General features: G+C 44.8%; 1 protein-coding gene, 28 non-coding genes and 2 pseudogenes across 29 annotated transcripts; 16 read left to right on the forward strand and 15 right to left on the reverse strand.

Annotated features, from left to right (window-relative positions):
• Nucleotides 1-4,192: 4,192 nt before the first annotated feature.
• Nucleotides 4,193-4,274, forward strand: trnas-gcu (transfer RNA serine (anticodon GCU)). Its single transcript has one exon. It is a non-coding gene; the product is annotated as a tRNA-Ser (tRNA).
• Nucleotides 4,275-6,930: 2,656 nt separating this feature from the next.
• Nucleotides 6,931-7,047, forward strand: LOC138227255 (U5 spliceosomal RNA). The gene has a single exon (XR_011184892.1). It is a non-coding gene; the product is annotated as a U5 spliceosomal RNA (small nuclear RNA).
• A 230-nt stretch (nucleotides 7,048-7,277) lies between these two features.
• Nucleotides 7,278-7,419, forward strand: LOC138227252 (U4 spliceosomal RNA). Its single transcript, XR_011184889.1, has one exon. It is a non-coding gene; the product is annotated as a U4 spliceosomal RNA (small nuclear RNA).
• Nucleotides 7,420-8,760: 1,341 nt separating this feature from the next.
• Nucleotides 8,761-8,902, forward strand: LOC138227253 (U4 spliceosomal RNA). The gene has a single exon (XR_011184890.1). It is a non-coding gene; the product is annotated as a U4 spliceosomal RNA (small nuclear RNA).
• A 3,777-nt stretch (nucleotides 8,903-12,679) lies between these two features.
• On the reverse strand, nucleotides 12,680-12,798 carry LOC138227256 (5S ribosomal RNA). The gene has a single exon (XR_011184893.1). It is a non-coding gene; the product is annotated as a 5S ribosomal RNA (ribosomal RNA).
• A 1,809-nt stretch (nucleotides 12,799-14,607) lies between these two features.
• On the forward strand, nucleotides 14,608-14,771 carry LOC138227243 (U1 spliceosomal RNA). The gene has a single exon (XR_011184882.1). It is a non-coding gene; the product is annotated as a U1 spliceosomal RNA (small nuclear RNA).
• Nucleotides 14,772-15,406: 635 nt separating this feature from the next.
• On the reverse strand, nucleotides 15,407-15,525 carry LOC138227238 (5S ribosomal RNA). The gene has a single exon (XR_011184879.1). It is a non-coding gene; the product is annotated as a 5S ribosomal RNA (ribosomal RNA).
• Nucleotides 15,526-22,501: 6,976 nt separating this feature from the next.
• Nucleotides 22,502-22,642, forward strand: LOC138227245 (U1 spliceosomal RNA; annotated as a pseudogene).
• A 636-nt stretch (nucleotides 22,643-23,278) lies between these two features.
• On the reverse strand, nucleotides 23,279-23,397 carry LOC138227257 (5S ribosomal RNA). Its single transcript, XR_011184894.1, has one exon. It is a non-coding gene; the product is annotated as a 5S ribosomal RNA (ribosomal RNA).
• A 1,807-nt stretch (nucleotides 23,398-25,204) lies between these two features.
• On the forward strand, nucleotides 25,205-25,368 carry LOC138227241 (U1 spliceosomal RNA). Its single transcript, XR_011184880.1, has one exon. It is a non-coding gene; the product is annotated as a U1 spliceosomal RNA (small nuclear RNA).
• Nucleotides 25,369-26,004: 636 nt separating this feature from the next.
• Nucleotides 26,005-26,123, reverse strand: LOC138227258 (5S ribosomal RNA). Its single transcript, XR_011184895.1, has one exon. It is a non-coding gene; the product is annotated as a 5S ribosomal RNA (ribosomal RNA).
• Nucleotides 26,124-27,930: 1,807 nt separating this feature from the next.
• On the forward strand, nucleotides 27,931-28,094 carry LOC138227244 (U1 spliceosomal RNA). Its single transcript, XR_011184883.1, has one exon. It is a non-coding gene; the product is annotated as a U1 spliceosomal RNA (small nuclear RNA).
• Nucleotides 28,095-28,746: 652 nt separating this feature from the next.
• Nucleotides 28,747-28,865, reverse strand: LOC138227240 (5S ribosomal RNA; annotated as a pseudogene).
• Nucleotides 28,866-30,158: 1,293 nt separating this feature from the next.
• On the forward strand, nucleotides 30,159-30,300 carry LOC138227248 (U4 spliceosomal RNA). Its single transcript, XR_011184886.1, has one exon. It is a non-coding gene; the product is annotated as a U4 spliceosomal RNA (small nuclear RNA).
• A 5,430-nt stretch (nucleotides 30,301-35,730) lies between these two features.
• On the reverse strand, nucleotides 35,731-35,801 carry trnag-gcc (transfer RNA glycine (anticodon GCC)). Its single transcript has one exon. It is a non-coding gene; the product is annotated as a tRNA-Gly (tRNA).
• Nucleotides 35,802-36,014: 213 nt separating this feature from the next.
• Nucleotides 36,015-36,096, reverse strand: trnaf-aaa (transfer RNA phenylalanine (anticodon AAA)). The gene has a single exon. It is a non-coding gene; the product is annotated as a tRNA-Phe (tRNA).
• Nucleotides 36,097-37,496: 1,400 nt separating this feature from the next.
• On the reverse strand, nucleotides 37,497-37,578 carry trnas-uga (transfer RNA serine (anticodon UGA)). The gene has a single exon. It is a non-coding gene; the product is annotated as a tRNA-Ser (tRNA).
• Nucleotides 37,579-42,413: 4,835 nt separating this feature from the next.
• Nucleotides 42,414-42,555, reverse strand: LOC138227251 (U4 spliceosomal RNA). The gene has a single exon (XR_011184888.1). It is a non-coding gene; the product is annotated as a U4 spliceosomal RNA (small nuclear RNA).
• Nucleotides 42,556-43,725: 1,170 nt separating this feature from the next.
• LOC138227246 (U4 spliceosomal RNA) lies at nucleotides 43,726-43,867 on the reverse strand. The gene has a single exon (XR_011184884.1). It is a non-coding gene; the product is annotated as a U4 spliceosomal RNA (small nuclear RNA).
• Nucleotides 43,868-44,094: 227 nt separating this feature from the next.
• Nucleotides 44,095-44,211, reverse strand: LOC138227254 (U5 spliceosomal RNA). The gene has a single exon (XR_011184891.1). It is a non-coding gene; the product is annotated as a U5 spliceosomal RNA (small nuclear RNA).
• Nucleotides 44,212-45,157: 946 nt separating this feature from the next.
• On the forward strand, nucleotides 45,158-45,231 carry trnan-guu (transfer RNA asparagine (anticodon GUU)). Its single transcript has one exon. It is a non-coding gene; the product is annotated as a tRNA-Asn (tRNA).
• Nucleotides 45,232-46,774: 1,543 nt separating this feature from the next.
• Nucleotides 46,775-46,856, forward strand: trnas-uga (transfer RNA serine (anticodon UGA)). The gene has a single exon. It is a non-coding gene; the product is annotated as a tRNA-Ser (tRNA).
• Nucleotides 46,857-49,678: 2,822 nt separating this feature from the next.
• trnan-guu (transfer RNA asparagine (anticodon GUU)) lies at nucleotides 49,679-49,752 on the forward strand. The gene has a single exon. It is a non-coding gene; the product is annotated as a tRNA-Asn (tRNA).
• Nucleotides 49,753-53,581: 3,829 nt separating this feature from the next.
• trnar-ccu (transfer RNA arginine (anticodon CCU)) lies at nucleotides 53,582-53,654 on the reverse strand. The gene has a single exon. It is a non-coding gene; the product is annotated as a tRNA-Arg (tRNA).
• Nucleotides 53,655-57,751: 4,097 nt separating this feature from the next.
• Nucleotides 57,752-57,833, forward strand: trnas-gcu (transfer RNA serine (anticodon GCU)). The gene has a single exon. It is a non-coding gene; the product is annotated as a tRNA-Ser (tRNA).
• Nucleotides 57,834-63,715: 5,882 nt separating this feature from the next.
• On the forward strand, nucleotides 63,716-63,786 carry trnag-gcc (transfer RNA glycine (anticodon GCC)). The gene has a single exon. It is a non-coding gene; the product is annotated as a tRNA-Gly (tRNA).
• A 5,017-nt stretch (nucleotides 63,787-68,803) lies between these two features.
• On the reverse strand, nucleotides 68,804-68,945 carry LOC138227247 (U4 spliceosomal RNA). Its single transcript, XR_011184885.1, has one exon. It is a non-coding gene; the product is annotated as a U4 spliceosomal RNA (small nuclear RNA).
• A 1,291-nt stretch (nucleotides 68,946-70,236) lies between these two features.
• LOC138227237 (5S ribosomal RNA) lies at nucleotides 70,237-70,355 on the forward strand. The gene has a single exon (XR_011184878.1). It is a non-coding gene; the product is annotated as a 5S ribosomal RNA (ribosomal RNA).
• A 636-nt stretch (nucleotides 70,356-70,991) lies between these two features.
• On the reverse strand, nucleotides 70,992-71,155 carry LOC138227242 (U1 spliceosomal RNA). The gene has a single exon (XR_011184881.1). It is a non-coding gene; the product is annotated as a U1 spliceosomal RNA (small nuclear RNA).
• A 1,306-nt stretch (nucleotides 71,156-72,461) lies between these two features.
• On the reverse strand, nucleotides 72,462-72,580 carry LOC138227249 (5S ribosomal RNA). The gene has a single exon (XR_011184887.1). It is a non-coding gene; the product is annotated as a 5S ribosomal RNA (ribosomal RNA).
• A 12,669-nt stretch (nucleotides 72,581-85,249) lies between these two features.
• LOC138227236 (uncharacterized) lies at nucleotides 85,250-90,031 on the forward strand. Its single transcript, XM_069186278.1, has 9 exons — nucleotides 85,250-85,435; nucleotides 85,554-85,688; nucleotides 85,938-86,003; nucleotides 86,476-86,567; nucleotides 86,689-86,815; nucleotides 86,910-87,030; nucleotides 87,563-87,621; nucleotides 87,729-87,843; nucleotides 88,409-90,031. Exons 1-9 carry the CDS (start codon nucleotides 85,358-85,360, stop codon nucleotides 88,423-88,425), a joined length of 810 nt encoding a protein of 269 aa, XP_069042379.1. The 5' UTR covers nucleotides 85,250-85,357; the 3' UTR covers nucleotides 88,426-90,031.
• The last annotated feature ends 30,931 nt before the right edge of the window (nucleotides 90,032-120,962 follow it).

A 120,962-nucleotide genomic window follows, 5' to 3' on the forward strand; every position in this document is an offset into this window, starting at 1 on the left:
CCCTAGCTAACCTGCACTGACTACCCAAAACCATACAAGACAAATGGCACTCACCCGTACTAAACTAGTGTACTAATACAAAGTCAACTAAGTGTGTAAGTGTACCCAACAACCTAAACTAACCTTATATACAAAAGTTCACACAAAAACACAAGTGAACCAGGAATACAAATAAGGGAAAACAAGAGTAATAAACAGGAGCAGGGTACAAAAGAACACAAAAGTTGAACATGTAACACTGGGGCAAGGGAATGACAAAACAAGGAAGAACACACAAACAAATGAAAGAACAAAGAAACTAATGTAAACCAACAAAACAACAAAGCCGAAGCTATACCAAAATACACAAACACAAAGCAAAACAAACCAACAAACGAAGCCGAAGCAATAACAAGAAGCAAAGCGAAGCAAAGCGAAAACCAAAACCAAACGGGACCGAAGTCAAACGAAAGGCCTCTTCTTTCTGAAAGCCTCCATGTTATATAGTGAATAAGATGTGTTCTGATTGGCTGAGGGCTGTTTGATGATGACATCATATTGAAACTGTGGTGTGATGGTTGACATTGTTTGACATAACAGAAAAAACACACACAGAACACACACTGGGACGTAACACCCCCACCCATAAAAACAAACATCTAATGTTTGGACAATGAAGACAAAACCAATCAAACAATATGCTATACTCTACCCCCAGCCAGGTCATTTCCAAGAATAAGAGTTACTCCATTAACAGGTAGCGAAGGACATACCCCAACTCTAACAAATCCAGTAACTAAACCACATTGTAGATGTACACAGTGTAAAGGCACTTTCATAAAACCCATTTCGATGCCTTGAACTAATACACTCGAACCACAGAAAGATTTATCAGACAAAGGCAGTGCATCCACAACAATAAATGACTGGGCTGCTCCACTATCTCTAAATATTTGAATTGTTTTCTGGTCTTCTGGTTTACCTTGTAGCGGCGAGGCTTATTAATAAGAAATAATTAAGTGTTTCTGAGCTTTCCCAAATTATTTCTCTGTTCATCTCTGTGGTGCAGCCACAGAGAAACTATTCATGCAAGCTGATATAAGGTTTGATTAGGACAGCTCCCAAAGGGGGATGCACTTAGCTAAGCCTGGCTATCATGATCAATGGTCATCCATTGGTGCCTATCTGTCTAGGGAGTGCCAGTTGGACATCTGGACTGCATTCCTAAGTGTCAGGAGTAAGTGACTCATATCTCACCTTGATCAACCAATCAGGGACTGGTAGGGCCGAGTAACCCACATGGGACTCTGATGCCCATGGAACTTTCAACCAATCAATGAGCTGAAGTTCCTCCAGGTAAAAACAGGCAACACAGAGAGCCTGAGAGATTCAACAAGATTCGGCTTCAGTAAGATTCAGTAAGATTCTGGAGAGGATTCTGTGGACTGTTCTAAAGGGAATTCAAAGGAGAATTCCAGGGCAGGACGGCCCAGGAGCAGAAGGATCCCAAGGGCAGGACATTCTCGCAGCGCGCCTCCTGACCATCCTGAGACTCAGCCCGGACAACCACGGAACGGCCAGTGTGTCCGAGTGCCAGAACTTTCCTTTGTTCTAAGAGTCTAGAGCGGAGGTTGCCAGAGACTAACCAGAGGATCCACTCGAGGTTAGCACCAGCAGCAAGCCTCGTGAACAGGTCGGAACTGTGGACAGCTGAATCACTATTCAGAACTAGCTCTTCATCAGGAACGAACAGGTCCTCTTCCTGACTTGCTGGGACCCACAGTCATCTTTTCTCCTGTGCACAAACTTTGCTAGTTAAAGCCAACAGTGAGCATCAGCAGCGCATCGTTGCAAGCCGCACATCACAGCCTGGCACCGAGCCAGAGAGCGCGGATTTGACAGCAACAGCCTGCAACTGTTTCTTTGTGCCCGCAGGAGATCTGAATCCCCAGAAATTGGATGAGTATTCAACTTCAATGCATTACAGCTCGAGAATTCAATTGTTATCCCAACCAGTTGATATCAATTTATTTCCTAAGAGTTATGTACTTGTTTTGAGTATCTAATGTAGAAGTTGTAACCAAGTTCAATTACGAAACGGTATAAATGAATGATATACTGAACGTATGTCCTCTTGATATGTGTAACACTTAGTAACTGACTGAATATATACCTTTTGTATTCTGATAACCCTCTCGATAAGATCTGTTAGGTTTACATGCATATTCTATGTATTAATAAATGTATCCTCGTGTATTAGTACCTGTGTGTGTGCGTTGTTTGAGTTATGTCGCATGGTTGGATTCTAAAGCCATCAAAAGAATCAACTTTGTGATTTACTGCTACAATTAATAATTGTCTCAGTAAATGCCCAAACCCTACAGAACTGGTGCCTTCAGAGAGCCACTATGATTACATATTTGGCGTCCCTGAGCCGGTTTTCTTACAACCTGTTAGCGAAATGAATCCTTCCATAATAAATGGTTCATAACTAGGGTCAGGGAGACTGTTTTCACTAGACAAAGGAATAGCAGAACGGGAGACAGTCTTAACAAACCCAGCACTCTTAGGATGTTGCTGTTGCTGCTGCTTATGTTTTAGGGCCAAACAATCTGCAATTATATGACCTCTCTTGTGACAATAAAAACATTCACGCTCCTCTTTAAGACGTGAGGAACTAGTTTTTACTGGGGGAGACTGAGACTGGGAACTTAGAGTAGACAAAGTCTTCTCCGCACGCACAGACATGAAAACATTCTTATGAGTGAGCACGAACTCATCTGCCAAAACAGCGGCTTGCGATAAAGTAGTTACTTTTTGCTCATTCAAATACACAACAATGCGTTCAGGCAAACAGTTCTTAAATTCCTCTAAGAGCATTAACTCACGCAATGAGTTAAAGTCACTCACTTTACTGGCTACAACCCATTTATCAAAGAGAGTGCCCTTCTCTCTAGCAAATTCAACAAATGTCTGGTCTGACACTTTACGATGATTTCTGAAGCGTTGTCTATATGCCTCAGGAACTAATTCATAAGCCCGTAAGATAGCAGCTTTCACAGTATTGTAATTCAAACTTTCTTCTAAAGAAAGTGTAGAACAAACTTCCTGAGCTTTGCCCACTAATCTACACTGCAAAAGCAGTGACCAAACCTCCTTAGGCCAACGAAGTGATGTGGCAATTCGCTCGAATGCACCAAAGTACGAATCAACTTCCGTCTCCCTAAACAGAGGTACTAAAGCAATGTGCTTACTTACATCAAAGGTGGTAGAGAGTGGATCTTGCAAAGGAGACATGCTAGAGGCCTCGGAGTGGGTCGGCTGCACAGCAGGAGCATTCTTTCGTGCTTCTAGCTCAAGCTGTCGGAGCTTAACCTCTTTCTCCGCCTGGATCGAGGATAGATGTCACCTTTTTATCGTTGAACAGGATGTATGTGATGTGGCGACTAGGTTCAATTTTGTATCCTTTTAAAAGATTAAGGACTGGGGTGAGCGTGATTTACCACCCTTTCAGCTAAGAACCCGACATGAGCACCGTTTAGGCTGCATAGACTCGGTCGTCTAACATTGCTGACTTCTTTTTTTTTGCCAGCCGCTAGCGCTGATTAGCAATGTTTGTATTTCATGTTTTGCAAGTTGCATCCATTTTAAGAAAAACAAGTCGTGTTAAAGACAGGAAATGAATACTTGCATTTAATTAAGTCTAGCTGTAGGCGGTTGTCTGTAAGGACCAGTTCTGTTCGAGAAGACAGAACAAAGAAGGCACCACTGGGATTCGGACTCAGGATCTCCTGTTTAAGAGACAAGCGCTTTAGCCAACTAAGCCACGGCGCCCCGGGAGGGGTGTCCTTTTGCAGCCATTTGGACACACCACTCAGACACATCTGCATTCGGTGTGTGCTCCGCCTGCTCGCTGAGCAAGTTGCCACCTTTACATACAATAGCAACATCGACACCAAGAGAAAGGATGACAAATGGCTTTTATCTGGAACTTTTCATGTCCAAGGAGCTCAATGTGCTTTCTGTGTACAACAGGGCCACTGAACTCCACACTGGCCACTGAAGCACAGCAGTGGCTTGCTGGCTTGACATCTCCCAAGGAAAATGTTGAAATCGCATGTGGAACAGGAAAAGGACCCTCGAGTACGAGGGAAAAAAAAGAAAAAGATCATTTGGAGCGCGCCAACCCATGTCTGGACAGCCCAGTTTCATCGACGAGGTGGCCGAGTGGTTAAGGCGATGGACTGCTAATCCATTGTGCTCTGCACGCATGGGTTCAAATCCCATCCTCGTCGCTCTCTACGTTTGACGTTGGCCCTCCTTTTGTTTGCTCCAGTACTAGAGCCTTACATTTTCTAGCGGTGGCTGAACATGGTATAGTAGGCTAACGTTGGTATCGACCAGTGGCAGTAACAGTATTTACGTGCCGCTGCTGCCAAGTGGCTCTGGGTTGAGACCGCGTTTTCACTTACTTGCAGCACAAACGGAGAAAGCGATTTTTGACAGTCTCTCGTGAGACTGCGCTAGGTGTTTAGGGATATACTGAGGGATCCACAGTATGTGGACCCTCCGTGCGCCATCAGTCCGCACTCCGGACTGAGAAGAAGACAGGCTGAAGAGTGACCCCAACAACTTTCACTCTCTCTGAGACAAAGCAATAGTCAATTCTGGAGCTGCTATTCCTCCCTGACCATGTATATCCTGCTGTTGTGGGATATATACATCTATATGTGTCTGAGAGTTTAAAGTCTTGAACTAAGTTTTGCAGGGCCAGTGAGCTGGAATCCAATTTTATCGGAGAGCTAGACTGCCTGTCTGTGTGCTCTAAGATACAATTAAAATCCCCTCCCACTATCACTTCTGTGCTACATAACAATAGGGGGGAGAGTGCCTTGAGTAGCTCCACCCTTCCTCCCACGTCAGTAGGACAATACACATTGATTAGCCGCAGGTTAACGGTCCCCCATTCCACATCCACACACAGCAACCTGCCATCTATGACCCTCTGAATACTTTTCAATTTGAAAGCCCATCCTTTGAAAAGAATGGCCACGCCAGAGGCTCTGTTGTTATTGTCCCCTGACCAAACAGAAGGCCCTTTATCCCACCTATCTTCAAAGCTTTTATACCTTTCTTGATAGGCTATAGCACACTTCTGCAACATCAACACATCTCTCTCTCTCTGCTGGAGGTAATCAAAGACAGACTGGCATTTAACTCTGTCATTGATACCTCTGGTGTTAAGAGAAATTATGTTTAGAGCCATATTACATAAGAAAGTGGAACCAGTCTTTACAAAACACATTTCTCTTCGGTCTCACCTGTTACCTTCTTCTTTTTCTTTTTCTTCTTACCAATTTCCTGCCAGCCATCCTCTGAATGAGCCTTCATCAGGGTGGCAGCAGTAAAAGCATTCACGGAGTCCATTTCAAGGAAGGGGGTAGAGGGAGGGGTGGAGGGGTTCCAGCTGTCCCCATCGCCATGCTCTCCTTCCTCCTCGCTCGGGGAGAAAACAGAGTCATTTTTCCTTTTCCTCAAGTCCAGCTCCTGGGAGCACTGAGGGGAAAGGGGTGCAGCCGATGCACCAGTCTCCTCTTCCCCCTCACCCACCAGCTGCTGCAGATCCTCCGTGATGGACTGGATGGAGGAGAGGAGGGCATCTGTAGCACTTGCAGAGTCTGAGAAAAGCAGCTCCGCTGAATCCTGGGTATCCTCGCTGGACCCGCTCCACCGGGGGGCCCCACACTGGCCCTCGTTCTGAGGAGCAGGAATGGGGGAGGGGTCCTCGCTGTTCTCGGGGGTTTTCAAACCCTCGTGCTTGTCTGGTGCAGTCTGCGGTTGTGGGGGCGTAGTGGATTTCTCTTCCACCGGGCCCAGAGCCACAGCAGGACTGATCCTGGCTGGAGGCTGAGACTCTTTGTCCAACAAGGGTTCTTTGTTTGACTTGTTGTTTGCTTTGGCTTTTCGGGCCGGTTTGGCTGAAACAAGCACTGCCTCATCCTTTCTCATTTTGAGTTAATTGGCGTAGGCGTGAGGGCAGTTCTTAAAAACGTGTCCTTCCGAGCCACATAAATTGCACTTTGGCAGCATTGAACAGTCAGAGGCTAAATGTCCCTGTTTGCCACAGGTCTTGCAGCATTTCACAGTGCAGGACGATGCCAGGTGTCCCACAGCACCACAGCGCCGACACACCTTTGGTTGTCCCACATAAAAAACATAGCCATTGCAGGCGCCCAGCCGGATTGTAGAGGGCAGGTGCCTTAAGCCTCCATTTACATTGTCCGGTAGCAAGCAAACCTCGAATTTCCTTGCTCCTGTTTTTATACCGTCAACATCTCTAACCTCAGTTCCATGGTGGATGGTGCAGTACTGCTTAAGCCAGGTGTGAATGTCCTCCGTCTTTGCCAGTTCCGAGAACATAACAACATGCACCGTTTTCCTCTCTATCCGTGTCAGAGGCTGCAAGATGATCTTCTCAAGGGCAGGAACTTTCCCTCTTTTTGCCTCAAACACATCCACAAATTGTTCAAACAGAGAATAGGTAGCAAAAACAACCTCAAATGCTTTCTGACCTGGGAGAGCGAAGATGAAATCCAAGTGCCGAGGTTCAAAGCCAAGTTCCTTCTGTAACACTTTTCTGCTGAACTGCATACGATCCATGAAGAGGTCACCCAAAAGCTCAAAACGTACAGCATTCTTGCGGGATCCAAAGGTTGCCATCTCAAACTGCAAAACAAACACTGCTTCCACAAAACAAGAAAACAATCCAACTACTCCAACTACAGGCTGATCAAGGTATCTCCCCTGCCAGGTAAGCCGAGAGCCGCAGGCGATGAGCCCGGAGCTGAACGGGCCCCACTGGCTCGTTTGTAAGGCCAGGTGCATTACCAACCACGACCGGCAGGGCAGAGGCCTTGAAGGCGGCCTGGGCTCCTGCAGCTGTCCAGCCACGCACTCTGGTTTCTCTTCATCTCGTACAAATCTTTTGCCTTTTACTAAAGATTTCCATGGAGAGGAGCATGAATGAGTTCCATACAATTTTTGTGCTTCCCTGCCTCCGGGTGGGGCGCAGCTGGGCTGGTCAAAGAGAGAAAACAAAACCGCTCACAATCGCTCTTATTACGGCGACTGTGGCCGTTTGCTCTGCGAGTCCTCGGTCTCCACCTGTCTGATTGGCGCTCTTTTCTTTGGGAGGCGGGAAGTGTCCGGCCGCAAATATGAAGCGTTACAGCAACGACATGCCATGAGACGATTGACAACGATTTCCATAGGATCCCCGCGGTTGCCTGGCAACCGTCAGCTTTGCGCAGTGGCAGTATCGTAGCCTGTGAGGTATAGCCGAGGCGCGATTATTGCTAGTTGAAAACTTTTCCCAATACCCCGCTTCCGCCGGTTTGCAATACAATCGGCGAAAACAATTTTCGACAGTCTCGTCAGAGACTGAGCAAGGTGTTTAAAGACAGATTTTGTCATGGTAACATCATGGTAGAAAGAAACAAGCTTCTTACGTCTCAACAGAAACGCTCTTTAGCTCTTTCAGAGTTATGCAGAGAACAGCGTCTGTCGAGATCACTTTTGAGTCAGCGCGAAACGCCGTGTGCTGTCAGTTTGATTTCATATTGCTCGTAGAGCGCCCGGCTTTTGTCTGTCAAACGTTAGGTTGCGCTTCTTCATGCTGCATCGTCGGCATGAGTGGAGCTTTTTAATTGTCTGTACTTGTCTTACTGCGCCCCATAAGAAATCGTTTGTCCCCGTTCAAAAGAGATTGTGCGATGTCCTGCAGCGTTCGCAAAGCAAACCTTTGACAGTTTGAAAAGAGGAATTTATTCTGCTTCCTGTGCGTGCAGTAGTTACAAAGTTGAACGTCTTTACACGATCTGCTGCAGTTTTCAGTGGGCGGGCTTTGTCAGATGGCTTGGAAAAACGCACTGTGTTTCGGCTCGGGAAACATCATGAGCAGTGTCCTGCATGTTTTCTGTGTATAGCTGTCTTTTAACGCACACAGAATTCATTCGAAATCATTGATTTCTCCAATTAACAATGGAACCTCCCTTTTTGAACCTGCGAGAAGCATTCTTTCAATGTAACAGATTTACTCCGAGGAAAGGCAGCATGACATTGAGAGTAGCTCAAGCTTTCAGCACCCGTATCGGGCTGCGTGTATGCAGACACCGCTCAGAATCCCCTGTAAGATTCTCCCTCACTTCCGTTGTGCAGTGCTTTACCTCTTTCAAAAGGCTTCACTTTCCTAGTCACATTCCAAGGCTCATCGAACCCGGGCTGTTTCCTCCAGCGGTATAGTATTGCAGTGAGACAGCACGATGCCTGCAAGACTATGTCACGCTAAACGCCACAAATTGTGTTTGTCCGTTCGTGTCAGTCGTCCTGCAGCCACGGGAAGTGGGACACAAACATGCTGCAATGCTTTCAGGACGTTAGGATTTGTTTATGCAACATCCGAGAAGAGTACTTGTGGCTTGAATGTGAACTGTACGTGCCCGCCCCCTTTCCTCTGTAGTGCATGAGTTCCTCCCGGCATGCCCTTCGTCATTGTTCTGTCATCTTGTATTTAAAGGGTTGTATTTCTGCTGCTGAAAATAAGCAACGGTTTTCTCACAACGCCCTTTGTTCCCGACGGAGCCCTTGTCTGTCATGAAATTCTTCAAAACCTCAAGCTAGAAGAAGAAGAAGACGACAAATATGAAGCGTTACTGCAACGACATGCCATGAGACGATCGATAACGATTTCCATAGGATCCCCGCGGTTGCCTGGCAACCGTCAGCTTTGCGCAGTGGCAGTATCGTAGCCTGTGAGGTTTAGCCGAGGCGCAATTATTGCTAGTTGAAAACTTTTCCCAATACCCCGCTTCCGCCGGTTTGCAATACAATCGTCGAAAGCAATTTTTGACAGTCTCGTCAGTGCGTGACATAGTCTTGCAGGCATCGTGCTGTCTAACTGCAATACTATACCGCTGGAGGAAACAGCCCGGGTTCAATGAGCCTTGGAATGTGACTAGGAAAGTGAAGCCTTTTGAAAGAGGTAATGTCGACGCTTTTTTAACAGAGTACCAAAAAAGCGTCTTTTTTGAAGACCTGGGCACTGAGCATTGTTGGTTCAGTGGTAGAATTCTCGCTTCTCACGCGGGAGGCTCTGGTTCGATTCCCAGCCAAAGCAGTGGCTTTTGCAGCGAGCGGCTCCATCACTTGCATCCCCTTGCAACTCGCAACTGAAAACCCACTGAAGCTAAGCAGGTGAGCCAGGTCAGTACCCGGATGAGGGTGAGCTACAGGGAAAAACAAAGTTTCCAGCTGGAAGCGGTGTTAATGGTGCCGGCGGGGGGGCGCTCACCCTGAGGTCTGTGCGGGTCCCAATGCCCCAGCATAGTGACGGAGACGCTGTGTTGTAAAAGGGCGCTGTCTCTTGGATGAGATGTAAAACTGAGGTCACAGCGCTCTGTGGTCATTAAAAATGACCACCAAAACCTTTGACAAAAGCTCTTGGTAATTGATGGTCTTCAATAATGCTTCTCCTTTAGGTACATTTTAAATCAGCTGAAAAATGCTGTGAAATGGGGGGTCACTTCACGCCAGTGTAGGATTTGGGTTACAAGAACTATAAAACTGCACGAGAAAGCCCGTACACTGAATTACACGGCTTTCAATTCAAAGGAGGGCAAAAGAAATTCCCTGAGTTCGATTTTTTGCAGCACAGAGAGGATTGCTGTCGTGAGGCTGGTTAGCTCAGTTGGTTAGAGCTAATAACACCAAGGTTGTGGGTTCGAGTCCCGTACGGGCCAGGTCCTTTTCTCCTCTCTTACAAAAGCTGTTAGGTTCCTTTCCGTGGTGAGATGGGTTGTCATGCAACGCTGCTACATAGTGCCGACAGACAATTAAATGACAAAAATGAAGAGAGTTAAAGCAGCTGGAAAGATTTTCTTACAACTTTTGAGCTGACACAGTTTTGGAAAATGTTTTCTTCACGCTGCACTGTACCACATAGGCAGCCAAGAGTCTCCAAAACAAAACAGAATTGACAGTCATATAATGTCCATTAACCCCGGTTTTAAACACAGCATCATGTCTGCCATCATAAGAATATGAGTCCAATATTTTAGAATATAGTCAGAATGTCTTCTAACCTTACCTGTGGTGTCTTTAATCCCTATTGCTCAATGCATGATGTACGTACTGCATACATGTGTCTTGAGAATGAGGAATGGGCCCCTGAGACATTTACCTGTTTCACAAATGATCGTATTTTACTAGAGATTCTGTTTGGGATTCAGATGTGCATTCGGACAGCAATTCCTTTCAAGAAATGATACGTTCTGGATGAGGTCAAAGGTGCTGGAACACTGTATTTAGGATGTATTTGCAGTGATTGTGTCTCCTGCTTCAACGCAGTGATATATAGATGTGCTCCTGTAATTTATTGGTACATGCCCAGGGCAGTAAGTTGTCTGAGGATTTATTTCCAGACGGCATAGAGCAGTGAAGCAGTGAAGTAGTGCAACACACTGGATCATTATATTATTAGAATCTATTCTACTTAAATTATTACATTATACACAACTTGAGCTCTCAGCACCGTACTGAGCCCAGGTGTTTTTCTAAAGCTGTCAGGTGCAGTTCATTTACATGAAGGAAATCTCTTACTGGGTACGATTACAATGCAGTAAGTAGCACAGACTACTTAGGGAGTAGGCTGATGTGTTTAAAAACAACCAGCGCCAGGCAGGAGTCGAACCTCCAAACTCCTAATCCATAGTCAGACACATTATCCATTGCACCACTGGCCCTCGTGTGACACTGCAGGGCTGTAACCCAGTGAGCTTAGCACTGCAACTAGTAAAATATTACCCCCGGTCCATTCTTTTCCAAAAGTGAGAAACACCTGTTTTCTACATTTTGTCTGTTTTAAAACCATATCTCTTTAAACCAAACCAAGAGTTTGTCTTTTGCACTGATATTCTGATTCATTTCGATTTCAAAGAAAAAAAAAACATTACCTTCCAAAGCATCATAAAATTGTCCCTTCCTCCAGACTCTACTTCTCTCTTGTAGTAGTACAGCAGACCTTTCCAGGTGAGAAGATCACAGAGTCCGAAATGAGCTTCCTCCATCAAGCAAAGTACCTGAACTTGACTCTGTCATCATAAAAGCTCCCCTGTAATAAAGAAATTAAATCCGAAATCAAGAGGGCAGTTGCCTACTGAAGTTCAAGAAGTCATAAATTTTAACCTAGCAACATATTAAAGGCTGCATCTATACAATTACGATTCTAGAAATGCTCACCAGATTACGTTTTAAGAAAGAACTGCGCCTCAGGTTCCGCCGAGATCTTAACTCGGATGGCAGGATTCAGAGTCTGGAGTGTGGAATGATGGCGCACGGAGGGTCCACATACTGTGGATCCCTCAGTGATCTTCCGCGTGTTCAAACCGCCAGCGTGTGACTCCCCTATCCCCCTGACCTCATTGCTCTGCTCTCGCCTCTGTGCAGCTGAGCCCGACTCATGGTAAAGTGGAAAAAAATATGCCCTCAACGTGAGATTTACTCTGGAGTGAGGATAGTTGTTACATTCTTATCGTTGAAACGGATGTATGTGATGTGGCGACTAGGTTCTTCTCCATTAGCAGGCTTAAGGTTAAAGAAAAAAACATTGCTGACTTCTTTTTTTTTTGCCAGCCGCGAGCGCTGATTAGCGAGGTTTGTATTTCATGTTTTGCAAGTTGCATCCATTTTAAGAAAAACAAGTCGTTCAAGACAGGAAATGAATACTTGCATTTAATTAAGTCTAGACGTATGCGGTTGTCTATAATGACCAGTTCTGTTCGAGAACACAGAACAAAAAAAGGCACCGCTGGGATTCGGACCCAGGATTTTCTGTTTACTAGACAGGCGCTTTAACCAACTGAGCCACGGCGCCCCAGGAGTGCTGTCCTTTTGCAGCCACTTGGACACACCACTCAGACACATCTGCATTCGGTGTGTGCTCCGCCTGCTCGCTCAGCAAGTTGCCACCTTTACATACAATAGCAACATCGACACCAAGAGAAAGGATGACAAATGGCTTTTATCTGGAACTTTTCATGTCCAAGGAGCTCAATGTGCTTTCTGTGTACAACAGGGCCACTGAACTCCACACTGGCCACTGAACCACAGCAGTGGCTTGCTGGCTTGACATCTCCCAAGGAAAATGTTGAAATCGCATGTGGAACAGGAAAATGACCCTCGAGTATGAGGGAAAAAAAAGAAAAAGATCAACTGGAGTGCGCCAACCCATGTCAGGACAGCCCAGTTTCCTAGACGAGGTGGCCGAGTGGTTACTGTATGCTGAGTCTAAAGACAGTTTCACCCGTTTTCTGATTGCTCGGTTCTGTACCAGTGCAGACATGTCAAACAGTGAATGGTTGTACCTCTATTGTATCCGTGCTCAATGAATGAAAAAGGTAACAAACGAATATATGTCTAGTTATACGAAAAACGAGTGGTTTATCGACTCATCTTCATTTGCAGATTTAGAGGCAGCTTCGATATTCGTTTTACAGACGGGGTTTTTTTTTTAATATGGGTCACACACATGCCACAGCAACAAAACATCTCTAGAGATGAGGCTATAGATCACCTTTCCATCCTGCAGGTTTTCCTCCCAAAGCCTACGGCACCAACGGCGACCCCTGCTGGCCGGGAGAGCAAAAGCTTACAGCACCTGGTATTCCCAGGCAGTCTCCCATCCAAGTACTAACCAGGCCCGACGCTGCTTAGCTTCCGAGATCAGACGAGATCGGGCGTGTTCAGGGTGGTGTGGCCGTAAGCGAACGCCTCGGCGCCTGACTCGCTACTTGAAGCTGTGTGTGGCGGGGGTTCCGTGCCCCCCGAGCGGGACTGAAGGATCGTTCGTGTGCAACTCTTTGGAAAGGAGCTGCTTTCCAAATCGCATTGCGTGCCTGGATGTTGGCGAATGCGCTCCCTTGTGTTGGCTCGTCCCGCACTGGAGGAGGACAAACAATCTGCACGGAGGAGCACCAGGCAAGTCTTCACCAGACAAAAACCTCCAGTGCACAGCACTCTGGAAACATTTCGGGGCTTTCGCGTGTTTATTTCAGCACTTAAAAAGCGCACCGGTCCAACACGTCGGCCGGGCGCGCGGCGCCTCCGCCCTCTTGTGGCCTTGCGGCGTCAGAGCAAGAGGCTCCTTCTCGCTGCCCTTCCGCTGTATTGCAGGGCCCCGAGAGGGAACCCGGAGCGCGCACTTTGTGGGGGGCGGGGGACCGCGTTCGCGCTCTGCCCCCGGTCTCTTGCGCGAGTACTAAATCTCATGGACAGGGGGGCCTCGTCATTGATTGTTACAGGTGAGACGGGGATTAGGAGGAGACCCCGACTGATGGGTAAAGGGGAGCACTAACACCAGAGGGACACCCCCGGCGTCTCTTTTTGAGAGACGCCCTGGGGTTTCCTAATGGCCAAGGAGGGTCGGGACCTCGGTTTGACGCCTCCCCCGAAGGACGGCGCCTGTTTGTGCAGCAGAGTGTCGCCATCAGGAGGCTGGGGCGTAAGAGAGCCACACAGCCCGCAGGGTGAGCGCTCCCTACTGGTCCCAGTCACACCTCTTGCAGGAGCAGCAGCAACCGGAGCTTTTCCGGGGTGGACTCTCCCATCCGGGTGCCGGCCAGGCTCACACCTGCTGGGCTGCCCCGGGGGTGAGCCCAGTCGAGAGTCGCAGGGCCAGATCTAGTCACCGGGGAGAAACGATACAAGTGAAGGATTGCTCGGCTCTCGGCACTTGAAAAGACCGACAAATGTCTCGTTCCCGCCGGAGCTGAATGTACCCGCATGTGTGGTGTCGTCTTCTTCCCCCGCCCCGCTGTGTTTGCTGTATTGTCTCTGAAGCCGGCCCCCCCGAGACGAGACGGGCTGTTCCTGTGCCCCAATTAACACTTTACAGGTGCCATTCCCCGGCATTGTGGCCATTGTCGGTGCTCACACGCGGTAAGAGAAGGCGGAGGAGAGCGGGGCATGCCCAGGGGTAGACATTCAAGGAGGGGGCAGTGCGAGGTGAGGTGAGGTGCGACACGCCGGAGCCCCGACGCAGCTAATGCGGAGCACTTGTTGGACTGGCATCGAAAGGACGTGTGCGCACGGAGCGAGCCTTCCCTGCGGCGGAGCGCGGGAACTTTCTCCCCCCCTCCCGCTGCAGGAGTTGTGTGCACTGCAGCGGTGCCAAGAGAAAAGCACAGAAGGCAGCAGGCTCTGGAGAGCAGGTAAGAGACGGAGCCTTGTGGGCAGGCGAGCAGGCCCGTTTTTTGGAAATTGCTGAAAAGGTTTGTTCGGTGTGTGGCAGGCGCACGTCGCGAGCTTGCGTGGCGATCTGCCGGTCTGGAGTTATGCAAATGAGGCCGAATTGCATCCCGGGACATGCTGCGAATGCGCAACGGCGACTGCAGATGTGTAGGAAACGGCGCGCTCGTTTTCTCGTTTTGCCCACACTTTTGAGTGTTAGTGTGGCGTGTGAGTGTGCGAAAGAGTGGGCCCAGCAGGAGGCGGTGGCGTGCGGGGCGAGGAGGTGGCCTAGGATGCGCGATTTGTGCTGTGGGTGCGGGCCGCTTGCAGGGGCCTGTTTAACTCATACTTACCTGGCAGGGGAGATACCTTGATCAAGAAGGAGGTTCACCCAGGGCGAGGCTCGGCCATTGTACTCCGGCTGTGCTGACCCCTGCGAATTCCCTAAATGTGGGAATCTTGACTGCATAATTTCTGGTAGTGGGGGACTGCGTTCGCGCTCTCCCCTGATGTGCTTGGTCCAAAATCAGATACGGGAGGGTTAGGACACCACGAGCTGCGTGGCTGCGGAAGGATCCCGGTTCGACAGGAGTGGACGCCGCTGCTGGTTCTCGCTGGCTTTTAGTTAGGGGTCCGGAGAAGCATCTCAAGCTAGTTCCACTACTCTTTCCGGACGTTCATTCCCTTTTCAAAGTCAGTCGTTTTGCTGTAGTCTGCGTTCTTTAGGCTGATTATCGAGGTTAGCCTTTATTTGGTCATGGGGGGCCTCGGTACTGTATGCTGAGTCTAAAGACAGTTTCACCCGTTTTCTGATTGCTCGGTTCTGTACCAGTGCAGACATGTCAAACAGTGAATGGCTGTACCTCTATTGTATCCGTGCTCAATGAATGAAATCGGTAACAAATGAATATATGTCTAGTTATACGAAAAACGAGTGGTTTATCGACTCATCTTCATTTGCAGATTTAGAGGCAGCTTCGATATTCGTTTTACAGATGGGGTTTTTTTTTGAATATGGGTCACACACATGCCACAGCAACAAAACATCTCTAGAGATGAGGCTATAGATCACCTTTCCATCCTGCAGGTTTTCCTCCCAAAGCCTACGGCACCAACGGCGACCCCTGCTGGCCGGGAGAGCAAAAGCTTACAGCACCTGGTATTCCCAGGCAGTCTCCAATCCAAGTACTAACCAGGCCCGACGCTACTTAGCTTCCGAGATCAGACGAGATCGGGCGTGTTCAGGGTGGTGTGGCCGTAAGCGAAAGCCCCGGCGCCTGACTCGCTACTTGAAGCTGTGTGTGGCGGGGGTTCCGTGCCCCCCGAGCGGGACTGAAGGATCGTTCGTGTGCAACTCTTTGGAAAGGAGCTGCTTTCCAAATCGCATTGCGTGCCTGGATGTTGGCGAATGCGCTCCCTTGTGTTGGCTCGTCCCGCACTGGAGGAGGACAAACAATCTGCACGGAGGAGCACCAGGCAAGTCTTCACCAGACAAAAACCTCCAGTGCACAGCACTCTGGAAACATTTCGGGGCTTTCGCGTGTTTATTTCAGCACTTAAAAAGCACACCGGTCCAACACGTCGGCCGGGCGCGCGGCGCCTCCGCCCTCTTGTGGCCTTGCGGCGTCAGAGCAAGAGGCTCCTTCTCCCTGCCCTTCCGCTGTGTTGCAGGGCCCCGAGAGGGAACCCGGAGCGCGCACTTTGTGGGGGGCGGGGGACCGCGTTCGCGCTCTGCCCCCGGTCTCTTGCGCGAGTACTAAATCTCACGGACAGGGGGGCCTCGTCATTGATTGTTACAGGTGAGACGGGGATTAGGAGGAGACCCCGACTGATGGGTAAAGGGGAGCACTAACACCAGAGGGACACCCCCGGCGTCTCTTTTTGAGAGACGCCCTGGGGTTTCCTAATGGCCAAGGAGGGTCGGGACCTCGGTTTGACGCCTCCCCCGAAGGACGGCGCCTGTTTGTGCAGCAGAGTGTCGCCATCAGGAGGCTGGGGCGTAAGAGAGCCACACAGCCCGCAGGGTGAGCGCTCCCTACTGGTCCCAGTCACACCTCTTGCAGGAGCAGCAGCAACCGGAGCTTTTCCGGGGTGGAATCTCCCATCCGGGTGCCGGCCAGGCTCACACCTGCTGGGCTGCCCCGGGGGTGAGCCCAGTCGAGAGTCGCAGGGCCAGATCTAGTCACCGGGGAGAAACGATACAAGTGAAGGATTGCTCGGCTCTCGGCACTTGAAAAGACCGACAAATGTCTCGTTCCCGCCGGAGCTGAATGTACCCGCATGTGTGGTGTCGTCTTCTTCCCCCGCCCCGCTGTGTTTGCTGTATTGTCTCTGAAGCCGGCCCCCCCGAGACGAGACGGGCTGTTCCTGTGCCCCAATTAACACTTTACAGGTGCCATTCCCCGGCATTGTGGCCATTGTCGGTGCTCACACGCGATAAGATAAGGCGGAGGAGAGCGGGGCATGCCCAGCGGCAGACATTCAAGGAGGGGGCAGTGCGAGGTGAGGTGAGGTGCGACACGCCGGAGCCCCGACGCAGCTAATGCGGAGCACTTGTTGGACTGGCATCGAAAGGACGTGTGCGCACGGAGCGAGCCTTCCCTGCGGCGGAGCGCGGGAACTTTCTCCCCCCCTCCCGCTGCAGGAGTTGTGTGCACTGCAGCGGTGCCGAGAGAAAAGCACAGAAGGCAGCAGGCTCTGGAGAACAGGTAAGAGACGGAGCCTTGTGGGCAGGCGAGCAGGCCCGTTTTTTGGAAATTGCTGAAAAGGTTTGTTCGGTGTGTGGCAGGCGCACGTCGCGAGCTTGCGTGGCGATCTGCCGGTCTGGAGTTATGCAAATGAGGCCGAATTGCATCCCGGGACATGCTGCGAATGCGCAACGGCGACTGCAGATGTGTAGGAAACGGCGCGCTCGTTTTCTCGTTTTGCCCACACTTTTGAGTGTTAGTGTGGCGTGTGAGTGTGTGAAAGAGTGGGCCCAGCAGGAGGCGGTGGCGTGCGGGGCGAGGAGGTGGCCTAGGCTGCGCGATTTGTGCTGTGGGTGCGGGCCGCTTGCAGGGGCCTGTTTAACTCATACTTACCTGGCAGGGGAGATACCTTGATCAGCCTGTAGGTGGAGTAGTTGGATTGTTTTTCTTTTGTTGGAAGCAGTGTTCGATTTGCGGTTTTTGAAATGGCAACCTTTGGATCCCGTAAGAATGCTGTACGTTTTGAGCTCTTGGATGACCTCTTCATGGATCGTATGCAGTTCAGCAGAAAAGTGTTACAGAAGGAACTTGGCTTTGAACCTCGGCACTTGGATTTCATCTTCGCTCTCCCAGGTCAGAAAGCATTTGAGGTTGTATTTGCTACCTATCCTCTGTTTGAACAATGCGTGGATGTGTTTGAGGCAAAAAGAGGCAAAGTTCCTGCACTTGAGAAGATCAACTTGCAGCCTCTGACACAGAGAGAGAGGAAAACGGTGCATGTTGTTATGTTCTCGGAACTGGCAAAGACGGAGGACATTCACACCTGGCTTAACCAGTACTGCACCGTCCACCATGGAACTGAGGTTAGAGATGTTGATGGTATAAAAACAGGAGCAAGGAAATTCGAGGTTCGCTTGCTACCGGACAGCGTAAATGGAGGCTTAAGGCACCTGCCCTCTACAATCCGGCTGGGCGCCTGCAATGGCTATGTGTTTTATGTGGGACAACCAAAGGTGTGTCGGCGCTGTGGTGCTGTGGGACACCTGGCATCGTCCTGCACTGTGAAATGCTGCAAGACCTGTGGCAAACAGGGACATTTAGCCTCTGACTGTTCAATGCTGCCAAAGTGCAATTTATGTGGCTCGGAAGGACACGTTTTTAAGAACTGCCCTCACGCCTACGCCAATAAACTCAAAATGAGAAAGGATGAGGCAGTGCTTGTTTCAGCCAAACCGGCCCGAAAATCCAAAGCAAACAACAAGTCAAACAAAGAACCCTTGTTGGACAAAGACTCTCAGCCTCCAGCCAGGATCAGTCCTGCTGTGGCTCCGGGGCTGGTGGAAGAGAAATCCACTACGCCCCCACAACCGCAGACTGCACCAGACAAGCACGAGGGTTTGAAAACCCCCGAGAACAGCGAGGACCCCTCCCCCACTCCTGCTCCTCAGAACGAGGGCCAGTGTGGGGCCCCCCGGTGGAGCGGGTCCAGCGAGGATACCCAGGATTCAGCGGAGCTGCTTTTCTCAGACTCTGCAAGTGCTACAGATGCCCTCCTCTCCTCCATCCAGTCCATCACGGAGGATCTGCAGCAGCTGGTGGGTGAGGGGGAAGAGGAGACTGGTGCATCGGCTGCACCCCTTTCCCCTCAGTGCTCCCAGGAGCTGGACTTGAGGAAAAGAAAAAATGACTCTGTTTTCTCCCCGAGCGAGGAGGAAGGAGAGCATGGCGATGGGGACAGCTGGAACCTCTCCACCCCTCCCTCTACCCCCTTCCTTGAAATGGACTCTGTGAACGCTTTTACTGCTGCCACCCTGATGAAGGCTCATTCAGAGGATGGCTGGCAGGAAATTGGTAAGAAGAAAAAGAAAAAGAAAAAGGTAACAGGTGAGACCGAAGAGAAATGTGTTTTGTAAAGACTGTTTCCACTTTCTTATGTAATATGGCTCTTAACATAATTTCTCTTAACACAAGAGGTATCAATGACAGAGTTAAATGCCAGTCTGTCTTTGATTACCTCCAGCAGAGAGAGGGAGATGTGTTGATGTTGCAGGAGTGTGCTTTAGCCTATCAAGAGAGGTATAAAAGTTTTGAAGATAGGTGGGATAAAGGGCCTTCTGTTTGGTCAGGGGACAATAACAACAGAGCTTCTGGCGTGGCCATTCTTTTCAAAGGATGGGCATTCAAATTGAAAAGTATTCAGAGGGTCATAGATGGCAGGTTGCTGTGTGTGGATGTGGAATGGGGGACCGTTAACCTGCGGCTAATCAATGTGTATTGCCCTACTGACGTAGGAGGAAGGGTGGAGCTACTCAAGGCACTCTCCCCCCTATTGTTATGCAGCACAGACGTGATAGTGGGAGGGGATTTTAATTGTATCTTAGAGCACACAGACAGGCAGTCTAGCTCGCCGATAAAATTGGATTCCAGCTCACTGGCCCTGCAAAACTTAGTTCAAGACTTTAAACTCTCAGACACATATAGATGTATATATCCCACAACAGCAGGATATACATGGTCAGGGAGGAATAGCAGCTCCAGAATTGACTATTGCTTTGTCTCAGAGAGAGTGAAAGTTGTTGGGGTCACTCTTCAGCCTGTCTTCTTCTCAGATCATCAGGCTTTAGGGTGTAGAGTGGAACTCCAGGGCGGGACTGTCTTTGGCCCAGGCCTCTGGAAACTCAACACAAAGCTGCTAGAGAACGAGGGGGTAGTATCCCGCTACAAGGAGAAACTATCACAGTGGCTGTCCTTGCAGTGTCTGTACGGGTCAGTAGGAGAGTGGTGGGAGGAGGTGAAGGTGAGGACAAAGGCCTTTTTCATGGCTGAGGGAAGGAAGGCTGCTGCCAGACGGAGAGGAGTGCTAGCCAGGAAACAGAGGCAGCTGCAGCGTCTCTACACGATGCTGCACAGTGGCTTCGATGTGCTCGAGGATATCGCCCTTTTAAAAAAGGACATCCGGAGCATAGCCGAAGAAAGTAGTCGAGGAGTGCTGTTAAGAAGCAGAGTGCAGTTCTTGGAAGAAAATGAGAAGTGTACTCGCTTCTTTTTCAGGAAAGTGGTAGGCTCCAAGACTGTCATGGAAAGTGTAGTTGATGAGGAGGGACGAGAGAGAACAGAGCCGAGTGCTATCCTCTCCTGCACCGAGGCCTTCTACTCAAGACTGTACAGCTCTACAGAGGTAAAGGATGAAGATATTCATTTTTTTACCTCAAAGCTAGAAAACATTTTGAGTGAAGAAGATAGGGAAGTACTTGAGAGGGATTTGACAGTAGAAGAGCTGAGACAGGCTATGGAGAGCTTACAGAAGGGGAAAACTCCGGGTGCTGACGGGCTCCCTAAAGAATTTTATTGCACCTTTTGGGATCTGCTTCAGGATCCGCTACTGCTCCTATTCGAGGAAAGCTACAAGACAGAATTGCTGCCTGACTCCTTAAGAGAAGGCACGATCTCTCTCTTGTTTAAGAAAGGAGCAAAAAATGACATAAAGAACTGGAGACCCCTCAGCCTGTTAGGCGTGGACACTAAGATCCTGTCCAAAGCCCTTTTCCTGCGCCTACAAAATGTAGTGGCCTCACTGGTAGGGAAAGAACAGACTTGTGGGATAGCAGGACGCCTGATGAGCGACAACCTGGCCTTGTTGAGGGATGTCTGTCTGTACTCTGAGGATCGCTCCCTCCCTCTGTGCATTTTAGGTGTAGACCTAGAAAAGGCCTTTGACCGCCTAAACCGGCAGTACTTAACATCGGTACTTGAGCACATGAAGTTTGGCCCCATCATGAGAAAGTGGATTAACCTGCTGTACACAGGTAGCAACAGCAGAGTCATGGTTAATGGCAATAGATCACGCACCTTTGAAGTCTGTTCAGGGGTGAGGCAGGGCTGCCCATTATCCCCCTTGTTATTCGTTTTGGCTATGGAGCCCTTAGCCTGTGCCTTGCGCCAGGATCAGGCCATTAATGGGATACCAGTGCCTGGAAGTGGGGGAGGAGAGGTAAAGACGTCTCTATACATGGATGACGTCACCCTGCTCCTCTCTGACAATGCCTCAATTAGCAGAGCTCTGCAGTGCTGTGATCGGTTCTCTTTGGCTTCCTCCGCAAAAATTAACACATCTAAGAGTGAGATTTTTTATCAGAACTGGAGGGAGCCAAAAGAAGGACATGATCTCAGGCTGCAAGAGAAGAGAATTAAGGTCCTGGGGGTGTATTTTGGAGAAGAGATGGGAACAGTAAATTGGCAGAACAAATTGCCAATCTTAAACAAAAAACTGATGCAATGGAAGGACCGAGACCTCACCATGACAGGGAAGGTGCTGGTCATCAAAGCCGAGCTCTTGCCTGTCTTGAATTTTCTGGCTTCTACCTTCCCAATCCCACACCGTGTTGCGGCGGTGCTGAGGAGATTGATGTTTCAATTTCTATGGGGTGGGAAGCAGGAAAGACTCAGAAGGGAAATAATGTACAGGCCGCTACCCTCAGGGGGGAAGTCTGTCCCAGATATTGCTACGAAGCTGCTGTGCATTTTCCTGGCCTCTGTGCTGAGAGGCTTTGCAACAGCACCTGCAGCGCGTACCTGGACTTATTTTTCCAGGCTCTGGGTAGGTAGGGAGGTGTTCAGGGTGTGGGGTGTCAGACCCAAGCTGGACGTCCCACTCTCTGACACATGCCCTGCAATTTATGGGACAGTTAAAAGTTTTCTAAGATCTCACCCAATTGGCCATATTCCCCTCCGAGATGTCAGCGTCCAAAAACTGGAAGATTTCGTAGCACCCCAGAACAATAGGCAGACCCCTGTGGGCATTTTAACATCAGCCCAAACAAGGAAGGTGTGGAAACACACATCCTCTAAATTTCTGTGCAACATTCACAGAGATTTAGCCTGGAGTGTCGTCCACCAGTGCTTACCGGTACGAACTTTCTTGTACCGTAGGGGCCTCACCCCCAGCCCTCGCTGCGTTAGGGTGGGCTGCGGCGAGGAGGAGACTGTGACCCATCTCCTGTGGTCCTGCTTTTTTGCTAAGGCCTTCTGGGCACAGTTTGAAGATTGGTTGCAGGCTCTCTCGCCCCAATTTACCCTGACCGCTGCTTTCATCATATATGGCATCTCTCCTGTCAAACTTCCCCCTGACGTGTTTGACAGGATCTGGGCCGTGGTGAACAGTGGGAAAGACGCCCTGTGGAGAGTGAGGAACATGGGGCTGTTCAAAGGCATCGAGGTCCCAGTCAAGGCAGCAGGTAGCCTGGCCCTGTTCATCACCCGAGAGAACTATTACCTCAGAGATCTGTGGAGAGAAGGGAGGGAGGAAGCAGAAAATCTGTGGGAAATAGAGAGCATTGGACAGTATCTCAAGAAACTGTGAAAAACATTATCATGTTTAAATAAAGAATGTGATTTGCACCAGAAAAAAAGAAAATTGTTGCTATGTAACTGTTACCGTGTCAAAATGTAATGAGATGTGATCATATATACTGTTTTAAGTATGTATATTAATGTAAAGCTTTCTGATTTGTGATTTCCTGTATTTTTTTGTGAAAAGAAAATAAAGTTCTTAAAAATCGAAATCGAATCGGTTCACCCAGGGCGAGGCTCGGCCATTGCACTCCGGCTGTGCTGACCCCTGCGAATTCCCCAAATGTGGGAATCTCGACTGCATAATTTCTGGTAGTGGGGGACTGCGTTCGCGCTTTCCCCTGATGTGCTTGGTCCAAAATCAGATACAGGAAGGTTAGGACACCACGAGCTGCATGGCTGCGGAAGGATCCCGGTTCGACAGGAGTGGACGCCGCTGCTGGTTCTCGCTGGCTTTTAGTTAGGGGTCCGGAGAAGCATCTCAAGCTAGTTCCACTACTCCTTCCGGACGTTCATTCCCTTTTCAAAGTCAGTCGTTTTGCTGTAGTCTGCGTTCTTTAGGCTGATTATCGAGGTTAGCCTTTATTTGGTCATGGGGGGCCTCGGTACTGTATGCTGAGTCTAAAGACAGTTTCACCCGTTTTCTGATTGCTCGGTTCTGTACCAGTGCAGACATGTCAAACAGTGAATGGCTGTACCTCTATTGTATCCGTGCTCAATGAATGAAATCGGTAACAAATGAATATATGTCTAGTTATACGAAAAATGAGTGGTTTATCGACTCATCTTCATTTGCAGATTTAGAGGCAGCTTCGATATTCGTTTTACAGACGGGTTTTTTTTTTTGAATATGGGTCACACACATGCCACAGCAACAAAACATCTCTAGAGATGAGGCTATAGATCACCTTTCCATCCTGCAGGTTTTCCTCCCAAAGCCTACGGCACCAACGGCGACCCCTGCTGGCCGGGAGAGCAAAAGCTTACAGCACCTGGTATTCCCAGGCAGTCTCCCATCCAAGTACTAACCAGGCCCGACGCTGCTTAGCTTCCGAGATCAGACGAGATCGGGCGTGTTCAGGGTGGTGTGGCCGTAAGCGAAAGTCCCGGCGCCTGACTCGCTACTTGAAGCTGTGTGTGGCGGGGGTTCCGTGCTCCCCGAGCGGGACTGAAGGATCGTTCGTGTGCCACTCTTTGGAAAGGAGCTGCTTTCCAAATCGCATTGCGTGCCTGGATGTTGGCGAATGCGCTCCCTTGTGTTGGCTCGTCCCGCACTGGAGGAGGACAAACAATCTGCACGGAGGAGCACCAGGCAAGTCTTCACCAGACAAAAACCTCCAGTGCACAGCACTCTGGAAACATTTCGGGGCTTTCGCGTGTTTATTTCAGCACGTAAAGCGCACCGGTCCAACACGTCGGCCGGGCGCGCGGCGCCTCCGCCCTCTTGTGGCCTTGCGGCGTCAGAGCAAGAGGCTCCTTCTCGCTGCCCTTCCGCTGTGTTGCAGGGCCCCGAGAGGGAACCCGGAGCGCGCACTTTGTGGGGGGCGGGGGACCGCGTTCGCGCTCTGCCCCCGGTCTCTTGCGCGAGTACTAAATCTCACGGACAGGGGGGCCTCGTCATTGATTGTTACAGGTGAGACGGGGATTAGGAGGAGACCCCGACTGATGGGTAAAGGGGAGCACTAACACCAGAGGGACACCCCCGGCGTCTCTTTTTGAGAGACGCCCTGGGGTTTCCTAATGGCCAAGGAGGGTCGGGACCTCGGTTTGACGCCTCCCCCGAAGGACGGCGCCTGTTTGTGCAGCAGAGTGTCGCCATCAGGAGGCTGGGGCGTAAGAGAGCCACACAGCCCGCAGGGTGAGCGCTCCCTACTGGTCCCAGTCACACCTCTTGCAGGAGCAGCAGCAACCGGAGCTTTTCCGGGGTGGAATCTCCCATCCGGGTGCCGGCCAGGCTCACACCTGCTGGGCTGCCCCGGGGGTGAGCCCAGTCGAGAGTCGCAGGGCCAGATCTAGTCACCGGGGAGAAACGATACAAGTGAAGGATTGCTCGGCTCTCGGCACTTGAAAAGACCGACAAATGTCTCGTTCCCGCCGGAGCTGAATGTACCCGCATGTGTGGTGTCGTCTTCTTCCCCCGCCCCGCTGTGTTTGCTGTATTGTCTCTGAAGCCGGCCCCCCCGAGACGAGACGGGCTGTTCCTGTGCCCCAATTAACACTTTACAGGTGCCATTCCCCGGCATTGTGGCCATTGTCGGTGCTCACACGCGATAAGATAAGGCGGAGGAGAGCGGGGCATGCCCAGCGGCAGACATTCAAGGAGGGGGCAGTGCGAGGTGAGGTGAGGTGCGACACGCCGGAGCCCCGACGCAGCTAATGCGGAGCACTTGTTGGACTGGCATCGAAAGGACGTGTGCGCACGGAGCGAGCCTTCCCTGCGGCGGAGCGCGGGAACTTTCTCCCCCCCTCCCGCTGCAGGAGTTGTGTGCACTGCAGCGGTGCCGAGAGAAAAGCACAGAAGGCAGCAGGCTCTGGAGAACAGGTAAGAGACGGAGCCTTGTGGGCAGGCGAGCAGGCCCGTTTTTTGGAAATTGCTGAAAAGGTTTGTTCGGTGTGTGGCAGGCGCACGTCGCGAGCTTGCGTGGCGATCTGCCGGTCTGGAGTTATGCAAATGAGGCCGAATTGCATCCCGGGACATGCTGCGAATGCGCAACGGCGACTGCAGATGTGTAGGAAACGGCGCGCTCGTTTTCTCGTTTTGCCCACACTTTTGAGTGTTAGTGTGGCGTGTGAGTGTGTGAAAGAGTGGGCCCAGCAGGAGGCGGTGGCGTGCGGGGCGAGGAGGTGGCCTAGGCTGCGCGATTTGTGCTGTGGGTGCGGGCCGCTTGCAGGGGCCTGTTTAACTCATACTTACCTGGCAGGGGAGATACCTTGATCAAGAAGGAGGTTCACCCAGGGCGAGGCTCGGCCATTGCACTCCGGCTGTGCTGACCCCTGCGAATTCCCCAAATGTGGGAATCTCGACTGCATAATTTCTGGTAGTGGGGGACTGCGTTCGCGCTTTCCCCTGATGTGCTTGGTCCAAAATCAGATACAGGAAGGTTAGGACACCACGAGCTGCATGGCTGCGGAAGGATCCCGGTTCGACAGGAGTGGACGCCGCTGCTGGTTCTCGCTGGCTTTTAGTTAGGGGTCCGGAGAAGCATCTCAAGCTAGTTCCACTACTCCTTCCGGACGTTCATTCCCTTTTCAAAGTCAGTCGTTTTGCTGTAGTCTGCGTTCTTTAGGCTGATTATCGAGGTTAGCCTTTATTTGGTCATGGGGGGCCTCGGTACTGTATGCTGAGTCTAAAGACAGTTTCACCCGTTTTCTGATTGCTCGGTTCTGTACCAGTGCAGACATGTCAAACAGTGAATGGCTGTACCTCTACTGTATCCATGCTCAATGAATGAAATCGGTAACAAATGAATATATGTCTAGTTATACGAAAAACGAGTGGTTTATCGACTCATCTTCATTTGCAGATTTAGAGGCAGCTTCGATATTCGTTTTACAGACGGGTTTTTTTTTTTGAATATGGGTCACACACATGCCACAGCAACAAAACATCTCTAGAGATGAGGCTATAGATCACCTTTCCATCCTGCAGGTTTTCCTCCCAAAGCCTACGGCACCAACGGCGACCCCTGCTGGCCGGGAGAGCAAGAGCTTACAGCACCTGGTATTCCCAGGCAGTCTCCCATCCAAGTACTAACCAGGCCCAACACTGCTTAGCTTCCAAGATCAGACGAGATCGGGCGTGTTCAGGGTGGTGTGGCCGTAAGCAAAAGCCCTGGCGCCTGACTCGCTACTTGAAGCTGTGTGTGGCGGGGGTTCCGTGCCCCCCGAGCGGGACTGAAGGATCGTTCGTGTGCCACTCTTTGGAAAGGAGCTGCTTTCCAAATCGCATTGCGTGCCTGGATGTTGGCGAATGCGCTCCCTTGTGTTGGCACGTCCCGCACTGGAGGAGGACAAACAATCTGCACGGAGGAGCACCAGGCAAGTCTTCACCAGACAAAAACCTCCAGTGCACAGCACTCTGGAAACATTTCGGGGCTTTCGCGTGTTTATTTCAGCACGTAAAGCGCACCGGTCAAACACGTCGGCCGGGCGCGCGGCGCCTCCGCCCTCTTGTGGCCTTGCGGCGTCAGAGCAAGAGGCTCCTTCTCGCTGCCCTTCCGCTGTGTTGCAGGGCCCCGAGAGGGAACCCGGAGCGCGCACTTTGTGGGGGGCGGGGGACCGCGTTCGCGCTCTGCCCCCGGTCTCTTGCGCGAGTACTAAATCTCACGGACAGGGGGGCCTCGTCATTGATTGTTACAGGTGAGACGGGGATTAGGAGGAGACCCCGACTGATGGGAAAAGGGGAGCACTAACACCAGAGGGACACCCCCGGCGTCTCTTTTTGAGAGACGCCCTGGGGTTTCCTAATGGCCAAGGAGGGTCGGGACCTCGGTTTGACGCCTCCCCCGAAGGACGGCGCCTGTTTGTGCAGCAGAGTGTCGCCATCAGGAGGCTGGGGCGTAAGAGAGCCACACAGCCCGCAGGGTGAGCGCTCCCTACTGGTCCCAGTCACACCTCTTGCAGGAGCAGCAGCAACCGGAGCTTTTCCGGGGTGGAATCTCCCATCCGGGTGCCGGCCAGGCTCACACCTGCTGGGCTGCCCCGGGGGTGAGCCCAGTCGAGAGTCGCAGGGCCAGATCTAGTCACCGGGGAGAAACGATACAAGTGAAGGATTGCTCGGCTCTCGGCACTTGAAAAGACCGACAAATGTCTCGTTCCCGCCGGAGCTGAATGTACCCGCATGTGTGGTGTCGTCTTCTTCCCCCGCCCCGCTGTGTTTGCTGTATTGTCTCTGAAGCCGGCCCCCCCGAGACGAGACGGGCTGTTCCTGTGCCCCAATTAACACTTTACAGGTGCCATTCCCCGGCATTGTGGCCATTGTCGGTGCTCACACGCGATAAGATAAGGCGGAGGAGAGCGGGGCATGCCCAGCGGCAGACATTCAAGGAGGGGGCAGTGCGAGGTGAGGTGAGGTGCGACACGCCGGAGCCCCGACGCAGCTAATGCGGAGCACTTGTTTGACTGGCATCGAAAGGACGTGTGCGCACGGAGCGAGCCTTCCCTGCGGCGGAGCGCGGGAACTTTCTCCCCCCCTCCCGCTGCAGGAGTTGTGTGCACTGCAGCGGTGCCGAGAGAAAAGCACAGAAGGCAGCAGGCTCTGGAGAGCAGGTAAGAGACGGAGCCTTGTGGGCAGGCGAGCAGGCCCGTTTTTTGGAAATTGCTGAAAAGGTTTGTTCGGTGTGTGGCAGGCGCACGTCGCGAGCTTGCGTGGCGATCTGCCGGTCTGGAGTTATGCAAATGAGGCCGAATTGCATCCCGGGACATGCTGCGAATGCGCAACGGCGACTGCAGATGTGTAGGAAACGGCGCGCTCGTTTTCTCGTTTTGCCCACACTTTTGAGTGTTAGTGTGGCGTGTGAGTGTGTGAAAGAGTGGGCCCAGCTGGAGGCGGTGGCGTGCGGGGCGAGGAGGTGGCCTAGGCTGCGCGATTTGTGCTGTGGGTGCGGGCCGCTTGCAGGGGCATGTTTAACTCATACTTACCTGGCAGGGGAAATACCTTGATCAAGAAGGAGGTTCACCCAGGGCGAGGCTCGGCCATTGCACTCCGGCTGTGTTGACCCCTGCGAATTCCCCAAATGTGGGAATCTCGACTGCATAATTTCTAGAAGTGGGGGACTGCGTTCGCGCTCTCCCCTGATGTGCTTGGTCCAAAATCAGATACGGGAGGGTTAGGACACCACGAGCTGCGTGGCTGCGGAAGGATCCCGGTTCGACAGGAGTGGACGCCGCTGCTGGTTCTCGCTGGCTTTTAGTTAGGGGTCCGGAGAAGCATCTCAAGCTAGTTCCACTACTCCTTCCGGACGTTCATTCCCTTTTCAAAGTCAGTCGTTTTGCTGTAGTCTGCGTTCTTTAGGCTGATTATCGAGGTTAGCCTTTATTTGGTCATGGGGGGCCTCGGTACTGTATGCTGAGTCTAAAGACAGTTTCACCCGTTTTCTGATTGCTCGGTTCTGTACCAGTGCAGACATGTCAAACAGTGAATGGCTGTACCTCTATTGTATCCGTGCTCAATGAATGAAATCGGTAACAAATGAATATATGTCTAGTTATACGAAAAACGAGTGGTTTATCGACTCATCTTCATTTGCAGATTTAGAGGCAGCTTCGATATTCGTTTTACAGACGGGTTTTTTTTTTTTGAATATGGGTCACACACATGCCACAGCAACAAAACATCTCTAGAGATGAGGCTATAGATCACCTTTCCATCCTGCAGGTTTTCCTCCCAAAGCCTACGGCACCAACGGCGACCCCTGCTGGCCGGGAGAGCAACCTGGTCGGGAGAGCAACCTGAGCACACCTGGTATTCCCAGGCGGTCTCCCATCCAAGTACTAACCAGGCCCGACTCTGCTTAGCTTCCAAGATCAGACGAGATCGGGCATGTTCAGAGTGGTGTGGCCGTAAGCGAAAGCCCTGGCGCCTGACTCGCTACTTGAAGCTGTGTGTGGCGGGGGCTCCGTGCCCCCCGAGCGGGACTGAAGGATCGTTCGTGTGCAACTCTTTGGAAAGGAGCTGCTTTCCAAATCGCATTGCGTGCCTGGATGTTGGCGAATGCGCTCCCTTGTGTTGGCTCGTCCCGCACTGGAGGAGGACAAAGAATCTGCACGGAGGAGCACCAGGCAAGTCTTCAGTGCACAGCACTCTGGAAACATTTCGGGGCTGTCGCGTGTTTATTTCAGCACGTAAAGCGCACCGGTCCAACACTTCGGCCGGGCGCGCGGCGCCTCCGCCCTCTTGCTGCCCCTGCAGCTGCTTCACTTTTCCCTTTAGTTGCCATCGATTTTTTTGTAGTGGTATACATATACGATTGAGGTATCTTAGAGTTCTCCTTCGAAGACCCAGCACTCTCTTTTCTTTTCCCAGTGTTACTCATATCGGACTTTTTAAACCTAAAAAAAAATGGTTTTTTTTTTCTTTCAATTATAACTGAAGTTTAAACAACTAGTGTTAAGTCCTTATTTTTCTGTAGTCAAAAAAAGCAAAAATTAACATTCAGGTCATGAAAAACTCAAAAAAACTCCCCAACCACTAAACTTTACCTCCCACCTGAGCGCCATCTTGAACGCCCCTACCACCAGAGAATGCTCACGATTTCGGAAGCTGTCTCCGGGACGTGCTGATTCCACACATCCTGAATAAATCATGATATTGTTAGTTGCTGTAGCTAGACGTTCAAATGAGTTTCATGGCCAGATGGACTGTTTCCTCCAGCGGTATAATATTGCAGTGAGACAGCACGATGCCTGCAAGACTATGTCACGCTAAACGCCACAGATTGTGTTTGTCCGTTCGTGTCAGTCGTCCCGCAGCCACGGGAAGTGGGACACAAACATGCTGCAATGCTTTCAAGACGTTAGGATTTGTTTGTGCAACATCCAAGAGGAGTACTTGTGGCTTGAATGTGAACTGTACGTGCCCGCCCCCTTTCCTCTGTAGTGCATGAGTTCCTCCCGGCATGCCCTTCGTCATTGTTCTGTCATCTTGTATTTAAAGGGTTGTATTTCTGCTGCTGAAAATAAGCAACGGTTTTCTCACAACGCCCTTTGTTCCCAACGGAGCCCTTGTCTGTCATGAAATTCTTCAAAACCTCAAGCTAGAAGAAGAAGAAGACGACAAATATGAAGCGTTATAGCAACGACATGCCATGACACGATCGATAACGATTTCCATAGGATCCCCGCGGTTGCCTGGCAACCGTCAGCTTTGCGCAGTGGCAGTATCGTAGCCTGTGAGGGTTAGCCGAGGCGTGATTATTGCTAGTTGAAAACTTTTCCCAATACCCCGCTTCCGCCGGTTTGCAATACAATCGGCGAAAGCAATTTTTGACAGTCTCGTCAGAGACTGAGCAAGGTGTTTAAAGACAGATTTGGTCACGGTGATATCATGGTAGAAAGAAACGAACTTGTTACGTGTCAACAGAAACGCTCTTTCAGCTTTATGCAGAGAACAGCGTCTGTCGAGATTACTTTTGTGTCAGCGCGAAACGCCGTGTGCTTGTCAGTATGATTTCATATTGCTCGTAGCGGCGCCTGGCTTTTGTCTGTCAAACGTTAGGTTGCGCTTCTTCATGCTGCATCGTCGGCATGAGTGGAGCATTTTAAACGTCTGTACTTACTGCGCCCCATAAGAAATCGTTTGTCCCCATTCAAAAGAGATTGTGCGATGTCCTGCAGCGTTCGCAAAGCAAACCTTTGACAGTTTGAAAAGAGGAATTTATTCTGCTTCCTGTGCGTGCAGTAGTTACAAAGTTGAACGTCTTTACACGATCTGCTGCAGTTTTCAGTGGGTGGGCTTTGTCAAATGGCTTGGAAAAACGCACTGTGTTTCTGCTCGGGAAACATCATGAGCAGTGTCCTGCATGTTTTCTGTGTATAGCTGTCTTTTAACGCATACAGAATTCATTCGAAATCATTGATTTCTCCAATTAACAAGGGTCTCTTTTTGAACCTGCCAGAAGCATTCTTACAATGTAACAGATTTACTCCGGGGAAGGGCAGCATGACATTGAGAGTAGCTCAAGCTTTCAGCACCTTTATCTGACTGCATGTATGCAGACTCTGCTCAGAATCCCCTGTAAGATTCTCCTTCAATTCCGTTTTGCAGTGCTTTAGCTCTTTCAAAAGGCTTCGCTTTGCTAGTCACAATCCAAGGCTCATGACAGCATTTGAAAACATTCGTAACTGCGTTGGCCGGGAATCGAACCTGGGTTAACTGCTTTGAAGGCAGCTATGCGCAACACTGGCTCGCTCCAGAATAAATCTCACGTCGAGGGCATATTTTTTTCCATTTTACCGTGAGTCGGGCTCAGCTGCACAGAGGAGAGAGCAGAGCAATGAGGTCACGGGGACAGGGGAGTCACACGCTGGCGGTTTGAATACGCGGAAGATCACTGAGGGATCCACAGTATATGGACCCTCCGTGCGCCATCAGTCCGCACTCCGGACTCTGAATCCTGCCATCCGAGTTAAGATCTCGGCGGAACCTGAGGCGCAGTTCCTTCTTAAAACGTAATCTGGTGAGCATTTCTAGAATCGTACTTGTATAGATGCAGCCTTTAATGTGTTGCTAGGTTAAAATTGATGACTTCTTGTATTTCAGTAGGCAACTGCCCTCTTGATTTCGGATTTAATTTCTTTATTACAGGGGCGCTTTTATGAAGACAGAGTCATGTTCAGGTACTTTGCTTGATGGAGGAAGCTCATTTCGGACTCTGTGATCTGCTCACCTGGAAAGGTCTGCTATACTACTACAAGAGAGAAGTAGAGTCTGGAAGAAGGGACAATTTTATGATGCTTTGGAAGATAATGTTTTTTTTTTCTTATACTGAAAATGAAAGGTAGTTGTTTCTATATGGACTCAGTCTTTGGAATTTGTATATATATATTTCAGTGATCCCTCAGCCATTCCTTCTGTATTGTAATTCAATTTCTCTTTTAAAATTCCTTCCCCACTTCTAGGACCTGCAGTTGCTGAACTCCACAATGGCTTCTATTGGAAAGTCTGTGACTGAGACCAAGTGTTCACTTTTTTATGAAACCATTATTTATTTAGGAGCAATGAGCAATTCTTATATAAATGCAATAAAATCATTATGCTCAAACTATGAGAGAGAAAATTAAGGATAATTTAAGAAATCAGTCTTAGCTTGTTTCTATACACAGATGGTATTATTTATTTTCAAAGGAAACCCGCGAGGATTCCCCTGGTGTGCAAGATGTGCCTGAATACTCTTGATCAGCTTCCTGCTCACTTGAAGAGGGCGTGTATGAAGCACGCCACGGCAGAAAACATCAGGATGGCCTCTCAACAGGCGAGGGAGGACATGATGAATCACCTGAAGAACGGGGTCATCGTGGATTACCACAGAATAGAGATCGTGTCTGGTGAGGCAAACAGGATAGTGGTTGTAAGACTGCTAGAGTCCTTGGGCCTTTTTGTACATGGGAAGCCTGAAGACACATTGGCAAGGTGAGATATTTTTAATCTGTAAGGCTTCTGTAGTTTCTTTTTGAAATCATTGTTACAACATATTATGTAAAAGCATGTTGAAAAGAATCTACCTGCATTCCAGCGGCCCTGAGCAAGAGGCCGCAGTCCAGGAGGAAGAGATGCCAGAGGCTGCTCTAGAAACTGAAACAGAAGCGGATAAGGAAGGGGAAGATGTGAGCTCTGAAGAACTCTATCAGCAGTAAGACTTTTTATTTTTCAGATGTATCTATTTTTTACTAAAATTCTAATTTGTCTTATAGGTATAAAATGTTTAAACCGGTGTTTTATATCCTTACAGGCCCTGAGTAGTTAAAAAGTATCAGCAGGCCGGAAGAGAGTGGCCCAAGCTGGACTCTATAGAAAGCACTCCCTGGATGCTCCTCTCCTGATTGGATTCAAACAGTACCTTACCAAGGATCTGGGAGTGGCAAATTATTCTCAGGAGGTATTTATTTTTTAAAGGCATTTAAAATTAAGCAATGGTATCTTCATTGTAAATGTTTTTATTTCTTAGCTTAAAATTCACCCATGTGAAATGATGTCAGCCATAAACATCATGACTCTATATTTCCTACCTGAATCTATTCTACTTAAATTATTACATTATACACAATTTGAGTTCATTTTAAAAAGTAAAAGGTAATGAAAGGAATGCATTTTCATAAGAAAGATAATACCGATATGCATGTGATAATCTTCCTTATATCATGTAGTGCATCATTTGGACACTTTGTGGGCTTCAAATACAAAGAAAATCATGTTCTATGGTACAAGATAAATACAAAACTTAAGCTTTTATTTTAATTAGATTTGTTTATAAAGCATAAGCAATCATTTATTACATCGCTTCTTGAATTAAATCTTTTGACAAGAGGTAAGACTTCTGTTACATTTAAACCCATGTTTAGCTGTGTTTTTTAGATTTAACTGAACCAATTTCTGTGTGTGCTAATGTCCTTGAATTCTGACAACATCACACTAAATTACATGATATAAAACAGCTAATGTTTCTAGAGATAAAGTTTCTGAGATGCTTCTAATTACTTTTTATTACCAGGGACAGTTTAATTCACCTTGTACAGTACTGTAAGACCAAGATGCTTTTTTTAAAAGTTATTTAACATTTTATAGAACTTTGTCTACTATGGCAACATGATGTGCTTGGTGAAACTTGGAAAAATACTGCTTGGCCACTTATCTTAAGATAAAGATAGGATAAAGGTTTATCTTTTGCACCTACCTGACCCCCAGGGAAGGCCAATGCTTTCTAAGTTGATGGTTCCCTACAGTAGACTGTACTTTAATTTCAAAGGTAATGTATATTGACCCAAATCAGTTTTGGAATCCAATCTACTGACGAGATGGAGCACATCCTTTTTTCAGGATTTTAGCATCATACGTTTGGTATATTTAGTCCCTAATGCTGAAAGAAATGATCATAGAACATTTGGACACTTTGTGGGCTTGAAATACAAAGCAAATCATGTTCTATGGTACAAGATAAATACAAAACTTAAGCTTTTATTTTAATTAGATTTGTTTATAAAGCATAAGCAATCATTTATTACATTAATATATGTAAAAATAACATTTTAGCATCATACGTTTAGTATATTTAGTCCCTAATGCTGAAAGAAATGATCATAGAACATGACATCTAACCTTACCTGCGGTGTTTTTAATCCCTATTGCTCAATGCACGGTGAAAGCATTCCATACATGTGTCTGACAATGAGGAATAGGCCCCTGAGACAGTCATTTGCCTGTTTCACAAATGATCGTATTTTACTAGAGATTCTGTTTGGGATTCAGATGTGCATTCGGACAGCAATCCCTTTCAAGAAATGATACGTTCTGGATGAGGTCAAAGGTGCTGGAACACTGTATCTAGGATGTGTTTGCAGAGACTGTGTGTCTCCTGCTTCAACGCAGTGATAAACAGATGTGCTCCTTTAATTTATTGGTACATGCCCAGGGCAGTAAGCAGTCTGAGGATTTATTTCCAGATGGCATAGAGCAGTGAAGCAGTGAAGTAGTGCAAAACACTGGATCATTATATTATTAGAATCTATTCTACTTAAATTATTACATTATACTCAATTTGAGTTCATTTTAAAAAGTAAAAGGTAATGAAAGGAATGCATTTTCATAAGAAAGATAATACCGATATGCATGTGATAATCTTCCTTATATCATGTAGTGCGTCATTTGGACACTTTGTGGGCTTGAAATACAAAGAAAATCATGTTCTATGGTACAAGATAAATACAAAACTTAAGCTTTTATTTTAATTAGATTTGTTTCTAAAGCATAAGCAATCATTTATTACATTAATATATGTGAAAATAACATTTTAGCATCATATGTTTAGTATATTTAGTCCCTAATGCCGAAAGAAATGATCATTTGTTTAACATGCACGGGTCTGTCTCAAAGGATGCAGTACTCCTGAAGGGTCTCAAACCCTACATTTCGGATGCCTAGCTGTATCCCTCACATGTGGCACCTCAGAATGACTTCTAACCTTACCTGTGGTGTATTCAGTCCCTATTGCTCAATGCACGGTGTACATACTGCATACATGTGTCTTGAGAATGAGGAATGGGCCCCTGAGACAGTCATTTGCCTGTTTCACAAACAGGGACCTGGACCTAGACCTGGCCCGTACAGGGCTCAAACCCGCGACCTTGGCGTTATTAGCACCACGCTCTAACCAACTGAGCTAACCAGCCTCACGACAGTGCTCCTCTCTGTGCTGCAAAAAATCAAACTCAGGGAATTTCTTTTGTCCTCCTTTGAATAGAAAGCCGTGTAATCAGTGTACGGGCTTTCTCGTGCAGTTTCATGGTTCTTGTAACCCAAATCCTACACTGGCCTGAAGTGCCCCCCCATTTCACAGCATTTTTCAGCTGATTTAAAATGTACCTAAAGGAGAAGCATTATTGAAGACCATCAATTACCAAGAGCTTTTGTCAAAGGTTTTGGTGGTCATTTTGAATGACCACAGAGCGCTATGACCTCGGTTTTACATCTCATCCAAAAGACAGCGCCCTTTTACAACACAGCATCTCCGTCACTATACTGGGGCATTGGGACCCGCACAGACCTCAGGGTGAGCGCCCCCCCGCCGGCACCATTAACACCGCTTCCAGCTGGAAGCTTTGTTTTTCCCTGTAGCTCATCCAGGTACTGACCTGGCTCACACCTGCTTAGCTTCAGTGGGTTTTCAGTTGCGAGTTGCAAGGGGATGCAAGTGATGGAGCCGCTCGCTGCAAAAGCCACTGCATTGGCCGGGAATCGAACCCGAGCCTCCCGCGTGGCAGGCGAGAATTCTACCACTGAACCACCAATGCTCAGTGCCTGGGCCTTCAAAAAAGATGCTTTTTTGGTGCTCTGTGCAAAACGCGTCGACATATGCTTCCAGCTGCAAAATGCCATTTGCGGACGCTGAAGAACTTATTTCTAAGGCAGCGGGTACAAGCGATTGGGCGTTTTAAAACCACCAGGAACAGCAAAGAGGCGCGCTTCTTTGCTTGAGCCGAAACACACCGACTGAAAGTGGACAACGTAGTCGGCAGGATTGGAACCTGTGCGGGGAGACCCCAATGGATTTTTAGTCCATTGCCTTAACCACTCAGCCACGACTACAGCAAGCCCCACTGCCGCTGCGTTCTTGCTACAATCTTACCTGGATCGCGAGGCGCCGGCGGAAGCCTATTTCAAAGTCGTTCTCCGTTTCAAAAAAACATTTCCAAAATACAAGCCTTGCAGACAGACACGCCTCAGAGGACTTAAGGGTGGCTTCATGTCGGAATGATAAAGTCTCCCCGTCCGGACATGAAAATGCCACTTTGTTACACACAAAAAAAGAATCAACAACAGAGAAATGCCCACAAGCATTTGAAAAGCCGCACCACGTCGCACTTGAAATAGCTCTTACATTAGTGGTAGACACAGGAATCGCCTTTTTATTTACGCTCTTACCAACGCGATGGAAAGCAAAACAAAGCAAAGCAGAGCAAAACAAAACGAACAAACGAAAACCCTCACGTCCTGCACTTGCATATAACCCCGTTACGTGCCCAAGCGGTATTGTACGTCATCCTAGCACTGCACCCCGGGTCGTACGGTATATGGGAACGAGCACACGCCACGAATCGTCTCGAATCACTCCCTACAGCTGTAAGGCGCCTTGAAGCGTGCACCCCCAACATTCTTCTTTGCGCATCTGTGAAAGGTAAACTCTTGAGCAAACTCTGAACCAGCTCTAAGGAAACTAATCCGATTAGACGTTACTTTGACTCATCTTCTTACGCTCAGTGCCGGATTGCTCAAACTCCAGCTAGGGTTAGGGTTAGCATTCCCACGCTACTTAGACACTTTGTTTACGCTCAGTGCTGGATTTTGGGAACTTCAGGACGAGTGGGAATTTTCTCCTATCTGTCCATTCTGTTTTGTTTTGGAGACTCTTGGCTGCCTATGTTGTTCAGTGCACCGTGAAGGAAACATTTTCCAAAACTGTGTCAGCTCAAAAGTTGTAAGAAAACCTCTCCAGGTGCTTTAACTCTCTTCATTTTTGTCATTTAATGTGACACTCGATGTATAACTGGAGCCTCACATATGCAAATGGTGAGGCTCCAGTTCGACACCCAGTTCCACACCACTTTACAGTATATGACAAAAGCATGGCAGACTGTGCCGGACCAGCTGGTAACTTCCGCTTATTTTGACCATATTAAACATTGGAAATCTTCCCACTTGCATTTGTGACACTTGATTTTGGCTCCACCTAAGACACTCTTAAATCTTCAAACACTTTTCTCTTCTCCCGCAACACACTTGTCTGTCGGCACTATGTGGCAGCGTTGCATGACAACCCATCTCACCACGGAAAGAAACCTAACAGCTTTGGTAAGAGAGTAGAATTACCTGAAGAACTGCTTTTTATGGAAGCAGGACCAAGCGATGTAGCATTTTTATAGTACCAGGAAAGGAGAAGCGGCACTTCGCCTTTGCCGCACAGGCACAAGGTGACGTGCGGCAGACGCCGTAGTCGGCAGGATTCGAACCTGAGCGGGGAGTCCCCAATGGATTTCAAATCCATCGCCTTAACTACTCGGCCACGACTACAGCGAGCTCGCCGCCGCCGCATTCCTCCTATAATCTAACACGGAGTGCGAGGTGGCTGCGGAAACCTTTTTAAAGTCGCTCTCTGTTAAAAAAAAAACCTTTCACAAGATACATGCCGGCAGACAGACACGCCTCAGAGGGTTTAAGGCTGGCTTCACGTTCAAATGATAAAGTCTCCCCGTCCGGATGTCAAAATGCAACTTTGGCAGACAGAAAAAACATCAACAAACCACAAATGTGGACAAGGATTTTACAAGCTGCACCACACTGCACTTTCAAAAGCATTTACATTCGTGTTAGACGCAGGAATTGTCTTTGTTTTGCGCGCTTACGAACGCCATAGAAAACGAAACAAAACAAAAGCCCTCAGCTCCTGTACTTGATTATAACGCCGTTACGTGTCGAAGCAGGAATTTACGTCATCTTACCACTGCAACATGGGGAATAGAGGGAAATGAACACACGCTACGAATCGTCTCAATCACTCCCTAGAGTCGTAAGGCACATTGAAGGGTGCACCCCCATCATTAATCGTTGGGCCTCTGTAAAAGGAAAGCTGTTGAGCAGTCTTTGAAACAGCTCGGATGAAACACTTGATTGCTTCCATGTGCATCTGGAGCCCACTTCTTATTTTCACTTCACGCCGCCCAAAGCATTTCTAAAACAGGAGATTCGCGTTTGGGAATGCGCCCTGCCCTACAAATAAAACAGGTCTACGGGTCTGAAACCTGCTCCACGGAAAACAGTTCTGTTGCGCTTTTGATCAAAGGGAGATTCTCTGTTCTTACTTTTTGATGACATAACACCCAAAGGGGCCTCTTTGGAGCTGGATTCCAACCAGCATCCTAAAGTTTCTTGGCGGTATCCTTTACAGTCCTCTGTTCGGTCGACAAGGAACAGAAGGGGGCAGCTTTCCTCACACATACAGTGCAATGTACTGTAGTGTTCCCCTTCATTGAATTCGCAGTTCTGCATCAGACCTCTAACTCGTTTCCTTAGCTTGGATTTAAGCCACGAAGCAGGCTTCTACTGTATAAACGTCTAGAGGAATCACAAACTATTTGAGAGGCCATCATCCCAGGGGGAACTGACAAAGTCTATCCCTAAACACCTAGCGCAGTCTCTCGAGAGACTGTCAAAAATCGCTTTCTCCGTTTGTGCTGCAAGTAAGTGAAAACGCGGTCTCAACCCAGAGCCACTTGGCAGCAGTGGCACGTAAATACTGTTACTGCCACTGCTCGATACCGACGTTAGCCTACTATACCATGTTCAGCCACCGCTAGAAAATGTAAGGCTCTAGTACTGGAGCAAACAAAAGGAGGGCCAACGTCGAACGGGCACACGTGTCAGACATGGAAACCGACAAGAGTGGGATTTGAACTCATACATGCAGAGCACAATGGATTAACAAGCCATCGCCTTAACCACTCAGCCACCTCGTGAACAGAACTGGGCTGTCCAGAAATGGGTTGGCGCGCTCCAGATGATCTTTTTCTTTTTTTTCCCTCGTACTCGAGGGTCCTTTTCCTGTTCCACATGCGATTTCAACATTTTCCTTGGGAGATGTCAAGCCAGCAAGCCACTGCTGTGGTTCAGTGGCCAGTGTGGAGTTCAGTGGCCCTGTTGTACACAGAAAGCACATTGAGCTCCTTGGACATGAAAAGTTCCAGATAAAAGCCATTTGTCATCCTTTCTCTTGGTGTCGATGTTGCTATTGTATGTAAAGGTGGCAACTTGCTCAGCGAGCAGGCGGAGCACACACCGAATGCAGATGTGTCTGAGTGGCGTGTCCAAGTGGCTGCAAAAGGACAATACTCCCGGGGTGCCGTGGCTTAGTTGGTTAAAGCGCTTGTCTCTTAAACAGGAGATCCTGGGTCCGAATCCCAGTGGTGCATTCTTTGTTCTGTCTTCTCGAACAGAACTGGTCCTTACAGACAACCGCCTACGGCTAGACTTAATTAAATGCAAGTATTCATTTCCTGTCTTGAATGACTTGTTTTTCTTAAAATGGATGCAACTTGCAAAACATGAAATACAAACCTCGCTAATCAGCGCTCGCGGCTGGCAAAAAAAAAAGAAGTCAGCAATGTTTTTTTCTTTAACCTTAAGCCTGCTAATGGAGAAGAAACTAGTCGCCACATCACATACATCCGTTTCAACGATAAGAAGGTAACAACTATCCTCACTCCAGAGTAAATCTCACGTTGAGGGCATATTTTTTTCCACTTTACCATGAGTCGGGCTCAGCTGCAGAGAGGCGAGAGCAGAGCAATGAGGTCAGGGGGACAGGGGAGTCACACGCTGGCAGTTTGAACACGCGGAAGATCACTGAGGGATCCACAGTATGTGGACCCTCCGTGCGCCATCATTCCACACTCCAGACTCTGAATCCTGCCATCCGAGTTAAGATCTCGGCGGAACCTGAGGCGCAGTTCTTTCTTAAAACGTAATCTGGTGAGCATTTCTAGAATCGTACTTGTATAGATGCAGCCTTTAATGTGTTGCTAGGTTAAAATTTATGACTTCTTGAACTTCAGTAGGCAACTGCCCTCTTGATTTCGGATTTAATTTCTTTATTACAGGGGCGCTTTCATGATGACAGAGTCATGTTCAGGTACTTTGCTTGATGGAGGAAGCTCATTTCGGACTCTGTGATCTGATCACCTGGAAAGGTCTGCTGTACTACTACAAGAGAGAAGTAGAGTCTGGAGGAAGGGACAATTTTATGATGCTTTGGAAGGTAATGTTTTTTTTTTCTTTGAAATCGAAATGAATCAGAATATCAGTGCAAAAGACAAACTCTTGGTTTGGTTTAAAGAGATATGGTTTTAAAACAGACAAAATGTAGAAAACAGGTGTTTCTCACTTTTGGAAAAGAATGGACCGGGGATAATATTTTACTAGTTGCAGTGCTAAGCTCACTGGGTTACAGTCCTGCAGTGTCACACCAGGGCCAGTGGTGCAATGGATAATGTGTCTGACGATGGATTAGGAGTTTGGAGGTTCGACTCCTGCCTGGCGCTGGTTGTTTTTAAACGCATCAGGCTACTCCCTTAGTAGCCTGTGCTACTTACTGCATTGTAATCGTACCCAGTAAGAGATTTCCTTCATGTAAATGAACTGCACCTGACAGCTTTAGAAAAACACCTGGGCTCAGTACGGTGCTGAGAGCTCAAGTTGTGTATAATGTAATAATTTAGGTAGAATAGATTCTAATAATATAATGATCCAGTGTGCTGCACTACTTCACTGTTTCACTGCTCTATGCCTTCTGGAAATAAATCCTCAGACTACTTACTGCCCTGGGCATGTACCAATAAATTACAGGAGCACATCTATATATCACTGCGTTGAAGCAGGAGACACAATCACTGCAAACACATCCTAAATACAGTGTTCCAGCACCTTTGACCTCATCCAGAACGTATCATTTCTTGAAAGGAATTGCTGTCCGAATGCACATCTGAATCCCAAACAGAATCTCTAGTAAAATCCGATCATTTGTGAAACAGGTAAATGTCTCAGGGGCCCATTCCTCATTCTCAAGACACATGTATGCAGTACGTACACCATGCATTGAGCAATAGGGATTAAAGACACCACAGGTAAGGTTAGAAGACATTCTGACTATATTCTAAAATATTGGACTCATATTCTTATGATGGCAGACATGAGTCTGTGTTTAAAACCGGGGTTAATGGACATTATATGACTGTCAATTCTGTTTTGTTTTGGAGACTCTTGGCTGCCTATGTGGTACAGTGCAGCGTGAAGAAAACATTTTCCAAAACTGTGTCAGCTCAAAAGTTGTAAGAAAACCTTTCCAGCTGCTTTAACTCTCTTCATTTTTGTCATTTAATTGTCTGTCGGCACTATGTGGCAGCGTTGCATGACAACCCATCTCACCACGGAAAGGAACCTAACAGCTTTTGTAAGAGAGGAGAAAACGACCTGGCCTGTATGGAGATCGAACCCACGACCTTGGCGGTATTAGCACCACGCTCTAACCAACTGAGCTAACCAGCCTCACGACAGCAATCCTCTCTGTGCTGCAAAAAATCGAACTCAGGGAATTTCTTTTGCCCTCCTTTGAATAGAAAGCCGTGTAATTCAGTGTACGGGCTTTCTCGTGCAGTTTCATGGTTCTTGTAACCCAAATCCTACACTGGCGTGAAGTGACCCCCCATTTCACAGCATTTTTCAGCTGATTTAAAATGTACCTAAAGGAGAAGCATTATTGAAGACCATCAATTACCAAGAGCTTTTGTCAAAGGTTTTGGTGGTCATTTTTAATGACCACAGAGCGCTGTGACCTCGGTTTTACATCTCATCCAAGAGACAGCGCCCTTTTACAACACAGCGTCTCCGTCACTATGCTGGGGCATTGGGACCCGCACAGACCTCAGGTTGAGCGCCCCCCCACCGGCACCATTAACACCGCTTCCAGCTGGAAACTTTGTTTTTCCCTGTAGCTCACCCTCATCCGGGTACTGACCTGGCTAACAAATGCTTTGCTTCAGTGGGTTTTCAGTTGCGAGTTGCAAGGGGATGCAAGTGATGGAGCCGCTCGCTGCAAAAGCCACTGCTTTGGCTGGGAATCGAACCAGAGCCTCCCACGTGGGAAGTGAGAATTCTACCACTGAACCACCAATGCTCAGTACCCAGGCCTTCAAAAAAGACGCTTTTTTGGTGCTCTGTTAAAAAAGCGTCGACATTACCTCTTTCAAAAGGCTTCACTTTCCTAGTCACATTCCAAGGCTCATTGAACCCGGGCTGTTTCCTCCAGCGGTATAGTATTGCAGTTAGACAGCACGATGCCTGCAAGACTATGTCACGCTCTGACGAGACTGTCAAAAATTGCTTTCGCCGATTGTATTGCAAACCGGCGGAAGCGGGGTATTGGGAAAAGTTTTCAACTAGCAATAATCGCGCCTCGGCTAAACCTCACAGGCTACGATACTGCCAATGCGCAAATCTGACGGTTGCCAGGCAACCGCGGGGATCCTATGGAAATCGTTATCAATCGTCTCATGGCATGTCGTTGCTGTAACGCTTCATATTTGTCGTCTTCTTCTTCTAGCTTGAGGTTTTGAAGAATTTCATGACAGACAAGGGCTCCGTCGGGAACAAAGGGCGTTGTGAGAAAACTGTTGCTTATTTTCAGCAGCAGAAATACAACCCTTTAAATACAAGATGACAGAACAATGACGAAGGGCATGCCGGGAGGAACTCATGCACTACAGAGGAAAGGGGGCGGGCACGTACAGTTCACATTCAAGCCACAAGTACTCTTCTCGGATGTTGCACAAACAAATCCTAACGTCCTGAAAGCATTGCAGCATGTTTGTGTCCCACTTCCCGTGGCTGCAGGACGACTGACACGAACAGACAAACACAATCTGTGGCGTTTAGTGTGACATAGTCTTGCAGGCATCGTGCTGTCTCACTGCAATACTATACCGCTGGAGGAAACAGCCCGGGTTCGATGAGCCTTGGAATGTGACTAGGAAAGTGAAGCCTTTTGAAAGAGGTAAAGCACTGCACAACGGAACTGAGGGAGAATCTTACAATGATTTCGAATGAATTCTGTATGCGTTAAAAGACAGCTATACACAGAAAACATGCAGGACACTGCTCATGATGTTTCCCGAGCCGAAACACAGTGCGTTTTTCCAAGCCATCTGACAAAGCCCGCCCACTGAAAACTGCAGCAGATCGTGTAAAGACGTTCAACTTTGTAACTACTGCACGCACAGGAAGCAGAATAAATTCCTCTTTTCAAACTGTCAAAGGTTTGCTTTGCGAACGCTGCAGGGCATCGCACAATCTCTTTTGAACGGGGACAAACGATTTCTTATGGGGCGCAGTAAGTACAGACGTTTAAAAAGCTCCACTCATGCCGACGATGCAGCATGAAGAAGCGCAACCTAACGTTTGACAGACAAAAGCCGGGCGCCGCTACGAGCAATATGAAATCAAACTGACAGCACACGGCGTTTCGCGCTGACTCAAAAGTGATCTCGACAGACGCTGTTCTCTGCATAACGCTGAAAGAGCTAAAGAGCGTTTCTGTTGAGACGTAACAAGCTTGTTTCTTTCTACCATGATGTTACCATGACAAAATCTGTCTTTAAACACCTTGCTCAGTCTCTGACGAGACTGTCAAAAATTGCTTTCGCCGATTGTATTGCAAACCGGCGGAAGCGGGGTATTGGGAAAAGTTTTCAACTAGCAATAATCGCGCCTCGGCTAAACCTCACAGGCTACGATACTGCCACTGCGCAAAGCTGACGGTTGCCAGGCAACCGCGGGGATCCTATGGAAATCGTTATCAATCGTCTCATGGCATGTCGTTGCTGTAACGCTTCATATTTCACAGCATATTCCCGCCCCCCAAAGAAAAGAGCGCCAATCAGAGAGGCGGAGACCGAGGACTCGCAGAGCAGACGGCCACAGTCGCCGTAATAAGAGCGATTGTGAGCGGTTTTAGTTTCTCTCTTTGACCAGCCCAGCTGCGCCCCACCCGAAGGCAGGGAAGCACAAAAATTGTATGGAACTCATTCATGTTCCTCTCCATGGAAATCTTTAGTAAAAGGCAAAAGATTTGTACGAGATGAAGAGAAACCAGAGTGCGTGGCTGGACAGCTGCAGGAGCCCAGGCCGCCTTCAAGGCCTCTGCCCTGCCGGTCGTGGTTGGCAATGCACCTGGCCTTACAAACGAGCCAGTGGGGCCCGTTCAGCTCTGGGCTCATCGCCTGCGGCTCTCGGCTTACCTGGCAGGGGAGATACCTTGATCAGCCTGTAGTTAGAGTAGTTGGATTGTTTTCTTGTTTTGTGGAAGCAGTGTTTGTTTTGCAGTTTGAGATGGCAACCTTTGGATCCCGCAAGAATGCTGTACGTTTTGAGCTTTTGGATGACCTCTTCATGGATTGTATGCAGTTCAGCAGAAAAGTGTTACAGAAGGAACGTGGCTTTGAACCTCGGCACTTGGATTTCATCTTCGCTCTCCCAGGTCAGAAAGCATTTGAGGTTGTTTTTGCTACCTATTCTCTGTTTGAACAATGTGTGGATGTGTTTGAGGCAAAAAGAGGGAAAGTTCCTGCCCTTGAGAAGATCAACTTGCAGCCTCTGACAGAGAGAGAGAGGAAAACGGTGCATGTTGTTATGTTCTCGGAACTGGCAAAGACGGAGGACATTCACACCTGGCTTAAGCAGTACTGCACCGTCCACCATGGAACTGAGGTTAGAGATGTTGACGGTATAAAAACAGGAGCAAGGAAATTCGAGGTTCGCTTGCTACCGGACAATGTAAATGGAGGCTTAAGGCACCTGCCCTCTACAATCCGGCTGGGCGCCTGCAATGGCTATGTTTTTTATGTGGGACAACCAAAGGTGTGTCGGCGCTGTGGTGTTGTGGGACACCTGGCATCGTCCATACATTTCAAAATCCATACAGCTTGTGAAAGATGAAATCCATTTCTTGGTTGTCAGTGGAAAAAGATTGCCGGCTGCAAGAAGCGCAAGTGATTGTTTTCTTTGACCATAAACCTGCAAATGTAGGGAGCACAAGCGGCCGTCAGTCTCTGTGGCGCAATCGGTTAGCGCGTTCGGCTGTTAACCGAAAGGTTGGTGGTTCAAGCCCACCCAGGGACGCATGTCTCAGTTTTTCCAATGTAAACATCATCACCGCTAAAGAAGATGGCGCAGAAGGCTCCACAGTCGAAACGCTGTGCTTCTTTTCTTCTCTTTTCAGCATGGAGTAAACCTTTGCTTGATCCTTTGCAGCCTACGCATGCTGACACAGCTACCTTTCTCTTAACGCGCCTCAATCATTATTCACCAAAACCATCAGCAGAATGTGTCGCCTTTGTGGTGATGTCACTCCTCTGCTTCACAAATGTCCTTAGTGACGGACCATTTCTTTCTGCCATTTTTCCGGAGCGGTTATTGATTGCTCCATCATTTCCCTCATACTTTCCATCCCTAGATTGAAAAAAAAAAAAACAGAAACAGGCTGACAGGACGACAATCAAATTGCAAAAACTCATCAAAGCACTCGATAGAGTATTTGAATCCACAAGTAGCTACGAGCAACTTTGTCCTGGCTTGCATGAAAGTCGGAAAATGTCAAAAAGAAAAAGATGGTGGCTTTTTCATATCTGTTCTTTTATTTTTAGTTCGTTGGCTCTTCTGTCCATTGTCCTCCTGCCTGGCTCTTGACCTGTGACTGTCTGAACGCACACATTAGACTTTCAGGCGGGGGATTTGTCCTGAGCCTCTGTGAAAGACCCACCCACCCCCATAAATAACTGCTCTAGAAACACATGAATGCAAAACTAAACCACAGCTTAAAGAGGAGCTCCAACTCAGTGCCATACTAATGTAAACGAAGTAATACTAAGACATGTTCTTATGGATTTGTCTTACCTTGAGATATGTAATTGGATTTCAGGATTAACTTCCTCATTCAATGTACTGGTGATTTTTTGCCTGGTCAGTACCTGGGTGGGAGACCTCCAGCGAACAATTAAGCTTGCTGCTGGAAGTGGTGTTAAGAGACTCTTAGGATCTTCCAGAGGTGTCTGTCCAATAGCACTAGTTAGTTGCCTTAGAGCTGGCTCAAACATTGCTCAAGAGTCTACCTTTCACAGATGCGCAAAGATGAATGATGGGGGTGCACGCTTCAAGGAGCCTTCCAACTGTAGGGACCGATTAGAGACGATCCGTAGCATGTGTTCGTTTCCATATACGCCCCGTGTCTCAACGGTAGGACAGAGTCAAATACTGCCTCGACACGTAACAGCGTTATATTAAACCGCAGGACTTGAGGGCTGTTTTGTTTGAATGTTCAAGGCATTGGTAAGAGCGTAGGTCAAGGGCCATTGGTGCATCTCCTGTAACTGGAGTAAAAATGCTATTCAAAGTGCAGTGACTAAAATCGTCGTCCACATGTCTCCGTTGTTGATTGCTTTCTGTCTAAGAACGTTCTGTTTCATGTCCGAACGGGGAGACTTTATCATTCCAACTTGAAGCCACCCTTAAGTCCTCTGAGGTGTGTGTGTGTGTGTGCTTGCACGTATGGCGTAAAAGGTTTCTTAAACGGAGAGCGAACTTGAAAAAAGTTGCCTCCACTGCCGCCGCCGCCTCGCACTCCCTGTTCGATTGTAGCAAGAAGGCAGCGGCCGCAGCGCTCGCTGTAGTCGTGGCCGAGTGGTTAAGGTGACAGACTTGAAATCTGTTGGGGTCTCCCCGCGCAGGTTCAAATCCTGCCGACTACGGCGTCCTTTGCATTTGGTTGCGTGCGTGCGTGTAAAAGGACCAGCGCCGTTCCGTTTTCGCTGGGACCTTTAACACTCTAAATCGCCTGGACTCGCAGCCTGTGAAATCGATTCTTCAGCACCCACGATGGACGCTTTGCCGCTGGACACAGATAACGATGCTTTTCTGCAACGAGCTTTCCAGCTGAATTTTCTCAGCAGCTCCGTACTGAACCTGTTCTCCATTGCAACATAGCGGAGGCTCGTCACGTCTATAGCAAGGCTGTGTAGGACCGCATACGCCACAGTGACTTGTACACAGACCACATGAAAGGCAAGCAAAATACACTTTTAAAATTCCAAAGACTCACAAGGTCAGAGAAACAGCGATGACCTGAACAGATCTGTTACAGAAGTCTAGGTTGACCTTTTTAGAGCTGTAATTGCATTTTTGTTTAATAGAAGATCAAATCTACTCGCATGTACCAGCACCTTACAGTTTAGTGATGTTAATTCTGTTTAAGTAATAAGATTGCTAACGATGTTGGACTTTAGCCGGTGTTTTTTAGAACAAATTGCTTACACTTCTGTAAGGAATACCCAGTACGTGCCTTTGTCAGTCATTGCTCACCATACCTGTAACTTTCTTATCTAACTCACTTCCTCAAATGGTGAAGGTCCACAAACATAAATGAAAAAAAAACCCTTGTTGTAGATGAGGTGCACAAAAAAGCAGCCCCTGATAGTGTATAACACATTTATACTATTGCAGAGACACATGTAACATATATATATATAATGTATATATATGAAACAGAAATAGAAACAGAAACAGGAATCGCTTACTCACCTGGAGAATCTCTGTAGGAATATCTAGCATTTATCAATGGAAATAAAAGCTGCTTTAATACAGTGCATGTTCAAACTCAAACCCTCAGCTGCTGTTCTTGTTTGTTTTGGGACAAATTGCAACTGAGCATCGCATGAGCCGTTACGTACCCTTATCTGTTAGGGAATTTCAAGGGAGGAGTTAGGTCAGAATGGGTAGGCTGCAAAACAACAAGTAAAGATTTATTCCAAGATGAAACGTTGTGGCGGTTTTCTTATCTTTTCAGCATGGACTAAACATTTACGTTTTCCTTATATGCTATATATGTATATATTAGCACCAATGTCGTTCTTAAAAACTAACATGAAATTGTCAGGGACATTCAGCTATATACAAAGACGAGACAGACAAAGTAATAATTCTGTATTAACGTGGCCTACATATTGACGCAATGATCGAACTATCTGACATGTTCTGATTCAGATCCCCTGCAGTTCATGCCAATTAGAACAATAGCAATGCTGAGTCCTCCCCACCCTACTGAGCACAAATTCAGCTGCTCTCCAGTTCTTTTCTGCATGTTTTTTCATTGCAATTGAGCTCGGAGCTGGAGATGATCTCCATACAGTTCTGTGTTCACCAGCCCGCACTTGCGTGCTAATTTACGGGTTGTGGCAAATGCTTTTCTATAGTTCATATACATGACGGCAACCTGTTACCGAGGAACCTGAGAGGTTTAAAAGCCTCGCGAGCCAAGCAGGACTCGAACTTACAATCTTCTGATCCAAAGTCAGAAGCGTTATCCATTACGCCACTGGCCCATAGAACACGTGCTTGCACTCCACCACAGAGAGCTCTACACTGCTACTAGTAGTACACTTCCCCATCTAAATTTTCACAGCAAGAAACTTGTGTTTCCTACTATTTTTATCAGGTTTAAAATATCATCTCCTTAAAACAGAAAAAGTGTTGATGTGTCGTGCTGAAATTCCGATTGATTTTGAATTCAAAGAAAAAAGGTTTTCTTCCAAAACACCATGAAATTGTCACATCTTGCAGACAATAGGTGTATTCCATGTTGAAAAGAGAAGAAAGAAAACCATGGAGCCTTTTACAGGTGTGAGGCTTCTTCAGGTGTGAGAAGACCTCACAGTCGAAACGCTGTGTTTCCGTTTTTCTCTTTTCAGCATGCAATAAACCTATTACTTGTTCCTTTGCAGCCGAGGCATGCTGACGTAGGTACCCAGCTGAACATCTTGCAGACTCTACAGTACTTCTCTCCTGTAGAAGTAAAGCAGGGCTTGCTGGGTGAGCTTTTGCTCCGGTAAATTAGGTCACGTGTCATGTTAAATCACTTCTTCTAAACACAACATTTGCTGGTGCTAGCTTTCCCCATGAAAAGAGACATTTCCCTTACAGTACATGACATATCGTTTTTATTCTATCAATAAGTATAGAAATTAAACAAAAGAAAAAATGGTGTCGCCAAAGAATGCACAGCTCTGTCGCCTTGGGGAGGTGTCAAGGGCATTGAGCTCCTTGGACATGAAAAGTGCCCGATAAATGCCATTTCTCATCATTTCTCTTGGCGTCAGTTCTGCTATTAAATGGGACGGAGGCAACGGGCTCAGAGAGCAGGTTAAGTGCACACCGAACGCAGATGTGTCCAAGTGTCTGTAAAAGCGCGGTGCTCCGCTGGCGCTGTTCCCTAGTGGCTTAAAATGCCTGCCTGGTAAGCAGGCGATCCTGGGTCTGAATACCAGCGGTGCCTCTCTCCGTGTCTTGTTGTGCCGAATGTCTCATTTCAGACAAACATGTACAGCTTGGTTCAGTTTAATGCAAGAATTCATTTCCTTTCTGGAATAACTTGTTTTTGAAGAAATCCATACAGCTTGTGAAAGATGAAATCCATTTCTTGGTTGTCAGTGGAAAAAGATTGCCGGCTGCAAGAAGCGCAAGTGATTATTTTCTTTGACCATAAACCTGCAAATGTAGGGAGCACAAGCGGCCGTCAGTCTCTGTGGCGCAATCGGTTAGCGCGTTCGGCTGTTAACCGAAAGGTTGGTGGTTCAAGCCCACCCAGGGACGCATGTCTCCGTTTTTCCAATGTAAACATCATCACCGCTAAAGAAGATGGCGCAGAAGGCTCCACAGTCGAAACGTTGTGCTTCTTTTCTTCTCTTTTCAGCATGGAGTAAACCTTTGCTTGATCCTTTGCAGCCTACGCATGCTGACACAGCTACCTTTCTCTTAACGCGCCTCAATCATTATTCACCAAAACCATCAGCAGAATGTGTCGCCTTTGTGGTGATGTCAGTCCTCTGCTTCACAAATGTCCTTAGTGACGGACCATTTCTTTCTGCCATTTTTCCGGAGCGGTTATTGATTGCTCCATCATTTCCCTCATACTTTCCATCCCTAGATTGAAAAAAAAAAAACAGAAACAGGCTGACAGGACGACAATCAAATTGCAAAAACTCATCAAAGCACTCGATAGAGTATTTGAATCCACAAGTAGCTACAAGCAACTTTGTCCTGGCTTGCGTGAAAGTCGGAAAATGTCAAAAAGAAAAAGATGGTGGCTTTTTCATATCTGTTCTTTTATTTTTAGTTCGTTGGCTCTTCTGTCCATTGTCCTCCTGCCTGGCTCTTGACCTGTGACTCTCTGAACGCACACATTAGACTTTCAGGCGGGGGATTTGTCCTGAGCCTCTGTGAAAGACCCACCCACCCCCATAAATAACTGCTCTAGAAACACATGAATGCAAAACTAAACCACAGCTTAAAGAGGAGCTTGTCATGACCGCCAGGCAGTTAAGACCAACTCTTAAGCAATCTAAACAGCACCAGCAGCGGGTGATTATTAACAAACGCCGCCGCACAAGTTAACCCACCTGCACACACTCCACCGTGCGGTACGCAGTGCTATTTTTACCATCTTTACCTGCTTCCCGCTGGTATTGAGTCTACTCCTTGAGAGCTCTACCTGGCGTTTCTGCCTTTTCGACTTTGGACCTCGCCTCTCACCTCGGACTGTTTGCCACCAGTGTTCTCCCTGGATTACGACTTACCTTACGCCTCTTGACCACGAAACAAAGCAAAGCAGAGCAAAACAAAATGAACAAACGAAAACCCTCACGTCCCGCACTTGCATATAACGCCGTTACGTGCCCAAGCGGTATTGTACGTCATCCTAGCACTGCACCCCGGGGCGTACGGTATATGGGAACGAGCACACGCCACGAATCGTCTCGAATCACTCCCTACAGCTATAAGGCACCTTGAAGCATGCACCCCCAACATTCTTCTTTGCGCATCTGTGAAAGGTAAACTCTTGAGCAAACTCTGAACCAGCTCTAAGGAAACTAATCCGATTAGACGTTACTTTGACTAATCTTTTAAGGGACCCTTGTTAATTGGAGAAATCAATGATTTCGAATGAATTCTGTATGCGATAAAAGACAGCTATACACAGAAAACATGCAGGACACTTCTCATGATGTTTCCCGAGCCGAAACACAGTGCGTTTTTCCAAGCCATCTGACAAAGCCCGCCCACTGAAAACTGCAGCAAATCGTGTAAAGACGTTCAACTTTGTAATTACTGCACGCACAGGAAGCAGAATAAATTCCTCTTTTCAAACTGTCAAAGGTTTGCTTTGCGAACACTGCAGGACATCGCACAATCTCTTTTGAACGGGGACAAACGATTTCTTATGGGGCACAGTAAGTACAGACGTTTAAAAAGCTCCACTCATGCCGACGATGCAGCATGAAGAAGCGCAACCTAACGTTTGCATTCCTAGCAAATTCCTTTTATTTTTTGATAAATAAAGACAGTCTTGTTTAACAAACAACACACACAACATTTTACATTGTGAATTCAATTCAAATCAATGTATTTCTATATAGCGCCTTTCACAACAAGGTTGTCCCAAGGCACTTAACAATGCAAGTTGTTAAGAGCCTTGTGTTTAATATGCCGCCTAGGTTACGTGCTGTCTCTTTGAGGCAAATGTTTAAATCCTCTGAGTTAAGTGCTGAAGTTATAGTAGTCCTATCAGTATTGTTGCCTCCGATCAACAGATCCTCATTTTTCTCAGAGTTGAGTAACAAAAAGTTTTCACACATCCAAGTATTTCCTTCCTTAATGCATTTAACTAAACTGATAATAGAAGAGTTGTCGTTTGGTGTAAACAAAATGTTTATTTGAGTGTCATCAGCATATGAATGAAAGTTCATATTATTTTTTCATATTATCCTACCTAGCAGCAGCATGTTGAGAGAGAGAGCAATATTGGTCCCAGCACTGATCTTCTGGTACCCCAAATTGAACTGGTGACATTGATGAAGCAGTACAATTATTAGATATTTGAACATAATGAAAACGATGAGTAAAATGTGAAGTAAACCACTGAAGGACGGTTCCAGATAAGCCAACCTCAAACTCAAGCCTGTGTAACAAAACAGAGAGGTCAACCATGTCAAAGGCAGCTCTAAGATCTAGAAGCACAAGCACTGTTGCATTCCCCGCATCAGTAGCTAAGAGAATATCATTTACGACTCTTGTTAATGCAGTTTCAGAAACCAGACTGAAATTTCTCAAGTATATTATTTGAATCCAGATACGATTGACGTTGGGCAACAACTATTCTCCCAAGACTTTTAGATTGAAATGGGACCTTTGAGACAGGCCTGTAGTTGTTAAGAACTTGTGGATCCAAATTTGACTTCTTAAGGAGTGGTCTAACAACCGCTACCTTAAATTGATCAGGTACAACGCCTGACGCAAGCGATGCATTCATCATACTAATTATAGGTCCTGCCAGTCCTTCGAGGGAATCTTTGACTAGCTGAGTGGGGATGGGATCTAGCGAACAGGTGGTTGACTTTGTCTTACGTCTGTGTTCATGAGTCCACCATAAGAAGAAATCTGAACAGGAGTGGTGATCATGCGAGGTCACCATGGAGGAAACCACTGCTCTCCCCCCCAAAAAAACCACCACTGCCCCTCTCAAGTTTGCTAAAGACCACATGGATGTTCCACAGCAACTCCTGGAACAATGTTCTGTGGACAGACGTGACAAAAGTTGAACTTGTTGGTAAATGTGCACAGCGTTATGTTTGGAGATAACAAAACACTGCATACCAACTCCAAAACCTCATCCCACCTGGGAAGGATGGCGGAGGCTGTACGGCTTGCAATCATCGAGGGACCGATGAATTCCAAGATGTATCAGGAAAATCTACAGCAGAATGTCAGGGTGTCTGCCTGTGATCTAAAACTCGAAAGACGCTGGGTCATGCAGCATGACAAAAACAAAGGAGTACATCAACAACAGAGTGGCTGAAACAAAAGAAATTCCGTATTTTGGGATGGCCAAGTAAGAGTCCTGACCCCAATCCCATTGAAGTGCTGTGGCGTGATCTGAAGCAGGCCGTTCAGTGCAAGACATCCCAAAAATATACATGAACTGAAACAGTTTTTCATAGAGGAATAGGCCAAAATACCTCCTAACCGCTGCTCAGGTCTGACCAGCCGCTACAGAAAGTGGGGGTTGAGGTTTTTGTCATAAAGGAGGTTCCACTAGCTCCTTAATATAAGGGTTCACGTACTTTTTCCATCAATGACCTTGATTTTTTAAACCATTTGGTCAATAAAGAAACAGCAATGTCAAATGTTGGGCGTGTGTTGTTTGTGAAATCAGACTCTCTTTATTAATTATTATGACTTAGATAAAGATAAGATCACATGTTAGGAGCCATTCATGCAGAAATCCACATCATTCCGAAGGGCTGTTTACAAAAGTTTTTCTCCCAACTGTATGTGAGAGAAAAGCAGAGACGCTCACTGAGTAAGGTGGGGTTGCAGCTTTGCAAATCACAAGGACATTTGTACGCTCAAAATGGGACAGGAGCACCCCAGATGGGACTCAAACCCACAAACCCTGGCTTAGGAAGCCAGTGCCTTATCCATTAGGCCACTGGGGCACACTGGGTTGGGTCGATCATGCTGATGAAGAGCCAGTTTTTTTTTCCTTTGCTTTTACAAAGGGATCCCCAAAATTAGGAAAGTTAGGCAGCAGAAGGTTTACTGTGACCTGAGAAGGACCGGCATCCAATCACGGTGGTACACACAGACACGCTCTCACTCATCTGAGCTACACGGCTACCAAGATGATCTCAGGTGCGCCGAGCTGGTACGGAACATATTGAACTGAACAACGGCGAATTGTCTCTCAGACAGGCTTTTCACCTCTGAGCTCCCTGACTGACAGTAATCAGCTAGCTAGTGAAACAGTCAGCTGCTTCTAAGCCTTAAACAGCTGCATCTCGGCGCTTCCACAGACAGATGATTTGAAAGCCAAACATCGCCCATTGGGAACACCTTACTATCACTAGTTTAAGAGACTCTTAAGGTCTTGCAGAGGTGCCTGTCTAATAGCATGCGCTTTGCAAGCTATAGGTGTTTAGGCTGAGGCAGAATGCCTGTTAACAAAATGTTTTTCTAAAGGGGCCTCGCACTCTTTTCCAAGCAATGGTCACCATCCCCACCGAGTGTCACAATGTAGTCATGTCCTAGGACATCACCTGTTAGTCTCCATTTGTCTGCCACCAACACTTTAGGTTACAGGGTCACAACCGCACCCCAGAGACCAGAGGAGCCGTTGGCGTTCTGGCGGCGCAGATTGGGCTGAAGGTGGGGCGCTTGAATCTCGCTGTTGGAGGCCGTCTGAAACTGACCCAAGCCTTTCCCTTGAATTAAATGTAAATAAGAAATGAACCCCAGATGCACATGGAATCAATCACGTGTTTCCTTTGAGCCGTTTCAGAGACTGCTCCAGAGTTTACCTTGCACAGATGCGCAAAGATTAATGATGGGGGTGCACGCTTCCAGGCGTCTTACAACTGTAGGGACTGTTTAGAGACAATTCGTAGATTGTGCTCATTTCCCTCTATTCCCCGTGTTGCAGTGGTAGGATGACGTAAATTCCTGCTTCGACACGTAACGGCATTATAATCAAGTGCAGGAGCTGAGGGCTTTAGTTTTGTTTCGTTTTCCATGGCGTTCGTAAGCGCGCAAATCAAAGGCAATTCCTGCGTCTAACACGAATGTAAATGCTTTTGAAAGTGCAGTGTGGTGCAGCTTGTAAAATCCTTTTCCACATTTGTGGTTTGTTGCTGTTTTTTCTGTCTGCCAAAGTTGCATTTTGACATCCGGACTGGGGGACTTTATCATTTGAACGTGAAGCCAGCCTTAAACCCTCTGAGGCGTGTCTGTCTGCCGGCACGAATCTTGTGAAAGGTTTTTTTTTTTAACGGAGAGCGACTTTAAAAAGGTTTCCGCAGCCACCTCGCACTCCGTGTTAGATTATAGGAGGAATGCGGCGGCAGCGAGCTCGCTTTTGTCATGGCCGAGTGGTTAAGGCGATGGATTCGAAATGCGTTAGGGACTCCCCGCGCAGGTTCGGAACTTGCCGACTCCTGCGTCTGCCGCACGTCGCCTTGTGCCTGCGCGGCAAAGGCAAAGTGCCGCTTCTCCTTTCCCGGTACTATAAAAACGTTAAATCGCTTGGACCCGCTGCCATGGAAAGCAGTTCTTCAGATTACCATACATTCTGCGTTCGCACCTCTGGTGCTCTACTTATGCCTTTGAAAACCTAATGAATAAAGCTGAAAGAACCGACACGATATGTAGGTGCTCGTAAAGCACGCATTAAAGAACTGTTAACAGCAAGGGTTTCAGTGGGTTAACTGAGAAGGCGTGATCGCTAATTGTTGACTTTTTATTTGGTGTTAGAAACACTCTTACTGTGCATGACGTGCAACAAATGTAGCCACAGAAATTGCATCACGCTTTCATGTATGCTATTGCAGACACCAACGTTGCCTAGATAGAAAACCGAAATAGCCGTGGGTTTGCTTGCTGGTCTGAAGGATCTCTCTTCGAATCTCTATCATTTGTCAATGGAAGTAAAAGACGCTGCAATCTCATACGTTCAGAATCAAACCCGCAGCTGTTGTTCGACTTTATTTCTTGACTAATTACAACTGAGTGTCGCATGAGCAGTTACATAAACTTGTCTGGTATATTTGAACACAAATGCCGTTCTTCAATTAAAACTAACAGTACATTGTCAGGGACATTCAGTTCTATACAAACAAGAGACAGACAAGAGAATATTTCTACCTTTCATGTGGACTACGTGTTGACTTACTGATCGGAATAATTGAAAAGTTCGGGTTCATAGCCGATGCAGTGCGTGCTAATTAGAACAACAGCAACGATTAGCTCTCAGCACCGTACTGAGCCCAGGTGTTTTTCTAAAGCTGTCAAGTGCAGTTCATTTACATAAAGGAAATCTCTTACTGGGTACGATTATAATACAGTAAGTAGCACATGCTACTTAGGGAGTAGCCTGATGCGTTTAAAAACGACCCGAGCCAGGCGGAAGTTGAACCTACAATCTCCTGATCCGTAGTCAAACGTGTTATCCATTGCACCACTGACCCTGGTGCAACACTGCAGGACTGCAAGCCGGTGAGCTCAGCACTGCAACTAGTAAAATACCCCGGTCCATTCTTTTCCAGAAGTGAGAAACACCTGTTTTCTACATTTTGTCTGTTTTAAAACCATATCTCTTTAAACCAAACCAAGAGTTTGTCTTTTGCTCTGATATTCTGATTCATTTCGATTTCAAAGAAAAAAAAAACTACCTTCCAAAGCATCATAAAATTGTCCCTTCTTCCAGACTCTACTTCTCTCTTGTAGTAGTACAGCAGACCTTTCCAGGTGAGCAGATCACAGAGTCCGAAATGAGCTTCCTCCATCAAGCAAAGTACCTGAACATGACTCTGTCATCATAAAAGCGCCCCTGTAATAAAGAAATTCAATCTGAAATCAAGAGGGCAGTTGCCTACTGAAATACAAGAAGTCATCAATTTTAACCTAGCAACACATTAAAGGCTGCATCTATACAAGTACGATTCTAGAAATGCTCACCAGATTACGTTTTAAGAAGGAACTGCGCTTCAGGTTCTGCCGAGATCTTAACTCGGATGGCAGGATTCAGAGTCCGGAGTGCGGACTGATTGCGCACGGAGGGTCCATATACTGTGGATCCCTCAGTGATCTTCCGCGTGTTCAAACAGCCAGCGTGTGACTCCCCTGTCCCCGTGACCTCATTGCTCTGCTCTCTCCTCTGTGCAGCCGAGCCCGATTCACGGTAAAGTGAAAAAAAATATGCCCTCAACGTGAGATTTACTCTGGAGCGAGGATAGATGTTACCTTTTTATCATTGAACAGGATGTATGTGATGTGGCGTCTAGGTTCAATTTTGTATCCTCTTTAAAAGATTAAGGACTGGGGTGAGCGTGATTTACCACCCTTTCAGCTAAGATCCCGACGTGCGCACCGTTTAAGCTGCATAGACTCGGTCGTTTAACTCTTCTCCATTAGCAGGGTTAAGGTTAAAGAAAAAAAACATTGCTGACTTCTTTTTTTTTGCCAGCTGCTAGCGCTGATTAGCAAGGTTTGTATTTCATGTTTTGCAAGTTGCATCCATTTTAAGAAAAACAAGTCGTGTTAAAGACAGGAAATGAATACTTGCATTTAATTAAGTCTAGCCGTAGGCGGTTATCCACTGGGATTCAGACCCAGGGCCTCCTGTTTTCTAGACAGGCGCTTTAACCAACTAAGCCACAGCGCCCCGGGAGTGCTGTCCTTTTGCAGCCACTTGGACACACCACTCAGACACATCTGCATTCGGTGTGTGCTCCGCCTGCTCGCTGAGCAAGTTGCCACCTTTACATACAATAGCAACATCGACACCAAGAGAAAGGATGACAAATGGCTTTTATCTGGAACTTTTCATGTCCAAGGAGCTCAATGTGCTTTCTGTGTACAACAGGGCCACTGAACTCCACGCTGGCCACTGAACCACAGCAGTGGCTTGCTGGCTTGACATCTCCCAAGGAAAATATTGAAATCGCATGTGGAACAGGAAAATGACCCTCGAGTACGAGGGAAAAAAAAGAAAAAGATCATCTGGAGCGCGCCAACCCAGTTGGGACAGCCCAGTTTTGTCGACGAGGTGGCCGAGTGGTTAAGGTGATGGATTGCTAATCTATTGTGCTTTGCACGCATGGGTTCAAATCCCATCCTCGTCTGTTTCCATTCTGTTTTTGATCCCTATTGCTCAATGCACAGTGAAAGCATTGCATACATGTGTCTGACAATGAGAAATGGGCCCCTGAGACAGTCATTTGCCTGTTTCACAAATGATCGTATTTTACTAGAGATTCTGTTTGGGATTCAGATGTGCATTCGGACAGCAATCCCTTTCAAGAAATGATACGTTCTGGATGAGGTCAAAGGTGCATCATTTGGACACTTTGTGGGCTTGAAATACAAAGAAAATCATGTTCTATGGTACAAGATAAATACAAAACTTAAGCTTTTATTATAATTAGATTTGTTTATAAAGCATAAGCAATCATTCATTACATTAATATATGTAAAAATAACATTTTAGCATCATACGTTTAGTATATTTAGTCCCTAATGCTGAAAGAAATGATCATAGAACATGACTTCTAACCTTACCTGCGGTGTTTTTGATCCCTATTGCTCAATGCACAGTGAAAGCATTGCATACATGTGTCTGACAATGAGAAATGGGCCCCTGAGACAGTCATTTGCCTGTTTCACAAATGATCGTATTTTACTAGAGATTCTGTTTGGGATTCAGATGTGCATTCGGACAGCAATCCCTTTCAAGAAATGATACGTTCTGGATGAGGTCAAAGGTGCTGGAACACTGTATTTAGGATGTGTTTGCAGTTATTCTGTGTTTCTAGCTTCAACCCAATGATATATATATATATGCTCACTGATTTTTTGGTACATGCCCAGGGCAATAATCATTATGAGGATTTATTTCCATATGTGCTAGAGGTAGTGTTGTGAAATTCTTCAACACACTGGATCGCAGGTTTAAACCTGCACTCTTACTCCTTAAATACCAACAAATGCAGATATGTAGCAATCATATTGTAGCTGACACTCATTTGCCTATTTCACAAATGAGCATATTTTACTAGAGATTCTGTTTGGGATACGGATGTGCATTCTGACAACAATCTCTTTCAAAAAATGATTTTACCTTATCGCAGCTTTGCCCCTCTTGCCTCTTTGGAAAATATCTCCATCTTGTGGTCGTTGTTGGTAATGTCTAGACAATATCTCCATCTTGTGGTCGTTGTTGGTAATGTCTAGACAATATCTCCATCATGTGGTCGTTGTTGGTAATGTCTTCTTATGCCCTTTTTTTATTTCAATTCTTTATTAGTTGATTCTAGAATCTCTACAATAGAGCTGAAAATATCAGTTTTGTAGCAGACAATATGACATTAGTTATAGTCCAATTAAGACTTTATTACCCTGTTTGTAACATAACAAATTAAAATTGATTAAAACTAAGTTTGGAACACCAGGGAACATAAAAAATGATTTTTAGGAAAACCATGAGGTTCTCTGTGTCCGATGCCTGCAAGGGGAGAAAGCTAGAATTCTTTGCTTTTTCAAAATTTGAAAATAAACATCATATAACAACAGCTTTCATTCCTAGGAGTGAAAAATAACCATTTTTGAAGACATTTTAGTTTCTAAAACACTACAATAAAGTTAAAAACATCAGTTTTATATTACTTTTAGTATTTTTAGTGAAATTAGTCATTTATTGCACTATTTTTAATATAATCTCTAATTAAAAGTGAATAGAATTAAGTTTGGAGCAACAAGGAACACAAAAAAAAAGATTTTAAGGAAAAAAATGATGTCTTCTGTGCCAGGTGCCTGCAAGGGGAGAAAGCTAGAATCCTACCCAGGCTCCTGGAGCTCTGTCCTGGCTAAAGGAGGGTGAATCCATCCCCTTCAAAGCTCCATGAAAAAATGATCATTTAAAATTTGAAAAAAAAAACATCATATAACAACAGTTTTCATTCATAGGAGTGAAAAACAACCATTTTTGAAGACATATTAGTTTCTAAAACACTACAATAAAGTTGAAAACATCCGTTTTATATTACATTAATTTTTGTGAAATTAGTCATTTATTGCACTATTTTTAATAAAATCTCTAATTAAAAGTGATTAAAATTAAGTTTGGAGCAACAAGGAACACAAAAAAAAAGATTTTAAGGAAAAAAATGATGTCTTCTGTGCCAGGTGCCTGCAAGGGGAGAAAGCTAGAATCCTACCCAGGCTCCTGGAGCTCTGTCCTGGCTAAAGGAGGGTGAATCCATCCCATTCAAAGCTCCATGAAAAAATGATATTTTTAAATTTGAAAAAAAAAAAAACATTATAGAACAACATCTCTTGGTCCACAGAGTGCAAAAATCCAACTTTGAAGAAAATCCATTGACTGATCCCCGAATCCTGAAGTTTCTTCGCATGATATTGGGCTTGCAACCACTTTCTGGAAAATGATGAAAAATGCCAAAAATGAAAAAAAAGTTATCAATTCTAGAGCCTAAGAGGAAAATAAGACAAATGTATATCTCCAAATAATTTTATGTGCTTCAGAAGAGCCCAGGAAAGTTTTTTGCATACATGAAACCACGCCCGTTTGCACGTAAGCAGACATGGTTGCACACACGACTGCATGAAAGCACGCGTGCATGCAAAATCATCCTGTTAAGCATTTGAAAAGCCGCACCACGGCGCACTTGAAATAGCTCTTACATTAGTGGTCGACACAGGAATCGCCTTTTTATTTACGCTCTTACCAACGCGATGGAAAGCAAAACAAAGCAAAGCAGAGCAAAACAAAACGAACAAACGCAAAACCCTCACGTCCCGCACTTGCATATAACGCCGTTACGTGCCCAAGCGGTATTGTACGTCATCCTAGCACTGCACCCCGGGGCGTACGGTATATGGGAATGAGCACACGCCACGAATCGTCTGAAATCACTCCCTACAGCTGTAAGGCGCCTTGAAGCGTGCACCCCCAACATTCTTCTTTGCGCATCTGTGAAAGGTAAACTCTTGAGCAAACTCTGAACCAGCTCTAAGGAAACTAATCCGATTAGACGTTACTTTGACTCATCCTTTAACAGTTTTCAGTCTCTGTCTTTAAACACCTTGCTCAGTCACATTCAAGCCACAAGTACTCTTCTCGGATGTTGCACAAACAAATCCTAATGTCTTGAAAGCATTGCAGCATGTTTGTGTCCCACTTCCCGTGGCTGCAGGACGACTGACACGAACGGACAAACACAATCTGTGGCGTTTAGCGTGACATAGTCTTGCAGGCATCGTGCTGTCTTACTGCAATACTATACCACTTGAGGAAACAGTCCATCTGGCCATGAAACTCATTTGAACGTCTAGCTACAGCAACTAACAATAACATGATTTATTCAGGATGTGTGGAATCAGCACGTCCCGGAGACAGCTTCTGAAATCGTGAGCATTCTCTGGTGGTGTCCTGGAGGGCTCCCCCGGGCATGTGTTGGTGGTATAGTGGTGAGCATAGCTACCTTCCAAGCAGTTGACCCGGATTTGATTCCTGGCCAACGCAGTGGCAAGTGTTTTCAAATGCTGTCACAAGCCTTGGATTGTGACTAGCAAAGCGAAGCCTTTTGAAAGAGCTAAAGCACTGCAAAACGGAATTGAAGGAGAATCTTACAGGGGATTCTGAGCGGTGTCTAAATAAATAAATTCACAACGTCCGCGGATGGCATTTTGCAGCTGGAAGTAGATGTCGACGCTTTTTGCACACAGCACCAAAAAAGCGTCTTTTTTGAAGGTACAGGCATTGAGCATTGGTGGTTCATTGTTAGAACTCTTGCCTGCCACGCAGGAGGCTTGGTTTCGATTCCTGGCCAGTGGCTTTTGCAGCGAACGGCTCCATCACTTGCATCCCAACTTTTGCAACTCGCAACTGAAAACCCACTGAAGCTAAGCAGGTGTGAGCCAGGTCAGTACCTGGATGAGGGTGAGCTACAGGGAAAAACAAAGCTTCCAGCTGGAAGTGGTGTTAATGGGGCCAGCGGGGAGGCGCTCACCCTGAGGTCTGTGCGGGTCCCAATCTCCCAATATAGTGACGGAGAAGCTCTGTTGTAAAAGGGCGCTGTCTTTTGGATGAGATGTAAAACCGAGGTCATAGTGCTCTGTGGTCATTAAAAATGACCACCAAAACCTTTGACAAAAGCTCTTGGTAATTGATGGTCTTCAATAATGTTTCTCCTTTAGGTACATTTAAAATCAGCTGAATAATGCTGTGAAACCATGAAACTGCATGAGAAAGCCCGTACACTGAATTACAAGGCTTTCTATTCAAAGGAGGACAAAAGAAATTCCCTGAGTTCGATTTTTTGCAGCACAGAGAGGGGCACTGTCATAAGGCCGGTTAGCTCAGTTGGTTAGAGCGTGGTGCAAATAACGCCAAGGTCGCGGGTTCGAGCCCCGTACGGGCCATGTCCTTTTCTCCTCTCTTACCAAAGCTGTTAGGTTCCTTTCCTTGGTGAGATGGGTTGTCCTGCAACGCTGCCACACAGTGCCGACAGACAAGAGTGTTGCGGGAGAAGAGAAAAGTGTTTGAAGATTTAAGAGTGTCTTAGGTGGAGCCAAAATCAAGTGTCACAAATGCAAGTGGGAAGATTTCCAATGTTTAATATGGTCAAAATAAGCGGAAGTTACCAGCTGGTCCGGCACAGTCTGCCATGCTTTTGTCATATACTGTAAAGTGGTGTCGAACTGGAGCCTCACCATTTGCATATGTGAGGCTCCAGTTATACATCGATTGTCACATTAAATGACAAAAATGAAGAGAGGTAAAGCAGCTGGAGAGGTTTTCTTACAACTTTTGAGCTGACACAGTTTTGGAAAATGTTTCCTTCACGCTGCACTGTACAATATAGGCAGCCAAGAGTCTCCAAAACAAAACAGAATTGACAGATAGGAGAAAATTCCCACTCGTCCTGAAGTTCCCAAAATCCAGCACTGAGCGTAAACAAAGTGTCTAAGTAGCGTGTGAATGCTAACCCTAACCCTAGCAGGAGTTTGAGCAATCCAGCACTGAGAGTAAAAAGATGAGTCAAAGTAACGTCTAATCGGATTAGTTTCCTTAGAGCTGGTTCAGAGTTTGCTCAAGAGTTTACCTTTCACAGATGCGCAAAGAAGAATGTTGGGGGTGCAGGCTTCAAGGCGCCTTACAGCTGTAGGGAGTGATTCGAGACGATTCGTGGCGTGTGCTCGTTCCCATATACCTTACGCCCCGGGGTGCAGTGCTAGGATGACGTACAATACCGCTTGGGCACGTAACGGCGTTATATGCAAGTGCGGGACGTGAGTGTTTTCGTTTGTTCGTTTTGTTTTGCTCTGCTTTGCTTTGTTTTGCTTTCCATCGCGTTGGTAAGAGCGTAAATAAAAAGGCGATTCCTGTGTCTACCACTAATGTAAGAGCTATTTCAAGTGCGACGTGGTGCAGCTTTTCAAATGCTTGTGGGCATTTCTCTGTTGTTGATTCTTTTTTTGTGTGTAACAAAGTGGCATTTTCATGTCCGGACGGGGAGACTTTATCATTCCGACATGAAGCCACCCTTAAGTCCTCTGAGGCGTGTCTGTCTGCAAGGCTTGTATTTTGGAAATGTTTTTTTGAAACGGAAAACGACTTTGAAATAGGCTTCCGCTGGCGCCTCGCGATCCAGGTAAGATTGTAGCAAGAACGCAGCGGCGGTGGGGCTTGCTGTAGTCGTGGCTGAGTGGTTAAGGCGATGGACTAGAAATCCATTGGGGTCTCCCCGCACAGGTTCCAATCTTGCCGACTACGTTGTCCGCCTTCAGTCGGTGTGTTTCGGCACAAGCAAAGAAGCGCGCCTCTTTGCTGTTCCTGGTGGTTTTAAAACGCCCAATCGCTTGTACCCGCTGCCTTGGAAATAAGTTCTTCAGCGTCCGCAAATGGCATTTTGCAGCTGGAAGCATATGTCGACGCGTTTTGCACAGAGCACCAAAAAAGCGTCTTTTTTGAAGGGACAGGCACTGAGCATTGGTGGTTCAGTGGTAGAATTCTCGCCTGCCACGCGGGAGGCTCGGGTTCGATTCCCGGCCAATGCAGTGGCTTTTGCAGCGAGCAGCTCCATCACTTGCATCCCCTTGCAACTCGCAACTGAAAACCCACTGAAGCTAAGCAGGTGTGAGCCAGGTCAGAATCCGGATGAGGGTGAGCTACAGGGAAAAACAAAGCTTCCAGCTGGAAGCGGTGTTAATGGTGCCGGCGGGGGGGCGCTCACCCTGAGGTCTGTGCGGGTCCCAATGCCCCAGTATAGTGACGGAGATGCTGTGTTGTAAAAGGGCGCTGTCTTTTTGGATAAAACCGAGGTCACAGCACTCTGTGGTCATTCAAAATGACCACCAAAACCTTTGACAAAAGCTCTTGGTAATTGATGGTCTTCAATAATGCTTCTCCTTTAGGTACATTTTAAATCAGCTGAAAAATGCTGTGAAATGGGGGGGCACTTCAGGCCAGTGTAGGATTTGGGTTACAAGAACCATGAAACTGCACGAGAAAGCCCGTACACTGATTACACGGCTTTCTATTCAAAGGAGGACAAAAGAAATTCCCTGAGTTTGATTTTTTGCAGCACAGAGAGGAGCACTGTCATGAGGCCGGTTAGCTCAGTTGGTTAGAGCGTGGTGCTAATAACGCCAAGGTCGCGGGTTTGAGCCCTGTACGGGCCAGGTCTAGGTCCAGGTCCCTGTTTATGAAACAGGCAAATGACTGTCTCAGGGGCCCATTCCTCATTCTCAAGACACATGTATGCAGTATGTACACCGTGCATTGAGCAATAGGGACTGAATACACCACAGGTAAGGTTAGAAGTCATTCTGAGGTGCCACATGTGAGGGATACAGCTAGGCATCCGAAATGTAGGGTTTGAGGCCCTTCAGGAGTACTGCATCCTTTGAGACAGACCCGTGCATGTTAAACAAATGATCATTTCTTTCGGCATTAGGGACTAAATATACTAAACATATGATGCTAAAATGTTATTTTCACATATATTAATGTAATAAATGATTGCTTATGCTTTATAAACAAATCTAATTAAAATAAAAGCTTAAGTTTTGTATTTATCTTGTACCATAGAACATGATTTTCTTTGTATTTCAAGCCCACAAAGTGTCCAAATGACGCACTACATGATATAAGGAAGATTATCACATGCATATCGGTATTATCTTTCTTATGAAAATGCATTCCTTTCATTACCTTTTACTTTTTAAAATGAACTCAAATTGAGTATAATGTAATAATTTAAGTAGAATAGATTCTAATAATATAATGATCCAGTGTTTTGCACTACTTCACTGCTTCACTGCTCTATGCCATCTGGAAATAAATCCTCAGACTGCTTACTGCCCTGGGCATGTACCAATAAATTAAAGGAGCACATCTGTTTATCACTGCGTTGAAGCAGGAGACACACAGTCTCTGCAAACACATCCTAGATACAGTGTTCCAGCACCTTTGACCTCATCCAGAACGTATCATTTCTTGAAAGGGATTGCTGTCCGAATGCACATCTGAATCCCAAACAGAACCTCTAGTAAAATACGATCATTTGTGAAACAGGCAAATGACTGTCTCAGGGGCCCATTCCTCATTGTCAGACACATGTATGGAATGCTTTCACTGTGCATTGAGCAATAGGGATTAAAAACACCGCAGGTAAGGTTAGATGTCATGTTCTATGATCATTTCTTTCGGCATTAGGGACTAAATATACTAAACGTATGATGCTAAAATGTTATTTTCACATATATTAATGTAATAAATGATTGCTTATGCTTTATAAACAAATCTAATTAAAATAAAAGCTTAAGTTTTGTATTTATCTTGTACCATAGAACATGATTTTCTTTGTATTTCAAGCCCACAAAGTGTCCAAATGTTCTATGATCATTTCTTTCAGCATTAGGGACTAAATATACCAAACGTATGATGCTAAAATCCTGAAAAAAGGATGTGCTCCATCTCGTCAGTAGATTGGATTCCAAAACTGATTTGGGTCAATATACATTACCTTTGAAATTAAAGTACAGTCTACTGTAGGGAACCATCAACTTAGAAAGCATTGGCCTTCCCTGGGGGTCAGGTAGGTGCAAAAGATAAACTTTTATCCTATCTTTACCTTAAGATAAGTGGCCAAGCAGTATTTTTCCAAGTTTCACCAAGCACATCATGTTGCCATAGTAGACAAAGTTCTATAAAATGTTAAATAACTTTTAAAAAAAGCATCTTGGTCTTACAGTACTGTACAAGGTGAATTAAACTGTCCCTGGTAATAAAAAGTAATTAGAAGCATCTCAGAAACTTTATCTCTAGAAACATTAGCTGTTTTATATCATGTAATTTAGTGTGATGTTGTCAGAATTCAAGGACATTATCACACACAGAAATTGGTTCAGTTAAATCTAAAAAACACAGCTAAACATGGGTTTAAATGTAACAGAAGTCTTACCTCTTGTCAAAAGATTTAATTCAAGAAGCGATGTAATAAATGATTGCTTATGCTTTATAAAGAAATCTAATTAAAATAAAAGCTTAAGTTTTGTATTTATCTTGTACCATAGAACATGATTTTCTTTGTATTTGAAGCCCACAAAGTGTCCAAATGATGCACTACATGATATAAGGAAGATTATCACATGCATATCGGTATTATCTTTCTTATGAAAATGCATTCCTTTCATTACCTTTTACTTTTTAAAATGAACTCAAATTGTGTATAATGTAATAATTTAAGTAGAATAGATTCAGGTAGGAAATATAGAGTCATGATGTTTATGGCTGACATCATTTCACATGGGTGAATTTTAAGCTAAGAAATAAAAACATTTACAATGAAGATACCATTACTTAATTTTAAATGCCTTTAAAAAATAAATACCTCCTGAGAATAATTTGCCACTCCCAGATCCTTGGTAAGGTACTGTTTGAATCCAATCAGGAGAGGAGCATCCAGGGAGTGCTTTCTATAGAGTCCAGCTTGGGCCACTCTCTTCCGGCCTGCTGATACTTTTTAACTACTCAGGGCCTGTAAGGATATAAAACACCGGTTTAAACATTTTATACCTATAAGACAAATTAGAATTTTAGTAAAAAATAGATACATCTGAAAAATAAAAAGTCTTACTGCTGATAGAGTTCTTCAGAGCTCATATCTTCCCTTTCCTTATCCGCTTCTGTTTCAGTTTCTAGAGCAGCCTCTGGCATCTCTTCCTCCTGGACAGCGGCCTCTTGCTCAGGGCCGCTGGAATGCAGGTATATTCTTTTCAACATGCTTTTACATAATATGTTGTAACAATGATTTCAAAAAGAAACTACAGAAGCCTTACAGATTAAAAATATCTCACCTTGCCAATGTGTCTTCAGGCTTCCCATGTACAAAAAGGCCCAAGGACTCTAGCAGTCTTATAACCACTATCCTGTTTGCCTCACCAGACACGATCTCTATTCTGTGGTAATCCACGATGACCCCATTCTTCAGGTGATTCATCATGTCCTCCCTCGCCTGTTGAGAGGCCATCCTGATCTCTTCTGCCGTGGCGTGCTTCATACACGCCCTCTTCAAGTGAGCAGGAAGCTGATCAAGAGTATTCAGGCACATCTTGCACACCAGGGGAATCCTCGCGGGTTTCCTTTGAAAATAAATAATACCATCTGTGTATAGAAACAAGCTAAGACTGATTTCTTAAATTATCCTTAATTTTCTCTCTCATAGTTTGAGCATAATGATTTTATTGCATTTATATAAGAATTGCTCATTGCTCCAAAATAAATAATGGTTTCATAAAAAAGTGAGCACTTACTTGGTCTCAGTCACAGACTTTCCAATAGAAGCCATTGTGGAGTTCAGCAACTGCAGGTCCTAGAAGTGGGGAAGGAATTTTAAAAGAGAAATTGAATTACAATACAGAAGGAATGGCTGAGGGATCACTGAAATATATATATACAAATTCCAAAGACTGAGTCCATATAGAAACAACTACCTTTCATTTTCAGTATAAGAAAAAAAAAACATTATCTTCCAAAGCATCATAAAATTGTCCCTTCTTCCCTGTGACCTCATTGCTCTGCTCTCTCCTCTGTGCAGCTGAGCCCGACTCACGGTAAAATGGAAAAAAATATGCCCTCGACGTGAAATTTACTCTGGAGCGAGCCAGTGTTGCGCATAGCTGCCTTCAAAGCAGTTGACCCAGGTTCGATTCCCGGCCAATGCAGTTGCAAATGTTTTCAAATGCTGTCATGAGCCTTGGATTGTGACTAGCAAAGTGAAGCCTTTTGAAAGAGCTAAAGCACTGCAAAACGGAATTGAAGGAGAATCTTACAGGGGATTCTGAGCAGTGTCTGCATACATGCAGTCAGATAAAGGTGCTGAAAGCTTGAGCTACTCTCAATGTCATGCTGCCCTTCCCCGGAGTAAATCTGTTACATTGAAAGAATGCTTCTGGCAGGTTCAAAAAGGGACCCTTGTTAATTGGAGAAATCAATGATTTCGAATGAATTCTGTACGCGTTAAAAGACAGCTATACACAGAAAACATGCAGGACACTGCTCATGATGTTTCCCGAGCCGAAACACAGTGCGTTTTTCCAAGCCATTTGACAAAGCCCACCCACTGAAAACTGCAGCAGATCGTGTAAAGACGTTCAACTTTGTAACTACTGCACGCACAGGAAGCAGAATAAATTCCTCTTTTCAAACTGTCAAAGGTTTGCTTTGCGAACGCTGCAGGACATCGCACAATCTCTTTTGAACAGGGACAAACGATTTCTTATGGGGCGCAGTAAGTACAGACGTTTAAAATGCTCCACTCATGCCGACGATGCAGCATGAAGAAGCGCAACCTAACGTTTGACAGACAAAAGCCAGGCGCCGCTACGAGCAATATGAAATCAAACTGACAGCACACGGCGTTTCGCGCTGACACAAAAGTAATCTCGACAGACGCTGTTCTCTGCATAAAGCTGAAAGAGCTAAAGAGCGTTTCTGTTGACACGTAACAAGCTCGTTTCTTTCTACCATGATATCACCATGACCAAATCTGTCTTTAAACACCTTGCTCAGTCTCTGACGAGACTGTCAAAAATTGCTTTCGCCGATTGTATTGCAAACCGGCGGAAGCGGGGTATTGGGAAAAGTTTTCAACTAGCAATAATCGCGCCTCGGCTAAACCTCACAGGCTACGATACTGCCACTGCGCAAAGCTGACGGTTGCCAAGCAACCGCGGGGATCCTATGGAAATCGTTATCGATCGTCTCATGGCATGTCGTTGCTATAACGCTTCATATTTGTCGTCTTCTTCTTCTTCTAGCTTGAGGTTTTGAAGAATTTCATGACAGACAAGGGCTCCGTTGGGAACAAAGGGCGTTGTGAGAAAACCGTTGCTTATTTTCAGCAGCAGAAATACAACCCTTTAAATAAAAGATGACAGAACAATGACGAAGGTCATGCCGGGAGGAACTCATGCACTATAGAGGAAAGGGGGCGGGCACGTACAGTTCACATTCAAGCCACAAGTACTCTTCTTGGATGTTGCACAAACAAATCCTAACGTCTTGAAAGCATTGCAGCATGTTTGTGTCCCACTTCCCGTGGCTGCGGGACGACTGACAAGAACGGACAAACAATCTGTGGCGTTTAGCGTGACATAGTCTTGCAGGCATCGTGCTGTCTCACTGCAATACTATACCGCTGGAGGAAACAGTCCATCTGGCCATGAAACTCATTTGAACGTCTAGCTACAGCAACTAACAATATCATGATTTATTCAGGATGTGTGGAATCAGCACGTCCCGGAGACAGCTTCCGAAATCGTGAGCATTCTCTGGTGGTAGGGGCGTTCAAGATGCCGCTCAGGTGGGAGGTAAAGTTTAGTGGTTGGGGAGTTTTTTTGAGTTTTTCATGACCTGAATGTTAATTTTTGCTTTTTTTGACTACAGAAAAATAAGGACTTAACACTAGTTGTTTAAACTTCAGTTATAATTGAAAGAAAAAAAAAACGATTTTTTTTTAGGTTTAAAAAGTCCGATATGAGTAACACTGGGAAAAGAAAAGAGAGTGCTGGGTCTTCGAAGGAGAACTCTAAGATACCTCAATCGTATATGTATAGCACTACAAAAAAATCGATGGCAACTAAAGGGAAAAGTGAAGCAGCTGCAGGGGCAGCAAGAGGGCGGAGGTGCCGCGCGCCCGGCCGACGTGTTGGACCGGTGCGCTTTACGTGCTGAAATAAACACGCGACAGCCCCGAAATGTTTCCAGAGTGCTGTGCACTGAAGACTTGCCTGGTGCTCCTCCGTGCAGATTGTTTGTCCTCCTCCAGTGCGGGACGAGCCAACACAAGGGAGCGCATTCGCCAACATCCAGGCACGCAATGCGATTTGGAAAGCAGCTCCTTTCCAAAGAGTTGCACACGAACGATCCTTCAGTCCCGCTCGGGGGGCACGGAACCCCCGCCACACACAGCTTCAAGTAGCGAGTCAGGCGCAGGGACTTTCGCTTACGGCCACACCACCCTGGACACGCCCGATCTTGTCTGATCTCGGAAGCTAAGCAGGGTTGGGCCTGGTTAGTACTTGGATGGGAGACCGCCTGGGAATACCAGGTGCTGTAAGCTTTTGCTCTCCCGGCCAGCAGGGGTCGCCGTTGGTGCCGTAGGCTTTGGGAGGAAAACCTGCAGAATGGAAAGGTGATCTATAGCCTCATCTCTAGAGATGTTTTGTTGCTGTGGCATGTGTGTGACCCATATTCGAAAAAAAAAACCCGTCTGTAAAACGAATATCGAAGCTGCCTCTAAATCTGCAAATGAAGATGAGTCGATAAACCACTCGTTTTTCGTATAACTAGACATATATTCATTTGTTACCGATTTCATTCATTGAGCACGAATACAATAGAGGTACAGCCATTCACTGTTTGACATGTCTGCACTGGTACAGAACCGAGCAATCAGAAAACGGGTGAAACTGTCTTTAGACTCAGCATACAGTACCGAGGCCCCCCATGACCAAATAAAGGCTAACCTCGATAATCAGCCTAAAGAACGCAGACTACAGCAAAACGACTGACTTTGAAAAGGGAATGAACGTCCGGAAGGAGTAGTGGAACTAGCTTGAGATGCTTCTCCGGACCCCTAACTAAAAGCCAGCGAGAACCAGCAGCGGCGTCCACTCCTGTCGAACCGGGATCCTTCCGCAGCCACGCAGCTCGTGGTGTCCTAACCCTCCCGTATCTGATTTTGGACCAAGCACATCAGGGGAGAGCGCGAACGCAGTCCCCCACTACCAGAAATTATGCAGTCGAGATTCCCACATTTGGGGAATTCGCAGGGGTCAGCACAGCCGGAGTGCAATGGCCGAGCCTCGCCCTGGGTGAACCTCCTTCTTGATCAAGGTATCTCCCCTGCCAGGTAAGTATGAGTTAAACAGGCCCCTGCAAGCGGCCCGCACCCACAGCACAAATCGCGCAGCCTAGGCCACCTCCTCGCCCTGCACGCCACCGCCTCCTGCTGGGCCCACTCTTTCACACACTCACACGCCACACTAACACTCAAAAGTGTGGGCAAAACGAGAAAACGAGCGCGCCGTTTCCTACACATCTGCAGTCGCCGTTGCGCATTCGCAGCATGTCCCGGGATGCAATTCGGCCTCATTGCGACGTGCGCCTGCCACACACCGAACAAACCTTTTCAGCAATTTCCAAAAAACGGGCCTGCTTGCCTGCCCACAAGGCTCCGTCTCTTACCTGCTCTCCAGAGCCTGCTGCCTTCTGTGCTTTTCTCTCGGCACCGCTGCAGTGCACACAACTCCTGCAGCGGGAGGGGGGGAGAAAGTTCCCGCGCTCTGCCGCAGGGAAGGCTCGCTCCGTGCGCACACGTCCTTTCGATGCCAGTCCAACAAGTGCTCCGCATTAGCTGCGTCGGGGCTCCAATGGCCACAATGCCGGGGAATGGCACCTGTAAAGTGTTAATTGGGGCACAGGAACAGCCCGTCTCGTCTCGGGGGGGCCGGCTTCAGAGACAATACAGCAAACACAGCGGGGCGGGGGAAGAAGACGACACCACACATGCGGGTACATTCAGCTCCGGCGGGAACGAGACATTTGTCGGTCTTTTCAAGTGCCGAGAGCCGAGCAATCCTTCACTTGTATCGTTTCTCCCCGGTGACTAGATCTGGCCCTGCGACTCTCGACTGGGCTCACCCCCGGGGCAGCCCAGCAGGTGTGAGCCTGGCCGGCACCCGGATGGGAGATTCCACCCCGGAAAAGCTCCGGTTGCTGCTGCTCCTGCAAGAGGTGTGACTGGGACCAGTAGGGAGCGCTCACCCTGCGGGCTGTGTGGCTCTCTTACGCCCCAGCCTCCTGATGGCGACACTCTGCTGCACAAACAGGCGCCGTCCTTCGGGGGAGGCGTCAAACCGAGGTCCCGACCCTCCTTGGCCATTAGGAAACCCCAGGGCTCAATGAATGAAATCGGTAACAAATGAATAAATGTCTAGTTATACGAAAAACGAGTGGTTTATCGACTCATCTTCATTTGCAGATTTAGAGGCAGCTTCGATATTCGTTTTACAGACGGGTTTTTTTTTTTTGAATATGGGTCACACACATGCCACAGCAACAAAACATCTCTAGAGATGAGGCTATAGATCACCTTTCCATCCTGCAGGTTTTCCTCCCAAAGCCTACGGCACCAACGGCGACCCCTGCTGGCCGGGAGAGCAAAAGCTTACAGCACCTGGTATTCCCAGGCGGTCTCCCATCCAAGTACTAACCAGGCCCAACCCTGCTTAGCTTCCGAGATCAGACAAGATCGGGCGTGTCCAGGGTGGTGTGGCCGTAAGCGAGAGCCCTGGCGCATGACTCGCTACTTGAAGCTGTGTGTGGCGGGGGTTCCATGCCCCCCGAGCGGGACTGAAGGATCGTTCGTGTGCAACTCTTTGGAAAGGAGCTGCTTTCCAAATCGCATTGCGTGCCTGGATGTTGGCGAATGCGCTCCCTTGTGTTGGCTCGTCCCGCACTGGAGGAGGACAAACAATCTGCACGGAGGAGCACCAGGCAAGTCTTCAGTGCACAGCACTCTGGAAACATTTCGGGGCTGTCGCGTGTTTATTTCAGCACGTAAAGCGCACCGGTCCAACACGTCGGCCGGGCGCGCGGCGCCTCCGCCCTCTTGCTGCCCCTGCAGCTGCTTCACTTTTCCCTTTAGTTGCCATCGATTTTTTTGTAGTGCTATACATATACGATTGAGGTATCTTAGAGTTCTCCTTCGAAGACCCAGCACTCTCTTTTCTTTTCCCAGTGTTACTCATATCGGACTTTTTAAACATAAAAGGGTTAACCCTAAAGAAATCGTTTTTTTTTCTTTCAATTATAACTGAAGTTTAAACAACTAGTGTTAAGTCCTTATTTTTCTGTAGTCAAAAAAAGCAAAAATTAACATTCAGGTCATGAAAAACTCAAAAAAACTCCCCAACAACTAAACTTTACCTCCCACCTGAGCGCCATCTTGAACGCCCCTACCACCAGAGAATGCTCACGATTTCGGAAGCTGTCTCCGGGACGTGCTGATTCCACACATCCTGAATAAATCATGATATTGTTAGTTGCTGTAGCTAGACGTTCAAATGAGTTTCATGGCCAGATGGACTGTTTCCTCCAGCGGTATAGTATTGCAGTGAGACAGCACGATGCCTGCAAGACTATGTCACGCTAAACGCCACAGATTGTTTGTCCGTTCTTGTCAGTCGTCCCGCAGCCACGGGAAGTGGGACACAAACATGCTGCAATGCTTTCAAGACGTTAGGATTTGTTTGTGCAACATCCAAGAAGAGTACTTGTGGCTTGAATGTGAACTGTACGTGCCCGCCCCCTTTCCTCTATAGTGCATGAGTTCCTCCCGGCATGACCTTCGTCAACCGGGGTAAAGTTAGCTCGAAGTTCGAAAACGATTTTGGCACGCCTGTAGCGCTTTCACGAAACCTCTTAGAGTTGCGAGAATGCTTGTTTTGTGTATAAAATACATTGTGGATGCTTTCTCAGCCTTTACTTTGTCGTTTTTATGACATTTTTTTGACCAAGCACGCATATTCTTTTGTCCATATCTTCGCGATGGAAGCACAGAATGCTGTCAAACCAAATGCATTTTAAAGACCACGACTTGTGGATATTTCCACACCCTTTATATCAAACTATCAGTGAGCTAATTATCTTTTTTAAAACCTCCGGTTTTTCATCGATGCGTAATTACGCACGAACTGGAACCCGGGGGACCGCTGTGTGCACACGTTCACAACGCGAGAAATACTGTTCAATACGGCTTCGTGCGAAAAACCGGTATATGACCATAGGAAGCAGAACAGCGCAGTCTCCAATTACCCAGACTGTAAGCACGGGAATAAAGCTTTGTTTGATTTCTGAAACCCTTCCTTTACGTCCTGTTTTCATTCAGGTAAGGGTCAACTATATTCACAATACTACTGACAGCAGGAAGATAAAAATATTCTTTACTCAGCAGCTTATTAAAAACAGCTCCCATGATGTTCATACCGACTTTTTACACAGAACACTGACACAGCTTTGTGTTCTGAATCTCTTTTTCTCTTGCTTTTATTTAATGTGGCACAATGCACTGGGATAGGGGTATTCTGTTCACAAACCAATAGCATTTAAACCACAGCACCCACAATGCTGCAGGTAAGTGTTTTGCACACTAAGCAGGTCATCTGACTATTCCCAGCTTTGTTTTGGGTTATGGAACCTTTATTTTTTTATGATTTTCTGAAGATAACACTACAGGTGGGATGGGTGGGTTGTCTTCATGGCTCAATAGCATTTCAAATACAGCACCCACTCTGCTGAAACCAAGTGTTTTACACACCAGACAGGCCCCCAAACCTCATACAACCTTACTGTAGCTGTGGCCCCTTTCTTTAATTTTTTATGATTTTCTGAAGATTACACTACAGGTAATACACTGGGACGGGTGGGTCGTCTTCATGGCTCAATAGCATTTCAAATACAGCACCCACTCTGCTGAAACCAAGTGTTTTACACACCAGACAGGCCCCCAAACCTCATACAACCTTACTGTAGCTGTGGCCCATTTCTTTAATTTTTTATGATTTTCTGAAGATTACACTACAGGTAATACACTGGGACGGGTGGGTCGTCTTCATGGCTCAATAGCATTTCAAATACAGCACCCACTCTGCTGAAACCAAGTGTTTTACACACCAGACAGGCCCCCAAACCTCATACAACCTTACTGTAGCTGTGGCCCCTTTCTTTAATTTTTTATGATTTTCTGAAGATTACACTACAGGTAATACACTGGGACGGGTGGGTCGTCTTCATGGCTCAATAGCATTTCAAATACAGCACCCACTCTGCTGAAACCAAGTGTTTTACACACCAGACAGGCCCCCAAACCTCATACAACCTTACTGTAGCTGTGGTCCCTTTCTTTAATTTTTTATGATTTTCTGAAGATTACACTACAGGTAATACACTGGGACGGGTGGGTCGTCTTCATGGCTCAATAGCATTTCAAATACAGCACCCACTCTGCTGAAACCAAGTGTTTTACACACCAGACAGGCCCCCAAACCTCATACAACCTTACTGTAGCTGTGGCCCCTTTCTTTAATTTTTTATGATTTTCTGAAGATTACACTACAGGTAATACACTGGGACGGGTGGGTCGTCTTCATGGCTCAATAGCATTTCAAATACAGCACCCACTCTGCTGAAACCAAGTGTTTTACACACCAGACAGGCCCCCAAACCTCATACAACCTTACTGTAGCTGTGGCCCATTTCTTTAATTTTTTATGATTTTCTGAAGATTACACTACAGGTAATACACTGGGACAGGTGGGTCGTCTTCATGGCTCAATAGCATTTCAAATACAGCACCCACTCTGCTGAAACCAAGTGTTTTACACACCAGACAGGCCCCCGAACCTCATACAACCTTACTGTAGCTGTGGCCCCTGTCTTTATTTTGTAATGAGTTTCTGAAGATAACACTACAGGTAATACACTGGGACAGGTGGGTCGTCTTCATGGCTCAATAGCATTTCAAATACAGCACCCACTCTGCTGAAACCAAGTGTTTTACACACCAGACAGGCCCCCAAACCTCATACAACCTTACTGTAGCTGTGGCCCCTTTCTTTAATTTTTTATGATTTTCTGAAGATTACACTACAGGTAATACACTGGGACGGGTGGGTCGTCTTCATGGCTCAATAGCATTTCAAATACAGCACCCACTCTGCTGAAACCAAGTGTTTTACACACCAGACAGGCCCCCAAACCTCATACAACCTTACTGTAGCTGTGGCCCCTTTCTTTAATTTTTTATGATTTTCTGAAGATTACACTACAGGTAATACACTGGGACAGGTGGGTCGTCTTCATGGCTTCATGATTTTTTGACTGTAATCAAGTGTTGTGCATTTGTGCAAGTGTCAGGCCTCCTGACCTTTCACAGTCATGCTTTGTTGTGTGAAACTTTAATTCTCTTTTTAGGATTTTTTGAACATGGGAACTTCCACCGAGATGAATGAGGTGCTCTTCAATAGCTTTTTCATCTATACACACAAGCGTATGTAACCAAGGCACTCAGAACCAACAGAATCAACGTGAAGTCATAGAAAAACAAGAATGCCCCCGAGACATCTGCACCCCCCTCTTGGACCACTCTGGTATCAACACCCCCAAACCAATCCATACCAGCTAACAAGACTCAGAATCGGTGCAACCCTCCAACCTGGACCAAGAGCAGGATGGGACAAGTACCTGCACCACACTACGCACCCCTCATCCAGACCAGCAGGACAGCCAGACAGCACCATCATGACACACATAATGAGATCACTTTCTGTCAGTATGTGTAACATTCTGGGCCTGGGCTCCTCTGTATTTTGGCTGAAGGGAGTTCAACAACATTATTAAACGGACTGACATCATAATCTGACAAGATACATTGTTTAGGGGAGACTTGTCCACCCACTGTCCCCCTGGTAACGTGAAGATCATTGTCCCTTGGCTTACCTAAACCAGAATCACTTGGGTCTCCGGGGCGGATCGGTGTATGGTACAAAGTCTTAAAAACAGAACATTGTTGAATTGTCTATAAAAAACAACCAATATCCCTTGGATTTCCCAAACACAAAGCTGGAGCAAGTATACTAACTCCATACCCTTAAACTACAAAAGGCCTGTGGCGTAGACAGGGTAAACAGCCACATCATGTGACATAACTGCATGAGCCTAGTGATGAGCCTAGTTTAAAATACTCAACCCCATCCTGAAGTACGGATGTTTTCCTTTGGCCTGGAATCCAGGACTGATCACCTGACCCTAACAACTGCCGGAGCATTTGTGTGAACAGTAACCTGGGCTAGCTATTCACCAGTATCTTCAATACCCTATTACTGGCAGCTTGCCAAATACAGTGTCCTGAATAGAAGTCAGATCGACTTCATATGAAGCTGGCACATATCTGACCACATACGCACTCAACACACACTTTAAATGAACAGAAAAATAGTGACCTGTGTCTTTGATTTCTAAAAAGCAATAGGCTCTATTTTGAACAAATAACAAATATACAAACTTTCAATGTGGGGTAAGAGGTACAGTCCACAACTGATTTTTTTTAGCGTACTCAGAAAGTATAAGCGGTTTGAAAATACTTACATAAATTATTTTAGGAAGACTGTGTTGGTTTTTGTATCATTTGTGTTTGTGTTGACTCTTATTGAGATCTCCAGTCACCTGCCCTTATAGATGCCTCTTTTGCTTATGTGTTGTTAGAAATTGAGCTCGCCTGTGTGCCTGCTTCTAGGGTTTTTTTAAAAAAGGAATAGGTTGGTTTTCTATTTTTTTTACCCCTTGCCCAGTAGCAGTCTACTACAGGGGGGATTCTGGGTCCTCTCTCCATACAGTATGTCTCCTTTTGCATTGTTTCCAGACCTGGGCTGATTTGAGTTTTTCATGGTAATGGATTACAAGGGTAGGTCTGACAGAAGTGAATGTGGTGGATCTGCCATCTGCCCAGGCAGGAAGGTAGATACAGTATATGTAAACAGGTTTTAGCATTAATGTTTTGCATACAATCACCCTTTCCAAAAGGTGAGATAACCAGAGAAAACAGGACACAGCTTTTCTAGGGACTTTTTTTCCCTACAGTATTTATGGTTACGATGGGTTTTAACTCTTTGTGGAGATAAGCTATTTTTATCTTTTCTTTGGTGTAGGTTCATGAATGCATGGGCTTTCTTTTCTTCCATGTCTTGTTCCTTTGTTCAGTTGTTTTGTATTCTTTCTGTTTTGTCCCCTTATTTTTGTGCTGGTGCTAGAATTTCTGCTGGCTTTTCCATGTTTTTCCCTTTTGCTCTTTGATTTAATTTTTTCCTGTGACCCATTTTTCCTTATTTATCTCAATGTGATATTTTCCCCTTCTCCTCAGCTGTTGAGTCTCTTGCACTTTCTTCCCTGTTATCAGTATTGTCTGATGTTGGATTGCATTTTAAGTTCCTTATTTTTTAGTAATCCTGTAATTTTTTTTCCACTGTTATTCTCATCTTTTATTGTACTATTGCTGTTATTGCAGTCTTCCCACAGTTTATTTTATTCTTAAACAACATACTAAATAATATAAGAATACATGTTGTGCTCATCTCTTTCCTGCCACTTGCACTCCTGATATTGTCTTCAAATAATTCCAATATTTTAGAGCTCTATATTTTCAAGCCTTGAAGGCCTAAGGTTGTTTTTTAAAGTGTTTGAATGTGATGTACTAACTACTGTCTACAATAACAATAACATACATAAATTACCAATAACATGCATATAAAAAATAGCCCAGAAATCAAGTATGAAGTAAGGAAATGGCTGCAGCTATGAATCAGAATTTTAATCTATTGGTTTTGTAGTTGGTTGGAACTTGGAACTAGTTAGACAAGGGGTGTGAAGATTCGTTACAGATGTATTTTGCTGTACGCAGAACAAGTGAACAATAGACGGACATAATTTCACAAGACAACCCAGTTGGTTCTTGAAATTTCCAAACCACACATCAGAGTGAAAATTAAAACAAATTGAGGAAGGACCGATAGGAGAAGATCAACAATGAATCATTAACATTACAATGCTTAAGTTGCCTTTATAATAAAGACAATTTTGTCCTTTTGTGAGGATCATGTCCACATTGGACCTGTTTTTTTAAGTTGTTTTGAAATTTCACTTAGGGTTCAGAACATTTCACAACTACTAATTTTTTTTCCTACCACCTCAGCTAATTCTCTCCCCCTTTAGGTTTGGGTGGGGGTATGGGTTTTTTCCAGAAACCTGTTATCATTTCTTTGATGTTGGACACATTTGTCTTCAGGAAGTTTTCTTCACACCTCCTATCATACTCATCTGACATGTCCATAGCTACACTCATTTACTTGCAGCAGACAAACAATGACAGAGTCGTCTGCAAATTTTATTAAGTGTCTGGAGTGGTGAGAGCTCTTGAGGGTGTTTGCTTACAGGACAAAGAGTAACGGAGACAATATGCATCCTTGGGGGAACCAGTAAAACAATACCTGTTGTTGGATAATACATTGTTGACTTTCACACTCTAAGTCTGTTCAGAAATCAGTAACCCCTCTGATGATGTTAAGATCAAAACCAAAGTTTGATAATAGCTTTGCTGCCTGTACTTGAGGTCAAATGCAATTGCATACAGAGGAGGAAGTATAGCACAACAAAAATAACACACTTCTAAATCTACCACAGCACAGAAAAAAACTAGAAAAATCACTTATAAAACCACAGGAGTACACAAACATAACACAAACTAGAATGCCACATAGACAATAATCTGTAGCAGAATATCTGCTTATGTTGTATTTTCTTTGTGGATGTTTTTGGATGTTGTATTGGCCTTGGCAACTCTGTGATTTAACAGTCATGATAATAAAGCATTTTTGAATCTCTATGTGAGTGGAACCTGTTGAATATTAGTTCAGATGGCTAGCTGTGTCAGCAGGTGTAGGCTGCAAAGGATCACGTAATAGTTTAATTCCATGCTGAAAAGAGAAGAAAGAAAACACAACATTTTGGCTGTGGAGCCTTCTTCAAGGGTTACAGTTGAAGAAGGCTCCATGGCCGAAACTTTGTTTTCTTTCTTCTCTTTTCAGCATGGAATTAAACTATTACTTGTTAAATATTAGTTACACTTGGGTTTCGCAATATAATATAACCAAGAGGTATTGTTATTTTTTTAATACTTTTACAGCAGTCAAACTGGCATACTCTGATATCTGAGAGAGAGTTTAATATAAAAATTTTCTCTTGAACTGTCATGAACCAGTTTAATTTGTTTTTACCTCTCTACAAATCAGCCTTCAAAAGCTTAACTCATGTAGCTGTAATGTACATGAACACCATTAAAAAGTTTTCCTTTCTCTATGTGGCACGTGGAGTGCTGAGAACGCATGCTCCAAGCTGCTTGCTCCTGTAAGGAATTAACAACTTAAAGATTAAGTTAAATTATAAATAGGCCTCACCCTGTACATAGGGAGTTATGGGACATGTTTCGTTTAGAAGGGATTTAAAAGTAAAAAGTAAAGCCTGAAATAAACAAACTGTGCCATGTAAGACCAAGGTAAGGAATGTTTGTTACTATTTGTTTTGTCTGGTTATTTAAACCATTCCGTCTATTTCACACTTAACCAATTTTGAATTAGAAAGACTACAAACTGTGCAAACTTCCAAGTCTGTAAGGGTGTATGATGTAGATCATTCACAAGAGCACACGGCTGCTTGTTATAATTGTAAGAACTGTAGTTCACTACTGTTCTTTTGACTCTTGAGCTTGCATCATACAGCCGTTGGAGTGCATTTCAAACCTAAGAGATATCAAACTCATTTAACCTGTCAGACATATGTTAAATGGGTTGTGACTTTTGGCAAAGTTTTTTGCTACATAATTTGTTTCATGAATACCATTTATCTCTATAACAACTTTCCTGTCCCCAGAACATATGTTTTAAGCTGCTTGATCCCATTGGGTGCAACCTTTCCATTGTATTCATAATGTGTTGTTTGCATTAGGAGTGTGTTAAATAAGCAGAAAAGAGGCCTGTTTTTTCTGTTGCTTCTGATCTTATACAGTGGTCAGAATCTCTCATCCAAAAGCTTATGAGTGGAAAAAAATTAAGTACAGATGCACAATCCATTAAAAACCATTTAAAGAGCATAAGGGTTTTCATCACATGGACTTGTTCGACTGTTGAGGATTTCTGTTTTGGTTGAGGATCAATTAAAGGACAACAACCTGAAACACTATCTTCGATCTTTCCAGAGCTGTAAGTAGTCATTCCAAGTTTATTAACTTGTCTCTTTTTTTCTATGTACTTTTCAATAGCCACTGATGTTATTTACAACAGTTTTTTTTTTTCAAAATTGCATCTTTTTGGACAAATTTTAAAGAATTGGCACAATAGGCGGAGGAGTGGCTCTGTGGCTCAGGATCTGCACCGGTGGCTGGAAGGTTGCTGGTTCACATCCCATGGTTGACAGAGGAATCCTACTCTGTTGAGCCCCTGAGTAAGGCCTTTAATCCCAGCTGCTCCAGGGGTGCTGTACAATGGCAGACCCTGTGCTCTGACTCCCAGCTTTTCTCCCTGTCTGTGTGTCTCATGGAGAGCAAGCTGAGGTATGCAGAATATGAAGTCCTAATGCAAGAAAATGTATATGGTCAATACAGTAATCAGATTTATTCCATGCTGAAAAGAGAAGAAAGAAAACACAATGTTTTGACCATGGAGCCTTCTTCAGTTATGATTTGATTTTTTACAATCATACCCACAAAAACTTTGCAATTTTTAAAAATCTTGCAAACACAACCCAGATATGTTGACTTCTTTAAAAACATTTTTTTAAAAGAAACACATACTTCTTTTCTAGTTTTTTTTTATGTGGTGGCTGCCAGGAATCCTCAGTGAAAAGGTATGCAGATCCTGTGCAGACGCAGGAGCAAGTAGTTATTGAGACAAGAGAACAATCCGAAACGTCAGGCAAGATCATAGTCGATCGGCGAAAGGTAGATCAAAATCCAGGAAGTACAGAGAGAAGCAAACAATCCGAAACAGAAGGCAAGGCCCAAGGTCGAGAGGCAAAAGGGAGATCAGTAACCAGTAAGCGAGATTTAGAGTAAACGCGAGGTAGAGCTCTCAAAGAGAAGACTCAATACCGAGGGTTTGGATGGTTAAAATTGTGCTGCTTGCCGCACAGTAGAGTGTGTGCTGATGGATTAACACGTGCGGCGGTGCTTGTTATAATTAACCCGCTGCTGGTAGTGGTTAGTTCTTTTGTGAGTTATTCTCCGCTAGCTGGTGGTTGTGACAGTGACAGAATGCTGTTTTGTGATTGATGCTATATCAAAATATAGGGCCCGTAAAATTAAACACAGAACTAAAACCATTTAATGGACTTGTACATCTGTTGCGCTCCTACACTATTAACATCCATTGGGCATTGAATTTCAATTATGTTTCCAGTCCATTCAGATATGTTCTCTATTTTTCAGATTGCTGGCAATGTCACATGTTAAAGGAGGACAGAGGAGTAGAAGGCCAGACCTGTGGTCAAGGGCTGGTGGAGTAGGGAATGTGATCAACGAATTTCTGAAGTTTTCTAAACTCGAAAAAAAAATTAGGTGGAATGACAGTATGTGGTCAACACTGTCAAACAGACTCCTTGGAGAGGAATGCCCCAGCAACAAGAAATGGTTATCAGTGATTTGGCATGAAGATAGAAAACAACTAAGAACCAAAGTGCTTAGGGCGCAGAAAGAGGAGAGTATTGGTAGGGATTCCAAACCAGATGACAGTACACAATCTATAGTCAATATTTCAAGTCAAAGTGAGGGACATAGTTTGGAAGGCAACACAGAGCTCAGAAGTTCATCAGAAGATACAGAAGATGCATGGGCAGCACACGGCAGCACAGACAGTGGTGACATGTTAGAGGGAGAAAAAATCTGTGTAGAATCAGAAAAAAAGCCTGAAGAGCACAGTGAATATTCCCAGGGGGCAAGCTCATCTGGGACATCACCTCAGGATAAAAGGGGATTAAGAAAGATTATGTCTGTGCCTAAAACTTTCCAAGTATGTTTAAAGGCTGAACAATGGAGAAAAATAGCACCTCTAAAAGGTACATCTAAACTAAGACGACCATGGACCCAGATCTTATATAACGAGTTCAGGAAGATAAATCCTTGTTGCCCAATAGCCTTCAAATACCAATACATCAGGAAAGAGAACAGCAGAAAAAAAAAAAACTTTCTGATGATAAAAGCAGTCTGTACCTTCAGGTCCTGCAATGTAAAATACATTATGACAACAAGACACAAACCAATGGGCAATGATGACATCACAATTGATGTTGTACGAGCAGGGCAAATACAGCACAGTAAAAGGGAAACAAAATTTCGACAAGCACGTCAGCCTTATCGTCGAAAGATTGCCCGTGCCCTCACAAAAGGAATCAGCAATGTGTACTACAGGAACCTGAGCAGAACACCGCTTGCTGAAATTGCAGCAGGCAATTTATCTAAACCACTAACACAGAATGTCCTGAAAGTCATTTCATCAGAGTTCAGGAACAGTAAACGCATTCACTATGATCCAGTGTTTGAATTACATATGGCACAAAAATATATGAAAGCATGCGACTTCGACATTGTCCATTTCCCAGGATATATACAGATTTTGCAGTTAGACACATTTGCTGCCTATCTTTACACAGAACAGAGTATGCGAATTCTTATTGCCCATCTAAAGATGAAGGAGAAAGTCAGCCTTTACCTGGATGCAACAGGAGGGGTAGTCAGAAAAATTCCATCGGAGAACAAAAGAATTTTGTACTACAGTCTTACGTTACCTGGAGGTGGAAAAAGAAAGCCTCCATTACCAGTGTCTGAAATGTTGACAACTGACCACACCATTGTCAGTATAGAACGTTGGCTACGGAAATTCATGTTTGACATCTCAACATGTACTACCAAGAGAGTGCAGCATGTAGAAACTGACTACAGCTGGGCCCTGATTCACAGTGTTCTTTTTGCCTTCAATGGGGACACCATCCATGCATACTTAAATCGTGCAATGAAAGTCTGCCAAGGCAAACTTAAGTACACAGAACTTCAGATGTTCACTGTTCTGCACCTTTGCTCTGCCCATGTCATAAAGGCTGTCTCTCAAGCAATTAGTAAAAAAACAACAGACAAAGGACTGCGAGACTTTGCAACATTTTCCTTTGCCATCCTGCAAAACAGCACAACTTTGAGTGTCGCCAGAAATGTTTTCAAACACATGTGTATTGTACTCTCAAGCAGGAGGTTCACAAATGAAGTCCAATCTAGTGTCTGCCTCCTTAACGCTTACATTTCTCAAACAACCACACCAGACCAGATGGAAAAGGAAGCAGAAGTCAAAGACACAGATGAGGTACTGTACCCAAAAATGAGAGGCAGCCTGGGCCGCTCTCCTTTCGCTGTGGAGTTCAAAGGTATTTATGAAGACAGCATATCAGCTCAAGGACATGATGACTATGGGACACAACACAATGTGAACCCCTATTTCTGTGAAGACATAATAAGATTTCTGTTGCAAAGATACATGGCACTATTTCCACTGTGGAGTGGAATTTTGTTGGGTGACCTGGCAAGATATGCTTCAGACAGCAAAAAAGACATATCAATGTCAGAGGTAGCACAAACAAGAGCCACTAATTGTCATGTTGAGACCTGGTTTGGCATTGTCAAGCATTCAATACTTCAGCACAGGAGGAAACTGAGGCCAGCAGAGTTTATTACGATAATGAGACAATCCCTCCAAGGCCGGTACAGAGAACATATAATCCAAAATGCTCTCCCCAAAAAGGTTTTGACGGCTCCATTGATCACCACTAAGACACGTCATGAACATGCACAGGAACAATGGGCAAAGAGAGCACCAGGTGTAGGCAAAGAAACAAAAAATAAATTCTACAGCGCACCACAGAAAATTCCAATCCCCAAAAAAATGAGAACACAGGAAAAAAAAGTTAGCAATAGAAATATTGAAACAAATGAAAAATCGCCAGATGACAGCAACGGCCTGCAAGTACAGCAGGGGAAAGCAGGAACCACAGAATATAAAGAATGGCAGCACAAAGAAGAAAGGAAAGTGTCACCCAAGCAAGCTGCCGTGGGCATGGCTGAAGTGATCACACCACACTGTGATGCACGCCCCATCTCAAAACTTATAAAAGAGAAAACAGATTTCAAAAAGAAGGTAGGATTTGTATTTCAAATATTTCTCTGTGTGGACATTCACTTCTTTTTCAGAGCTTATGAATGTCATCTTCTACTACTGTAGGTGTTCTTTGTCGTTTCTCTCTAACTTGTTATACTTGTTGACATACTTGTGTTATACTTGTGGTGTGTAATCTCAATTTTCATTATGTTAGGTCCAGTGATCTCTTGTGTATGCTTTTGGCTTGGTAAATCTTTTTTAGGTACACGCCCTTTGGAACATCAATCCGAGTGAATTAGTGGTTGCAGTTTTGCCATCCATGCACAGTGCAGACACATATATTCTCAGACACTCGGAGTTTGTGTCTCTGAAACCAGATGAGTGGCTCATAGGCGAGGTAAGATGAAAGTGTTTGATTGCATGCATTTGTTAAGGTTTCTGAGCTTTTGTGTAATCAAATGTGTGTGAGTGCGTGAAATCACATCTTCTTCAATTGTGTTTGCTTTTTCCATAAGACCATTGAGTGTTACTTTCAAGTAGCGAAAGAATCCATGGACTTGGGGAAGAAGGTTTTCCTAATGAACCACTACACAACTGGTGTAATCATGAGTGGGAATAGAGAGCGCATGGCTAGACAACGTTTGTCCAAGGTAAGGACATCAAACACAAATGTTGATGGATTACATTAGTGAGGGGGCAAACATGGTTTTTCACTAACTGATGATTGTTTTATCAATAGAGAAACAAGGAGAGCTACAAGCAATCAAAACAGGTCACAACTGTGCCCATGGTGCTGCCTAAAGAAACTACCTTTATAGTCAGAAATCAAAATTCAAAGGTAGCACACCATCCCTGTGAGGCAGCCTGTTGTACTAATCTTGTCATTCTTTTCATTACAGGTCAACTTTGAAAACTATGAAGCCATTATTAGCTTTTTTAACACTGGTGTCCACTGGAAATTGTTGGTAAGTGTGGTGCAGGTAATCCAAAACAGCGTAGGTTTATAATTACACCTGGAACCATTACAGTTCAAGTGATTATCCTTGTTGCATCTAAAAAAATTACAAAGTCACAATGTATGTGTTCCTCTCCTGTTAAAAAAGGTGGACATTGATAGTGAGTGTCCAAGGCAATGGTGACAGTGCACTTTTCCTAAATTATTATTGTGAATACTGCTGTGTAATGAACAGACAACCAAACAAGTCAAAGTGTCATGTAGGAAAAAAAGTACTGTTAGGTCATTTCCTGACTGTCTTTGCCGAGGTTTGCAAAATATTAAATGTTAAATAATATATAAATATAAATATTATATATATAAAATATTCAAATATTAAAAACCTTTGTTTAAACAACATAAAACTCCTGAAACTGCCTGTGTGTCTGGCCCCACATTAAATGCAACTTCATGTCTGATGATGGGCCCTTTGTTTCTTGCAGTATCTGTATGCTCCATCCCAGAAAGTCTTTGTGGTCGACCCTATGGGGAGTGATGAGATGGGAGACTCCACTGCAGCGGCAAAAAGGTTCAGGTAAGAAATCAAGCATTAGTTTCGTGGTGAAATTCTGCAGGGGCACACATACATTTCAGGTTCAAGTTCAGCATGACAAATATTTCCTCATTTATCAATAACCTATTGTTTTGATTCACAGGGACTTTTTTAAGATGCGAAGGAATGTCCTAGGAAAAGAAGACTGGTTGAATATCAACTGGCACCCAAGCGTGATTGGTCACACCAGGCAAGCAGATGCCTCAAGCTGTGGGGTCTTTGTGATGCAGGTCAGCATAACCTTTCCACGCCGAAATTTTGGACTTAAAACTATTGTATGAGAGATTTTTAGGGAAATAATTGAAACAAACTTTTGTCTGTTAGATGGGCGCAGACATCATTAACAATTTCCCGGATATTCCAACATATATCGAAATAAACAGCAGTGCCAAAGAAATGAGAAAGTTGCGGGAAGACCTGTCAATCAGAATTCTTGAGGCTTCAGGTATTGTACCATTTGATCCTCATTGCCTACGTTTCTTGGTGTATATTATTTTCCTGAAGCATGTTCTCTCTCTGTAACAAGTCTGGATGAAAAAGATTCTCAATTTATTTATATGCAGAACTCATTTGGGTATTCTTTTTGTACTATATAACACAGTGATGAAAAGTTAATTAAATCACATTTCACACAGTTAAAATTCAATGACACTTTGGCCTTCGTCGTGGTTGACACAACCATTGTCTGGGAAAAGTGTGGGTCTAAATTGCCCATAGTGAAGCAAAGCAAACTGAAACATGATAGCTGTGTTATCATGTGCCCCCTTAAAATCATAGCAACACACGCTGACGCAAAAAAGGGTAACAGGTGTTGACAGGAGTATTCTGAGACATGACAATGTGCGGTTTAAGAAGCAGTAGAACACCTAATCAGGAAAGTGCATACGAAAAGGTCTCTATCAAACTGTCTTCAATTATGCAACAATGATCTGTAGATAACATTGGAAAAATCAGTCTATTTGGCATGTTTATTATAGCTCCTCTCCAGGACATGTGCCTGATGTGTGGAGAAACACCAGTGCGGCAGACAAACTGGGTAAGTGAACATCATCTCTATCTGTATGTGTAATGTAAGCACATAATAACAAAACATGCCAGTGAAAGGTGATAGCTGAACTGATATAAGGTTTACTGTCCGTGTAGATTCAGTGTGACAGTTGTGAAAACTGGTTCCATGAATTGTGCATCTCAAAAGAAGAGTATGAAAGCGCAAAGAATGAAGTAACATGGATATGTACATTTTGCCAACCCCAGTTTGGTGAGTATGCTCTGCATGCAAACTATCACTATGAAAGGGTTTTTTAAGCAGGACATGTAGTTTTAGATTCAGCAGAAACATACAGTAGGATGACATATTTCAGTGGACGTTATAATTGTTTGTTATTGTTAAGAAGTTTGGATTGCAGGCTTGTCTTCTGGCATTAATGGTTCTATAAATTAGAGATAACTTTTCAAAAAACACACCAAAGAAGGCACACATAAAAGATTACTGATAATCTGTGCAATTTATTACATGACACAGGCATCTCAAAGATAGAATTACTGTGTCAGATTAATGATTAGACATGGATGCATCAAATCACTTACTAGGTTTCTTTCCAATAGTATAGAAACAAAGACACAACCATGAACACCTAAAAGAGCTTGCCATTTAGCACAGAAACAATATAACGTCTTGCTGTAAAAACACAAAGTAAGAAAAAAGGAGTTTGATTAAGAGAGATCTGGCAAATTGTGCAAATACCTAGATCTTGATTTGTGACCCATTTATACTCCTTGGATCCTTTGCAGTTCGTAACCCTTCTTACGGTTTTATATTTCAGGCACTGTTGATGAGTGAGCATCCACCCCCTACTCCCGAGCATTACATAAAAGACATGCTGGAAACTCAAGAAGACTGTCAACGTGTTCTCAGCAGAATTCACCTCCAAAAGACACGTAAGTACAAGTTTCAATATCCCCCCAAAAATTTTATCTTGGGTAAGAGTAAACTTTCGTACACTTTGCCAAACAATAATGAAAAACACTAGAACACAAAATCACTAGAAACCATTTGTTATCTATTGCCAGAAACCAAACAAAGTCTGTATGAAAACAGTAAAAAAGTTAATCATGACACAACACAGTCCCTTTTAAATATGATCACTACACACTGTTAACATCACTGTAGTAGTGCAAAGAAATGTAAAACGACAGTATGTCACCATGACATGATTTATGTGAAAGATTTCCAGATAAAATTGTATCCATCCTAGTAAGATAGATTAATCAAGAAATTCCACTCCGTTGTGAGAAAGATCAAAGAAAAATGGCTTCTATCAAATAGAAGTGTATCTAGGGTGATTCCTTTTTATTAGGTTTCCAAAACAGTACTCTATCTACCTTCAGACAGGGCACAGTGCTAAAAGGATTCTAACCGGAACAATAAAACACAATTGCATCATCGAAGTCCGAACCCCACTGGCTTTCAATATCGTACCATGTACATCTCCAGGAGTGGAGACTCATGAAAAAGAACAGCCTAGACACCAAAGTGATACTTTTCTTACAGTAAGGTTAAGGTAGTTGTAGGATGCTGTCTAGATCAATGAACAGATTATGTTAACAATAGCAAGCACGTAGCAGAGCATTTAGGCACACAGCCCCTAAATTGTGGAAATATATGTCAGACCTTTTTAAGGATGCCCCATACCTACAAGCATATTTAACAATGCTGTAGTCTTCTACATCGTCTCTGTAGTCTTCTTTATCCCAAGTGATCTAATTCTTTAGGAGGTGCAGAAACATAGATATCAAGTGGGTAAGTAGACAACCACGTTGCAATTGTTTTTTCTGTGTCTAACCCTTTTTTTTTCTCCACACCATGCCTGCCACTGTTCTCTCTTCGGTGCCTTTGGTTGATATTGAGCTCCGTCCCCCATGACAAGGGATCCTCCTGGATTTCTGAAGCAAGGAACCCAGCCTACAAAACTCAAGATCCTGTACTGCTCAACCCAGTGGATGGGACACACTCAACATTAACATCTAGTCTCACATAATATATGAAATAGAATTCACCGTGTCAATCTGCATGGTTGTGCATGTGAACTGTTTCTAGTAACTATTTGTCATACACAACCAGGACCTGGAGGGGAGGTCAACCATCAGGCCTTGGACCCCCAGAGATTTTTTTTCTCCTTTGGAGTTTTTTGTTTTTCTCTCCTTCGTGCCTGATGGTTACACAGTCACATCATCAAGACTGCATACCACACCTTCATTGTGATTACAGATATAGCTTATTTAAAATGTGAAATTAGGAAAAAACTAAACGAAACATGGGAAATAAAAAGAATGTAAAATCTAAAATTTTCAGATGTTGTGATGAAGCTTTTGACTCATGAATAGCACCCCCCTATCCCAGTGTATTACCTGTAGTGTTATCTTCAGAAACTCATTACAAAATAAAGACAGGGGCCACAGCCACAGTAAGGTTGTATGAGGTTCGGGGGCCTGTCTGGTGTGTAAAACACTTGGTTTCAGCAGAGTGGGTGCTGTATTTGAAATGCTATTGAGCCATGAAGACGACCCACCCGTCCCAGTGTATTACCTGTAGTGTAATCTTCAGAAAATCATAAAAAATTAAAGAAAGGGGCCACAGCTACAGTAAGGTTGTATGAGGTTTGGGGGCCTGTCTGGTGTGTAAAACACTTGGTTTCAGCAGAGTGGGTGCTGTATTTGAAATGCTATTGAGCCATGAAGACGACCCACCCGTCCCAGTGTATTACCTGTAGTGTAATCTTCAGAAAATCATAAAAAATTAAAGAAATGGGCCACAGCTACAGTAAGGTTGTATGAGGTTTGGGGGCCTGTCTGGTGTGTAAAACACTTGGTTTCAGCAGAGTGGGTGCTGTATTTGAAATGCTATTGAGCCATGAAGACGACCCACCCGTCCCAGTGTATTACCTGTAGTGTAATCTTCAGAAAATCATAAAAAATTAAAGAAAGGGGCCACAGCTACAGTAAGGTTGTATGAGGTTTGGGGGCCTGTCTGGTGTGTAAAACACTTGGTTTCAGCAGAGTGGGTGCTGTATTTGAAATGCTATTGAGCCATGAAGACGACCCACCTGTCCCAGTGTATTACCTGTAGTGTTATCTTCAGAAACTCATTACAAAATAAAGACAGGGGCCACAGCTACAGTAAGGTTGTATGAGGTTCGGGGGCCTGTCTGGTGTGTAAAACACTTGGTTTCAGCAGAGTGGGTGCTGTATTTGAAATGCTATTGAGCCATGAAGACGACCCACCTGTCCCAGTGTATTACCTGTAGTGTAATCTTCAGAAAATCATAAAAAATTAAAGAAAGGGGCCACAGCTACAGTAAGGTTGTATGAGGTTTGGGGGCCTGTCTGGTGTGTAAAACACTTGGTTTCAGCAGAGTGGGTGCTGTATTTGAAATGCTATTGAGCCATGAAGACGACCCACCCGTCCCAGTGTATTACCTGTAGTGTAATCTTCAGAAAATCATAAAAAATTAAAGAAAGGGGCCACAGCTACAGTAAGGTTGTATGAGGTTTGGGGGCCTGTCTGGTGTGTAAAACACTTGGTTTCAGCAGAGTGGGTGCTGTATTTGAAATGCTATTGAGCCATGAAGACGACCCACCTGTCCCAGTGTATTACCTGTAGTGTTATCTTCAGAAACTCATTACAAAATAAAGACAGGGGCCACAGCCACAGTAAGGTTGTATGAGGTTCGGGGGCCTGTCTGGTGTGTAAAACACTTGGTTTCAGCAGTGTGGGTGCTGTATTTGAAATGCTATTGAGCCATGAAGACAACCCACCCATCCCACCTGTAGTGTTATCTTCAGAAAATCCTAAAAAATATAAAGAAAGGTTCCACAACCCAAAATAAAGCTGGGAAAAGTCAGAGGACCCGCTTAGTGTGCAAAACACTTGCAGCATTGTGGGTGCTGTGGTTTAAATGCTATTGGTTTGTGAACAGAATACCCCTATCCCAGTGCATTGTGCCATATTAAATAAAAGCATGAGAAAAAGAGATTCAGAATGCAAAGCTGTGTCAGTGTTCTGTGTAAAAAATCGGTTTGAACATCATGGGAGCTGTTTTTAATAAGATGCTGAGTAAAGAATATTTTAATCTTCCTGCTGTCAGTAGTATTTTCAATATAGTTGACCCTTACCTGAATGAAAACAGGACGTAAAGGAAGGGTTTCAGAAGTCAAACAAAGCTTTATTCCCGTGCTTACAGTCTGGGTAATGGGAGACTGCGCTGTTCTGCTTCCTATGGTCATATACGGGTTTTTCGCACGAAGCGATTTGAACAGTATTTCTCGCGTTGTGAACGTGTGCACACAGCGGTCCCCCGGGTTCCAGTTCGTGCGTAATTACGCATCGATGAAAAACCGGAGGTTTAAAAAAAGATAATTAGCTCACTGATAGTTTGATATAAAGGGTGTGGAAATATCCACAAGTCGTGGTCTTTAAAATGCATTTGGTTTGACGGCGTTCTGTGCTTCCATTGCGAAGATATGGACAAAAGAATATTCGTGCTTGGTCAAAAAAATGTCATAAAAACGAAAAAGTAAAGGCTGAGAAAGCATCCACAATGTATTTTATACACAAAACAAGCATTCTCGCAATTCTAAGAGGTTTCGTGAAAGCGCTACAGGCGTGCCAAAATCGTTTTCGAACTTCGAGCTAACTTTACCCCGGTCCGAAACCAACGCGTTTTTTCAGACAACTGAATCCCCATGTAACAGCAAAACTCAGAAGAGCCCACACACTCAGATCTTAACCCCAGTGTGCAGAAAGGGTCAAAACGTGTTTTTCAGCAGAAATAAACATGTTTCTGCAAGTTTGGTCAACCCCATGTAAGTTATGGGGCAGTAACAGCACCCTTTTCAAAACGTGTTTTTCAGCCCGAAATAAACGCGTTTTTTCAGACAACTGAATCCCCATGTAACAGCAAAACTCAGAAGAGCCCACACACTCAGATCTTAACCCCAGTGTGCAGAAAGGGTCAAAACGTGTTTTTCAGCAGAAATAAACATGTTTCTGCAAGTTTGGTCAACCCCATGTAAGTTATGGGGCAGTAACAGCACCCTTTTCAAAACGTGTTTTTCAGCCCGAAATAAACGCGTTTTTTCAGACAACTGAATCCCCATGTAACAGCAAGGCTCAGAAGAGCCCACACACTCAGATCTTAACCCCAGTGTGCAGAAATTGTCAAAACGTGTTTTTCAGCAGAAATAAACATGTTTCTGCAAGTTTGGTCAACCCCATGTAAGTTATGGGGCAGTAACAGCACCCTTTTCAAAACATGTTTTTCAGCACGAAATAAACGCGTTTTTTCAGACAACTGAATCCCCATGTAACAGCAAGGCTCAGAAGAGCCCACACACTCAGATCTTAACCCCAGTGTGCAGAAAGTGTCAAAACGTGTTTTTCAGCAGAAATAAACATGTTTCTGCAAGTTTGGTCAACCCCATGTAAGTTATGGGGCAGTAACAGCACCCTTTTCAAAACGTGTTTTTCAGCCCGAAATAAACGCGTTTTTTCAGACAACTGAATCCCCATGTAACAGCAAAACTCAGAAGAGCCCACACACTCAGATCTTAACCCCAGTGTGCAGAAAGGGTCAAAACGTGTTTTTCAGCAGAAATAAACATGTTTCTGCAAGTTTGGTCAACCCCATGTAAGTTATAGGGCAGTAACAGCACCCTTTTAAAAACGTGTTTTTCAGCCCGAAATAAACGCGTTTTTTCAGACAACTGAATCCCCATGTAACAGCAAGGCTCAGAAGAGCCCACACACTCAGATCTTAACCCCAGTGTGCAGAAAGTGTCAAAACGTGTTTTTCAGCAGAAATAAACATGTTTCTGCAAGTTTGGTCAACCCCATGTAAGTTATAGGGCAGTAACAGCACCCTTTTAAAAACGTGTTTTTCAGCCCGAAATAAACGCGTTTTTTCAGACAACTGAATCCCCATGTAACAGCAAGGCTCAGAAGAGCCCACACACTCAGATCTTAACCCCAGTGTGCAGAAAGTGTCAAAACGTGTTTTTCAGCAGAAATAAACATGTTTCTGCAAGTTATGTCAACCCCATGTAAGTTATAGGGCAGTAACAGCACCCTTTTAAAAACGTGTTTTTCAGCCCGAAATAAATGCGTTTTTTCAGACAACTGAATCCCCATGTAACAGCAAAACTCAGAAGAGCCCACACACTCAGATCTTAACCCCAGTGTGCAGAAAGGGTCAAAACGTGTTTTTCAGCAGAAATAAACTTGTTTCTGCAAGTTTGGTCAACACCATGTAAGTTATGGGGCAGTAACAGCACCCTTTTCAAAACGTGTTTTTCAGCCCGAAATAAACGCGTTTTTTCAGACAACTGAATCCCCATGTAACAGCAAAACTCAGAAGAGCCCACACACTCAGATCTTAACCCCAGTGTGCAGAAAGGGTCAAAACGTGTTTTTCAGCAGAAATAAACATGTTTCTGCAAGTTTGGTCAACCCCATGTAAGTTATGGGGCAGTAACAGCACCCTTTTCAAAACATGTTTTTCAGCACGAAATAAACGCATTTTTTCAGACAACTGAATCCCCATGTAACAGCAAGGCTCAGAAGAGCCCACACACTCAGATCTTAACCCCAGTGTGCAGAAAGGGTCAAAACGTGTTTTTCAGCAGAAATAAACATGTTTCTGCAAGTTTGGTCAACCCCATGTAAGTTATGGGGCAGTAACAGCACCCTTTTCAAAACGTGTTTTTCAGCCCGAAATAAACGCGTTTTTTCAGACAACTGAATCCCCATGTAACAGCAAAACTCAGAAGAGCCCACACACTCAGATCTTAACCCCAGTGTGCAGAAAGGGTCAAAACGTGTTTTTCAGCAGAAATAAACTTGTTTCTGCAAGTTTGGACAACACCATGTAAGTTATGGGGCAGTAACAGCACCCTTTTCAAAACGTGTTTTTCAGCCCGAAATAAACGCGTTTTTTCAGACAACTGAATCCCCATGTAACAGCAAAACTCAGAAGAGCCCACACACTCAGATCTTAACCCCAGTGTGCAGAAAGGGTCAAAACGTGTTTTTCAGCAGAAATAAACATGTTTCTGCAAGTTTGGTCAACCCCATGTAAGTTATGGGGCAGTAACAGCACCCTTTTCAAAACATGTTTTTCAGCACGAAATAAACGCATTTTTTCAGACAACTGAATCCCCATGTAACAGCAAAACTCAGAAGAGCCCACACACTCAGATCTTAACCCCAGTGTGCAGAAAGGGTCAAAACGTGTTTTTCAGCAGAAATAAACATGTTTCTGCAAGTTTGGTCAACCCCATGTAAGTTATGGGGCAGTAACAGCACCCTTTTCAAAACGTGTTTTTCAGCCCGAAATAAACGCGTTTTTTCAGACAACTGAATCCCCATGTAACAGCAAAACTCAGAAGAGCCCACACACTCAGATCTTAACCCCAGTGTGCAGAAAGGGTCAAAACGTGTTTTTCAGCAGAAATAAACATGTTTCTGCAAGTTTGGTCAACCCCATGTAAGTTATGGGGCAGTAACAGCACCCTTTTCAAAACGTGTTTTTCAGCCCGAAATAAACGCGTTTTTTCAGACAACTGAATCCCCATGTAACAGCAAGGCTCAGAAGAGCCCACACACTCAGATCTTAACCCCAGTGTGCAGAAAGTGTCAAAACGGGTTTTTCAGCAGAAATAAACATGTTTCTGCAAGTTTGGTCAACCCCATGTAAGTTATGGGGCAGTAACAGCACCCTTTTCAAAACGTGTTTTTCAGCCCGAAATAAACGCGTTTTTTCAGACAACTGAATCCCCATGTAACAGCAAAACTCAGAAGAGCCCACACACTCAGATCTTAACCCCAGTGTGCAGAAAGGGTCAAAACGTGTTTTTCAGCAGAAATAAACATGTTTCTGCAAGTTTGGTCAACCCCATGTAAGTTATGGGGCAGTAACAGCACCCTTTTCAAAACGTGTTTTTCAGCCCGAAATAAACGCGTTTTTTCAGACAACTGAATCCCCATGTAACAGCAAAACTCAGAAGAGCCCACACACTCAGATCTTAACCCCAGTGTGCAGAAAGGGTCAAAACGTGTTTTTCAGCAGAAATAAACATGTTTCTGCAAGTTTGGTCAACCCCATGTAAGTTGTAGGGCAGTAACAGCACCCTTTTAAAAACGTGTTTTTCAGCCCGAAATAAACGCGTTTTTTCAGACAACTGAATCCCCATGTAACAGCAAGGCTCAGAAGAGCCCACACACTCAGATCTTAACCCCAGTGTGCAGAAAGTGTCAAAACGTGTTTTTTAGCAGAAATAAACATGTTTCTGCAAGTTTGGTCAACCCCATGTAAGTTATAGGGCAGTAACAGCACCCTTTTAAAAACGTGTTTTTCAGCCCGAAATAAACGCGTTTTTTCAGACAACTGAATCCCCATGTAACAGCAAGGCTCAGAAGAGCCCACACACTCAGATCTTAACCCCAGTGTGCAGAAAGTGTCAAAACGTGTTTTTCAGCAGAAATAAACATGTTTCTGCAAGTTTGGTCAACCCCATGTAAGTTATGGGGCAGTAACAGCACCCTTTTCAAAACGTGTTTTTCAGCCCGAAATAAACGCGTTTTTTCAGACAACTGAATCCCCATGTAACAGCAAGGCTCAGAAGAGCCCACACACTCAGATCTTAACCCCAGTGTGCAGAAAGTGTCAAAACGTGTTTTTCAGCAGAAATAAACATGTTTCTGCAAGTTTGGTCAACCCCATGTAAGTTATGGGGCAGTAACAGCACCCTTTTCAAAACGTGTTTTTCAGCCCGAAATTAACGCGTTTTTTCAGACAACTGAATCCCCATGTAACAGCAAAACTCAGAAGAGCCCACACACTCAGATCTTAACCCCAGTGTGCAGAAAGGGTCAAAACGTGTTTTTCAGCAGAAATAAACATGTTTCTGCAAGTTTGGTCAACCCCATGTAAGTTATGGGGCAGTAACAGCACCCTTTTCAAAACGTGTTTTTCAGCCCGAAATAAACGCGTTTTTTCAGACAACTGAATCCCCATGTAACAGCAAAACTCAGAAGAGCCCACACACTCAGATCTTAACCCCAGTGTGCAGAAAGGGTCAAAACGTGTTTTTCAGCAGAAATAAACATGTTTCTGCAAGTTTGGTCAACCCCATGTAAGTTATGGGGCAGTAACAGCACCCTTTTCAAAACGTGTTTTTCAGCCCGAAATAAACGCGTTTTTTCAGACAACTGAATCCCCATGTAACAGCAAGGCTCAGAAGAGCCCACACACTCAGATCTTAACCCCAGTGTGCAGAAAGTGTCAAAACGTGTTTTTCAGCAGAAATAAACATGTTTCTGCAAGTTTGGTCAACCCCATGTAAGTTATGGGGCAGTAACAGCACCCTTTTCAAAACGTGTTTTTCAGCCCGAAATAAACGCGTTTTTTCAGACAACTGAATCCCCATGTAACAGCAAAACTCAGAAGAGCCCACACACTCAGATCTTAACCCCAGTGTGCAGAAAGGGTCAAAACGTGTTTTTCAGCAGAAATAAACATGTTTCTGCAAGTTTGGTCAACCCCATGTAAGTTATGGGGCAGTAACAGCACCCTTTTCAAAACGTGTTTTTCAGCCCGAAATAAACGCGTTTTTTCAGACAACTGAATCCCCATGTAACAGCAAAACTCAGAAGAGCCCACACACTCAGATCTTAACCCCAGTGTGCAGAAAGGGTCAAAACGTGTTTTTCAGCAGAAATAAACATGTTTCTGCAAGTTTGGTCAACCCCATGTAAGTTGTAGGGCAGTAACAGCACCCTTTTAAAAACGTGTTTTTCAGCCCGAAATAAACGCGTTTTTTCAGACAACTGAATCCCCATGTAACAGCAAGGCTCAGAAGAGCCCACACACTCAGATCTTAACCCCAGTGTGCAGAAAGTGTCAAAACGTGTTTTTTAGCAGAAATAAACATGTTTCTGCAAGTTTGGTCAACCCCATGTAAGTTATGGGGCAGTAACAGCACCCTTTTCAAAACGTGTTTTTCAGCCCGAAATAAACGCGTTTTTTCAGACAACTGAATCCCCATGTAACAGCAAAACTCAGAAGAGCCTACACACTGAGATCTTAACCCCAGTGTGCAGAAAGGGTCAAAACGTGTTTTTCAGCAGAAATAAACATGTTTCTGCAAGTTTGGTCAACCCCATGTAAGTTATAGGGCAGTAACAGCACCCTTTTAAAAACGTGTTTTTCAGCCCGAAATAATTGCGTTTTTTCAGACAACTGAATCCCCATGTAACAGCAAAACTCAGAAGAGCCCACACACTCAGATCTTAACCCCAGTGTGCAGAAAGGGTCAAAATGTGTTTTTCAGCAGAAATAAACTTGTTTCTTCAAGTTTGGTCAACACCATGTAAGTTATGGGGCAGTAACAGCACCCTTTTCAAAACGTGTTTTTCAGCCCGAAATAAACGCGTTTTTTCAGACAACTGAATCCCCATGTAACAGCAAAACTCAGAAGAGCCCACACACTCAGATCTTAACCCCAGTGTGCAGAAAGGGTCAAAACGTGTTTTTCAGCAGAAATAAACATGTTTCTGCAAGTTTGGTCAACCCCTTGTAAGTTATGGGGCAGTAACAGCACCCTTTTCAAAACATGTTTTTCAGCACGAAATAAACGCATTTTTTCAGACAACTGAATCCCCATGTAACAGCAAGGCTCAGAAGAGCCCACACACTCAGATCTTAACCCCAGTGTGCAGAAAGGGTCAAAACGTGTTTTTCAGCAGAAATAAACATGTTTCTGCAAGTTTGGTCAACCCCATGTAAGTTATTGGGCAGTAACAGCACCCTTTTCAAAACGTGTTTTTCAGCCCGAAATTAACGCGTTTTTTCAGACAACTGAATCCCCATGTAACAGCAAAACTCAGAAGAGCCCACACACTCAGATCTTAACCCCAGTGTGCAGAAAGGGTCAAAACGTGTTTTTCAGCAGAAATAAACATGTTTCTGCAAGTTTGGTCAACCCCATGTAAGTTATGGGGCAGTAACAGCACCCTTTTCAAAACGTGTTTTTCAGCCCGAAATAAACGCGTTTTTTCAGACAACTGAATCCCCATGTAACAGCAAGGCTCAGAAGAGCCCACACACTCAGATCTTAACCCCAGTGTGCAGAAATTGTCAAAACGTGTTTTTCAGCAGAAATAAACATGTTTCTGCAAGTTTGGTCAACCCCATGTAAGTTATGGGGCAGTAACAGCACGCTTTTCAAAACGTGTTGTTCAGCCCGAAATAAACGCGTTTTTTCAGACAACTGAATCCCCATGTAACAGCAAAACTCAGAAGAGCCCACACACTCAGATCTTAACCCCAGTGTGCAGAAAGGGTCAAAACGTGTTTTTCAGCAGAAATAAACATGTTTCTGCAAGTTTGGTCAACCCCATGTAAGTTATGGGGCAGTAACAGCACCCTTTTCAAAACGTGTTTTTCAGCCCGAAATAAACGCGTTTTTTCAGACAACTGAATCCCCATGTAACAGCAAAACTCAGAAGAGCCCACACACTCAGATCTTAACCCCAGTGTGCAGAAAGGGTCAAAACGTGTTTTTCAGCAGAAATAAACTTGTTTCTGCAAGTTTGGTCAACACCATGTAAGTTATGGGGCAGTAACAGCACCCTTTTCAAAACGTGTTTTTCAGCCCGAAATTAACGCGTTTTTTCAGACAACTGAATCCCCATGTAACAGCAAAACTCAGAAGAGCCCACACACTCAGATCTTAACCCCAGTGTGCAGAAAGGGTCAAAACGTGTTTTTCAGCAGAAATAAACATGTTTCTGCAAGTTTGGTCAACCCCATGTAAGTTATGGGGCAGTAACAGCACCCTTTTCAAAACGTGTTTTTCAGCCCGAAATAAACGCGTTTTTTCAGACAACTGAATCCCCATGTAACAGCAAGGCTCAGAAGAGCCCACACACTCAGATCTTAACCCCAGTGTGCAGAAATTGTCAAAACGTGTTTTTCAGCAGAAATAAACATGTTTCTGCAAGTTTGGTCAACCCCATGTAAGTTATGGGGCAGTAACAGCACGCTTTTCAAAACGTGTTGTTCAGCCCGAAATAAACGCGTTTTTTCAGACAACTGAATCCCCATGTAACAGCAAAACTCAGAAGAGCCCACACACTCAGATCTTAACCCCAGTGTGCAGAAAGGGTCAAAACGTGTTTTTCAGCAGAAATAAACATGTTTCTGCAAGTTTGGTCAACCCCATGTAAGTTATGGGGCAGTAACAGCACCCTTTTCAAAACGTGTTTTTCAGCCCGAAATAAACGCGTTTTTTCAGACAACTGAATCCCCATGTAACAGCAAAACTCAGAAGAGCCCACACACTCAGATCTTAACCCAAGTGTGCAGAAAGGGTCAAAACGTGTTTTTCAGCAGAAATAAACATGTTTCTGCAAGTTTGGTCAACCCCATGTAAGTTTTGGGGCAGTAACTGCACCCTTTTCAAAACGTGTTTTTCAGCACGAAATAAACGCGTTTTTTCAGACAACTGAATCCCCATGTAACAGCAAGACTCAGAAGAGCCCACACACTCAGATCTTAACCCCAGTGTGCAGAAAGGGTCAAAACGTGTTTTTCAGCAGAAATAAACATGTTTCTGCAAGTTTGGTCAACCCCATGTAAGTTATGGGGCAGTAACAGCACCCTTTTCAAAACGTGTTTTTCAGCCCGAAATAAACGCGTTTTTTCAGACAACTGAATCCCCATGTAACAGCAAAACTCAGAAGAGCCCACACACTCAGATCTTAACCCCAGTGTGCAGAAAGGGTCAAAACGTGTTTTTCAGCAGAAATAAACATGTTTCTGCAAGTTTGGTCAACCCCATGTAAGTTTTGGGGCAGTAACAGCACCCTTTTCAAAACGTGTTTTTCAGCCCGAAATAAACGCGTTTTTTCAGACAACTGAATCCCCATGTAACAGCAAGGCTCAGAAGAGCCCACACACTCAGATCTTAACCCCAGTGTGCAGAAAGTGTCAAAACGTGTTTTTCAGCAGAAATAAACATGTTTCTGCAAGTTTGGTCAACCCCATGTAAGTTATGGGGCAGTAACAGCACCCTTTTCAAAACGTGTTTTTCAGCCCGAAATAAACGCGTTTTTTCAGACAACTGAATCCCCATGTAACAGCAAAACTCAGAAGAGCCCACACACTCAGATCTTAACCCCAGTGTGCAGAAAGGGTCAAAACGTGTTTTTCAGCAGAAATAAACATGTTTCTGCAAGTTAGGTCAACCCCATGTAAGTTTTGGGGCAGTAACAGCACCATTTTCAAAACGTGTTTTTCAGCCCGAAATAAACGCGTTTTTTCAGACAACTGAATCCCCATATAACAGCAAAACTCAGAAGAGCCCACACACTCAGATCTTAACCCCACTGTGCAGAAAGGGTCAAAACGTGTTTTTCAGCAGAAATAAACATGTTTCTGCAAGTTTGGTCAACCCCATGTAAGTTATGGGGCAGTAACAGCACCCTTTTCAAAACGTGTTTTTCAGCCCGAAATAAACGCGTTTTTTGAGACAACTGAATCCCCATGTAACAGCAAAACTTAGAAGAGCCCACACACTCAGATCTTAACCCCAGTGTGCAGAAAGGGTCAAAACGTGTTTTTCAGCAGAAATAAACATGTTTCTGCAAGTTTGGTCAACCCCATGTAAGTTATGGGGCAGTAACAGCACCCTTTTCAAAACGTGTTTTTCAGCCCGAAATAAACGCGTTTTTTGAGACAACTGAATCCCCATGTAACAGCAAAACTTAGAAGAGCCCACACACTCAGATCTTAACCCCAGTGTGCAGAAAGGGTCAAAACGTGTTTTTCAGCAGAAATAAACATGTTTCTGCAAGTTTGGTCAACCCCATGTAAGTTATGGGGCAGTAACAGCACCCTTTTCAAAACGTGTTTTTCAGCCCGAAATAAACGCGTTTTTTCAGACAACTGAATCCCCATGTAACAGCAAAACTCAGAAGAGCCCACACACTCAGATCTTAACCCAAGTGTGCAGAAAGGGTCAAAACGTGTTTTTCAGCAGAAATAAACATGTTTCTGCAAGTTTGGTCAACCCCATGTAAGTTATGGGGCAGTAACAGCACCCTTTTCAAAACGTGTTTTTCAGCACGAAATAAACGCGTTTTTTCAGACAACTGAATCCCCATGTAACAGCAAGGCTCAGAAGAGCGCACACACTCAGATTTTAACCCCAGTGTGCAGAAAGTGTCAAAACGTGTTTTTCAGCAGAAATAAACATGTTTCTGCAAGTTTGGTCAACCCCTTGTAAGTTATGGGGCAGTAACAGCACCCTTTTCAAAACGTGTTTTTCAGCCCGAAATAAACGCGTTTTTTCAGACAACTGAATCCCCATGTAACAGCAAGACTCAGAAGAGCCCACACACTCAGATCTTAACCCCAGTGTGCAGAAAGGGTCAAAACGTGTTTTTCAGCAGAAATAAACATGTTTCTGCAAGTTTGGTCAACCCCATGTAACTTATGGGGCAGTAACAGCACCCTTTTCAAAACGTGTTTTTCAGCCCGAAATAAACGCGTTTTTTCAGACAACTGAATCCCCATGTAACAGCAAAACTCAGAAGAGCCCACACACTCAGATCTTAACCCCAGTGTGCAGAAAGGGTCAAAACGTGTTTTTCAGCAGAAATAAACATGTTTCTGCAAGTTTGGTCAACCCCATGTAAGTTTTGGGGCAGTAACAGCACCCTTTTCAAAACGTGTTTTTCAGCCCGAAATAAACGCGTTTTTTCAGACAACTGAATCCCCATGTAACAGCAAGGCTCAGAAGAGCCCACACACTCAGATCTTAACCCCAGTGTGCAGAAAGTGTCAAAACGTGTTTTTCAGCAGAAATAAACATGTTTCTGGAAGTTTGGTCAACCCCATGTAAGTTATGGGGCAGTAACAGCACCCTTTTCAAAACGTGTTTTTCAGCCCGAAATAAACGCGTTTTTTCAGACAACTGAATCCCCATGTAACAGCAAAACTCAGAAGAGCCCACACACTCAGATCTTAACCCCAGTGTGCAGAAAGGGTCAAAACGTGTTTTTCAGCAGAAATAAACATGTTTCTGCAAGTTAGGTCAACCCCATGTAAGTTTTGGGGCAGTAACAGCACCATTTTCAAAACGTGTTTTTCAGCCCGAAATAAACGCGTTTTTTCAGACAACTGAATCCCCATATAACAGCAAAACTCAGAAGAGCCCACACACTCAGATCTTAACCCCACTGTGCAGAAAGGGTCAAAACGTGTTTTTCAGCAGAAATAAACATGTTTCTGCAAGTTTGGTCAACCCCATGTAAGTTATGGGGCAGTAACAGCACCCTTTTCAAAACGTGTTTTTCAGCCCGAAATAAACGCGTTTTTTGAGACAACTGAATCCCCATGTAACAGCAAAACTTAGAAGAGCCCACACACTCAGATCTTAACCCCAGTGTGCAGAAAGGGTCAAAACGTGTTTTTCAGCAGAAATAAACATGTTTCTGCAAGTTTGGTCAACCCCATGTAAGTTATGGGGCAGTAACAGCACCCTTTTCAAAACGTGTTTTTCAGCCCGAAATAAACGCGTTTTTTCAGACAACTGAATCCCCATGTAACAGCAAAACTCAGAAGAGCCCACACACTCAGATCTTAACCCAAGTGTGCAGAAAGGGTCAAAACGTGTTTTTCAGCAGAAATAAACATGTTTCTGCAAGTTTGGTCAACCCCATGTAAGTTTTGGGGCAGTAACTGCACCCTTTTCAAAACGTGTTTTTCAGCACGAAATAAACGCGTTTTTTCAGACAACTGAATCCCCATGTAACAGCAAGACTCAGAAGAGCCCACACACTCAGATCTTAACCCCAGTGTGCAGAAAGGGTCAAAACGTGTTTTTCAGCAGAAATAAACATGTTTCTGCAAGTTTGGTCAACCCCATGTAAGTTATGGGGCAGTAACAGCACCCTTTTCAAAACGTGTTTTTCAGCCCGAAATAAACGCGTTTTTTCAGACAACTGAATCCCCATGTAACAGCAAAACTCAGAAGAGCCCACACACTCAGATCTTAACCCCAGTGTGCAGAAAGGGTCAAAACGTGTTTTTCAGCAGAAATAAACATGTTTCTGCAAGTTTGGTCAACCCCATGTAAGTTTTGGGGCAGTAACAGCACCCTTTTCAAAACGTGTTTTTCAGCCCGAAATAAACGCGTTTTTTCAGACAACTGAATCCCCATGTAACAGCAAGGCTCAGAAGAGCCCACACACTCAGATCTTAACCCCAGTGTGCAGAAAGTGTCAAAACGTGTTTTTCAGCAGAAATAAACATGTTTCTGCAAGTTTGGTCAACCCCATGTAAGTTATGGGGCAGTAACAGCACCCTTTTCAAAACGTGTTTTTCAGCCCGAAATAAACGCGTTTTTTCAGACAACTGAATCCCCATGTAACAGCAAAACTCAGAAGAGCCCACACACTCAGATCTTAACCCCAGTGTGCAGAAAGGGTCAAAACGTGTTTTTCAGCAGAAATAAACATGTTTCTGCAAGTTAGGTCAACCCCATGTAAGTTTTGGGGCAGTAACAGCACCATTTTCAAAACGTGTTTTTCAGCCCGAAATAAACGCGTTTTTTCAGACAACTGAATCCCCATATAACAGCAAAACTCAGAAGAGCCCACACACTCAGATCTTAACCCCACTGTGCAGAAAGGGTCAAAACGTGTTTTTCAGCAGAAATAAACATGTTTCTGCAAGTTTGGTCAACCCCATGTAAGTTATGGGGCAGTAACAGCACCCTTTTCAAAACGTGTTTTTCAGCCCGAAATAAACGCGTTTTTTGAGACAACTGAATCCCCATGTAACAGCAAAACTTAGAAGAGCCCACACACTCAGATCTTAACCCCAGTGTGCAGAAAGGGTCAAAACGTGTTTTTCAGCAGAAATAAACATGTTTCTGCAAGTTTGGTCAACCCCATGTAAGTTATGGGGCAGTAACAGCACCCTTTTCAAAACGTGTTTTTCAGCCTGAAATAAACGCGTTTCTTCAGACAACTGAATCCCCATGTAACAGCAAAACTCAGAAGAGCCCACACACTCAGATCTTAACCCAAGTGTGCAGAAAGGGTCAAAACGTGTTTTTCAGCAGAAATAAACATGTTTCTGCAAGTTTGGTCAACCCCATGTAAGTTATGGGGCAGTAACAGCACCCTTTTCAAAACGTGTTTTTCAGCACGAAATAAACGCGTTTTTTCAGACAACTGAATCCCCATGTAACAGCAAGGCTCAGAAGAGCGCACACACTCAGATCTTAACCCCAGTGTGCAGAAAGTGTCAAAACGTGTTTTTCAGCAGAAATAAACATGTTTCTGCAAGTTTGGTCAACCCCTTGTAAGTTATGGGGCAGTAACAGCACCCTTTTCAAAACGTGTTTTTCAGCCCGAAATAAACGCGTTTTTTCAGACAACTGAATCCCCATGTAACAGCAAGACTCAGAAGAGCCCACACACTCAGATCTTAACCCCAGTGTGCAGAAAGGGTCAAAACGTGTTTTTCAGCAGAAATAAACATGTTTCTGCAAGTTTGGTCAACCCCATGTATGTTATGGGGCAGTAACAGCACCCTTTTCAAAACGTGTTTTTCAGCCCGAAATAAACGCGTTTTTTCAGACAACTGAATCCCCATGTAACAGCAAAACTCAGAAGAGCCCACACACTCAGATCTTAACCCCAGTGTGCAGAAAGGGTCAAAACGTGTTTTTCAGCAGAAATAAACATGTTTCTGCAAGTTTGGTCAACCCCATGTAAGTTATGGGGCAGTAACAGCACCCTTTTCAAAACGTGTTTTTCAGCCCGAAATAAACGCGTTTTTTCAGACAACTGAATCCCCATGTAACAGCAAGGCTCAGAAGAGCCCACACACTCAGATCTTAACCCCAGTGTGCAGAAATTGTCAAAACGTGTTTTTCAGCAGAAATAAACATGTTTCTGCAAGTTTGGTCAACCCCATGTAAGTTATGGGGCAGTAACAGCACGCTTTTCAAAACGTGTTGTTCAGCCCGAAATAAACGCGTTTTTTCAGACAACTGAATCCCCATGTAACAGCAAAACTCAGAAGAGCCCACACACTCAGATCTTAACCCCAGTGTGCAGAAAGGGTCAAAACGTGTTTTTCAGCAGAAATAAACATGTTTCTGCAAGTTTGGTTAACCCCATGTAAGTTATGGGGCAGTAACAGCACCCTTTTCAAAACGTGTTTTTCAGCCCGAAATAAACGCGTTTTTTCAGACAACTGAATCCCCATGTAACAGCAAAACTCAGAAGAGCCCACACACTCAGATCTTAACCCAAGTGTGCAGAAAGGGTCAAAACGTGTTTTTCAGCAGAAATAAACATGTTTCTGCAAGTTTGGTCAACCCCATGTAAGTTTTGGGGCAGTAACTGCACCCTTTTCAAAACGTGTTTTTCAGCACGAAATAAACGCGTTTTTTCAGACAACTGAATCCCCATGTAACAGCAAGACTCAGAAGAGCCCACACACTCAGATCTTAACCCCAGTGTGCAGAAAGGGTCAAAACGTGTTTTTCAGCAGAAATAAACATGTTTCTGCAAGTTTGGTCAACCCCATGTAAGTTATGGGGCAGTAACAGCACCCTTTTCAAAACGTGTTTTTCAGCCCGAAATAAACGCGTTTTTTCAGACAACTGAATCCCCATGTAACAGCAAAACTCAGAAGAGCCCACACACTCAGATCTTAACCCCAGTGTGCAGAAAGGGTCAAAACGTGTTTTTCAGCAGAAATAAACATGTTTCTGCAAGTTTGGTCAACCCCATGTAAGTTTTGGGGCAGTAACAGCACCCTTTTCAAAACGTGTTTTTCAGCCCGAAATAAACGCGTTTTTTCAGACAACTGAATCCCCATGTAACAGCAAGGCTCAGAAGAGCCCACACACTCAGATCTTAACCCCAGTGTGCAGAAAGTGTCAAAACGTGTTTTTCAGCAGAAATAAACATGTTTCTGCAAGTTTGGTCAACCCCATGTAAGTTATGGGGCAGTAACAGCACCCTTTTCAAAACGTGTTTTTCAGCCCGAAATAAACGCGTTTTTTCAGACAACTGAATCCCCATGTAACAGCAAAACTCAGAAGAGCCCACACACTCAGATCTTAACCCCAGTGTGCAGAAAGGGTCAAAACGTGTTTTTCAGCAGAAATAAACATGTTTCTGCAAGTTAGGTCAACCCCATGTAAGTTTTGGGGCAGTAACAGCACCATTTTCAAAACGTGTTTTTCAGCCCGAAATAAACGCGTTTTTTCAGACAACTGAATCCCCATATAACAGCAAAACTCAGAAGAGCCCACACACTCAGATCTTAACCCCACTGTGCAGAAAGGGTCAAAACGTGTTTTTCAGCAGAAATAAACATGTTTCTGCAAGTTTGGTCAACCCCATGTAAGTTATGGGGCAGTAACAGCACCCTTTTCAAAACGTGTTTTTCAGCCCGAAATAAACGCGTTTTTTGAGACAACTGAATCCCCATGTAACAGCAAAACTTAGAAGAGCCCACACACTCAGATCTTAACCCCAGTGTGCAGAAAGGGTCAAAACGTGTTTTTCAGCAGAAATAAACATGTTTCTGCAAGTTTGGTCAACCCCATGTAAGTTATGGGGCAGTAACAGCACCCTTTTCAAAACGTGTTTTTCAGCCCGAAATAAACGCGTTTTTTGAGACAACTGAATCCCCATGTAACAGCAAAACTTAGAAGAGCCCACACACTCAGATCTTAACCCCAGTGTGCAGAAAGGGTCAAAACGTGTTTTTCAGCAGAAATAAACATGTTTCTGCAAGTTTGGTCAACCCCATGTAAGTTATGGGGCAGTAACAGCACCCTTTTCAAAACGTGTTTTTCAGCCCGAAATAAACGCGTTTTTTCAGACAACTGAATCCCCATGTAACAGCAAAACTCAGAAGAGCCCACACACTCAGATCTTAACCCAAGTGTGCAGAAAGGGTCAAAACGTGTTTTTCAGCAGAAATAAACATGTTTCTGCAAGTTTGGTCAACCCCATGTAAGTTATGGGGCAGTAACAGCACCCTTTTCAAAACGTGTTTTTCAGCACGAAATAAACGCGTTTTTTCAGACAACTGAATCCCCATGTAACAGCAAGGCTCAGAAGAGCGCACACACTCAGATCTTAACCCCAGTGTGCAGAAAGTGTCAAAACGTGTTTTTCAGCAGAAATAAACATGTTTCTGCAAGTTTGGTCAACCCCTTGTAAGTTATGGGGCAGTAACAGCACCCTTTTCAAAACGTGTTTTTCAGCCCGAAATAAACGCGTTTTTTCAGACAACTGAATCCCCATGTAACAGCAAGACTCAGAAGAGCCCACACACTCAGATCTTAACCCCAGTGTGCAGAAAGGGTCAAAACGTGTTTTTCAGCAGAAATAAACATGTTTCTGCAAGTTTGGTCAACCCCATGTAACTTATGGGGCAGTAACAGCACCCTTTTCAAAACGTGTTTTTCAGCCCGAAATAAACGCGTTTTTTCAGACAACTGAATCCCCATGTAACAGCAAAACTCAGAAGAGCCCACACACTCAGATCTTAACCCCAGTGTGCAGAAAGGGTCAAAACGTGTTTTTCAGCAGAAATAAACATGTTTCTGCAAGTTTGGTCAACCCCATGTAAGTTTTGGGGCAGTAACAGCACCCTTTTCAAAACGTGTTTTTCAGCCCGAAATAAACGCGTTTTTTCAGACAACTGAATCCCCATGTAACAGCAAGGCTCAGAAGAGCCCACACACTCAGATCTTAACCCCAGTGTGCAGAAAGTGTCAAAACGTGTTTTTCAGCAGAAATAAACATGTTTCTGCAAGTTTGGTCAACCCCATGTAAGTTATGGGGCAGTAACAGCACCCTTTTCAAAACGTGTTTTTCAGCCCGAAATAAACGCGTTTTTTCAGACAACTGAATCCCCATGTAACAGCAAAACTCAGAAGAGCCCACACACTCAGATCTTAACCCCAGTGTGCAGAAAGGGTCAAAACGTGTTTTTCAGCAGAAATAAACATGTTTCTGCAAGTTAGGTCAACCCCATGTAAGTTTTGGGGCAGTAACAGCACCATTTTCAAAACGTGTTTTTCAGCCCGAAATAAACGCGTTTTTTCAGACAACTGAATCCCCATATAACAGCAAAACTCAGAAGAGCCCACACACTCAGATCTTAACCCCACTGTGCAGAAAGGGTCAAAACGTGTTTTTCAGCAGAAATAAACATGTTTCTGCAAGTTTGGTCAACCCCATGTAAGTTATGGGGCAGTAACAGCACCCTTTTCAAAACGTGTTTTTCAGCCCGAAATAAACGCGTTTTTTGAGACAACTGAATCCCCATGTAACAGCAAAACTTAGAAGAGCCCACACACTCAGATCTTAACCCCAGTGTGCAGAAAGGGTCAAAACGTGTTTTTCAGCAGAAATAAACATGTTTCTGCAAGTTTGGTCAACCCCATGTAAGTTATGGGGCAGTAACAGCACCCTTTTCAAAACGTGTTTTTCAGCCCGAAATAAACGCGTTTTTTCAGACAACTGAATCCCCATGTAACAGCAAAACTCAGAAGAGCCCACACACTCAGATCTTAACCCAAGTGTGCAGAAAGGGTCAAAACGTGTTTTTCAGCAGAAATAAACATGTTTCTGCAAGTTTGGTCAACCCCATGTAAGTTTTGGGGCAGTAACTGCACCCTTTTCAAAACGTGTTTTTCAGCACGAAATAAACGCGTTTTTTCAGACAACTGAATCCCCATGTAACAGCAAGACTCAGAAGAGCCCACACACTCAGATCTTAACCCCAGTGTGCAGAAAGGGTCAAAACGTGTTTTTCAGCAGAAATAAACATGTTTCTGCAAGTTTGGTCAACCCCATGTAAGTTATGGGGCAGTAACAGCACCCTTTTCAAAACGTGTTTTTCAGCCCGAAATAAACGCGTTTTTTCAGACAACTGAATCCCCATGTAACAGCAAAACTCAGAAGAGCCCACACACTCAGATCTTAACCCCAGTGTGCAGAAAGGGTCAAAACGTGTTTTTCAGCAGAAATAAACATGTTTCTGCAAGTTTGGTCAACCCCATGTAAGTTTTGGGGCAGTAACAGCACCCTTTTCAAAACGTGTTTTTCAGCCCGAAATAAACGCGTTTTTTCAGACAACTGAATCCCCATGTAACAGCAAGGCTCAGAAGAGCCCACACACTCAGATCTTAACCCCAGTGTGCAGAAAGTGTCAAAACGTGTTTTTCAGCAGAAATAAACATGTTTCTGCAAGTTTGGTCAACCCCATGTAAGTTATGGGGCAGTAACAGCACCCTTTTCAAAACGTGTTTTTCAGCCCGAAATAAACGCGTTTTTTCAGACAACTGAATCCCCATGTAACAGCAAAACTCAGAAGAGCCCACACACTCAGATCTTAACCCCAGTGTGCAGAAAGGGTCAAAACGTGTTTTTCAGCAGAAATAAACATGTTTCTGCAAGTTAGGTCAACCCCATGTAAGTTTTGGGGCAGTAACAGCACCATTTTCAAAACGTGTTTTTCAGCCCGAAATAAACGCGTTTTTTCAGACAACTGAATCCCCATATAACAGCAAAACTCAGAAGAGCCCACACACTCAGATCTTAACCCCACTGTGCAGAAAGGGTCAAAACGTGTTTTTCAGCAGAAATAAACATGTTTCTGCAAGTTTGGTCAACCCCATGTAAGTTATGGGGCAGTAACAGCACCCTTTTCAAAACGTGTTTTTCAGCCCGAAATAAACGCGTTTTTTGAGACAACTGAATCCCCATGTAACAGCAAAACTTAGAAGAGCCCACACACTCAGATCTTAACCCCAGTGTGCAGAAAGGGTCAAAACGTGTTTTTCAGCAGAAATAAACATGTTTCTGCAAGTTTGGTCAACCCCATGTAAGTTATGGGGCAGTAACAGCACCCTTTTCAAAACGTGTTTTTCAGCCTGAAATAAACGCGTTTCTTCAGACAACTGAATCCCCATGTAACAGCAAAACTCAGAAGAGCCCACACACTCAGATCTTAACCCAAGTGTGCAGAAAGGGTCAAAACGTGTTTTTCAGCAGAAATAAACATGTTTCTGCAAGTTTGGTCAACCCCATGTAAGTTATGGGGCAGTAACAGCACCCTTTTCAAAACGTGTTTTTCAGCACGAAATAAACGCGTTTTTTCAGACAACTGAATCCCCATGTAACAGCAAGGCTCAGAAGAGCGCACACACTCAGATCTTAACCCCAGTGTGCAGAAAGTGTCAAAACGTGTTTTTCAGCAGAAATAAACATGTTTCTGCAAGTTTGGTCAACCCCTTGTAAGTTATGGGGCAGTAACAGCACCCTTTTCAAAACGTGTTTTTCAGCCCGAAATAAACGCGTTTTTTCAGACAACTGAATCCCCATGTAACAGCAAGACTCAGAAGAGCCCACACACTCAGATCTTAACCCCAGTGTGCAGAAAGGGTCAAAACGTGTTTTTCAGCAGAAATAAACATGTTTCTGCAAGTTTGGTCAACCCCATGTATGTTATGGGGCAGTAACAGCACCCTTTTCAAAACGTGTTTTTCAGCCCGAAATAAACGCGTTTTTTCAGACAACTGAATCCCCATGTAACAGCAAAACTCAGAAGAGCCCACACACTCAGATCTTAACCCCAGTGTGCAGAAAGGGTCAAAACGTGTTTTTCAGCAGAAATAAACATGTTTCTGCAAGTTTGGTCAACCCCATGTAAGTTATGGGGCAGTAACAGCACCCTTTTCAAAACGTGTTTTTCAGCCCGAAATAAACGCGTTTTTTCAGACAACTGAATCCCCATGTAACAGCAAGGCTCAGAAGAGCCCACACACTCAGATCTTAACCCCAGTGTGCAGAAATTGTCAAAACGTGTTTTTCAGCAGAAATAAACATGTTTCTGCAAGTTTGGTCAACCCCATGTAAGTTATGGGGCAGTAACAGCACCCTTTTCAAAACGTGTTTTTCAGCCCGAAATAAACGCGTTTTTTCAGACAACTGAATCCCCATGTAACAGCAAAACTCAGAAGAGCCCACACACTCAGATCTTAACCCCAGTGTGCAGAAAGGGTCAAAACGTGTTTTTCAGCAGAAATAAACATGTTTCTGCAAGTTTGGTCAACCCCATGTAAGTTTTGGGGCAGTAACAGCACCCTTTTCAAAACGTGTTTTTCAGCCCGAAATAAACGCGTTTTTTCAGACAACTGAATCCCCATGTAACAGCAAGGCTCAGAAGAGCCCACACACTCAGATCTTAACCCCAGTGTGCAGAAAGTGTCAAAACGTGTTTTTCAGCAGAAATAAACATGTTTCTGCAAGTTTGGTCAACCCCATGTAAGTTATGGGGCAGTAACAGCACCCTTTTCAAAACGTGTTTTTCAGCCCGAAATAAACGCGTTTTTTCAGACAACTGAATCCCCATGTAACAGCAAAACTCAGAAGAGCCCACACACTCAGATCTTAACCCCAGTGTGCAGAAAGGGTCAAAACGTGTTTTTCAGCAGAAATAAACATGTTTCTGCAAGTTAGGTCAACCCCATGTAAGTTATGGGGCAGTAACAGCACCCTTTTCAAAACGTGTTTTTCAGCCCGAAATAAACGCGTTTTTTCAGACAACTGAATCCCCATATAACAGCAAAACTCAGAAGAGCCCACACACTCAGATCTTAACCCCACTGTGCAGAAAGGGTCAAAACGTGTTTTTCAGCAGAAATAAACATGTTTCTGCAAGTTTGGTCAACCCCATGTAAGTTATGGGGCAGTAACAGCACCCTTTTCAAAACGTGTTTTTCAGCCCGAAATAAACGCGTTTTTTGAGACAACTGAATCCCCATGTAACAGCAAAACTTAGAAGAGCCCACACACTCAGATCTTAACCCCAGTGTGCAGAAAGGGTCAAAACGTGTTTTTCAGCAGAAATAAACATGTTTCTGCAAGTTTGGTCAACCCCATGTAAGTTATGGGGCAGTAACAGCACCCTTTTCAAAACGTGTTTTTCAGCACGAAATAAACGCGTTTTTTCAGACAACTGAATCCCCATGTAACAGCAAGGCTCAGAAGAGCGCACACACTCAGATCTTAACCCCAGTGTGCAGAAAGTGTCAAAACGTGTTTTTCAGCAGAAATAAACATGTTTCTGCAAGTTTGGTCAACCCCTTGTAAGTTATGGGGCAGTAACAGCACCCTTTTCAAAACGTGTTTTTCAGCCCGAAATAAACGCGTTTTTTCAGACAACTGAATCCCCATGTAACAGCAAGACTCAGAAGAGCCCACACACTCAGATCTTAACCCCAGTGTGCAGAAAGGGTCAAAACGTGTTTTTCAGCAGAAATAAACATGTTTCTGCAAGTTTGGTCAACCCCATGTAAGTTATGGGGCAGTAACAGCACCCTTTTCAAAACGTGTTTTTCAGCCCGAAATAAACGCGTTTTTTCAGACAACTGAATCCCCATGTAACAGCAAAACTCAGAAGAGCCCACACACTCAGATCTTAACCCCAGTGTGCAGAAAGGGTCAAAACGTGTTTTTCAGCAGAAATAAACATGTTTCTGCAAGTTAGGTCAACCCCATGTAAGTTTTGGGGCAGTAACAGCACCATTTTCAAAACGTGTTTTTCAGCCCGAAATAAACGCGTTTTTTCAGACAACTGAATCCCCATATAACAGCAAAACTCAGAAGAGCCCACACACTCAGATCTTAACCCCACTGTGCAGAAAGGGTCAAAACGTGTTTTTCAGCAGAAATAAACATGTTTCTGCAAGTTTGGTCAACCCCATGTAAGTTATGGGGCAGTAACAGCACCCTTTTCAAAACGTGTTTTTCAGCCCGAAATAAACGCGTTTTTTGAGACAACTGAATCCCCATGTAACAGCAAAACTTAGAAGAGCCCACACACTCAGATCTTAACCCCAGTGTGCAGAAAGGGTCAAAACGTGTTTTTCAGCAGAAATAAACATGTTTCTGCAAGTTTGGTCAACCCCATGTAAGTTATGGGGCAGTAACAGCACCCTTTTCAAAACGTGTTTTTCAGCCCGAAATAAACGCGTTTTTTCAGACAACTGAATCCCCATGTAACAGCAAAACTCAGAAGAGCCCACACACTCAGATCTTAACCCAAGTGTGCAGAAAGGGTCAAAACGTGTTTTTCAGCAGAAATAAACATGTTTCTGCAAGTTTGGTCAACCCCATGTAAGTTTTGGGGCAGTAACTGCACCCTTTTCAAAACGTGTTTTTCAGCACGAAATAAACGCGTTTTTTCAGACAACTGAATCCCCATGTAACAGCAAGACTCAGAAGAGCCCACACACTCAGATCTTAACCCCAGTGTGCAGAAAGGGTCAAAACGTGTTTTTCAGCAGAAATAAACATGTTTCTGCAAGTTTGGTCAACCCCATGTAAGTTATGGGGCAGTAACAGCACCCTTTTCAAAACGTGTTTTTCAGCCCGAAATAAACGCGTTTTTTCAGACAACTGAATCCCCATGTAACAGCAAAACTCAGAAGAGCCCACACACTCAGATCTTAACCCCAGTGTGCAGAAAGGGTCAAAACGTGTTTTTCAGCAGAAATAAACATGTTTCTGCAAGTTTGGTCAACCCCATGTAAGTTATGGGGCAGTAACAGCACCCTTTTCAAAACGTGTTTTTCAGCCCGAAATAAACGCGTTTTTTGAGACAACTGAATCCCCATGTAACAGCAAAACTTAGAAGAGCCCACACACTCAGATCTTAACCCCAGTGTGCAGAAAGGGTCAAAACGTGTTTTTCAGCAGAAATAAACATGTTTCTGCAAGTTTGGTCAACCCCATGTAAGTTATGGGGCAGTAACAGCACCCTTTTCAAAACGTGTTTTTCAGCCCGAAATAAACGCGTTTTTTCAGACAACTGAATCCCCATGTAACAGCAAAACTCAGAAGAGCCCACACACTCAGATCTTAACCCCAGTGTGCAGAAAGGGTCAAAACGTGTTTTTCAGCAGAAATAAACATGTTTCTGCAAGTTAGGTCAACCCCATGTAAGTTTTGGGGCAGTAACAGCACCATTTTCAAAACGTGTTTTTCAGCCCGAAATAAACGCGTTTTTTCAGACAACTGAATCCCCATATAACAGCAAAACTCAGAAGAGCCCACACACTCAGATCTTAACCCCACTGTGCAGAAAGGGTCAAAACGTGTTTTTCAGCAGAAATAAACATGTTTCTGCAAGTTTGTCAACCCCATGTAAGTTATGGGGCAGTAACAGCACCCTTTTCAAAACGTGTTTTTCAGCCCGAAATAAACGCGTTTTTTGAGACAACTGAATCCCCATGTAACAGCAAAACTTAGAAGAGCCCACACACTCAGATCTTAACCCCAGTGTGCAGAAAGGGTCAAAACGTGTTTTCAGCAGAAATAAACATGTTTCTGCAAGTTTGGTCAACCCCATGTAAGTTATGGGGCAGTAACAGCACCCTTTTCAAAACGTGTTTTTCAGCCCGAATAAACGCGTTTTTCAGACAACTGAATCCCCATGTAACAGCAAACTCAGAAGAGCCCACACACTCAGATCTTAACCCCAGTGTGCAGAAAGGGTCAAAACGTGTTTTTCAGCAGAAATAAACATGTTTCTGCAAGTTAGGTCAACCCCATGTAAGTTTTTGGGGCAGTAACAGCACCATTTTCAAAACGTGTTTTCAGCCCGAAATAAACGCGTTTTTTCAGACAACTGAATCCCCATATAACAGCAAAACTCAGAAGAGCCCACACACTCAGATCTTAACCCCACTGTGCAGAAAGGGTCAAACGTGTTTTTCAGCAGAAATAAACATGTTTCTGCAAGTTTGGTCAACCCCATGTAAGTTATGGGGCAGTAACAGCACCCTTTTCAAAACGTGTTTTTCAGCCCGAAATAAACGCGTTTTTTCAGACAACTGAATCCCCATGTAACAGCAAGGCTCAGAAGAGCCCACACACTCAGATCTTAACCCCAGTGGTGCAGAAAGTGTCAAAACGTGTTTTTCAGCAGAAATAAACATGTTTCTGCAAGTTTGGTCAACCCCATGTAAGTTATGGGGCAGTAACAGCACCCTTTTCAAACGTGTTTTTCAGCCCGAAATAAACGCGTTTTTTCAGACAACTGAATCCCATGTAACAGCAAAACTCAGAAGAGCCCACACACTCAGATCTTAACCCCAGTGTGCAGAAAGGGTCAAAACGTGTTTTTCAGCAGAAATAAACATGTTTCTGCAAGTTTGGTCAACCCCATGTAAGTTTTGGGGCAGTAACTGCACCCTTTTCAAAACGTGTTTTTCAGCACGAAATAAACGCGTTTTTTCAGACAACTGAATCCCCATGTAACAGCAAGACTCAGAAGAGCCCACACACTCAGATCTTAACCCAGTGTGCAGAAAGGGTCAAAACGTGTTTTTCAGCAGAAATAAACATGTTTCTGCAAGTTTGGTCAACCCATGTAAGTTATGGGGCAGTAACAGCACCCTTTTCAAACGTGTTTTTCAGCCGAAATAACGCGTTTTTCAGACAACTGAATCCCCATGTAACAGCAAAACTCAGAAGAGCCCACACACTCAGATCTAACCCCAGTGTGCAGAAAGGGTCAAAAACGTGTTTTCAGCAGAAATAAACATGTTTCTGCAAGTTGGTCAACCCCATGTAAGTTTTGGGGCAGTAACAGCACCCTTTTCAAAACGTGTTTTTCAGCCCGAAATAAACGCGTTTTTTCAGACAACTGAATCCCCATGTAACAGCAAAACTCAGAAGAGCCACACACTCAGATCTAACCCCAGTGTGCAGAAAGGGTCAAAACGTGTTTTTCAGCAGAAATAAACATGTTTCTGCAAGTTAGGTCAACCCCATGTAAGGTTTGGGGCAGTAACAGCACCATTTTCAAAACGTGTTTTTCAGCCCGAAATAAACGCGTTTTTTCAGACAACTGAATCCCCATATAACAGCAAAACTCAGAAGAGCCCACACACTCAGTCTTAACCCCACTGTGCAGAAAGGGTCAAAACGTGTTTTTCAGCAGAAATAAACATGTTTCTGCAAGTTTGGTCAACCCCATGTAAGTTATGGGGCAGTAACAGCACCCTTTTCAAAACGTGTTTTTCAGCCCGAAATAAACGCGTTTTTTGAGACAACTGAATCCCCATGTAACAGCAAACTTAGAAGAGCCCACACACTCAGATCTTAACCCCAGTGTGCAGAAAGGGTCAAAACGTGTTTTTCAGCCAGAAATAAACATGTTTCTGCAAGTTTGGTCAACCCCATGTAAGTTATGGGGCAGTAACAGCACCCTTTTCAAAACGTGTTTTTCAGCCCGAAATAAACGCGTTTTTTCAGACAACTGAATCCCCATGTAACAGCAAAACTCAGAAGAGCCCACACACTCAGATCTTAAACCAAGTGTGCAGAAAGGGTCAAAAAGTGTTTTTCAGCAGAAATAAACATGTTTCTGCAAGTTTGGTCAACCCCATGTAAGTTATGGGGCAGTAACAGCACCCTTTTCAAAACGTGTTTTTCAGCCCGAAATAACGCGTTTTTTGAGACAACTGAATCCCCATGTAACAGCAAGACTCAGAAGAGCCCACACACTCAGATCTTAACCCCAGTGTGCAGAAAGGGTCAAAACGTGTTTTTCAGCAGAAATAAACATGTTTCTGCAAGTTTGGTCAACCCCCATGTAACTTATGGGGCAGTAACAGCACCCTTTTCAAAACGTGTTTTTCAGCCCGAAATAAACGCGTTTTTTCAGACAACTGAATCCCCATGTAACAGCAAAACTCAGAAGAGCCCACACACTCAGATCTTAACCCCAGTGTGCAGAAAGGGTCAAAACGTGTTTTCAGGCAGAAATAAACATGTTTCTGCAAGTTTGGTCAACCCCATGTAAGTTTTGGGGCAGTAACAGCACCTTTTCAAAACGTGTTTTTCAGCCCGAAATAAACGCGTTTTTTCAGACAACTGAATCCCCATGTAACAGCAAGGCTCAGAAGAGCCCACACACTCAGATCTTAACCCCAGTGTGCAGAAAGTGTCAAAACGTGTTTTTCAGCAGAAATAAACATGTTTCTGCAAGTTTGGTCAACCCCATGTAAGTTATGGGGCAGTAACAGCACCCTTTTCAAAACGTGTTTTTCAGCCCGAAATAAACGCGTTTTTTCAGACAACTGAATCCCCATGTAACAGCAAAACTCAGAAGAGCCCACAACACTCAGATCTTAACCCCAGTGTGCAGAAAGGGTCAAAACGTGTTTTTCAGCAGAAATAAACATGTTTCTGCAAGTTAGGTCAACCCCATGTAAGTTTTGGGGCAGTAACAGCACCATTTTCAAACGTGTTTTTCAGCCCGAAATAAACGCGTTTTTTCAGACAACTGAATCCCCATATAACAGCAAAACTCAGAAGAGCCCACACACTCAGATCTTAACCCCACTGTGCAGAAAGGGTCAAAACGTGTTTTTCAGCAGAAATAAACATGTTTCTGCAAGTTTGGTCAACCCATGTAAGTTATGGGGCAGTAACAGCACCCTTTTCAAAACGTGTTTTTCAGCCCGAAATAAACGCGTTTTTTGAGACAACTGAATCCCCATGTAACAGCAAAACTTAGAAGAGCCCACACACTCAGATCTTAACCCCAGTGTGCAGAAGGGTCAAAACGTGTTTTCAGCAGAAATAAACATGTTTCTGCAAGTTTGGTCAACCCCATGTAAGTTATGGGGCAGTAACAGCACCCTTTTCAAAACGTGTTTTTCAGCCCGAAATAAACGCGTTTTTTCAGACAACTGAATCCCCATGTAACAGCAAACTCAGAAGAGCCCACACACTCAGATCTGTAACCCAAGTGTGCAGAAAGGGTCAAAACGTGTTTTTCAGCAGAAATAAACATGTTTCTGCAAGTTTGGTCAACCCCATGTAAGTTTTGGGGCAGTAACTGCACCCTTTTCAAAACGTGTTTTTCAGCACGAAATAAACGCGTTTTTTCAGACAACTGAATCCCCATGTAACAGCAAGACTCAGAAGAGCCCACACACTCAGATCTTAACCCCAGTGTGCAGAAAGGGTCAAAACGTGTTTTTCAGCAGAAATAAACATGTTTCTGCAAGTTTGGTCAACCCCATGTAAGTTATGGGGCAGTAACAGCACCCTTTTCAAAACGTGTTTTTCAGCCCGAAATAAACGCGTTTTTTCAGACAACTGAATCCCCATGTAACAACAAAACTCAGAAGAGCCCACACACTCAGATCTTAACCCCAGTGTGCAGAAAGGGTCAAAACGTGTTTTTCAGCAGAAATAAACATGTTTCTGCAAGTTTGGTCAACCCCATGTAAGTTTTGGGCAGTAACAGCACCCTTTTCAAACGTGTTTTTCAGCCCGAAATAAACGCGTTTTTTCAGACAAACTGAATCCCATGTAACAGCAAGGCTCAGAAGAGCCCACACACTCAGATCTTAACCCCAGTGTGCAGAAAGTGTCAAAACGTGTTTTTCAGCAGAAATAAACATGTTTCTGCAAGTTTGGTCAACCCCATGTAAGTTATGGGGCAGTAACAGCACCCTTTTCAAACGTGTTTTCAGCCCGAAATAAACGCGTTTTTTCAGACAACTGAATCCCCATGTAACAGCAAAACTCAGAAGAGCCCACACACTCAGATCTTAACCCCAGTGTGCAGAAAGGGTCAAAACGTGTTTTCAGCAGAAATAAACATGTTTCTGCAAGTTAGGTCAACCCCATGTAAGTTTTGGGGCAGTACAGCACCATTTTCAAAACGTGTTTTTCAGCCCGAAATAAACGCGTTTTTTTCAGACAACTGAATTCCCATATAACAGCAAACTCAGAAGAGCCCACACACTCAGATCTTAACCCCACTGTGCAGAAAGGGTCAAAACGTGTTTTTCAGCAAGAAATAAACATGTTTCCTGCAAGTTTGGTCAACCCCATGTAAGTTATGGGGCAGTAACAGCACCCTTTTCAAAACGTGTTTTTCAGCCCGAAATAAACGCGTTTTTTCAGACAACTGAATCCCCATGTAACAGCAAAACTCAGAAGAGCCCACACACTCAGATCTTAACCCCAGTGTGCAGAAAGGGTCAACGTGTTTTTCAGCAGAAATAAACATGTTTCTGCAAGTTAGGTCAACCCCATGTAAGTTTTGGGGCAGTAACAGCACCATTTTCAAAACGTGTTTTCAGCCCGAAATAAACGCGTTTTTTCAGACAACTGAATCCCCATATAACAGCAAAACTCAGAAGAGCCCACACACTCAGATCTTAACCCCACTGTGCAGAAAGGGGTCAAACGTGTTTTTCAGCAGAAATAAACATGTTTCTGCAAGTTTGGTCAACCCCATGTAAGTTATGGGGCAGTAACAGCACCCTTTTCAAAACGTGTTTTTCAGCCCGAAATAAACGCGTTTTTTGAGACAACTGAATCCCCATGTAACAGCAAAACTTAGAAGAGCCCACACACTCAGATCTTAACCCCAGTGTGCAGAAAGGGTCAAAACGTGTTTTTCAGCAGAAATAAACATGTTTCTGCAAGTTTGGTCAACCCCATGTAAGTTATGGGGCAGTAACACACCCTTTTCAAAACGTGTTTTTTCAGCCTGAAATAAACGCGTTTCTTCAGACAACTGAATCCCCATGTAACAGCAAAACTCAGAAGAGCCCACACACTCAGATCTTAACCAAGTGTGCAGAAAGGGTCAAAACGTGTTTTTCAGCAGAAATAAACATGTTTCTGCAAGTTTGGTCAACCCCATGTAAGTTAGTGGGGCAGTAACAGCACCCTTTTCAAAACGTGTTTTCAGCACGAAATAAACGCGTTTTTTCAGACAACTGAATCCCCATGTAACAGCAAGGCTCAGAAGAGCGCACACACTCAGATCTTAACCCCAGTGTGCAGAAAGTGTCAAAACGTGTTTTTCAGCAGAAATAAACATGTTTCTGCAAGTTTGGTCAACCCCTTGTAAGTTATGGGGCAGTAACAGCACCCTTTTCAAAACGTGTTTTCAGCCCGAAATAAACGCGTTTTTTCAGACAACTGAATCCCCATGTAACAGCAAGACTCAGAAGAGCCCACACACTCAGATCTTAACCCCAGTGTGCAGAAAGGGTCAAAACGTGTTTTTCAGCAGAAATAAACATGTTTCTGCAAGTTTGGTCAACCCCATGTATGTTATGGGGCAGTAACAGCACCCTTTTCAAAACGTGTTTTTTCAGCCCGAAATAAACGCGTTTTTTCAGACAACTTGAATCCCCATGTAACAGCAAAACTCAGAAGAGCCCACA

This window comes from Lepisosteus oculatus, unplaced genomic scaffold (assembly GCF_040954835.1).
Source record: "Lepisosteus oculatus isolate fLepOcu1 unplaced genomic scaffold, fLepOcu1.hap2 HAP2_SCAFFOLD_286, whole genome shotgun sequence".
Classification (NCBI taxonomy): Eukaryota; Metazoa; Chordata; class Actinopteri; order Semionotiformes; family Lepisosteidae; genus Lepisosteus; species Lepisosteus oculatus.

What these genes read in the sequence shown, in the direction of transcription:
- LOC138227236 (XM_069186278.1), top strand. Translation starts at nt 85,358, where the DNA reads ATGCACAGTGCAGACACATATATTCTCAGACACTCGGAGTTTGTGTCT. An exon ending in ATGAGTGGCTCATAGGCGAG is followed by an intron (nt 85,436 to 85,553) that starts GTAAGATGAAAG and finishes TTTTTCCATAAG; the next exon opens with ACCATTGAGTGTTACTTTCA. An exon ending in GTGGGGTCTTTGTGATGCAG is followed by an intron (nt 86,816 to 86,909) that starts GTCAGCATAACC and finishes TTTGTCTGTTAG; the next exon opens with ATGGGCGCAGACATCATTAA.